A 144,179-nucleotide genomic window follows, 5' to 3' on the forward strand; every position below is an offset into this window, starting at 1 on the left:
GGGGGTATCTATACTTTCCTGGCTTGTTAGGGTCTCAAGAAATGAGGACAAATTATGAAGAAAAATTACTAATTTGCAAAAATTTTTAAGAGAAACAAAGAAAAATGCATTGTATTTATTTATACAGAATTTTCTGTCTTTTAGAGCAAAAAATAAAAAACCCAGGGGTGATTAACCACTTAAGGACCAGGCCTCTTTTTCAGATTTGGTGTTTACATGTTTAAAACTGTTTTGTTTTTGCTAGAAAATTACCCCCAAACATTTTATATTGTTTTTTTTCTAAACACCCTAGAGTATAAAATGGCGGTCATTGAAATATTTTTTTCACACCGTATTTGCGCAGCGGTATTACAAGCGCACTTTTTTTGGAAAAAATTCACTTTTTTGAAAAAAAAAAAATAAGACAACAGTAAAATTAGCCCAATTTTTTTTTTTATATTGTGAAAGATAATGGTACGCCGAGTAAATTGATACCCAACATGTCACGCTTCAAAATTGCGCCCGCTCGTGGAATGGCGTCAAACTTTTAGCCTCAAAAATCTCCATAAGCGACATTTAAAAAATTCTACAGGTTGCATTTTTTGCGTTACAGAGGAGGTCTAGGGCTAGAATTATTGCTCTCGCTCTACCGATCGCGGCAATATCTCACATGTGTGGTTTGACCACCGGTTTCATATGTGGGCGCTACTCACGTATGCGCCCGCTTCTGTGCGCAAGCTCGTCGTGACGGGGTGTTTTTAAAAACCTTTTTTTTTTCTTATTTATTTTAATTGATTTTATTTATTTTTACACTGTTTAAAAAAAAAAAAAAAAAAAAATGGATCACTTTTATTCCTATTACAAGGAATGTAAACATCCCTTGTAATAGAAAAAAGCATGACAGGTCCTCTTAAATATGAGATATGGGGTCAAAAAGTCCTCAGATCTCATATTTGGACTAAAATGCAAGAAAAGAAAAAAAGAAAAAATGACATTTAAAAAAAATATACCTTTAAGAGGTATGGGCGGAAGTGACGTTTTGACGTCGCTTCCGCCCTCCTATGGTATAGAGACGAGTGGGGGCCATCTTAGCCTCACTCGTCTCCATACCCGGGGGGGGTGGCACCTCTCCCGCCGCCGTTAGCGGTGACCTCGCGGCGAATCCGCCGCGGAGACCACCGTTATCGTACAGACGACCGGTGCCTGAAGAGATGGATATCTCGGTTGTGGCAGCAGCTGCTGCTGTTACCGAGATATCCCTCTTCAAAAATAGGACGTACATCGTCATGCGCTGGTCGGTAAGTGGTTAAATACCACCAAATTAAAGCTCTATTTGTGTGGGGAAAAAAAGGACAAACATTTCATATAAGTACAGTGTTGCATGACTGAGTAATTGTCATTCAAAATGTGAGAGCACCGAAAGCTGAAAATTGGTCTGGTTAGGAAGGGGGTTTAAGTGCCAGTGGTCAAGTGGTTAAACCACACCCATAACCACTCTTTTCCCTTTCAAGTATGTCCCCTTTGTGAAAAACAGTAGAGAACAGAGAAAGAAGAATGTGTTATTTTCATTTAAATAGGGGGGGGGGGGGGAGGGGTTGCTTTATATGTCCTTGTTAAGGAATTTCCCTCACTACTGGTCTGGTAAAACCGTTGTCACTGTGAGATTGATTTACTAAGGCTTGGTTCACAGTTTTTGCAGAAATGCACTACAGTCCATTTAACATGGTTTCCTATGGGTCACTTTCACTTCTGTGCGTTTTCCAGCAGTGCATTTTTTGGAAAGGGTCAGGGACTTTTTTTCAACAGCAGGTTGCCTTTTGGTTCCATAGACTTCAATGGAAACACAGTGGAAATGCATCAAAAAGGCAGTGCTTGAGTTTTTTTTGTTGCGTTTTTGTAGGTTTCTTCTGCAAGACAACAGAGACATCCCAAAAATGCAAAACACTTCAAAAACACATGTAAAAAATACAAATCAAAACGCACCTGGAAAACGCATCACTCACAACTTGCATCATGGTGTGAACCAGTGTAAAACTGGAGAGTGCAAAATCTGGTGCAGCTCTGCATAGAAATCAAGCAGCTTCCAGTTTTTTTTTTTTTTTTTGTCAAAGCTTAATTGAACAAGATGAAGTTAGAAGCCGATTGGCCATCCTGTGACCTTAAGGCCCCTTTCACACCTATGCATTTTTGGTGCTTTTTGCATATTTGCACTATAGTCCATTTAACATGATTTCCTATGGAACACATTCTGTATTGCAAATCTGAAAAATGCGCAAAAAGTGTGAATCCAGCGTAAGGCCTTTTTCATACAGGTGCCTCCGTGGAACAGGTTTTGCTTGTTCAGTAGGGGATCAATCTGCTGAGCAGGCGAATTACAGGTTCTATCCACTCCGCTGTGCAGAGCATTTTGAAATTAAAATACTTTACCGAACGTAAACCACATACACAGTTAGAATTGAATGTGTTTGAAAAAAAATCTTCCACCCTGCTCCTTCGAATTTTCTTGTCACTGCGGTCAAAAATTTAAATTAATTTGACTCACTAAAGTGTTAGAAAAGAAATGTGCAAACTCTCTTGGAACATGTTTTTCCTACCGATTTTCATTAAATTCTACCCATCTACGGCCAGCTTAGGTGAGGAGAAATCTTTCTAAAGGCCCGTACACACGGTCGGACTTTTTGACAACAAACATGCAAATTAGCTGTTTTGGAGCAACATCCGACTGTGTGTACGCTCCATCGGACAAACTTTTTCTGTTTTCATCGGACTTTTGTTGGCTGTGCGAACGGACAAACTTTCTGGCAACAAAAGTCCGAGGGAGCAAAGTCCGACCGTGTGTACGCAAAAGCATCAGACTTTTGTACAAGGTACAAACACGCATGCTCAGAACCAATGCAAAAGATCAGACTACAATACAGAAGTTGACCAAAGGTGGCGCTGGAGTCATTGAACGTCCTCTTTTAAAGTGGCGTCAGTACGTTGTGACGTCATTACGTTCGTGTTTGTTGTCAAAAAGTCCGACCGTGTGTATGCAATACAAACTTGTGGACCATGCCCTTTGTACAAAAGTCCACGGAAAAGTTTGTACAAAGTCTGACCGTGTGTATGAGGCTTTATGATGCCCTGAAAAGCAATTAAAACCCAGCAGCGGGTCCACTAGTTCTAACCTCAATACAAAAGAAAACTACCAAAAAAGGAGTTAGCTGGAGTTACACTTTAAAAAGGAGACCTTTACTGAGAAAATACATTTGCTAAGATTTTTGATCATTTTGGCATATTTAAAGCGGGAGTCCGTCGTTTATTTTTTAAAAGCCAGCAGCTACAAATACTGCAGCTGCTGACTTTTAAAATAATGACACTTACCCGCCCAGCGCGCCCGCGATGTCGGCACCCAAAGCCGATCTCTCGATCGTCTCTCTCGGGTGCTGCCGCCGCCATCTTGGGTATGGGAATCAGGAAGTGGAGCCTTGCGGCTTCTTTTCCCGGTTCCCTACTGCGCATGCGCGAGTCGCGCTGCACAATAAGGATGGTCCCCGCTGCCTCTGGGATCTGTGTGTTTCCCAGGAGACAGTGGGGGACCTTCGGAAAGGGGCGTAGATTCTGCGGAAAGGGGCGTAGATTCTGCAGAATCTACACCGGAAGTGGGTGCAGATATCTGTACTGTACAGGTACCTGCACCCCCTCCCCCCTGAAAGGTGCCAATTGTGGCACTGGAGGGGGGGAGGGTTCCAATGAGCAGGAGTTCGACTTTAGGGTGGAGCTCCGCTTTAAAAAAAAAAAAAAAACACCCCACACACACGAATTACCTGGCTGTTTTCAGATTTTATATTTTCTGAGTCACTGACCCAGAACAAGTCATTTTATATAAATATATTTTATATAGCTAGCTATATATATTATAAAAAAAAATAAAAAATTTAAAGTACAGATATATTTCTGTAAGGCTTTGTATAAAAATCTCCTATGCAGTTGTGTCCTAAGTCAGTAGGCTTTGTGTCTTTATCCAGGTGTAGCCTCCCTCCGCCCATCTAATATACTTGTCCGTCTAGTCCTAGCCAGTGCACCTTACCATCACACACTATCAACGGCATATAGTGGAGGTAGGGCTTTACTGGGCAGTCAAAGTCGTGCTGATGCTTTAGAGGTAAGCTTTTGATTAATTTCTTTTGATTTCATTCACCTGATTTATAAGAATGCTTAAAGTGCTGTTTTTTTTTTTTTTGTTTGTTTCTTTTTCCAAATCCCTTAATATGAGCATAGATGTGTATTTGTATTCCCTCTCCAAAAAAATCAAAGTAAAGACATCAAAATACTTTTAATAACTTTAGAGTAATCCTGCATGTCAGAGTAGGTTCATTGCTGTGGTGTTTGCACTGCTGTGCAATTTTTTTTTTAAGACCTCTTAATTTCTTTTGGCAAGTACACCTTGCATAAAATAATTAATTGTTGGGGATTGGCAGAGCCGAGAATGAGACTTATTGCCTGTGGGAACTAATTCAGCCCAACTAAACGCAGTTAAGTTAAAACTGTTCCAAATAAAAATAAAATGTTGTTATATATAAATTTGAATAATTAATATTTGTATGCCACAGTTGCTGAGTTAGAAAAAAATATATATTTTGCTGAGGATAGATCTGTTTTAGGCTGGGTTCACACATATGAGGCCGCGGTTTCAGTGCAGCAGTCCAGTGCGGTTCTGTTCACTGGTTCAGGTGCAAATTTCTATCTGACACCGCACATGACCCAGAATCGCACAGGACCCTTTTTTTAAAACTGCACCACAGCCGTGTTGCGTGTTCATGTGTGAACCATTGAAAACTGGTCTGATTCACATGTTATGTGAATTGGATTTAGTTAAAAATTTATCCAATTCGCATATCTGTGAACTTAGACTAATAGTTAAAAGTTGCTTATGAGTATAGCCATTTAAAAAAAAAAAATGTCAATAATTACCGAACACTATTTGCCAAAAATCTGTACCCTACAAATATTCACTCCTTATCTAGATACAATAAGTAATCTATTTATTATTACCACTTCAATACCGGACCTATTCTGGCGCTTCTCTCCCACATGTAAAAATCATAATTTTTTTGCTAGAAAATTATTTAGAACCCCCAAACATTATATATGTTTTTTTAGCAGACACCCTAGTGAATAAAATGCGGTCATTGAAACTTTTTATCTTTCACGGTATTTGCGCAATAATTTTTCAAACGCCTTTTTTTTTGGAAAGAAAAACGGTTTCATGAATTAAAAAAAACGAAACCGTAAGTTAGCCCAATATTTTTGTATAATGTGAAAGATGATGTTACGCCGAGTAAACAGATAGCTAACATGTCATGCTTTAAAACGGCACACACTCATGGAATGGCGCCAAACTTCGGTACTTAAAAATCTCCATAGGCAACACTTTTTTTTACAGGTTACCAGTTTAGAGTTACAGAGGAGGTCCAGTGCTAGAATTGTTGCACACGCTCTAACGCATGCGGCGATACCTCACATGTGTGGTTTGAATAGTGTTTACATATGTGGGCGGGACTTGCATGTGCATTCGCTTTTGAACACGAGCTACCAGGGACAGGGTGTTTAAAAAAAAAAAAAAAATTATTTTACTTTTTTTTTATTTTTGCCCTTCTTTTTTTTGGTCACTTTTATTTCTATTACAAGGAATGTAAGCGATGGCATGGGGGAGCCCGGAGAAGCACCTGATGGCAGCAGAAGACGTCCTCTCCCGTTGCCTATAAGAACGATCAAGCAGCGGAACTGCCGCTATGATAGTTCTTATCGTGCACAGAATCACCAGCTGGAAAAAATGATATCTGAATGATGCCTGTAGCTGCGGGCATCATTCAGATATCCCCACTCAATGTCAAGGACGTCATATGATGTCCTAGCCTAAGTATTGAAGTGGTTAAGGACCAAGCCTCTTTTTGAGATTGGTTGTTTAAACTTTATTTATTTTTGCTAGAAAATTACTTAGAACCCCAAACATTATATTTTTTAAACATCCTAGAGCAGTGATGGCGAACCTTGGCATCCCAGATGTTTTGGAACTACATTTCCCATGATGCTCAACTACACTGCAGAGTGCATGAGCATCATGGGAAATGTAGTTCCAAAACACCTGGAGTGCCAAGGTTTGCCATCACCGCCCTAGAGAATAAAATGGCAGTTGTTGCAATACTTTCTGTCACACCGTATTTCCACAGCGTTCTTACAAGCACACTTTTTTTGTAAAAAATATACTAATTGGAATTTTAAAAATAAGACAACAGTAAAGTCAGCCTATTTTTTATTTTTTTTTATATTGTAAAAGATAATGTTACGCCGAGTAAATTGATACCCAACATGTCATACTTAAAAATTGTGCCCGCTTGGAATGGCGAAAAACTTTTACCCTTAAAAATCTCCATTAGCAATGTTTAAAAAATTCTACAGGTTGCATGTTTTAAGTAACATATGAGGTCTAGGGCTAGAATTATTGCTCTCAATCTACCAATCGTGGCGATCTCTCACATGTGTGGTTTGAACACAGTTTTCATATGTGGGTGTTGCTCATGTATGTGTTCGCTTCTGCACACGAGCTCGGCGGGACGGGGCACGCTTTAAATTTTTATTTTTTTTTCTTATATTACCTTTTTATTTTTTACACTGTTCTCAAAAAAAAAAAAGGAAAAAAAAATGATGTCACTTTTTATTCCTATTACTCGGAAGCTCCGACCGGGTGTACAAGGGCTAAAGCCTCAATTCGATTTTCAGCCCGGCATTGTGTGATAACAGACTGTTTGCCTAAAATTCCACCGTTGGTACGCTCCATCAGACAATTGCTGTTTAACTTTCGTCCAACCATTTTTGGTTAGCAGGCTAGTAAATTTTCGGAGGACAACGGTCTGTTGTCAGATTTTTCGTATCGTGTGTACACAAGTCCATCGTACAAAGTCCAAAGTACAAACATGCATGCTCAGAATCAGTTCTCACCAAACATGACATTAGCAGAAGGTGCCCAAATACCAAGTCATTGACTCTGATTTAAAGCACCTGTGCAAGATAAAGGAAAACCTGCAAACATGGCCTGCTGGGGGTACTTGAGAACAAAGTTGAGAACCACTGCTGTAGAAAACCCATGGGAAGCTTGAACTCTTTTTGATTATGTCGCTTGCATAGCTATTGTGTTGATCCAAAGACGTTCATGTTCAGCAGGAAGCAGACGAATTTTAATTAATGTGTACCCTTCTCTGTTCAACACAAGCTTGTTGTTAGACGAGTTTCTGTTGGACGGTTCTGCTGGAAACCCAGCATTTCATTAGCTGCTGCAGTTAATGATTTGTGTATTCCTACCGGGAGGGGGGAGACCCCACTGTCGGAATACAGTAGCACAGTGGGGGGAGATACCTGCATCTGCATTGTTTGTGTGAATGTGGAAATTTTGAGTGTGTGTTTTTTTTTTCTCTTTAAAACGCTGGTTAAATGAAAAAAACAAACTCAGTGGGGGTTATTTACGAAAGGCAAATCCACTTTGCACTACAAGTGCACTTGAAAGTGCAGTAGCTTTAAATCTAATGCTGCGTACACACGATCGGAATTCCGGCCAGAAAAAGACCAATGAGAGCTTTTCATCGGAAAATGCGACCGTGTGTATGCTCCGTTGGAATTTAGCTGTCCGAATTTCCGCCAGCCAAAAATTCATAGCATGTTCTCAATTTTCCAGACGGAAAAACGTTCTCAATCAGAAATTCCGATCGTGTGTATGGAATTGCGACACGCCAAAAATCACGCATGCTCAGATTCAATTACGAGACAGAAGCTATTGGCTACTGGCTATTGAACTTCCTTTTTCTAGACCCGTCAAACGTGTTGTACGTCACTGCATTATAAATAGGGATGAGCTTCGTGTTCGAGTCGAACATACGTTCGACTCGAACATCGGCTATTCGCCCGTTCGGCAAATTCCGAACATTATGGGCCGTTCGCGCCAAATTCGTGTGGCGCTCACGGCCCACAATGCACTGAGTCATCGCAGTGCATTGCTGGCTCATGATTGACCAAGCATGCACTGTGACCCCGCATGCTTGGCCAATCACAGCGCCAGCAGCGAGGAGAGCCATGATTGGCCACAGGCAGGATGCCTGTGGCCAATCATAGCTCACGCTGTGTAGTACACGCCCCACACTATATAAGACCGCCAGCGCAGCGGCCTTGTGTAGTGTGTTGGCGTCTGAAGCAGTTAGTGGGTGTTCTGTATACCTTCAACACAGTATACACCGATCGTTATCGGCCAATTTTCGATCTTGCTCTTCTGTAGTGGTTGTTGTCTGCGTGCCCTGACCGCAGTATACACCGCTATATTCACCTCAAGTATATAGCTAGTGATCTATCTTTTATAATAGAGCTTGCAGTCAGTAGTGTTAGGAGCTTGTGCGTGCTGTCTGCTTGCTCTGTACCCAGTACACACCGCTATATCCACCTACATAGCTCTTCTCTATTTGAGCCATCTGCCATCTGCAGGAGTAATTGGAAGTTGTGTGTGCCTCCAGCACAGCACAGTATACATCTGTATATACCCCTTTATCTCTGGTGTTCTATAATAAAGGCATCTGCAGGAGTTAGTGGGTGTTTTGTGCCTCCAGCACAATATACACCTGTATCGACCCTTTATTGCTGTTCTCTAATAGAGCCATCTGCAAGGCTTAGTGGGTGTTGTGTGCCTCCAGTACAGTATACCCCTTTATCTCTGGTGTTCTATAATAAAGGCATCTGCAGGAGTTAGTGGGTGTTGTGTGCCTCCAGCACAATATACACCTGTATCTACCCTTTTTTTTGCTGTTCTCTAATAGAGCCATCTGCAGGGCTTAGTGGGTGTTGTGTGCCTCCAGTACAGTATACCCCTTTATCTCTGGTGTTCTAAAATAAAGGCATCTGCAGGAGTTAGTGGGTGTTGTGTGCCTCCAGCACAATATACACTACCCAACTGCTGTTTTACCCAACTCTCTTCAGGCCATTACCATGTCTGGAAGGCCAGCAAGGAGAGGCAGAGAGGCGCGAGCCGATAAAAGAGGGCAAGTAGGCTCTGAGACAACAGAGACAACAGTGCTGGTCGTGGACGTGGTGCATTGTCATCAGCACGTGGCCATGGGACACGCTTGTCCTTCTTTTCGGCAGCTGGACATGTTGAACCGCAACATGCCAACGACTTGGTAGAGTGGATGACCAAGCCCTCTTCATCCTCTTCATCCTCTCTCACCCAGTCTCAGGGTACTAGCAAAGCAGCTGCCAACGCATCGTCTTCCCTCGTCTCAATGTCATCATCAGTGACTCCTTCCCTAGACCCACCACGTCCTCCTGAGGATTCTCCTGAACTCTTTGAGCACAGTGTTGGGTACATGCTGCAGGAGGATGCCCAGTGTTTTGTAGGCTCTGATGATGACACTCAGCTAGAGGAAGGCAGTAGCGTGAATGCAGAGAGAGGGGATGCTCAAGAAGGACAGCAATCTGGCAGTCATGCTCCACAAGCTGCAGCATATTGCCAGGTTTGCTACAGCAATGAAGAGGGAGGGGATGATGAGGGCACTGACTCCACGTGGGTGCCTGGTAGGAGAGAGGAGGAGGAGGAGGAGGAGGAGGAGGCACATGTCCAATGAGGCAGGATGCCCTCCAGGATCCAGCTTAGGGGCAGCACACCGACTGAATCACACCGCAGAGCTCCACCTGTGCAGGGCGCTGCCTCTGCGCGTTATTCTAAAAGTTCTTTGGTGTGGGCTTTTTTGAGACGAGTGCATCAGATCGCACCGCTGCTATTTGCAACATATGTCTCAAGCGTATCTCGCGTGGCCAAAACATCAGCCGCTTGGGCACCACATGCTTGACCAGACATATGTTGACCTGCCATGCAGCTCATTGGCAAGCGTACCTCAAAGACCCACACCAAAGAACAAAGCGGACCTCTCCTTGGTCCTCATCAGCTGGCATCTCCAACCCCACTAGACCTTCAATCCTCTCTGAAACCTGCTCTGAGAGGAATGAAGGTGTAGAATTAGGTGTGTCACAGCCAAGTGCGTCCGGGCACTCTGCTAGCAGTACACCCACGTCCGATTATAGCAGGCAAATGTCCCTGCCCCAGCTGCTGGACCGGCGAAAGAAGTTCATTCCCAGCCATCCACATGCCCAGCGGTTGAAGGCTAGCTTGGCTAAATTGCTAGCACTTCAACTGCTGCCTTTTCAGTTGGTAGACTTTCTCACGGAAGGCGATTCCGGCTCTCTACCGGCATGTGGAAGGCAATGTCCTTGCCTCGGTGGACAGGGCGGTCAGCGGTAAGGTGCATATTACCGCTGACTCATGGTCCAGCAGGCATGGACAGGGACGTTACCTGTCTTTCACGGCCCATTGGGTCACCCTTCTGGCAGCTGGGAAGGATGCAGGACAAGGTGCAGTAGTGTTGGAGGTTGTTCCGCCACCACGCCTCCAAAATGCTACTATTGGTTGTGACACACCTCTCTCCTCCACCCCCTCCCCTTCTTCTTCCTCCATGGCCTCTTCCAGTGCTCTGTCCTCAGAACCAGCGGTGCTCCGTAGGTGTTCCAGGGGCTACGCAAGTACGCAGGCAAAACGATGCCATGCCGTGCTTGCGCTGGTTTGTTTGGGGAACAGGAGCCACACTGGGGTGGATGTTTTGTCATCTCTGCAGGGGCAGGCCCGAGAGGTGGTTGACGCCACGCCAGCTTAAGCCAGGAATGGTGGTTTGCGACAATGGCACCAACCTCCTCTCCGCCCTCCGACAGGGACAACTGACCCATGTGCCCTGTGTAGCTCACGTCCTTAACCTGGTGGTGCAGCGGTTCTTGGGCAGGTACCCCGGCTTACAGGATGTCCTGAAGCAGGCCAGGAAAGTCTGTGTGCATTTCCGCCGATCATTTAATGCCTTTGCTCGGCTGGCTGAGTTCCAAAAGGAGTTGAACCTGCCCAAGAACCGCCTTATATGTGACATGCCCACCAGGTGGAACTCAACGTTGGCCATGCTGCAGCGGCTGCACACGCAGCAGAGGGCCATCAATGAGTACCTGTGCGACTACGGCACCAGGACAGGGGAGCTCGGTTTTTTCTCACCACGCCAGTGGGGCATGATCAGGGATGCATGCACTGTCCTGTCACCATTTGAGGAGGCCACAAGGATGGTGAGCAGTGACAGTGCATGCATCAGTGACACTGTACCTCTTGTCCACCTCTTGGAGCATACGCTGCGTGGAATAATGGACAGGACACTTGAGGCAGAACAGAGGCAGGAAGAGGAGGACTTCCTTGCCTCTCAAGGCCCCCTTTATCCAGACAGTGTTCCTGCTGTGCCACCCATCACACAGGAAGAGGATGAGGAGGAGGAAGAGGAGGAGGAGGATGATTGTGTCAGAATGGAGGTGGAGGCTGGTACTCAGCATCAGCAGCAGCAGTCTTGTAGGGATGATTTACAGTCCCAAGAAACATGTGGACTTGTACGTGGCTGGGAGGAGGTAGCTGCGGATCATGTTGTCCTTAGTGACCCAGAGGACTCCGGACCGAATGCCTCAGCTAACCTACGCTGCATGGCCTCCCTGATCCTGCAAAGCCTGCGGAAGGATCCTCGTATTCTTCGGATCAAGGAGAGGGACCATTACTGGCTGGCCACTCTCCTTGATCCACGGTACAAGGGTAAGGTTGCCGACCTTATCTTGCCATCGCAGAGGGAGCAGAGGATGAGACATCTCCGGGAGGCCTTGCAGAAAGGTCTGTGCAACGCATTCCCAGAGACTAGGAGGTTACAAACTCCTGGTCCTGGACAACGTGTTGCTGAGGCATCGGTCAGAAGGAGCGGTGGAGAAGGTGGCCGTCTGACTGATGCTTTCAGACAATTTTTTAGTCCGCAGCCCCAAGGTATGATCGGTTCCAGCAACCATCGTCAGCGTCTGATTTACATGGTGCAGGAATACCTAGGGGCAAGATCAGACTTGGACACCTTTCCCACCGAAAATCCTCTTGCTTACTGGGTCTTGAGGATGGATCACTGGCCAGAGCTTGCACAGTATGCAATTGAGCTACTGGCCTGTCCTGCATCCAGCGTTCTTTCGGAACGCACCTTCAGTGCTGCTGGTGGCTTTGTTACTGATCACAGGGTGCGCCTGTCCACCGAATCAGTTGATCGACTGAACTTCATCAAGATGAATCAGTCTTGGATCACCCACAGCTACCAAGCACCTGAAGCTGATGTAACCGAATAATTTTTTTTGAAATATTACATCCCTTCAAGACTGCCTATGCTGATGCTGAGTGACTGTCCTGTTATGTTGATTGTCTATCCTCTTCCTCCTCCGCTGATATGTTGGAAGAACATTTCTGGTTCTGAGTGATGCCATCAGCCCAATTTTTCAGCAGGGCTAATTACTGCAATAAAAATAGAGTATATGGGAGAGGTTGCAGTGTCGTGGCACCAGCACCAGTGCCTAAGGCCCAATTTTTTTTTTTGTAATTACAATTCTTGATATAATATTTCACAGGAGGGCCCGTTCCTGTGCCAACCCAGATTAACTGTGAGGACTTATAGTGTTGTGGCACCAGCACCACAACCACCAAAGGTCAATTTTTCTACCACTGTTCAACAATGGCATGTAATTACAATTCTTGATATAATCGTTCACAGCAGGGCGCTCCAGCGCCCACCAAGAATCACTTTGAGGGCTTACAATGTTGTGTCAAAACCAACACCTTGTTTCGCCATTTCTGCAGAGCATATAGGGCAGGCCCCTACTTTCAAACATCCAACTTACAAACATCTCCTACTTGCTAACGGAAGGAGACAACAGCAAGTGAGATGAAAAAAGATGGACGACAAAACAAATTATACAGGGGTGATAACCCTTCCCTATGTTTTCCAAAAAGCTTAAAAATAGTTTTTTGGACTGGAGCTACACTTTAATAATGTACCAGTTGAAAATTACAAACAGATTCAACTTAACACAACAAACCTACACAGTCCCTGTCTTGTTTGCACCGCCTGTATACTGCTGTTCTGAGTATATAGGGCCTAGGGGCCACACGCATTTCCTTTTTTTAATATGGGTACTGGGTTCCCCTTAATATGCGTACAAGACCAAAAGGGGCTGGTAATGGGCAGGGAGGGCTACCCATGCCATTTTTCTCAATGATTTTCAACCATATTGCAGGAACCAGATATAACATTAAAACCACAAGCAGTTATAAATGATGTTATTTCCGTTTAATGTCATTTTGTGCAGGGACTGTTCTAAACACGGGAAACGCGTGGCACTTCACAGGCATACTACAGACACCCCCCAGGCACCATATTTAAAGGAATATTTCACTTTTTTTTTTCACTTTAATCGTCATTAAAATCAGTGCTCCCGCCAAAACGGACATTTTTAAAAACATTTTAGGCATTGACCCATGTCCCCTGGGGCAGGAGCCAGGTCGCCAAACCCTTTTTAGGACAGTATCTTGCATATTAGCCGTTAAAATTAGCACTTTTAATTTGGAACGTTCAAGTCCCATAGACTTCAATGGGGTTCTAAAGTTCGTACGAATTTGGGGTCCGTTCGAAAGTTCTGGTGCAAACCGAACCGGGGGGTGTTCGGCTCATCCCTAGTTCTAAACGATCGGAATTTGGTGTGACCGTAGGCAAGACAGCTTGAGCCAAATTCCATCGGAATTCCGTCGGGAAAACCATCAGAGCTTTTTCCGACGAGATTTCCGATCGTGTGTACGTGGCATTAGGGGTAGATCTAATATGAGTGGAAGCTCTGCTGATTTTATCGTCCAATCATGTGCAAGCTAAAATACTGTTTTTTTATTTTCCTTGCATGTCCCCCTCGGATCTACAGTGACTTTACTTCCAAGGTCACCTTCAGTGCACTTGTAGTGCAAAGTGGATTTGCCTTTAGTAAATAACCCCCAGTGTGTATAACCAGCTTTAGTCATTATCTGCAGATCATAAGTCTCATGCTGCTTGTTCCAAGTTGTTTTTTATTGAGGCAAAAGTCTACAAAGGTGATTTCATTAAGCAGCCCACATATCTTTTTACAGATTTCTTTTAAGGTCTAGCCAAAACCTTTTTTCAATGTTTATTTTTTTATTTTTTGGGGGGGAAATCGTGGGGATTAATTGGATCCACTGCCAGGCTTCTATTGCTATCTGGAGCTCCCAGAGATTTCCCATCACTAATTGTCACGGAGACAGCGATTTCACCAACTAGAAAAAATCTGCAACAAGGACGCTAAGCCTAGGTTCACACTGACAGCAGGTTAGAAATCGTGCGAGTTCAGCTGAACTCACACAATTTCATACTCGCATGTCAGTCGTACTTTGGGAGCGTTTTCAGGGGGTTCCTGCACAGATATCTTTACAAATTGCACACTGAAGTCGCCAAAATTAGTAAAGGGAATATTTTTGGGAATCAGTGCGGTGCTGCAAAGTTGACGTCGCACAGATCCAGATGGTGCCATTGTCGTTAATAGCTGCTGATTTGGCATGCGATTTGACATGTCAAAGCGCATGGCAAATTGCACCAATGTGAACCTAGGCTCAAAGCTTTAAAGAAAATGGACAGAGGTTCTAGCCTACCACTCCCTTTCTGTTTATTGAAACCTTTTGTCCAATATGGGGACATTTCTGAGTACAGGAAAGATCCAACAGAGCTTCTAATTCTTACCTGTTCTACCCATAACCTAAAAAATGTATGGGCTGGTCATACACTTTGATACAATGTTTTAAATAGTGTGATACTCAAAATATATATATATAAAAAAAACAGCAAATCTGTTGCAGCTAACAAAATGAATATAAAAATCATATTAGAATAGTCAAATTGATTGAGTTACAGACATTAATAAATATTTCACTGTCCTGAGTCATCCTTGCTTGGACGCTTGAGATGTTTTATTCTCCATAGACCTTTTTGATGCATTTCAAGTTGCACTTCAAGTTATTCAGGTTTAGCTAATTGTGTCATAACTAATGCTCTGTATGTTTGTTTTTCTTGATATAAAAAGTAAAGGTATTTTTATGTTGTCAAATTCTTGCATGATTGTACATGCATATATACACACACACGGAACAGCTCAAAGCAAACCTGGATCATCTACAGGGCAACCTTGAGGAGTCCATGACCCGGGGTTGCTCATTGGGTCCAGATATGATCCTGCAGTAAACCAGAGGTGGTAGTACAACCTATCAAAGCTCTGTACCAGCCTTTCACATCACAAGGGAAGATGTTTTCGTAGACAGTTGGCGTCTGATGGAGCCATACTAGTACAGAAACAACGCAAATAAACAGCTGCTCCTATGCCTCTTGCATTCTTTTTCAGTATCAATGCAAAAGGGGGTGGCTTTTACCTTGCTTAGGGCATCATTCTGCTTTTTATCTTTTTTCTTCTTTCAGAGGTAACTAGTCCTGAAAAAGCCCTCTAATGTAGTCAGTTGACTAATGCTTGTATAAGAACACATGGATAAATAAGAGAAATAATGGCGTAGGTGTCAGGGTGGATGAGAAGCCAATTAAAGTGGTTCTGCACCTTTAAAAAAAATATTAAAAGCCAACAGCTACAAATATTGCAGCTGCTGACTTTTAATAAATTGACACTTACCTGTCCCAGGGTCCAGTGATGTCGGCGGCAGATGACCAGCGATCGCTCGTCTCTCTGCTGCCCCCGCTGCCATCCTCTGTCAGGGAATCGGGAAGTGAAGCATTGCAGCTTCACTGCCCGGTTCCCTACTGCGCATGCGCGTGTCGCGCTGCGCATCTCTGCTGCTCCCCGCTGTGTCCTGGGAACTGTGTGTTTCCCAGAACACAACTGGGGGCGGGCCATCTGTGGCGGTCTTGTCCCAGGTAACTGCACCCACACCCCCCTGAAAGGTGCCGATTGTAGCACCAGAGGGGGGGAGGGATCAGATGAGCGGAACTTACACTTCAGGGTGGAGGACCGCTTCAACTTGAGGGCAAGTGGTAACATGCTCACTTCTGAAATTAAGTGGTCAGTAAAAAAAAACCCCACAAAAGTGTACCGACTAATGATGTCTAATTTTATGGAAACAGTTCTTTATGATTAGTCACTACAGGCAGTTTACAGTGAAAATAAACCAACCAATCATGTTTAATTATATCTGAACAAATAATTTTAATCAGTTACTATGGGCAGCTTAAAGTGAGACTGCACCTATTTAACTGTTTCCCAAAAGGAAGCTCAAGTTAGAAATGTTCATTAAAGGATAAGTTCACTTTAAAGTGGTTGTAAACCCTTACAGACCACATTGTCCTACAGGTAAGCCTAGATTAAGGCTTACCTGTAGGTCCAAGAAATATCTCTCAAACCTACACAGTTTAGGAGATATTTGCAAAAAGACAGGCACCGCTGTCTACGGCGCATGCACCATAGACAGCGGCGCGCAGGCGATATGCCGTTAGTGGCGGCTCCCGTGCGTATGGTCCTGCAAACACGAGAGAACACAATTGCACAATTCCACCATCAACACAGACAGTGTTGATGGGGGAATCCCTCCCACTGAGCCATTGTGTTCTCCCAGCGGGGACAGCTTCCCCAAGAGGGAGAACACAGTGATTATTGCTAGCAGCAATAACGGCCGCTTGCAATAATCTCATGTAAAATCCATCACACTAGTTGTACTCAAGTTGTACTCAAGTTGATCGATCAATTTGGGTACATTCAGCCTGCCCATACATGGTGTGAATTGATTTAAACAGTCTATGACCAGATTAAGGAGTAAAATAACACCACCTTCCTCAGCAGATAGGAGGGTTTATTTTACTTTAATTATATCCTTGTTATCTCCCACCCATTGACATACCTCCCAGATTTCAGGGATGAAAGAGGAAATCTTTTTAGCACAAGTATGTAGACAAAAGACACCACCCTCCCATTTTGTAGCTGTCTTTTGGAGGCAGTTAAGAGAAATGCCACTAAACCTGTAGGTAAAGTAAATGAGAGAACAAAAGCCTTATTTTGTTTTGATTTTAACAGAAAATGCATCAGGAGTTAAAAATGCATAAGGTGTGATAGGCCATATTGCGCTAGCTTTTTAAAATAACAAATTTCAAACACAAAATTAAGACCTACTGGTAATTTGTGCTATACACCAACAGTCCTAGATGCACGGATGGTAAGGGGTAAAAATGATTTTAGAGATTCCGCACACTTGCCCATAAGCAGAGACTGAGTTTCTTGTTTTGGGGTTTTGTGCTGGAAGTGAGGATGTGTAAATGCCTTTTGTTTATAAAAAGGCAATGTCATATCTCTAAATAAAGAAAATGGTAACCTTTTATTGTATTCTATATATAATAAAAAAAAAAAATAAATGAGAGATGTAGTAAGGTCTCCGGCCTCCTTCATTTTAATGAGAACCTCCAGGGCCAGATATAGCTGACATGCTTCAGTATGTGGTGGGTTGTGAGGCATAGTGGGTGCAAGGTGGAAGTTATTGAATGCAGAAGAGATGTTTATTTCTCTTACAAACTTTTATGGGGGAAAGAGGGTTAGGGCCAGGACACCCTTGAATATTTGCAAGTTCAATTAGCAGACTCTGAGACTTCAATAAGGGTACAGCCATGCAGGGAAAGGCCTCCAACAGTTCGTAACGCAAAGCGTAACAGTTCTTTCACCTTCACTATAACTTCTCCTTGTAGTGCTTCAGCCCACTGAGTTCCCAGTCTCTCACTAGACCCTCTGATTCACTGCCACAGAATCCATTGAGCTCCTCCAATCTTCACGGTGGTATTTTCCTCAAGCGTCACCCCGCCTCTCTACTGGGTCCCTAGATTGGCACTCCCGATACTTCTCAAGCTTCACCCCGCTGGCCTTCTCGGCCCCTGACTTGACACACAAGGCTGTTTTGCAAGCATCCCCTCAGCTGGCTGGGTCCCTGACTTGATCACCGTCTGAAGTTTACTGATTTCTCTACCGTGCCCTTTCACTGAGAATGTGATTCTGGTACTTGCTTCAGTTACTCACTGTGCTCCCTGGTAATAAGGCGGATGGTCCCTTTGTGGCAACAGCTTCCCCTCTACCTCTGACCACTGACAAGTTCTCCGGCCAGCAGAACTTTCACTTCCGGTTGGACTGCATACCACAATCCCAACCCTAAAGGGTTGCCACATCATCCCTTTAATCCAGGACACATATTAATTACACAGGTTCTGAGGCTGATTTAATGCAGATAAGGCACCAAGTGAGTCTACTTACCACCTTAATCAGTCACAGAACCTGTGTAATGTGTGTCCTGGATTAAAGGGATTATGTGGCAACCTACATACCTGTGCTGCTCTCCTGCTTCTGAGCCTCCTTGGCCTCAGATAGCCTAGCAGCCAGATGCCCCCAGGATAGGCTCAATCTCTGGCCTAGCACCCTGGGGCAACATGGCACACATCCACCCAGACAGCTTTCCGGGTGGTACAGGACAGAGATCACTTGACTCCACCTGAATATATAGGTTCCTCTGTATATAGGAATATATAGGTTCCTCTGTATATAGAAACCTCTGCTCATTGGCTGAGATACCCCATATACCCATAATTTGACCTTGAGTTGCCCTTCTCAAATCTAGTGCCACCAAGTAAGGATGAGCTGAACACCCTCCCAGTTCGGTTCGCACCAGTACATGCGAACAGGCAAAAAACTCGGACAAACACACGAACACCATTAAAGTCTATGGGACACAAACATGAAAAATCTAAAGTGCTAAGTTTAAAGGCTTATATGCAAGTTATTGCCATAAAAAGTGTTTGGGGACCCGGGTCCTGCCCCAGGGGACATGTATCAATGCAAATTTTCTTTTTAAAAACTGCTGTTTTTTCAGGAGCAGTGATTTTTATTTTTTTATTTATTTTTAATGCTTAAAGTGAAATATGCGATAGCATAAAGCAATACATACTAGCCCATTATGCTTTTTATTTGCAGGCTTTGCAGCGAGCAAAAGAGGAAGTAAAACCCATCAGGCCGCGTACACACGCGGGGACTGTTCGCTCAACTTTGTCCGCTGAACAGTGTTTCGGCGGACAGTCCGCTCGTGTGTGGGCTTTCAGCGGACAGTTTCAGCGGACAGTCTGCTGAACAAAGTTTTTCGGAAATTCCGAAAAACTGTCCGCTGAAACTCTGTTTCAGCGAACAGTCCCCTCGTGTGTAGGCTTGTTCGTCAAACTAAGTTCCGCGCATGCTCAGAAAGGATTTACACGCCGAAGTTTGCATTGCAGTGTATAGGACGTCGTATTTTTCGTCCCGTCGTACGTGCCGTTCACGTCATCGCGCACGGTTTCAGCGGACTGTTCGTTCGTCGTGTGTGGGCAAGTCCGTCCATGCTAATTTTGAGCGGACTGTCCGCTGAAACTGTTTGACGGACAAAGTTGAGCGAACAGTCCCCGCGTGTGTACGCGGCCACAGAGGGATTTTAAAAAAAAGGGGGGTCCCCCCAAAATCCATACCAGGCCCTTCAGATCTGGTATGGAAATTAAGGGGAACCCTGTGCCAAATTTATTTATTTTTTTAAATGGCATAGGGGTCCCTCCCAAAATCAATACCAGACCCTTATCCAAGAACACAACCTTGCAGGCTGCACGACAAGAGGGGGGATGAGAGAGTGCCCCCCTCCTGAACCATACTAGGCCCTATGCCCTCAATATGGGAAGGGTGCTTTGGGGTCTGACCCCCAAAGCACCTTGTCTCCATGTTGATGGGGACAAGGGCCTCATCCCCCACAACCCTTGCCCGGTGGTTGTGGGGGTATGCTGGCGGGGGGCTTATCGGAAATCTGGAAGCCCCCTTTAACAAGGTGTGAATGCTAATACAAATGAAAATGTATGCAGTAAAAACTGTTTAATTATTAAAGTGCCAAGTGGGGAATACCAGAAACAAACTTGCTTGGAGCAAATAAATAGTAATTATGAGTGGTGGCTAATTATAAAATGTATAGCATATGTCAAACAAATAGATATTAAACAAGTGAAACAAAGTGACATGAGTCAAATATGTACAACTGAATATAAAGTATTAAGGTGCAATCCAAGCAAAATGATCATAGTCCAACGATTAGAAGATGTGATCCAAGAAATTTACTGTGACAGTCTAAAATGTTTTTCACATAGATAGTGAATCTCTCCATTGTAAAGCAACAAAAGCTGGTGCCTAGCCAATCCTAGGTGATGGCACCTATGTGTGAGCAAGCCCCTCGCCTTACTGCCATAAGGTTTACAGCATGTATCAATCACAGGCAGTGGACTTCAGATGATCCCTCCTTGGTTTATAAATTAACCTTCCTTCGCTAGTAATCTTGGTATGCAAGGTTTAAGCATAAGAGAGAGCTATGCCCATAGCGTAATCTCATTTATGAGGATTTATTGTGACAAACAAAATAGATACTCACTTTTTAAAATATGAGAAACGGCAACAATCCATGAGCGCCAATCTTGCATACTTCCGTCCAATCCTGGTAATACCTATTGCTCCAAACCCGACGCATATCATCACATCACGGGACTTCATCAGGGAGTGACAGTAGGCTGTATTTTATGTCTTTAAATAGTGTGTTAAATTGGATTAACAGCAGCCATTTTCGCGTAGTCGACCATTGAAATACAAGGCGTCTGCCATTTTGCCTTAGTCTCCCATAGGATAACATTCTGGCGCCCATTTTCCATTGGTTTCTGCATATGTTAATATTGCAGTGGCAAAAACACAGCTGGTCTCGTGTAAACTCACACCAGATGACCAATGGTCAAGTGACACAGAGGCCAGTAATGGTCTGGGTATGTAATGGTGTAAAAAGACCATTAAAAAGCCCCCAGGAAAACAGGGATAAAAATATACATATAAATGTCTAAAAATGGACATCGGGGAATATAATAATAAGAACCCCCTAAAATAAGGCAGGACACTTAAGTTAAAATATAATTATGTGAATAAAGGTACACAGAGACGGAACTAAAAAATGACAGAAATAATAGGAGCCCCAGGGCTAACAGGAGTGATGTAAGGAACAATAGTACAATGACTATACATGCCAATAGCAGATTAACTTAGAGACAATTGACCATTCCTGTCGCATGAGATAAGAGAATGAAAGGTAACAATTCTGCAGATGGATAGTGCAGTGATATGTAAGGTAGTGGGAGAGGAGTGTCACTACAAAAAATAAAACAACCAAAAATCACTGATAAAACAATTTTAAATCAAATTCAATGTTGAGTCCATTGGGTGCAAAAGTATCAATTAAAAAGATCCATTTAAATTTGAGTTGACTGAGGGTTCTCACCTTGTGACCCCCTTGCCAAGGTTGTGTGTAGGGTACAATCCCTCAATATTTTAAATAGGTGGGATTTTTTTTTTGTGACATTTAGCAAAATGTCTAGACACACTGTGTTTTTGTACGTGTTCTTTCAAATGAATTCTCAAGAGAATGAAACTCCTTTTTTGGAGGGTCAATCACACTCTTGACTAATTGATCATGGAGAGTGGGGGCTCTCCTATATATAAACCTAAGTCTCTTAGGTAGTAAATCTTGAAGGAGTCTATCTGACTTCAAGATATGCTAATGATGTTGTATTATTTTTTATATTTTCTTCTGTTGGACATTGTAATCCAACACTATGGGTACTAGATCTTGTTGGCGATCAACTTTCTTGTGTTTAATTAAATCTCCCCTGTGTATGTGTGTTACTTCCAGGATTTTCCCTTTGATTCCTTGTCGTATCCTTTCTGTACAAATCGATCACCAATCTTATTGGCCTGTATAAGGAAGTCCCCCTACGTTGGTGCAATTGCGTCTAAGTCGCATAATTTGTCCTTTTGGTATATTGAACAGACAATTTTTGTGGTGGCAACTTTTAATCGGTAAATAGCTGTTACGATCAATGTTCTTAAAATGAGTCTTGGTGACAAATTTGTAATTTACTCTGGATATTTCCAGATCTAGGCAAGAGAAAGTATCCTCTTCAATTTGCCATGATAGTTTAATATTCCTATCTTTATTACTAAGCAAGTTGAAGAAATTATGTAAATGGTCACGGTCCCCTTTCCATATAACAAACACGTCATCGATATATCATCTGTAGAAAATAAGTTCTTCAGGGGGAATCGGTGAAAATGCTTTCTTCCTCCCATTGGGCCATGAAAACTCCTGCAACGCTAGGGGCAAACGTGGCTCCTATGGCCACCCCAGTTTTTTGTTGATAATATTGATGACGGTACTAAAATTAACTGTGTTTAAGGCAGAAATCAAGACATTTGACAGGGAATTTTCTTTGCATACTGGGGAGTTTTGTAAATTTCCTAAGCCCCCATTTAGTGGCTTCACATGCCTGATAGTGGAGAATAATAGTATATAAAGTCAAAACATCTGCTGTCGCCATCAGCAAAGGTCCAGTATCTGCTCTTTCTTCTAATAGCTGCAGTAATTGTTTGGTATCTTTAAGGTACGCTCTAGGTTTCTGCACTGCTGGTTGGAGATATCGGTCTATGTACTGGCCGATTCTGGCCGTTATAGATTCAATGCCATTTAGAGGGTCTCAAAGGGAAGTTCGTATTGTCTTTCTGGATTTTTGACAATGCGTAAATGATTGAAGTCCTACAGGTTTTGGGTATCAGGTATCTCGCTGCTTTTTTATTGAGAATGCTTTTCTTTTAGTCCTAATTGGACAACCTGTGCTAATTCTTTTCTCCATTTAACTATGGGATTACTTGGTAAGGTGCAATACATTTCTGCATCTTCCAACAGTTTGAGGATATTGTTCCACTGACTGGAAAACAATCCCAGTCTTTATGGATCTTGATTCTTCTCTTTTTTTATTATCAGACTCTTAATTTCTTCTGTCACTAGACTTCTAAATACTTCAAGGTGTTTATTATCGATTTGGTTTAGGGTTGAAGATGGATTTGTTTCTCAAGTTGCATTTAATTTTCTTACGTATTTTTGGACTCCAATGAGGGTTTGACATTTTTTTTAAATTCTCAAATGGTGCATATTTTAAACCCTTATCAAGTACTATTAAATCATCTTGTGTGAGTGGCACATCAGTGGGATTGAAAATCCCCTCTCCCACTACTCTCTTTTTTGCATTTATTTTCTCTTCCCTGCTCTGCATACTCTTTTTTCTTATTGGACTTCTCCTTTCTCTTGTTACTTCCATTCTTCTGGGGGGGGGGGGGGGGGGGTGATGTTCTGTTCCTCCTTCTAAAAAAGATCTGTTATGGCCTGATTCAGTGTAACTTCCCTTTTGATGTCTCTCACGTCTGTCTTCTAGATAGTCCTACAAGGGGGGCCTAATAGTTATGTGTATAAATAGGGCTCCTCTCTTGTTGTCTGTATGGCTCAGCTGGTGGGCCCCTTCTCTATGTCCAAGATGCTGAGTGGGGCCGGGACTCCTTTCATATGGTCTTTGGGTTTCGTATGGTCCTTCCACAACAGTTCAATAAGATTGGTGTACAGAAAGGATATGACAAGGAATTTATCAAAGGGAAAATCCTAGAAGTAACACACATGCACAGGGGAGATTTAATTAAAGACAGGAAACTTGATTGCCTACAAGTACCCATAGTTTTGGATTAAAATATCCAACACAACAAAATATAAAAAAAATACAACATCATTGGCATATCTTGAAGTCAGAGGGTGGCAGTATCACCCATTTACATCACTGGGTGGCCCCGCCCTCAGCTATATAACAGCTGTCACCAAGAAGAAATGTAATTTGGTGGAAGCCTCCCAAGGAGATGGAACTTTTGCAGGTTTTTTTTTTCTTTTTCGGTTCGTCGGGCGGCATGGATTTACATTGCGGGACATTTTAATTATCTTTTAATAAAGGACTTGACAAGCTGTCTCTTGAGTTTTTTTTTATTTTTTACCATTTTTTTTACACTTTTTTTGTGAAATGGTAGGGTCCCCTTGTTAATGGGAGCTTCCAGATTCCGATAAGCCCCCCCCTGCCCACATACCCCCACAACCAGTAGGCAAGGGTTGTGGGGATGAGGCCCTTGTCCCCATCAACATGGGGCAATGTTCTTTTGGGGTCCCCCAAAGCACCCTCCCCATGTTGAGGGCATGTGGCCTGGTATGGTTCAGGGGGGGGCGCTCTCTTGTCCCCCCTCTTTTCCTGCAGCCTGCCAGGTTGCGTGCTCGGATAAGAGTCTGGGATGGGTTTTGGGGGGGGCCTACGCCATTTTTTTTTTATTATTATTTTGGCACAGGGTTCCCCTTAAAATCCATACTAGACCTGAAGGGTCTGGGATGGATTTTGGGGGGACCCCTACACCATTTGTTTTCTAAATGTTTGCTTGGAAGGGAACCCATGGTGTTTTTTTTGCAATGAGTCTTATCTATATTGCCAAGACCTGACAATTTATTACAACTGCGATCAGTTTTAAATTAAATTAACATTTTTAAAAAAAAAATTTCCTTTAGAAATGTCAATTTTGCTGCGGTACCGTTCTACACAAGGGAAAACTGTGCCACTTTATAGGTATACTATAGACCACCACCCCCCCCCCCCCCCCCGCACGATATTTAAAGGAATATTACATCTTTATTGCTTTACTTTAAGTATTATTAAAATCCCTGCTCCTGAAAAAACTATTTTGCATAGATACATATCCCCTGGGGCAGGACCCAGGTCCTCAAACATTTTTTATGACAATAACTTGCATATAAGCCTTTAAAATGAGCGGGTGGCAACGGGTGTTTTTTCCTTTAGGGATAAAGGTTTTACATAAAAGCTGATTGTTGTAACACCCTGCCAGTGTTAAATGGTTTCTCATCCGTGTAAACTGATACATTTGGAAGATCATGCCTGGTGGGAGAGGTCAAAAAAAGGTGTAACTGATGGTTATTTAGAGATACCAATTACAAACAAGGAGGCAATAGCAGCGTTCCTTTTAAAATAGCTTTATTCAACTTAAACTGTCAAAACAATTATGCATCAATCCTATTTAGACTCATCACTGACGGCAAGGTGCGGTTAACTGCAAACACAATCATAAAAATGTAGCTTTTAAAGATGAGATCATATGAAGGATGCCTTTCTTAAAGGAGTTGTAAAGTCCCAGGGTTTTTCACCTTAATGCATTCAGGTAAAAAACCTTCTGTGCTGCAGTTGGCCCCCAGAGCCCCCATTTTTCTTACCTGAACCCGATCATCTCAGTGATGAGGATGAGCTGTCTCGGGTCCTCATTGGATAGATTGATTGCAGCAGGAGCCATTGGCTCCCGTTGCTGTCAATCAAATCCAGTGACACGGGAGCCGGGGATGGGGCTGAGTCCTGCTGTCTGTGTCAATGGACACAGCAGCAGGACTCCGGAGCGCACCCACAAGGGTGCCCACATGGAGATCAGCTCTCAATGGGGGTACACGTTGAATAGGAGGAGCCAGGAACACCGCTGTGGTATCCCAGAAAAGGAGGATCGGGGACGCTCTCTGCAAAACCCTTGCACAGACCTTTACCATTACTTTAAGCTGTAGAAACAGTTATTGGGGGTTGATTTACTAAAACTGGAGTGTGCAAAATCTGATGTAGCTGTGCATGAAGGTAAAAAACCTTCTGTGTGCAGCATCCCCCCAGCCCCCACCCATACTTACCTGAACCCCCTCTCGATCCAGTGATGTCCATCAGAGTCTTGTCTCTCTGGAGACTCGCACTGCTGATTAGCCTTTAGTTTTGGCAGCAGCAGCAGGACTCCGGAATCTGATGTAGCTGTGCATGGTAGCCAATCGGCTTCTAATTTCAGTTGTTCAATTAAAATTGTTGTAAAGGCACAAGGATTTTTACCTTCATGCACTGTATGCATGAAGGTAAAAAAAACTTCTGTGTGCAGCATCCCCCCCCATACTTACTTGAGCCCCTTCTTGATCCAGCAATGTCCATCAGAGTCTTAGCTCTCCGGAGACTCACACTCCTGATTATCTTTTGGCAGCAGCTGGATCTGTCAATCACAGCCAGTGAGCCAATCAGGAGATGTAGGGGGCAGGGCCAAGACACAGCTCCGTGTGTGAATGGACACACAGAGACGTGGTTCAGAAGCTCACCTGCTTGGGTGCCCCTATTGCAAGCTGCTTGCGGTAGAAGGGAGGGACCAGGAGTGCTGGCTTGGGACCTGGGAAGAGGAGGAGTTGGGCTGCTCTGTACAAAACCACTACACAGAGCAGGTGAGTATGACATGTTTGTTATGTAAAAAAGAAAGAAAAACAATTAATATCACTTTAAGTTTTGACAAAAAAAAAACCTGGAAGCTGATTGGAGAGTGTAAAATCTGGTCTGGCATAGAAACCAGTTTTAGTAAATCAACCCCTTAGTGTCCTGCAAATATATTAATGTCTCCTATTTATATAGATGCAATAAATTAAAGTAGTTGTAAACCTCTGAAATGAAAAATTTAATAGAGCTTATATCTCCTATAGCGTGTACTTGCCTCAATCCAAAGCATCGAGTATGATTTGTGTTTCCACTGCCATTACCCTGCTATCCATATGATTCACTTCTGACAGGTTATGCAGACACATCAGATTGTTGGGAGATGCCCCCTCCATGCACACAGAGGGCGATTGACAGTCCCAGCTGTGCACGTTTACTTCTGAGACTGTGTAGCAGGAGTGTGTCTCTTTCTTCCACTGTGGTCTCAGATTACACTCTGCACTCCTCTCTATGCTGTTCAGTGTGTGACATCTGATCTCTACTTACTGGCTGCTGGAGATGAGAAGTAGCCTTGATCTGTGTTTTAGAAGATTGTAGAGAAGAGATGAAAGCAGATAAACAGGTACAACTTATGTAGAACCGTTTGTTTCATCTCTGTGTCACCTGAGGTTAGTCCCTACAGTGGGTACATGCAAGGGTTTATTATCACGCCAAACTTTTGAATAGATATCTGGCACCAACACTCCAGTTCCCAGGGGCTTCAACCCACTCCCAGATGATGGATGAGAACTGTCCCTCATGAAATGGGTTCCTGTACCTTTTCTAGTTACTTCTCTCACACTAGGTGCCTCAATGCAGCTAATGGTTTTATATATATATATATATATATATATATATATATATATATAATATATTATATAATATAGCACTCCCCAAGATGACCGCCTCAAAACTTGGGATAACTCTATCTATATCATTAGACATGGACCCCCCAGCAAGGCATCAGGAGCCCATGGCAGAAGACATATTAGACCTATGACAGGCTCTCTCCAGCGACAGTATTAAGGGAGGGTATGCATACATGGATGAACGCACAAGTGCTTTTTTTTTTTACCACTGCTATTTCCTTTATTTTGGCTTTTGGAATTTTAAAATGCAGCAATTTAGAAATCAAATGAAAGGTTTTTAGTGCTGGAAAACACGTTTTTATAGATTAAAAGTGCATTTTATATACATCTATATAGATCAGACAAAAATGATGGACAGATGAGGAGGAATGAGGGACAGAGGGACAATGCTCCAAATCAGGGATAGTCCCTCGAAAATCGGGGACAGTTGGGAGCTATGGGTATGTGACTGCTTTGTTTACTACTGAAAGCAAAGGAGGAAGTAATTTTACTGATCATAGGATCCCTGCCTCACTCGCCAATACTGCTGACCTCATGGAGCATTGGCATTGTTCCTTGATTATAGCAGTGACACTTCTTTCACCTATACAGCTTCCTACAAGGGTACTGTATTGTCCAAAAATTTTCCTGAAAACATCATAGCACCCTGCCTAATTTCTGGTACCAAATATACTCAGTCTGACTGGCAGTGATGTAAGTAACTCAGTTAAAATAAACGGAGTTACTTAACGCAGTTACTTTAGAGGGTAACGAGTAATCTAACTGATTACTCTTCCCCTCATGGTAACTCAGTTCCCATTACTTGAGTGGCGTTACCGTAATTACATCTACCGCTCGGGAGGCCCGCCGTGGCCACGCTGCCTGGCTGTTCGTTCCCCTGCAGGGAGGGGGGCTTTTGCCCGCTAAGCTGAGAAGAGGCTGAGACTCAGAGAGACTGTCTGGGCCGCCCCCATCCCGCCCCGGCTATGCAGAGAGAGAGAAGGTAGGGAGGCGGGGCAAACACTGAAAAATTAAGTCAGCTGACCAGCTGAAACCAATGGAGTGAAGGGGAGGGTCTCTCTCTCTCTTTCTCCCCATGAGGAAAGGCACCCCTGGAGGCATTCAAGTAAGTGACTGTCTGACGATTCGAATTGCAGTGCAATCGATCCATCCCAAGTCCTCCACCACCTCTGCTTCTTACTGATCCCATCCCTACCCATCCACCATCACTTCTACAACAGAGGTGATGGGGGGATATGGTAGGGATGAGAGGTGGTGGTGGGAGAGGATGGCACCACCACCGCTGCCACCCCCCCCAGTACCACTGCTGCCTGCCACCCCCCCCATTAAACCACCACCACTGCCACCCCCCAAGTACACCACCACCGCTGCCACCCCCTCAAGTACCACCGCTGCCACCCCTGTTACAGTTACTTTGCTGAGTAACTAATTACTTTTCCAATGTAGTAACCGAGTTACTAATGCAATTACTTTTTGGGAGAAGTAATTTGTAAATAAACAAATTACTTTTTTAAAGTAAGATGGCCAACACTGCTGACTGGAGTGCCCCATAGCAAGTTGCTTGCTGTGGGGGCACTCGGCTGGAGGGAGGGGCCAGAAGCAGCGGGGAGGAACCAGAGAAGAGGAGGATCTGGGCTGCTCAGTGCAAAACCATTACACAGAGCAAGTAAGTATGACATGTTTATTGTTTTTAAATGAAAAAATATTTAACTTTAGTATCACTTTAACCACTTGCTTACCGCTTGCTACACTGTACCCAAATTACATTTTTTATCATTTTTTTCCCAAAAATAGAGCTTTCTTTTGGTGGTATTTGCTCTGCAATTTTTGTTTTGTTATAAAACAGATAATTTTTGTCCATCATTGATGTATGCTGATGAGGCGAAACTGATGGGCACCAATAGGTGGCAGTGATGGGCACTGATCGGTTACACTGATAGGCAGCACTTCTGTTTGGCACTGATTGGCACCACTGGTGGGCATTGATAGGTGGCACTTGTGGGCACTGTCAGGTGGCATAAATGAGGCATAATTGCCTCTTCCTCTTTTGGGACCAATGTCCCTTTCAGATGAGCCGGTGATCAGCTTTTTTTTTCTCCTCCGTTGTCAGCGTGAGGATTAAAAAAAAAACGATCACCAAACTTTTGTTTTGATCGTGTGATCAGCTGTCATTGGCTGACAGCTGATCACATGGTAAGGGGCGGTGATCACGCGAGTCTCATTGACTCGGTGATCACAGCGTGAGCAGGGAGTGTGCACAGGGGAGACCGCCTCCCGGGAATTCAGGTTCGCTCTGTGGCTGTCATTCGGCTATAGCGCAGATGTCAAGAGGTTAAAGAGAAAGTCCATTAATAACATCCCCCATTTGCTGCTTACAGCTATCAATTTATTTAATTGTGCAAACTAAATTCTCTTGCTCATAAATTTTCTCTTCAAAAAGTGCTCTTGTGTTCAGCAATAAGCCACCACCACATACGATCACTCGCCAGACAGGATTAACCCTCTGCTAGAGTAGGTCAGTCAGCGCTTTCCCCCAAGGGGTTAAAGCGTAGTTGCCGCATTTGGCACCTTTTAGGGGGGAATACCTGTTTTTAACAGGCACCATTCCCCACTTCCAGTAGATGGGGCCGTGGCAGTCTCTCGGAAGTTCGGCTCCACTCCTCTTTCCTCCGCCGCCAGACCAATTCTCACAGCGCAGTAGGGAACCGGCTGTGAAGCCGAAAGGCTTCACTGCTGAGGTTCCCTTACCAGGAATAGCGGTGGAAAGGTTTTTGTGCAAAAGTTAAAGTGTTAAAGTATCTACAAACTATGGGATATATTTATTTACTAGTAATAGCGGCAATCAGTGACTTATAGCAGGAGAATGATATTGCAGTGGACATTCGGACAAATTTTGGTAACCGGTGACATTAATACAGTGATCAGTGCTAAAAAATATGCACTGTTACTATACTAATGACACTGGCGGAGAAGAGGTTAAACATCTAGGATGATACAACTTAGTGCCTAACCAGTGTTTGTGCTTACTATGTGTGCTGCTTTTATTAAGGGAAGCAATGGATTTTATTCCCTACTTTTGTACATCAATGGACAACATGAAAAGCGGACAACAATGCATCTCTATGGAAAAACGGATCATCATCTGCATTCGTCAACATTCATTTTTTTTGTTTGTTTTTTTGGAATGGTTCAAAGCCTTATTTTTGTTCTGTTAAAAAGGAACAGAACAGGTTGCCTAACAATCAGCAACTCATCTCTGCTGTCAGCAAGGGTTCCCGCTGACTGCACAGACTGAATGCAGTGGGGGGCCACGTGCACAACAGACAAGGAAGGGGGGTGGGCAGTGTATGCAGAGAGTGTTTACAGTGAGGAGGCAGTGTGTACATACATGTCACTTGCCGGCTCTGATTCATTGCTGGCTCTGAATGTAATTGCCAGGCCCTTTGTTTACTTTATAGCACCGGAGAAGGAGCGTTCATTTGTCCCCACTGCTGAAGGCAGATGGCTGATCCATTTCTGCCCTGCTCATGCAGAGAGGACACATACTCAGCCCGCTCTCCTCCATGGATGGTCATTATAGGGTTGCCACCTTTTCTTCAAGTCAAACCCAAACACTTTATCAGCGCACAGCTATATATATGTTGCTATTAAATAACATTTCTAATCATATGAATTTAATAACAAGAGTCCCCCTTTAAATCAAAGTCCACAGAGTTCCCCATTTACATTTGAACTTACAGAGTTCCCTTTCACTGTATGGGGGGGGGGGGGGAACTCTGATCTAAGGGAGAACTCTGGGGACCCCAACATAAGGGATGCTCTGGGAACCCTGATTTAAAGAGGGGGAACTCTAATGTAAGGGAGAACACTGTGGCCTCTGTAAAAAGGAACTCTGATTTACCTTAACATACTCACTCAGAGGCAAGAGAAAGAAGGGGGGAGACTTTAGTCACAGACTGGGATCGATGGTGAGCTAGGGTTGCCACCTTTTCTTCAAGCCAAACCCGAACATTTTTGCGGTGCACAGCAATTTTTTTGTAGTACACACTATAGCAGTGGTCCCCAACCTTTTTGGCACTGGGGACCGGCTGCGTGGAAGAATATTGTGCCAAGGCCCAGCGAGGGACTGGGGGCGATGTACGCACACGCGTGGGGGGGGGGGGTAAGCGAATTTTGCTGGCAATTTATCGGACAATAGCTGGTGTTCGGCTGTTGGTACTTCCATCATCATGGCACCATGGTTGGTATGGTGTCAGAATGACTGAAGCGCATTATTTCTTATATTACATTGTAATATGAATGAAATAGTTCAACTCACCATAATGCAGAATCAGTGGGAGCCCTGAGTGTGTCACTTTCCATGTCGCCTGCTACCGGATTAGAAATGCCACTTGTCAGGCTGCCTGTCACCAGTTGAGGAATGCCACTTGCCACATCACCCGCCAGTGCCACCAGATGAGGATTGTCACTGCATTGGTGACACTGGTTCAGTCGTCTTTCTTAAATGAGGGCAGGAGAGCAGAGATGCGGGGTGGACAGTGAGAGATGATGTCATCTCTCTGCTCCCAGCCGCACCTCTGACATTCTGTATGCTGTGAGGGCGGAAGAGCAGGGATGCTAGGTGGGCGGAGAGAGATGTCATCTCTGCTCACCAGCCCGCTTCTCTTATTCGCCCGCCCGCTTTCCTCTCTGATCCACCGGTGCCTTACAGCCTGCCGCAGTCCGGCTACATAGACGCTACGGCCCGGTAGTGGGCCGCGAACCAGGGGTTGATGACCCCTGCACTATAGGATTGTAAAATATCTTGCGTTACCCAAAAGGAGTAGTAAGAAGGTATGCTATGGTGAACAGTGGCTGTAGCCAAATTGCATTAACAGTGGGGGAGAAGACTTAAAGGGGCATGGTAAAAAACAAAAGCATTAGCGTATACATAAAATATGATTTGATTAATAAAAGAACTGTCAGTGAAAATAGCCTACCTTAAAAGTGGACACTGTCGGCTAGTAGAGCAGAGGACGGTGTCAGTAGGGCAGTGGACGGTGTCAGTAGGGCAGTGGACGGTGTCAGTAGGGCAGTGGACGGTGTCAGTAGGGCAGTGGACGGTGTCAGTAGGGCAGTGGACAGTGTCAGTAGGGCAGTGGACAGTGTCAGTAGGGCAGTGGACAGTGTCAGTAGGGCAGTGGACAGTGTCAGTAGGGCAGTGGACAGTGTCAGTAGGGCAGTGGACAGTGTCAGTAGGGCAGTGGACAGTGTCAGTAGGGCAGATGATGGTGTCAGTAGGGCAGTGGGCGGTGTCAGTAGGGCAGTGGGCGGTGTCAGTAGGGCAGTGGGCGGTGTCAGTAGGGCAGTGGGCGGTGTCAGTAGGGCAGTGGACGGTGTCAGTAGGGCAGTGGTCGGTGTCAGTAGGGCAGTATATGGTGTCAGTAGAGAAGTGGACAGTGTCAGTAGAGCAGATGATGGTGTCAGTAGAGCATTGGACAGTGTCAGTAGGGCAGATGATGGTGTCAGCAGGGCAGATGATGGTGTCAGCAGGGCAGATGATGGTGTCAGTAGGGCAGTGGATGGTGCCAGGAGGGCAGTATATGGTGTCAGTAGAGAAGTGGACGGTGTCAGTAGGGCAGATGATGGTGTCAGTAGGGCAGATGATGGTGTCAGTAGGGCAGATGATGGTGTCGGTAGGGCAGATGATGGTGTCAGTAAGGCAGAGGACGGTGTCAGTAGGGCAGCAGACGGTGTCAGTAGGGCAGCAGACGGTGTCAGTAGAGAAGAAGTGGACGGTGTCAGTAGAGCAGCAAACGTTAGTAGGGCAGTGGATGGTGTCAGTAGGGCACTAAATGGAGTCAGTAGAGAAGTGGATGGTGTCAGTAGAGCAGATGATGGTGTCAGTAGGGCAGGGGACAGTGTCAGTGGAGCAGGGGACAGTGTCAGTGGAGCAGGGGACAGTGTCAGTAGAGCAGGGGATGGTGTCTGTGGGGTAGTGGACGGTGTGAGTAGAGCAGTGGACGGTGTCAGTAGAGCAGTGGACGGTGTCAGTAGGGCAGAGGACGGTGTCAGTAGGGCAGAGGACGGTGTCAGTAGGGCAGAGGACGGTGTCAGTAGGGCAGTGGACGGTGTCAGTAGGGCAGTTGACGGTGTCAGTAGGGCAGTGGACGGTGTCAGTAGGGCAGTGGACGGTGTCAGTAGGGCAGTGGACGGTGTCAGTAGGGCAGTGGACGGTGTCAGTAGGGCAGGGGACGGTGTCAGTAGGGCAGGGGACGGTGTCAGTAGGGCAGGGGACGGTGTCAGTAGGGCAGGGGACGGTGTCAGTAGGGCAGGGGACGGTGTCAGTAGGGCAGGGGACGGTGTCAGTAGGGCAGGGGACGGTGTCAGTAGGGCAGTGGACGGTGTCAGTAGGGCAGCGGACGGTGTCAGTAGGGAAGTGAATGGAGTCAGTGGAGCAGTGAACGGTGTCAATAGAGCAGTGGACGGTGTCAGTGGAGCAGTAAACGGTTCAGTAGAGCAGTGGACGGTGTCAGTAGAGCAGTGGACGGTGTCAGTAGAGCAGTGGACGGTGTCAGTAGAGCAGAGGACGGTGTCAGTAGAGCAGTGGACGGTGTCGGTAGGGCAGTGGACGGTGTCGGTAGGGCAGTGGACGGTGTCGGTAGGGCAGTGGACGGTGTCGGTAGAGCAGGGGACGGTGTCAGTAGACTAGGGGACGGTGTCAGTAGAGCAGGGGACGGTGTCAGTAGAGCAGGGGACGGTGTCTGTGGGGTAGTGGACGGTGTGAGTAGAGCAGTGGACGGTGTCAGTAGAGCAGTGGACGGTGTCAGTAGGGCAGGGGACGGTGTCAGTAGGGCAGGGGACGGTGTCAGTAGGGCAGGGGACGGTGTCAGTAGGGCAGGGGACGGTGTCAGTAAAGCAGGGGACGGTGTCAGTAGAGCAGGGGACGGTGTCAGTAGAGCAGGGGACGGTGTCAGTAGAGCAGGGGACGGTGTCAGTAGGGCAGTGGACGGTGTCAGTAGGGCAGTGGACGGTGTCAGTAGGGCAGTGGACGGTGTCAGTAGAGCAGTGGACGGTGTCAGTAGAGCAGGGGACGGTGTCAGTAGAGCAGGGGACGGTGTCAGTAGAGCAGGGGACGGTGTCAGTAGAGCAGGGGACGGTGTCTGTGGGGTAGTGGACGGTGTGAGTAGAGCAGAGGACGGTGTCAGTAGGGCAGGGGACGGTGTCGGTAGGGCAGGGGACGGTGTTGGTAGAGCAGGGGACGGTGTCAGTAGAGCAGGGGACGGTGTCAGTAGGGCAGAGGATGGTGTCAGTAGGGCAGTGGACGGTGTCAGTAGGGCAGTGGACGGTGTCAGTAGGGCAGTGGACGGTGTCAGTAGAGCAGTGGACGGTGTCAGTAGAGCAGTGGACGGTGTCAGTAGAGCAGGGGACGGTGTCAGTAGAGCAGGGGACGGTGTCTGTGGGGCAGTGGACGGTGTCAGTAGGGCAGGGGACGGTGTCAGTAGAGCAGGGGACGGTGTCTGTGGGGTAGTGGACGGTGTCAGTAGAGCAGTGGACAGTGTCAGTAGGGCAGTGGACGGTGTCAGTAGGGCAGTGGACGGTGTCAGTAGAGCAGTGGATGGTGTCAGTGGAGCAGTAAACGGTTCAGTAGGGCAGTGGACGGTGTCAGTAGGGCAGTGGACGGTGTCAGTAGAGCAGTGGACGGTGTCAGTAGAGCAGTGGACGGTGTCAGTAGAGCAGTGGACGGTGTCAGTAGAGCAGTGGACGGTGTCAGTAGGGCAGAGGACGGTGTCGGTAGAGCAGTGGACGGTGTCGGTAGGGCAGTGGACAGTGTCACCCGGTGAGAACTGTACATATGGATGGTGTATGGGGAAGGGGGGTGTATGGTGGGGGGATGGGGGGTGTATAGTGTATGGTGGGGGGAGGGGGGTGTATATATAGTGTATGGGGGTGTATGGTGGGGGAGGGGGGTGTATAGTGTATGGTGGGGGGAGGGTGGAGTATGGTGGGGGAGGGGGGGTGTTAGGTGTATGGTGGGGGAGGGGGGGTGTATAGAGTATGGTGGCGGGGAGGGGGGTGTATGGTGGGGGGGGGGTGTATATATAGTGTATGGTGGGTGTATGGTGGGGGAGGGGGGTGTATATATAGTGTATGAGGGTGTATGTATAGTGTATGGTGGGGGGAGGGGTGTATATATAGTGTATGGGGGTGTATGTATAGTGTATGGTGGGGGGAGGGGTGTATATATAGTGTATGGGGGTGTATGGTGGGGAGGGGGGTGTATAGTGTATGGTGGGGGGATGGGGGGTGTGTATATATAGTGTATGGGGGTGTATGTATAGTGTATGGTAGTGGAGGGGGTGTATATATAGTGTATGGGGGTGTATGGTGGGGGGAGGGGGGTGTATGGTGGGGGAGGGGGGTGTATATATAGTGTATGGAGGGTGTATAGTGTATGGTGGGGGGAGGGGGTGTATATATAGTGTATGGGGGTGTATGTATAGTGTATGGTGGGAGGAGGGGGTGTATATATAGTGTATGGGGGTGTATGGTGGGGGGATGGGGGGTGTATAGTGTATGGTGGGGGAGGGGTGTGTATATATAGTGTATGGTGGGTGTATGGTGGGGGAGGGGGTGTATATATAATGTATGGGGGTGTATGTATAGTGTATGGTGGGGGGAGGGGTGTATATATAGTGTATGGGGGTGTATGGTGGGGAGGGGGGTGTATAGTGTATGGTGGGGGGATGGGGGGTGTATATATAGTGTATGGGGGTGTATGGTGGGGAGGGGGGTGTATAGTGTATGGTGGGGGGATGGGGGTGTATATATAGTGTATGGGGGTGTATGTATAGTGTATGGTGGTGGAGGGGGTGTATATATAGTGTATGGGGGTGTATGGTGGGGGGATGGGGGTGTATAGTGTATGGTGGGGGGAGGGGGTGTATATATAGTGTATGGAGGGTGTATAGTGTATGGTGGGGGGAGGGGTGTGTATATATAGTGTATGGTGGGAGGAGGGGGTGTATATATAGTGTATGGGGGTGTATGGTGGGGGAGGGGGGTGTATAGTGTATGGTGGGAGGATGGGGGGTGTATAGTGTATGGTGGGGGGGAGGGGGTGTATGGTGGGGGAGGGGGGGTGTATAGTGGGGGGAGGGGGTGTATATATAGTGTATGGGGGTGTATGGTGGGGGGATGGGGGGTGTATAGTGTATGGTGGGGGGGAGGAAGGTGTATGGTGGGGGAGGGGGGGTGTACAGTGTATGGTGGGGGAGGGGGGTGTATAGTGTATGGTGGGGGGGAGGAAGGTGTATGGTGGGGGAGGGGGGGTGTACAGTGTATGGTGGGGGAGGGGGGTGTATAGTGTATGGTGGAAGGAGGGGGGGGGGGTTAGATTACTTTGTAATTCTGACATGGAAAAAACTTACCTTACAAGCTTGTCTGCAGTCCCAGCGATCTCTTCACACATTTCAGAGCAGCAGGGAATAGGGAGGCTCCGCCCACCTCCTTGTCCCTTCTGCAGCCAGCCAGGGGATTGGAGGAGAGCACCATGGAGGCTCCGCCTCTGCATCCCCGACTCCTGTCCCGCACTCAGACAGCTGAGCACTTGCAGAAGTCAAGCAGTGCTGCACCCGAGCGGACCCGAAATCGAGGAGACACGGCCGCCACTGCACTAATGACACTGGCGGGTCTGAAGTGAATAATGTGCCCGGGTCTCAGGTGGTCAGAGACCCGGGCACAAGTTTCAAAAACCGTACTGTCCGGGTGAATCCCGAACAGGTGGCAACCCTATGGTGAGCTCAATCACCCCTTGGCAGTCTGCACCTCTCATCCCGATGTATCTGAGGCTGCTGGACTTCAAATTTCCAGCCCCCACTTTTCTTTTCTGCAGCCCCAGGGATTGGGTTGTGGGCAGACACAGAGGGATAGGGGTGGAAGGAAGAGGTGCAGCTTGAGCCCCCCTTCTCTCCCATCTGTGTGTGTGTGTGTGTGTGTGTGTGTGTGTGTTTGGGGGGGGGGGGGGGGATTTTTAGTGCTTGTTTTGGGCAGCTTGAAAGAGAGTGTAACAGACATTTAGACAACTAGCCAGCAACCCTGCTGGGAGGCCATAGTCCAGTCTGAATAATGTGTCTGGGTTTCAGGCAATATGAAACCTGGACGCATGTTTACAAACCTGAACTATCCGGGAGAATTCTGGACAGGTGGCAACCCTAGTGGTCAAATGTAAACGGACCACCTGTCCATTTTTTTTTTTTAAATCAAAACTTTTATTGACAAGAATAATGGGGAACTGAGTTACAATAAGGGGATAAGTATGTTTCCCCACAGTTGGATTGTGCTCAAAATCAAACATGTACGTACAGATGATGCAGTTACCTATTGTTAAGCACATATAAACACTTTTTTTGTAGAACTTAGAACAAACAAAACTAAAGAAAAACACTTTTAAAATAATAGAAAAATAAGATAAAATAAAGTAAAATTAAATAGAATATTATAGGGAATACGTTTCTTCCTCCAGGCTTGTCTATGGGCCTTTTTACCACATGAGTTATAATCTGCACAGCTTACGCATTATAGGAAAGGCCTCAAGTTCTGGAGTCTATAACCGTAACAGTCTATCCATTATTAGCTGGGGAGGAGCAAGATTGGGGTTATCTAACCAGTTTTGCCATATGAGGTTGAATTTATTTGGAGCCTTTCGGTGTTGGTATGCTAACTGTTCCTTAAGGAGGAGGGAGTTGACATACGCAATCCACTGGGCCTTTGTAGGCACATTGGTCGCCAGCTATTAGTTTCCTAGCCAAGTATAGTAGTCTAGTTACCATTTTATATAGACGCCTTTTGTATACATTTCAGCATAAACTCATCCCAGGAGACACAACAAAGGTGTGCATGGTATAGGTGTCTGTGCTACTGCGGATACAAACTGTGTGACCTCTATCCAATATCTGGCAAGCTTCGGGCAGTGTCATATCATGTGTATAAAGTCACCCCTGTGGATGGTGCATTTGGGGCAAAGAGGGAATCTCTTCTGCCCCATTCATGTAGTTGTATAGGTGTACAGTATGACCTATGCAGTCACAGTCCATCTGAGTACCTGTCACAGTCCATCTGAGTACCCGAGTACCTCAGTATCTGTCACAGACCATCTGAGTACCTGAGTATCTGTCACAGTTCATCTGAGTACCCGAGTACCTGTCACAGTTCATCTGAGTACCCGAGTACCTGTCACCAGCCCGTCGGAGTAACGGAGTACCTGTCACCAGCCCGTCGGAGTAACGGAGTACCTGTCACCAGCCCGTCGGAGTAACGGAGTACCTGTCACCAGCCCGTCGGAGTAACGGAGTACCTGTCACCAGCCCGTCGGAGTAACTTAGTACCTGTCACCAGCCCGTCAGAGTAATGGAGTACCTATTTGCACATCATGCCTCATAGAATACACGTTGAGGTGTTTGCTTTGCAAAATGGGGTAATTTTGTGGGTAATTCCATTGTCCTGGTGCTCCAGGACCTTCAAAATTGTGATAGGTAGGAACGAAATGAGATGTGTCATTTATGCTCCTAGAACGCCTGAAGGTACCACGTCCATGTTGGACCTCTGTATATGGCCAGGCTGTGTAAAAGTCTCACACATGTGGTATTGCAATACTCAGGAGGAGTAGCAGAATGTGTTTTGTGGTGTCATTTTTGCTATATACATGCTATGTATTAGAAATATCTTATAAATGGACAACTTTGTGTAAAAAATTTTTTAATTTTCTTTCCACGTTTTCTGAAGACTCGTGTAAAAAAATTAACCTTTCAAAAGACTCATAATGCTTCATAGAATATACTTTGGGGTGTTTGTTTTCCAAAATGGGGTAATTTTGTGGGTAATTCCATTGTCCTGGCGCTCCAGGGCCTTCACAAATGTAATAGGTTGTTAGGAAATTAGAGGTGTCATTTATGCTCCTAGAACACCTTACGGCGCTCCCTGCATGTTGGGCCTCTATATGTGGACACACTGTGTAAAAGTCACACACATGTGGTATCGCCATACTCAGGATGAGTAGCAGAATGTATTTTGGGGTGTAATTTTTGCTATGTACATGCTTTGAGTTAGAAATATCTTATAAACTGACCACTTTGTTTAAAAAAAAAAAAAAAAAAAAATAGGTTTTCATTTTCTTTCCACGTTTTCCAAAGAGTTCTGGGGAAAAAAGAACTGTTCAAAAGACTCATTGTGCCTCATAGAATATACGCTGGGGTGTCTGCTTTCCAAAATGGGGTAATTTTGTGGGTAATTCTACTGTCTTGGTGCTTCGGGGCCTTCACAAATGTAATAGGTCCTTAGGAAATTAGAGGTGTCATTTATGCTCCTAGAACCCCTTACGGTGCTCCCTGCATGTTGGACCTCTCTGTGTGGCTAGCCTGTGTAAAAGTCCCACACATGTCATATCGCCATACTCAGGAAGAGTTGCAGAATATATTTTGGGGTGTAATTGGAAGCATATGCATATGCATATGCTGTGTATGAGAAAAAAAAAAAAAACATTCTTCTTTTTCCCAAGAATTGTGGGAAAAAAATTACATTTGTACTTTCCTGACATTTCAGAGCCTCAAGAAATGAAATAGGCCATCAGTGCATCAGGTGTGATCAGATGTGACCAATTTTCAATGATTTGCACCATAGCTTGTAGACTCTATAACTTTCAAATAATATCCACAAATTTGGTTTATTTTTACCAAAGAGATGGAGCCATATAAATTTTGGCCCAAATTTATGAACAAAAATTACTTATTTGCAAAATTTTATCATAAAAACTAATTTTCCCTCTTTTTTCACTTATGTCGCAAAAAAAAAAAAAAATCCAGTGGTGATTAAATACCACCAAAAGAAAGCTCTATTTGTAGGAAAAAAAATGATAAAAATTTTGTTTGTATACAGTGTTGCATGACTGAGTAACTGGCATTCAAAGGGTGAGAGCGCTGAAAGCTAAAAATTGGTCTGGTAAGCAAGGTGTATAAATGCCCTGTATTGAAGTGGTTAAGGAAAAGGCGTTGGATGTTGTCTGCCATAGACCATGTTGAAATAAATCAGGATTGATCATGATGTACCAGCTGCCCGACAACACCCACAAGTCTGTTGGCAAGGACCCTAGCCAGCAGCTTGACATCAATATTAAGCAGCGATCTGTCTATCCTTGCCCGGCTTTTGAAGGACCACTATAATGGCCTCCTTCATCGAGTGAGGTAGGTGACCCATTTTAGCTGCCTCTTGCAAGGCCCGCAATAGTGGAGGTAGAAAGATCAACCCATTCCTGGTGTATACCTCGACAGGCAGCCCATTTGATCCAGGGCATTTGTGATTTGGTGCTTCTGCCAAAGCCTGTCAGCTCTTCTATCGTGATTGACGAATCTAGTGTTTCTTTTTCAGCCGCGGATACATGGGCAAAGGTACAGTCTCCCAGAAACTTAGTCAAGTCAGAGGGGGTAGTGCTAGTTTTAGAGGTGTATAAGTCTGTGTAGAATTGCTGAAATGTATCCAAACGTAGTAGAAGTGCTAACCTCACCGTTAATTTCAGTAATGGAGGTGGAATCCTGTTGTGCCTTAGCGACCATAGCCAATAAGCATTCTGTATTGTCAGCTTCCTCAAAATAATTTTGTTGAAGGAAATATCTTTTTTTTCAGCTGTTGACAACACTACCTTGTTGTATAATGAGCCTCAGTCCAGCTATTTTGGTTGGCTGGAGTAGGATCCGCCACTAGAGCCACCTCTCTACATTTTAACTCATGGCGAACCGTGTCCTCCCATTCTCTAGATCTTTTCTTTATACCAGATATCTCTCGTATGAGGAGGCCCCCGTAAGAATGGCATACCACTACCCCACTAGCCGATTGATTATTAAATATCAGAAATTCCTTCAGCTTACCAGGGATGGGGTCGGGGGGGGGCAAGGGTAACCCAAAAGGATTAACTCTCCACATTCGTCTGACAGATGGAGCAGCAGTATCCACCCATACCCAAAACAGAGAATGATCCGAGAGGAGGCGCGGTTCATAGGCTGCATCCAAAACATGTGGGAGCAGCATATAATTTCCTAAACCCAGATCTATTCTAGAGAGGCCTCTATGAGAAGCAGAGTGGCATGAATAGCACTGCACATCCTGTTACGCCCTCTCCATATGTCCCGCAGACCAATCTCAAATATTAAAGTGGCAAAAGGAGATGTGTGGAGTATCACTCTTGTTTCCACTCTTTTGGACTGCCTATCCATTTGAGGATCAAGAATGTTATTGAAGTCCCCCAGAGCCAGAGCGAGGGTCCCTAGATGCTATGCCATAAATTGCGCTAATTTCTTAAGGAGGGTCTGAATTAAAGGGTGGAGGAAAATACATTGCTGCAACAATACATCTGAAGTCCCCCAGGCTGCACAACAGAAACACAAATTTACCCTCTCTGTCAATCTGCTTCTCCATACAATGAAAAGAAGTATTCTTGTTAATCAACGCGCTTACACCCCTAGAAAAAAAGAGGAGTAGGTGGAGTGGAATTGTACCGGGAATTTACGAGCTTTAAGCAGGTGGATAAAGTCAGGTTGTAAGTGTGTCTCCTGGAGACACACGAATTGTGTTTTCATTCTAGTTAAAAAATTAAACATTGTCCCTCTTTTTGTCCCATCACTCAATCCCCTCACATTCCATGAGAGGAAGGTTAGTCCCTTTATTAGGATTGGCAGACATGGTACATAGAAACAGAATATGGGAGTGTATTATTGGCTTGTCCTCTATAATGCAAAGCTAGGCCCATAATGTAATATATTATTATAAACCGCAGTAATACATGTATGGTGCTCCCTCTAGTGTTAAATTGAAGAATAGGCAGCTGTGGGTTTACCCATTTCAGATTTTTTTTTCAATAAAAATAAAAAGAAAGAAAAGTAAAACTGTTGAGATAAAAATTGTAGGACAACAAAAAGAAAACCATAGTACCCCGTCAACAGGACCCAAGTAATCATAGAATGCCCCTCAACACGAGGGGGGATGAGTCTGCTCTGGACCGGGTTGCTAGAGGGGCAACATAGCCCAAGAGGTTAATAGAACAGGTAACGAGTGTCAAAATTGATACCTTGACTTCCGGTTCCGGCGCCACATGAGGAGGAGGTAAGCGGACATCGCTCCGACCGCTCACCCCCCTGAAACCGGCCTCTAACCTGCTATTTGCCTCGGGGAACCCCCCCACCAGCCTCCGGGAGACGACGAGCCACTGATGGATCGCTTTGTGGAGCGATCCGCGCAACGGTCGCTCTCCGCGGCGATCAATACCGAGACGGACGCGGCCGAGACAGCGGCCAAGATGGTGCCCGTACACTGCCTCACAGAGCCTCCTCCGCTGTCTCCGGCTGTCCCCAGTACTGCCACGGCCCCCTCTGCGGACATTGCTCAGGCAGTGGTGTCACTCCTGACCCCCACGCTAACTTCTACCATAGACACCGCAATTCATAAAGCCATGGAGCAGCTCCGCACTGAGCTTCACCTACAGGCGCAGCGCCTCACGCATGCAGAGGAACGTATCTCCATCATGGAGGACGACACCACAGCTCAGTCTGCGGCCATAGCACGCCTTACCCACTCCAATAGGGATCTCTGGATCAAAATTGACGATTTGGAAAATCGTGCTAGAAGGAACAACCTGAGGGTTGTGGGACTGCCTGAGTCGATTACTAATGCACAGCTAACGGACATTTGTGCCGAAGCCATTCCTGCTCAACTAGGCCTCACTACGCCGTGCATTGTCGAACGGGCCCACCGCCTGGGCCATCCCAATGATAAGCGCTCTAAACCCAGGGCGGTCATTGTCCGCTATCTCAACTATGCAGATAAGCATGCCATTCTACAAAAATTTCGATCCCAACGCTCCCTGGCTATTGGCGGTGCAAACTTGCTTCTATTTGCAGACTACTCCATTGAAGTCATGAAGATGCGCAAGGTTTTCTCACCGATCTGTGCGACCCTCTTCAACAACCATGTTAAGTTCACTTTGGCGTACCCGGCGGTACTCCATGTCACTTCTCCTGATGGTACCCGTCGCACTTTTACGTCCCCTGCTGAGGCGGAACACTTTCTCAATTATCCTGCTGAAATGGACACTACCCATGCTCCCTCAACAAGAAGCCCCTCGCCAGGATCGGCACTAGATCCTCATGCCCCTACCACCCAACGTATGAGCCCTGAAAAGCCGCCTTACAAGCGAAGCCGCTCGACCAATCATCCCCAACGTACAGAAATTCGCTGAAGATCTCCCCCTACTACTCATCTGTACTGTTCTCTGCATTGGGGATTCCGCTATCCCTATTGATCCAGTGCAGGCTGGGAGTTTGCTGCACTGCAGGTTCGCAAGTTTACCCGCAAACCTCCAGTATGTTGGTTTACAACTGTTCACTCACTTTTTGTCCTTTATTATTTTTCTGTCCCTGATTGGATAGTACATGGTTATAGATCACATTTTTGCTGTTTACTCTAGGTCTCGACCTTGCTGCCTCCACTAGGCTGATCACTGTTATGTTATATTTTTTCATCCGTGTTAATTGATATTTCGATGCTCTCAGTATTTTGCTATTATCCTCTGGTCTCTCCCGCAATCCCTCTTCCTGCCCTCCTTCCCTGGTCTCCCCTCCCCTCCTCTCCTCTTCTCCTTCCCTCTCACCCCTCCCTTCCTGGTTTTACCCTGGCCCTCCCACTCTTTCCCTTGCCTCCCCCTTCTACCCCTCCCTCCTCCCCGGGGTACAAGTCGCGCCTCTCCCAGGGGGTGCGGTCACTCTCTGGGAGATGCACTCACACAGCGTTCCTTGTGTGGAAAAAGGTGAAGGTGTTGATAGCACTTGTTTGGTTGATTTACCGTTCTCTCTTTCTCCCCCATCTTTACCCTCCCTCTTATCTCTCCCTCTACTCCTCTCTTTCCTTCTGCCTCTCTCTCCTCCCCCCCTGTCCTGTGTGCCATCTTGTGTATACCTACCCATACACACTACAGTATTCACCCTGAACCCCTCCATGTCTCCTTTAGATGTAGTGCTGATGCTTTTACACACTCCCCACGCACCTAATGGCTGACACGAGCGGAGACCAACTGACCGTGGTTACGTGGAATGTCAAGGGCCTTCGGTCGCCTGCTAAACGTATGAAAATACTTCGACACCTTAAACGTCTGCGGGCAGATGTCGCGCTCCTGCAGGAGACCCATCTGTCAGCCGCTGATCTTTTCCGCCTCAGAAAACTCTGGGTCGGAGAGGTCTTTGGTTCCCCTGCTGATGGTCGTAAGGCAGGTGTAGCTATTCTGCTACACAAGCACCTCCGTTATACGACACGTGACGTTCGCACTGACTCGAGTGGACGTATGCTTACCATACATCTTTACTTGAATAAAAAAGACTTAGCCTTCACCAACATCTATGCCCCTAACTCACCTGACACTGCATTTTTCCAGGACATGTTGGCCTGGATATCGCGCGTACCTGAAGCTCTACATCTAGTTGGTGGTGACTTTAACTCTGTCATCGATCCACTAGAAGATAGGCAATATCGTGATCTTCCCTCTTCCTCCACGGCCAGTCCCCACACATCAACCGTCACTCCATTAGACAGGACATTTTCCACTCTACAGTTCACCGATGTCTGGCGCCTAACCCATCCTACCGATCGGGAATTCACTTTTTTCTCGCCCCCCCACAAATCTTTTTCGCGACTCGATTACTTTTTTGCATCCCCGCCCCTACTGTCATTCGTTAGAGACCCAGAGATTAAGGATATGGTAATCACAGACCATAGCCCAGTCGTGGTCCGTTTATTGCATGCCAAACCCTCTTCACCATTAATCACATGGCGCTTCCCCTCTCATCTGACCGACAGCGAGGATTTTAAGCAGATGCTTCTATCTAGTTGGTCAGAATACACTGAAACTAATAGCGCACATTTAATTGACCCCAATCTGTTTTGGGAAGCGGGTAAGGCCTACCTCAGAGGCAAAATCATAGCCTATGTTTCCAGACACAAGAAACACTCTAAACAGCAATACTTGCTGGCCAGCCAAAAACTACGCGCAATGCATTTAAACCTCTTACGCAGTCGGACTCCTGCCAACGTCATTGCCTGGCAACTAGCCAAGCAGGAATTTGACTTGTGGGCTGACGCTCAAGAGCGTCTAACCTCCTCTTTCCACACCCTACGCCTCCATAAATATGGCAACAAGGCAGGAAAACTTCTTTCCAGACTCTGTTCAGGTTTTCATTGCCCCACCTATATACATACCTTAAAACGCACAAACGGGTCTCTGGCCTCTGCTCCTGAGGAAATTAGTAATATCCTTACTGACTATTACACGTCCTTATATGCAACTGACCCTATTGACCAATCCTTAGCGGATCAGCTACTATCCAAAATCCAATTGCCAAAACTAACTGCCCCGCAACTAGAAGCCATTAACGCCCCCATCACACTAGAAGATGTTAAGTCAACTATTAAATCCCTGTCCTCTTCCAAAGCCCCAGGCCCTGATGGCTATACTGCGGAATTTTATAAAATTACTCAAGATTTTCTCCCTGACACCTTATGTAAAGTATTCTCTACTCTTTGGCATGGGGGCTCCTATCTCCCTACGGGTTCTCAGGCACATATTAAACTGATAGCGAAAAAGGGCAAAGACCCCTCCTACCCTGGTTCCTACAGACCTATATCCCTAATAAACGTTGATGTAAAGATCCTGTCCAAAATTATTGCCTCCCGTCTAGCTATGCTCCTTCCCTCTCTTCTCCACCCAGCGCAATCTGGTTTCACCACTGGTAGATCTGCAACCCTTAACATCCGAAAAGTCCTCTTGGCACTGGAATGTGCCAAGCGAAGTCCGGAGTGTGATATGGCCATTATTTCTGTCGACGCCGAGAAGGCCTTTGACAACATCAACTTTACCTGGTTGTTCAAAGTACTCCAGACTTTTGGCTTCTCAGGTCCGGTTTTGCATTTCCTGCGCCAGATGTATGCTGCCCCTACCGCTAGATTGGGGACTCCAGATTTCGTCTCTTCAACCATTCCTCTCACTAAAGGCACACGGCAAGGCTGTCCCCTTTCTCCCCTACTCTTCAATTTGGCCATTGAACCCCTGTCAAGAATCCTGAATTCCCCTGATGGCATTAGTGGTATCCCCATACACAATCATAAGTTACAATCCGCCCTCTTCGCGGATGACATCCTCCTTTTCTCATCTAACCCTTTAACCAATTTTGACACCCTTCGCGACCTGTTTACAACCTTCCGGCTCTGCTCAGGGTTTCGAATCAACTATGATAAAACCGAAGTCCTAGCCCTAAATCCGCGTAAAGCCAAACTCTGGCAATCATCTTCGCCCTTCACTCTTGCACGACACTACATCACATATTTGGGTATATGTATTGGTAGAGAACCCTCCTCACTGTACTCCCTCAATTATCCTCCACTGCTGACCAAGATTGTGCAGGAATTGGAGTCTTGGGCAGGCCTGCCGCTCTCGCTCTTTGGGAGATGTCATCTCTTCAAGATGGTCTCCTTTGCGAGACTTTTGTACCCGATGCAAACTATCCCACTTTTAATAAAACACTCTGATGTTCAAAAAATACACAAAGCCCTAAATGCTTTCCTATGGGCCAACAAAAAATCTCGCATTGCTCTTCAGAAACTATGTCTCCCGAAGTCTGAGGGAGGGGCTGGCCTGCCCAACATTCGCTTCTACAATCTCTCCTGCCTATTACGTCAAGGGTTAGATTGGATAGTGGGTAAGTCTAGATATTCGAACTATGATCTTGAAAATGCATTGGTACATCCCTATACTCTCCCTGCTGTTCTTCATTCCAATTTGCATGTCCTCCCAGATCATCTCAAAGTTAATGTACTCATACGTGATACAGTGATCGCCTGGAGGGAAGTTAGAAAGCTCATGGGACTACCTACTAACATCTCCAAACATCTGACCATCCAAGGAAACCCAATGTTTCCCCCCTCCACGGCTCATCAGGCCTTCGCACTTTGGGGCACAAAAGGTCTTACTACAGTGGCCTCGCTATATGACCATCCTCGGGGACGACTCAAACCCTACCATGCTTTGGCTTATGAATACTCCCTCCCTCTCTCTCAGGTGTTCCACTATTTCCAACTGACTCACTATCTGCAAGCTATAGGAGGGACTCGGCCTGACTCTTGCTCTACCTCTCCCCTGGACTCTATGCTTCAACGAGACAATTATTCTATCTCCGATCTCTATACTCAGCTAATCACCTACCAAGCTGACAAATACCACCTCGCTCCCTTCAAAACTTGGGCCTCCATCTTTGGCGACACGGGCCTCTCCGACAACATTCTAAAGGGATACAGACTTACCCATAAGCTCATCATCTCTGAAGTCTGGCGGGAAACTCAATTCAAAATTATCCACAGGGCCTACTATCCATTTCGCACTAACAATGGAGACCCCTCCCAATCCAAGTGCCCATGGTGCTCTCTGGATCGCCCCACCCTGCTTCATCGCCTCTGGGATTGTACTTCAATCTCCACCTTCTGGGACTCGGTGCTGCAATACATATTCACCATTACTAAGGTACATTTGCCTAAGGAGCAACTTATCTGCTTGTTTAGCTGTGACCCCGCCAACCCCACAGGGCCTCAACCAGGATCTATGGCACTCTCCCATTGGATACACGTCTGTCTGCTAGCTGCTCGCAGAACCATTATGACACATTGGATCAACTCATCTCCTCCGAGTCTTCACGGAGTGCAACAAGCTCTCCTGTCCTTGTTCTACATGGAAAGGCTAGACACTATATCTTCACATTTCCAGTCTACTGCCCGGTTCTTCTCACGGTGGAAAAATTACATTGAACATTCGTTTTCTCCTGCTGACATTCCATCTCTAATGTACCCTTTCAGGTATACCGACTGGTACCTCAAACGTAACCTCACAAACTCGTTGGGGATGCTTAAGCTGCCGACCTCCCATCTTCCTACTCACCCCCTCAACATCGTGCATTATCCACCATGAGCCCATTGGCTATCCTTTAGACTGCTCTGATCTTCCAACCGCTTCATAGGCGGTAGATCTCTCTGTCCACCAATCATTTAATTGCACTTACTTTCTGGACTCCCACAGGTCCACCATCGCTGAGTCATAAGCCTGATAACTGTTCGTGGTAAATAGGGGTACTTAGTATTGTATTTATTGTTTTTGGCAGTTCTCCTTGCAAAGGTGGTTTACTATACTATGCTGTAATTGTTATGGCACACAACCCCCCCCCCCCTTCCTTTTCTCTTTTCCTCTCTTTTTCCCCCCTCTTTTCTTCTTGTCTTTCGCTTACACTAATGTTTGGGTCTTATCCTAATGCTTGACTTCCCAGATACTTGGCAATCATATCTCATACAATCTGTCAATTGATTTGTTTTTGTATTGTGTTAAACTCTAATAAAAATATCTTTAAAAAAAAAAAAATTGATACCTTAACGTATGTACCTGAACATGGTAGAATAGCCTTTTAGTGCAGATTGGGACCAATAGATCGTAAGATCAAACAAATGTAACTTGCCCCGCTGCACAGCACATATCACCTGTGAAAATTGTTCTGTTTTCAATCTTCAGGCTGACTCCTCTCCAGATTGCGTTCCTCCCTGTCCAATCAGTACATGGCAGAGGTAGGATTGTCAAAAAGTGAGATAATCCATTGGCAAGTACCTTCATTTTTGCCAGGTATAGCATAAAATATTGAACATTCACTGATCTCAGATGTTTCTTGATATCCAGGAATTTTGCCCTTTGTCTTTGTACTTCCGACTTAACATCAGGGAACAGCGAGATTTTTGCATTATCCACTTTTAGAGAAGGAGTAACCCTGGCTTTAGACAGTATGGTACCCCAGTCTCTGTAATTGAGCAGATGGAACAGGAAGGGTCTCGGGCTGCCCCCTGTGGTGGCGGGCATGTTGGGACCCTATGGGCTCTCTCAACTGCGAACATAGATGAGAAGGCATTTTTCCCAAACGTGTCAGCTAACCATGGTTCGATGAATGCCACAGGATTCGTGCCTTCTGCCTCATCCAGGACGCCCACTGCACGTAGATTGTTTCTGTGGAGGCGGTTCTCTGTGTCCTCCAACCTGGATGTGTTGGCGGCCGCCATGGAGTGAGTGTATTTAACATCTCTTTGTAATGGCTGCCATTCATCCTCCAGTGTGCTAATGTCACCTTCTGCTGCAGATGTGCATTCACGCAACTTTTGAATATCCTGACGCACAAATGATATTTCCATTTTCATGTTTTTTATACCTTCCCTGCTAGGTTAGTGATAGAGGAGTTACAGACAGTGACTGCAGCCAGTATATCTCTAAGTGTAGACCCAGGATCAGTATTGACAGCATTTCTCTGTGTGTTGGGCGCAGCCATAACGGTTAATTGTGTGGGGCTGTGGGACACAGGACAGAGCTGATGGATGAGCCAGGATCAGAGGGGTGTCATCCAGATAGGCTCTAGGGTGGATGGAATGTCTTTCCCCCCTCCATTACCGAAGAAGCGCTGGGCCGCTTTCTTAGCAAAGTGGGGCGGGAAGCCACCATCTTGGACCGGGGTGTCCGGCAGGATTCGGGGGCCCTTTCCGCGTCTAGACATTACGGTGCACAAAAATAATACTGGCCTTTGTTCAGGATGTTCCATGGAGTTCAACAGTGTCTGTTCCAAAGCTGTAGATTGCAGGATGGTGGTGCTATGGCTTGGATTCTGCAGGATATATTCGGTGGAGCAAGGGGCTGCACGTCCTCTTGCATGCCTCGCTCAGCCACGCCCCACCACCTGTCCATTTGCGCCCACCTGTCATTCGAACCTCATGCGTCTGTTTTTTGTGGATAGAATCAGATGTCGACGTGTGTCACAGCGCTGGATAGGGGTATATGGCGGCATTGACTGTCCACAAGGTTCCCCTAACCTGACACTTATGGGCTTTTTTATGGAGCCTAATAAAGGAAAGAGTTTTTGAGAGCCCCACAAAGTAGACAAATTTAAAGCGTTCATTTCCCAAGCATTTGTGGAGATTGATGCTATCTAGAATTTGTGTTGAGTATCAGTGTCAGAGCAGGATTTAGGAATGTTGATGGAGGACATTTTGAGCACCTAGGAGACTAAACTGTGTCAGTGTCGGGGACAGATTCAAGGGATGTTGCACCTAAAAGACTAAACATGACCCAATCAGTACTGTATACCTCTACTGTATGGCCATCTCATTCTCAATACCTGTAAAAAGTAAAGTAAAATAAATAAAAAATAAACAATAAATGCAATTAAAATGCCATGATCAGAAATGTATACCTGTTATAAAATGTATAATCTGGTCAGTAATGTATACTTACTTTTGGCCCACCCTGTATAATTAGACTATTTCTTAAATAATAGCAGGAAAACAATGTTTTAATTCCTTTAGCATATTAAAATGTTGAAATTTTGTTAAGGTACATTATTAGCAAACTTCCTTGATATATATTGCCTAATACAATGCATTGAAAAAGTATTCATACCCCCCAAAATTTCCACATTTTGTCATGTTACAACCAAAAATGTAAATTGGCACATAATTGTGAAGTGGAAGGAAAATGATAAATGGTTTTCAAATTTTGGAAAAGTGTGGCATGCATTTGCTTCCCTGAGTCAATACTTTGTAGAACCACCTTTTGCTGGAATTACAGCTGAAAGTCTTTTTAGGGATGTCTCTACCAGCTTTGCAAATCTAGAGGGTGACTTTTTTTACCCATTCTTCTAAGCAAAATAGGTCAGGCTCTGTCAGATTGGAAGGAGAGCGTCTGTGAACAGCAATTTTCAAGTCTTGCCACAGATTCTCAATTGGATTTAGGTCTGGACGTTGACTGGGCCATTATAACACATGAATATGCTTTGATCTAAACCATTCCATTGTAGCTCTGGCTGTATGTTTAGGGTCGTTGTCCTGTTGGAAGGTGAACCTCTGCCCCAGTCTCAAATCTTTTCCGAATTTAAACAGGTTTTCTTCTAAGATTGCCCTGTATTTGGCTCCATCCATCTTCCTATAAACTCTGACCAGCTTCCCTGTCTCTGCTGAACAGCATCCCCACAACATGATGCTGCCGCCACCATGTTTCACGGTGGGGATGGTGTGTTCAGGGTGATGTGCAGTGTTAGTTTTACGCCACACATAGCATTTTACTTTTAGGCCAAAAAATTAAATTTTGGTCTCATCTGACCAGAACACCTTCTTCCACACGTTTGCTGTGTCCCCCACATGGCTTCTTGTAAACTGCAAACAGACTTCTTATGGCTTTCTTTCAACAATGGCTTTCTTCTTGTCACTCTTTCATAAAGGCCAGATTAGTGGAGTGTACGACTAATAGTTGTCCTGTGGACAGATTCTCCCACCTGAGCTGTGGATCTCTGTAGCTCCTCCAGAGTTACCATGGGCCTCTTGGCTGATTCTCTGATTAATGCTCTCCTTGCCCAGTCTTTCAGTTTAGGTGGATAGCCATGTCTTGGTAGATTTGAAGTTGTGCCATACCCTTTCTGTTTACAGACGATAGATTAAACAGTGCTCCGTGAGATGTTCAAAGCTTGGGATATTTTACAATAACCTAACCCTGCTTTAAACTTCTACACAGCGTTATCCCTGACCTGTCTGTTATGTTTCTTGGCCTTCATGATGGTGTTTATTCACTATGGTTTTGTAACAAACCTCTGAGGGCTTCACTGAACAGCTGCATTTATACTGAGATTAAATTACACATAGGTGGACTCTATTTACAAATTGGGTGACTTCTGAAGGCAAAACACTTCCACTAGATTTTAGTTAGAGATATCAGAGGAAAGGGGGCTGAATACAAATGCACACCACGCTTTTCAGATATTTATTTTTTTTTAAATTGAAAACCATTTATCATTTTCCTTCCACTTCACAATTATGTGCTACTTTTGTGTTGGTCTATCACATTAAACTCCAATAAAATAAATTTTGGTCGTAACACGACAAAATGTGGAAAACTTCAGTATGAATACTTTTTAAAGGCACTGTATGTTGTTCCTCTGAGCCAGTTTCAGAGCTAAACTATGATTGTAAAGCATGATTGTAAAGCAGATAATGACATAAACCATATATAGAATTACAGATATAATATAGTCTGTTTAATCCAGTTTTTTTTTTAAATTGCACATTAACACTTTAACAGCCTGGCGCCGCCCCAAGTCTGCACGATCAGTCTCCCAGGTTTAGGCTCTGTATTCAACTGGTGGCAGCGATAGCGCACATCTCACTCCAAAATATAATATGGCACGCAGATACCGCTGCACACTGTATTCAACTCATATGTAAGGCAAATGCAAAACCGCCTACAACTCACATCCCAGCCCACCGGTCACATCCCTCTGACATGTTTCACCCACACTGGGCTTAATCGTAGAGGTGAGCATGTCCTGTGGCAAAAGGATTACTGTATTTTTCACTCTGTAAAACCTAGTTGCATTTTATGGGAGGAAAACAATAAAAAAAAAAATTCAGGGCAGGGCAGACACAAACACCCCTTCAGCCTCTTCCATCACAACAGCTCAGGTGAATGGGCAGTGGATACCATACCAGCCCACACCTTCCACCCCCTTATCACCAGCTCAGCTCAGGCAGCGGAGGACACTGCCATTACAATCCACAACCCCCTTTGCCTGGCTGGCTGGCTCTTAGCCTCAGATACACCTGGGCAGGTGGCAGCTAGGTCAAAGGACTGGGGACATAGTTGCAGCTGCCAGGGGGAGGAACAGGAAGGGAGACTGTACCAGTCCACGGTGCCGGGAGTGTTCTGGCTGAAAAAAAAAAAAAAAACAGCCAGGGCTCTCACCGCTCTCAGGATGGTGTCTCCTTTGGTGGCTGTCACCCAACCTGGGTGCGGAGCACACCCCCACAGCGATGCCACTGACAACCCCCATGTTTTAGCACCCTGGGTGGACCACTTCCCCCCACTTCCCCCCACTCCATCTTTGGTGTGCCCCTGCCAAGAAGCAGGGGGCTGGTCAGTATTCGCTCCATAAGACGCACAGACAGGGGGAAGTGCGTCTTATGGTGCAAGAAATACAGAATATGTGCACACAAATATCACAAGCCAGGTAAAACTTAATTATTGTAAACGATTCACATAAATTAGTAGGGCTATATTCAAAAATGTATTTATTTTTTCATTTTGGATAGAGCATGGGTCTTCAAACTATGGCCTTCCAGTTGTTCAGGAACTACAATTCCCATCATGCCTAGTCATGTTTGTGAATGTCAGAGTTTTACAATGCCTCATGAGTTGTGTAGTTTTGCAACAGCTGGAGGGCCGTAGTTTGAGGATCCCTGGGATAGAGTAAGGGAGGATTATAACCTCTGTAGGGTTTATAATTTACATCTTTGGGGAGATCTGTCTTTACTTGCTGTTCTATAGCCAAAACAGGAAGGGAGAGGAAATCCCTGCAAATTGAGGGAATTTCTTTTCTGGGGACAATCTAAAATTTGGGATCTTCTTTTACGATCACTTTCAATGATAATAGTAAACAGGACAAACAGAGAGGGTTAAAGACCCTTGTGTTTTTTCACCTTAATATCGAATTTCAACGACTACGAATGAAATTATAGCGCATATAACGAATGGATTTGACATGATTTGAGATTCAGTATAATGAATATCGACACTCTACAGAAATAACGAGTTATCTGAAAACATATAAACGTAACATAACGAATATAACAGAACGAAATAATGTTTTTTACGAAAGACAACAAACCAAAACTAAATAAAGTTTTCAGTTGTGCACAAATCTAGAGGTAAGTATGATATGTTATTTTTTTTTTGAAATATCTGATCTTTACAATCACTTTATCTCCCTAATGGGGACACAGGCAGCAATACAAACTGACAGTTCTAATCCCTCTTTTCTCCATTCAAAACAAACAAAAAGATTCCTTTTGTTAAGCTTTAAGAGCTATAGGTTCTGCTTCATTTCATCTCACTATTAAAGTGCAGCAGGCAAAAGGTTATTTTCCCATGTGCTGGTAAACCTGTACAAACCTTTGCAAATAGTGTATGCAGGTCTCAGGGCATGCCTGTTTTTGGACATTTGGTCACAAATGTATTTTATGATTAGGTACCAGTTACTGTTTGGTAGATTGGGATCTTCTGATTCAACTGAGAACAACCTCTATCACACTGACACACCAAGATAAGCAAGCAGATACGGGACTGCTACTGGGAGCACAAATATAGCTGCCCTGCACAAAACAACGGTTCCGTATCAAAAAGCAAACAGACTGATTAGTGTTGAATGAACCCCATATATTGCCACAGTATGCACATGAGTAATTAAAAGATTTGGTTAATCACAGTTCACTAAACAATATGTTCACTAGGCTATAGCGTCATAGAATGGAGATTTATGCAGCTAAATTAGAGTAAATCTGGTAATCCACAAAATCTACAATAAGATATGACATTATAAAACAGTGCTAACAATGATCATTACTGCAATAACTCCTCTGTGCAAATGGCAGCAATTCATTTTTTAAAGGTACCTTTTTCTATGGACAATAGGCAAAGCTCTTGTGAAGTCGGTATCTGAATGAGCAATATTTAGCCCTATTTCTACAGTCAGCTAACGTTGGGGCCCAATCTTTACAGTGGTGCACATGAGTACAGTCCCAGTAAAGTCGGCAAGTAGTAAATATGGCTGCTAGTTAGATTGCCAGTCCCTATGTATTCGGTCTCTGCTAGCGGCAACAGGTTAATGGCAGCAGTGTCCACTCACCGGTCCCAGCAACACAACATCAAGGGCCTCAGTGTTCAGATGTCAACTCATTTCTAGATCTGCATGGAGTAACTCCAATTCCCAGAAAACGGCCATGGGCTTGTAGTAGGTTGATTTGCAAACAGGAGCAGCGATATGCACACTTAAGTCTTCTTGCAGCAAACAGAAAGTTTCTTGGTTTTCAGCCTGAAAAAATTCAACTCTCTCTCCCCTTAGACCCAGCTCAGGGATCCACTGTGCAAAATCATTGCACAGACCAGGTAAGTCTACCATGTTTAATTTAATTATTTTTTATTTTTTTAAATGTTCATTTAAAATCACTTTAATAAACCAAGTGACAAAACGCCTAACTAGCAACATAAACCGCTAATACAATATATACAAAAGAGGAAATAAGCATAATTTTGATGATGGGGAAACCACATATCAACAATGACTGTCATTATCTGAAGATAGTATTTAGTCCGTTTTCTATCTATTTAAAAACAGAATTTTCAAAGCCTATACAAACGCTTTTTTTAAATCCAACTATCAACTATCCAACTATATCCACAGCCACTCCTTTGTCTATGTTTTTGCTTCCTCATAAAAAGAAAGAAGATTTGTTTGACAACTATTTTTTGCAAATCCATGCTATTACTTAGAATATCTTCCCTACTAAAGAAGGTAAACTGACTGGTCAGTGGTAACTTTGTAAAGGCTTTGACCCTTTTTTTAAATATAGGCAGCACATTGACCTTACACCAATCCACCAGGGCCGTCTTTAAGGTAGGGCAAAAGGGGCAGCTGCCCTGGGCCCTGTCATTGTTGTGGGGCCCAAAGCAGCTGCCTCATACTTGCCAACTATCCCAGTTTACATTCCCTTGTCCATTGAGGTTTTAGGTTTTAGTCCTGTGAAGTGCTGCTACTAATGCTGCCCAGCTCTGACCTACTGTTGTGTACATATGACTCACCTGCAGACCCTGTGTTTACATGTAAATAACCGGCATTCATATGTAAATATCAGTGACATGCATATGTAAATAGCTGAGGCCAACAGCATTGCTATGTAAATATAAGGCAGCATTCATATGTCTATCATGCCCCCCTGCAGTGAGGGGATAATGTTCTGTAACCTGTAGCAACCAGTGAGCAGTATTACTGTACAGTATTTTTCTACCAGCCAATCAACAAGCAGAAATCATGTGCTGTAACCTTTAGCAACCAGTCAGTAAGCAGTAATGATATGCTGTAACCTCTGGCAACCAATCGCTGCCTGATCTGATACAGTAAACTGATTTTAAGTCTAGCTGCTATTTGTTGTATGTCTCGGAGAAGGTGGAGAGCGAAATTGCATGAGGGGGGAGGAGGGCCCTAAGAAAATGTTTGCCCAGGGCCCAATCAATATTAAAGACGGCCCTGCAATCCACTCATACCAAACCAGTCATGAACTGCTTTCCGCCTGCGCCATTGAAAAATAACAGAAGGGCAGGAACCCTATTGTTCTGGGAGGACAGGCCATGTGCCATCGTGATCTGTCACCTGCTGTGTCCGTTGAACAGCAGATGACTGATCAGTGTACCCGCCCTTGCTGGTAATACATGATCGATGTGGCAAATCCCAGTAGATCACATGACAGTTGTAAACAGTGAATGGCTTCCCTTCATGCCCTTCATTGTATACAATTGTGTTGCTATTTGTGATTGGCCCTGTCTGAACCCTGTGACCAATCACAGCCCATTTGTACCATGTGATTAGCTGTGGCCAATTATAGTTCATCACAACAATACACAGTGACTACACACTGTCATTCAGTAAAAATATTTGCTTATAGCAGTGAAATTCACTACTATAAGCAAACAAAGCATTTAAAGGGAAAAAAATCCAGATCAACTCCCCTAGACTGGTATAGTATGTACAAAAAAAAAAAAAAACTTTTTTTCATACTATCCTGGCTTTTTCGGGTCTCAAGAAATGGGAAATGATGCCATCAGGATTGATATTTTTTTTTTTTTCAGCTATACTATAGTTTGTGGACTCTATAACTTTCTAACAGGCTAAATAATATACACTGATTTTGGTTATTTTCACCAAAGAAATGTAGCAGAATGAGTCAATTGAGTATTGTCAGCAAGCCTGAACTGTATGCAATAGAATTTTGTATTTTTTGTGAAAAGAAAAGCCTCTGACTTTTTCAAGAATAAGCAAAGTCAAATATTGTTATCAGACTAGTTTCAGCTAGGCTTTCTAGAATGCTGTCATACAATTACCTTGTGTGTGTATAGGGCATTTTGCACTAAAATAGAAATTCCTCAATGCCGTTTTACAGTTTTTATGTTTGTTTTTGTTTTTTTACAATGCTTTCAATCTTTTAACCCACACACAGAAAAAGTTACTAGCAATTGCACTGGTCTGCAGAGTCCAATTACTGCTTGATAATAAAGTTCACAAAGTCTGACAGTCTTGAGGAACACTGGTTGCTTCAGCTCTCTGAAAACTCCACCTTGTGGCAGGAACACAATCAGCAAAACCAAAGCGAGCGCACATCCGCGCTAGTGTAACACAATTTTATTAAGATGTCATTTTTATCTTAAAAGCAGTACACATTACACATTGTTAAGCACACAGTTAGCCCTTAGATGTTAACCTCTTCCCAACCAGCATCATTTGTACAGTGTTGATGTACAGTATTTCACTGTATTAACATCACTAAAGATGTCCGTGTCAGTAAAGCCCCATACACATGGGCCGAATGCCAGGCTACATCGGCCGGTTCAATAAAAAACACCCAACATTTGGCCCGTGTGTATGGGAGCCAGTCTAACAGAAGCAGGCGTTTGGCCGGCCTCTGTCAGATGAACATGCTGGAAAACCAACAGCCGACCGCCTCCCGATCAGCACTCTCAGGCAATAGCTGAGGTGTAACGGCTTACCTAGGTTAGTGTGTAAAATACCTCTGCGCCAACCACCTTGACAAGGAAAATGGAAGGATGCTGCAAACACTGAAGGGAGCTTAACCTACTCCCTGGGCAATATCGATTAAGTGGTTTTAGTGTTGCGCAAATGGGGAAATACAAGAAAGGAAGGGAGAGGGGGGGGGGGGAAGGGGGGAGAGAAAGGGGGAAGAAAAAAAAGGGAAAGGGGAGGGGAAGAAAGGGCAGGGAGGGGGATGGGGAACAGATGAGTATGCAGGTAAAGGATAGAAGGGTAAAGGTCAAAGAGTGCTAGTGTAAAATTAAATGTGTCTGGGTGTGCACAAATCCTTGTTCAGTACGTGCTGAACTAAAATAAATGTTATAGGGTGGCAATCGAATATGGATCCTAATATAGTACCATAAAAATAAAAACTCACAATATTGGATGAATGCCTGAAACACTAGACATACAAATCGTGAGTGCTGTGCAAAATTGCAATAAAATATGCTAACAGTAATGAATATATAACTTAAGGTGATAGTCCAAAATATATGACTAAAAGTGTACAGTGAGAATAATCACATAAGCACAATCCCATGTGACATGCCAAGTGAAAAAACACAGATATCAATCAATCCAATATAAAACAAAATACATACTCCATGCAGTGTTTTAAAGTGCAAATGGTGCTAGCAGCAAAAAAACGTTACAACACAGGTGAAATAGTAAACACATAAAAATAAGGTGCTGATAATCAGTCTGGGATATTCAGTCCTGTGGACGTGCTGTGTTCTAAGGGGAAGCACTAGCTTTGAACTTCAGTGACCCATGCAGGCATACATGTGCAGTGACTTAATCCTCCTATTTATCCAATACGTGAATGGATGTGCCCTTACCTCACGGCTGTGAGGTTACAGCCTTAATAATATAGGTGGATAGCTGGCTCCTGTTCCTGGGATAGGTATGCCTCACAAGATAAAGAGATAATGTCCCATAGTGTAGTAGTTTAAACCAATTGAATTTTATTAAATATAGTGACAGGGTACTCACATTCTGAGTGAATAAAAACTGCAGTAATAGAGCAACAAGCAGAGTAACGAACGGTGCGTTCCAATGTCCTTCCTAGTGTCTCTCTCACTTCCTTCCTTGCGCATTCGTCACCGTCACGTGACTTCTTCAGGGAAATGAATAGAGAGAAAGGAGTTGTGTTTTTATGCTGATCGTTCATACTTACGGCGGCCATTTTCTTGTAGACCGGAACCGGAAGTTCAGTGGCGGCCATTTTTGGTAAGATATGTCGCCGGAAATATACCAGCATTCATTAAATTGGAGGTATATCAAGCGAAGTTATACCAAGCCCAGGTTAGAGGGAGAGTGACACCAGGGGACTAATCAGCACCTTGAGATATATCGCTGGCTCATATAAAGTGCAGTGAAATACAATATTATATAAAAATACCCTTTTGAATATGTGGAAATGGAAAATATAAAAAATAGTATGCCGCACCAAGATATATATAAAAACTATAAAATATAATGAGAGGGAGAATAAAAGTATATTTGCATCGATATGCATGCATAAAAATTAGAAATATATAAAAACACAGAAGCTATATTGGTTAAAAATTGATTTGTGTATGCAAAATAAAACATAGGAATAATATAACGCGCCAAGATAAAATGAGAGAAGAGAGTACAAATAAATTTGCGTCAATGTGCACTTGTATACATATAAAATCTGTAGGTTATGTTGAGGGGAGAGAGTATATATAAGTTTTTACATCAGTGTGCACATAATTAGAGGAGGAGAGGTTTATCCGGATTAATTATTACTTATAAAAATATTAATAAATATAAAAAATATATAATGACTTTAGAGATTAGATAAAGCACTCATAAGAGGCAAAAGTAAAAACAATGGTTAAAATATAGTGGGAGGAGTCTAATGAAAAAACATATATGTATTAAAAATCGCTGATGAAACAGTTCAGGTCAAACTCTATATTTAACCCTTGAGGGGCAAAAGTGTCTAAGGTAAAAATCCACTTTGATTCCAATTGGCTTAATGTTCTAACTTTGTGTCCTCCGCGCCAATGTTTGGTGTAAGGTTCTATAGTTTGTGGACTCTATAACTTTCCAACATTCTAAATAATATACACTGATTTTGGTTATATTCACCAAAGAAATGTAGCAGAATGAGTCAATTGAGTATTGTCAGCAAGCCTGAACTGTATGCAATAGAATTTTGTATTTTTTGTGAAAAGAAAAGCCTCTGACTTTTTCAAGAATAAGCAAAGTCAAATATTGTTATCAGACTAGTTTCAGCTAGGCTTTCTAGAATGCTGTCATACAATTACCTTGTGTGTGTATAGGGCATTTTGCACTAAAATAGAAATTCCTCAATGCCGTTTTACAGTTTTTATGTTTGTTTGCTTTTTTACACTGAGTGCTTTCAATCTTTTAACCCACACACAGAAAAAGTTACTAGCAATTGCACTGGTCTGCAGAGTCCAATTACTGCTTGATAATAAAGTTCACAAAGTCTGACAGTCTTGAGGAACACTGGTTGCTTCAGCTCTCTGAAAACTCCACCTTGTGGCAGGAACACAATCAGCAAAACCAAAGCGAGCGCACATCCACGCTAGTGTAACACAATTTTATTAAGATGTAATTTTTATCTTAAAAGCAGTACACATTACACATTGTTAAGCACACAGTTAGCCCTTAGATGTTAACCTCTTCCCGACCAGCATCATTTGTACAGTGTTGATGTACAGTATTTCACTGTATTAACATCCCTAAAGATGTCCGTGTCAATAAAGCCCCATACACATGGGCCGAATGCCAGGCTACATCGGCCGGTTCAATAAAAAACACCCAACATTTGGCCCGTGTGTATGGGAGCCAGTCTAACAGAAGCAGGCGTTTGGCCGGCCTCTGTCAGATGAACATGCTGGAAAACCAACAGCCGACCGCCTCCCGATCAGCACTCTCAGGCAATAGCTGAGGTGTAACGGCTTACCTAGGTTGGAGTCCATGGTGCAGAGATATATGCTCACCCTTGAAAAATGCACACAGCCCACGGTAACCTGGGCTACCTGGGCTGGGAATCTGTGCACGGGGCTTGACAGGAATTTGCCAAAGGATAGTCGAGGTAAAGCCATAGTCAGGGATTCCAGAAGTCCGAATAAACGATAAGCAGACCCAGGGTCAGAAGCCAGGTCAGACTTGAACACTGGAACCTTTGGCAAAACAGGAAACAATGAACTGACAAAGCCCTCAGAGTGAGGCAGTGTTTTATACCTAGCTGATTGGATAAACTGCCTCAGCTGAACCAGGAAAAAAAGGTACAAATTGCAACAACATGCAGAACTAGGCAAAGCTGGAAAGCAGTCTGAAAGGAACTGAGGTGTGGCTCAGAAGCAAAGTAAAAGGAGCACTAAACCCCCTTGGGTTGAATGGCAAAAACTCATATTGTGTACCAGGCTTTAGTGACCCTCCCAGATAGTGTCTGTTATCACCAGATCCGCCACCCTATCACAGTCCTGCTATAACTCATTGATTACCACTATTACAGTATATTGTCTATAGCTGAGTAACTTCCAGTTTATATACCATTGTAGTTCTATTTGCATGAAATAGATAATATAAATTTCATGTGTGTGACTGTGCAGTCGACCTTTAAGGTAACAGTGCTGAATAGCAAAACATGCCCTGGTCATGAAGGGGGTAAAATCTTCTGGAGGTCAAATGGTTACTATAGGATGTGTATGTAGCACTGACCCCCGAAGGAGCTGCTGGTTTTATTGGGCTTAACGTTACCTTCTTGACTGTTTCTCTGTCTAGGGTTTCCCCTGGTAAATGGCCCAAAGAAATGTGGAAACTGACACTGAATCTTCTTTTGGGTTATTTATTTGAAATATAAACTGAGAGTCTCTCAGTTTAGGGTAGAGGGTTAGGATTAAGTTCAGGTACTTTGGACTGCAAAATTAGTCTTATATAGAAGAAATCCAGAGAATAACTGTTTCACAGCTGGATTTCACAACCCCCGGATAGACCTCCTCTCACTAGGCCTAGCAGCCGGCGGGGTGCTGAGGAAAGTCTCTGCCACAGACTTGAATGTAGAAAACTCGAGAAAAGTCTCTACCACAGACTTGAGCATTACTGAGGGACGTCGACAAATTTAAAAAGCTATCATATGGTACCAGTATCTCTCAGCTGCTCCGGCGATACCGTATGAGTGTAGATCCATGAAGTGTCCTTCAACTGAGCCTCCAGGCTCCTTCAGGAAGCCAGCCTTCTGCACGGCCTTCTCCTGAAGAGCCCTCCTATGGGTGCTCCTCCAGTTGCTGGGCCTCTCCTTTTATACGAGACGGCACCGGACCACCTTTGAATCAACAGGACCCCGATATCCATTCGGGCCTGTCCCTGCAGATGCTTCGCCTCGGGCCAGCCAGCCCCGAGACTTGGAAATGCATGATTCCGCACCCCAGGCCAGGAGGGCCAGGGGGCTGGTCAGGAGGACCAGAACCAAACAGACAGAACACCTCTCTGGACCGGAACCCCGGACCACGTGATGTCAGTACCTTAAAACCACCTCCCAGAATGCACATCAGGAGAACACTCCCACTGGGCTGGTTCTGAGAGAAAACATGGCATTCAATACACCCAGCTAGACTGCGTTCTCACACTTGCCGGCAGTGACAGCGACACCTGCGGTCAAGGAGAACCCAGTGTAACCCAGCTGGACTGGTACTGAAACCATAAATTTCATTAAATTAGCCCCAAAACCGAACTGTGGTTTCAGGAGAATTAACTTTGAAAACATATAGTGCATGCTCGTCAGGAGCCAACGCTACATGTATATGACTGCTCTTGTAAATAAGACTATACCCCGTTTATGGTAATTTTGCTTATAAGTCCATTTGTTTCACTTATGTAAAAAATTATGAAAAGCAGCACTGATCAAAACTACTAAAACACCCTATATATATACTGCATTGTGAAGAAATTTGATCATAGATAAAAAAATAAATCATCAAAACAATTATATCATACAACTATTGTGAACAGTTAATATATATGCAAAACATTAAAGTGCAAAGTGCTTTGAATGAAAAAGTTCATGAATACAAAAAATATGTATAGTAAAGTTCATAAATGGTAGTGCTCCAAACGATGCTTAAACAAAACTGAAAAAATATAAATAAAATGGTAAAAATATATTGGTACAAAAAAATTATTTTTTGCTACCAAAAAATTTCTATAAGTGAAAAATAGTTCTTCAGTAACCGATATGTGATGGTAACATTCAATAATATCTTGTATGGCGAATCAATGTGACAATAACACCCAAGTGTGATCCTCCAGTAGATGTACCAAACTAACTCACCAGATCCAATAGCTGGTAACATTATAAACCAGCAGCTGCGCCTTGCAATCAATGCTTGAATCAGAAGTGCTTGTTAACAAATGCACAAGGTCCTCTCCAATAAGTCATGCCATGATTCCCACAGACATAAGGGAAGGAAGAAGGAAGCTCCAATAATGTGATAACGCTTATTAAAAGGTTTATTTAAGGGGGGCGTGGCTTGGCGCATGGAGAGGAAGGCAGCCTGAGACCTCGGCTCCCGCTCCACCATACCGAACGGCGCACAGCACGGCCGACAGCACCCTCGTTTCTCTCCCCCATGAGCAGGAGGGGGACCGGAGACACCCCCCGACCCTCGGGGGATCTCAAATCTAAGGAAATCGGCAGCTACTTCCCCGCGAAGGGATCCGCAGGCCGGACCACGCCGGCTTCCAAGATGGCGGCGACCCGCTCGGCGGCGGCGCAGGCGGCCCTCGCCGCCACTCAGGTACCCTCTCCGCTCCCGGAGGCCTCTCCTCCTTCACCGCACTCACCCGGTTCGGACACCCGGAGCCCCCACTACCCTGCATGTCCCGGGAGCCCTCCGCCCCAGCCGCACTCTCAGCCAGTACCCTGGGACATGGAAACCTATCTTAAGGCCCTCCCCACCAAAGGGGATATTGAGGCCTATATCAGCAGGCTTGAGCGCTCCTATAAGCGTGAGATCACAGACCTACGCCATGATATAGGCCAGAGCTTTGATGATATTGAAGCGACGGTGGAGGAATCTGTGACCAGAATTATTGAACATGATCACATTCTTCAGCAACACACTAATCAGATCCAACAACTGTTTTACGGTCTCGATGACCAGGAGAACAGAAGTAGACGCAATAATATTCGCATCCGCGGGGTCCCTGAGTCGGTAGATAACAAGGATCTTGCCAAAGCAGCCATCTTGATGTTTAATCAACTATTGAACAAGCCCCAGGATGAGCACCTGGAAATTGACAGGATTCACAGATCCCTGGGCCCCCGCAATCCCAACCCTGCTCACCCAAGAGACATTATTTGCCGCATCCATTTTTTCCATACCAAGTCTGACATCATGCAGGCCGCTCGGTCCCGGGACTCCATCCTTTTTAATGGATCCCCCGTCATGCTTCTGACGGACCTCTCCAGACAGACCCTTCTCATGAGGAAATCTCTGAAGCCACTCACAGACGCACTTCATTCTAAACAAATCAAATATAAATGGGGCTTCCCTTTCCACCTGTTTGCATCTCATGAGGGTAAATCGGCCACGTTTCGCACCCTGGGTGATCTCCCTAACTTTCTTGGAGTGTTTGAACTGCCACAGATCCGGATTCCGGATTGGCCCTTGGAGGCGGCCACTCCGGGGTTTCCTAAAGCACCTCGCTGGGAGAAGCAATCTAGGAAGAAGAGATCCAGATCCCGCACCTCCAAATCTCCACCTGGCTGAATTTATTCCTTATAACCTGGGTTTTTTTTTATCTCCCTTCTTATATGCTTTGTGGTTTTCCCTTGACGCCTGCTGGCTTCCAGATCTGCCTATATGCTCTGTTTTACCTCTTTCTCCCCCTCTAGGTGGATTTTGCATCGCTCACTGAGCTTGGACGCTGAATTCCTACCTGTGAAGTTCTACATTTTCTACAACACTGTTCGCTGACGTTTTCTATTTTTGTCATTTTATTGTGGTTTGACTCTTACATGAGTCCCTTTGTACTCTTTTTCTACTATGGTTGCTCGCAGGCCTTAGGCCGTAACTTGACCTATATTTTTGCTACTATGCTGATGACTTTCAACCGTTACATTGCTGTTATGTCGCCCTGCACGTGCTGTGCTGTGCACTTTAGATAAGCACTTTATCTTTATTATTGTGTATTTTGCTATGTTGGGGCGGAGCCCCTGAGTTTTGCCCTTCCACGTTCCCCACGTTAGGGTGTGCAGAGTCTTCATTGCCTCTGTTCTTTGTTGTTTTTCTAGATACCTGTGTAGTGTTCACCTCCCCTTTTCCCCCTGAACACTAGTGGGGGGGGTTTGACTCCTCCCTTCCCGCCCTGCCTGGGGGCACTACATCCTAACCCACCCCTCTGGGTTCTGTTGAGCCCTTTCAGAGTTATTTAGCTTGACGCCCTCCCCCCCTCTGACCTTAGGACCCACTTGCTAACCCTTTATCTCCTCAACTGGAGACTACCTCCTCTAGTTCCCATGACAGGAACCCTACCGCACACCTTCCGTCCCCCCCGCTTGATGTGCCCACTTTAGGTATTAAAATCTCTTCCCTTAATTGTAGGGGGTTTAATACCCCGGAGAAGCGTAGACAGCTCCTGCATCACTTTCACAAATCCAAAACTCATATCCTACTCTTGCAGGAAACCCACTTCCGGACAGACAAACTCCCTAATATCTCCGACAAACGATACCCATGTTGGTTTCATAGTACCAACCCGGACGCCAAGACGCGAGGGACCTCTGTGGCCTTCCATGCCTCTTTTAACCCGACTGTTCTCGACCAGGAGATAGACCCCAATGGTAGATATGTGTTTTTGAAGTTGCAGGTTCAACAAACTGTTTTAACCATTGTTAATGTTTATTTCCCTAACCAGAACCAGCATCGATTCCTCTCCTCCGTGGCATCCCGCCTACGCGCTTTTGGCACTCATAACTTGATCCTGGGTGGTGATCTGAACGTACCACTGGTACCGAGACTGGACTCGTCCACCGGTAAGTCACACATCCCTCCCTCCTCCCTGACCAGTATACGCTCCATTTTGCAGGACCTCTCCTTAGTTGATCCCTGGCGGGTGCTTTACCCTTCAGCGCGTGACTACACTTACTACTCCCCTGCACACAACTCCTACAGCCGACTCGACTACATACTGATCTCCCAAGCTTTGCTAGACTGTGATCCTACCTGTGACATTGGCCTGAGAATCTGGTCTGATCATGCCCCGGTGCATCTATCACTGGGGAGACCCCCAAATAATCGCGCCCACAAATCCTGGCGACTTAACGATAACCTCCTCCGTGACTCAGTCTGCAACGCAGCACTTACCGCAGCAATCACAGAGTTTAACCTGGTCCATGCTGAAGACAACACCTCTAACCTGACCAAATGGGAGACGCTTAAATGTGTCCTCCGAGGCATTTTGATTCAGCATGGCTCTAGGCTAAAGAAGGCCCGTACTGCCGAAATTTCCAGACTATTTGCACTGATCTCTGCCCTTGAGGCCTCCCATAAACGCTCTCCCGATCCCAAGGTACTCGCAGAACTTTCTAATGCACGTCGGGACCTCCAACAGATCTTTACTGAGCGCTCTGTGATTGCTTGTGCTAAGGGTAAACATATTCACTACGCCCATGCGAACAAATGTGGGAGACACCTTGCTCGCACAATTCACCCCCAGCAACGCAGACAACATATCTCCCACCTCATGTCCTCCACTCATGTTAAACGCACTAAAAACTCGGAGATTGTTTCTGACTTTCGAGACTTTTACTCTGCCTTATATAATCTTCCAGTAACTCCAACACCCGCCCCTTCCTCGCACTTAGACCTCTTACAATATATACGGGATACCTCCTTACCGCATCTACCCTCTGACGCTGTGTCAGACCTGGAGCGTCCGCTGACTACCTCTGACTTTTTGACTGCCATTAAAGAGCTCAAACAGGGCAAGAGTCCGGGTCCCGATGGTTACACGCCTTTATTCTTTAAGCAATATGCCCACCAATTAGCTCCGTTGATGGCACGAGCATTTGAGGAGGTTGGCGACGACCATCCACTCTCTACCGAACTCCTGCAAGCTCAAATTGTAGTGATTCCCCAAGCCTGGAAGGGACCCTACACTCTGCAGTAATTACCGCCCCATCTCCCTATTGAATGTTGATCTGAAACTCTACGCCAAGATCCTTGCCACGCGCCTGGCCCCCCTCCTTCCCTCTCTGATCCATGGGGACCAAGTGGGGTTTGTCCCTGGCCGTGAAGCCAGAGACAACACCACGAAAACGCTACATTTGATCGCCTACGCCAAGGCACACAATATCCCCACCTGCCTCTTGGCCTGCGATGCCGAGAAGGCATTTGACAGGGTGAGCTGGCAGTTTCTTCGTGCGTCCCTACAACAAATAGGCTTAGGCCCTAACTTACTTTCCAAGATTATGGCTCTCTATTCTCACCCTACTGCTCGGGTCTCAGCTAACGGGGAATCGTCCACACCATTCCGAATAAGTAATGGTACCAGGCAAGGCTGTCCTCTTTCGCCCTTGCTGTTCGCAATCACAGTGGAACACCTGGCACAGGCTATACGTAACAATGCCTCTATTCACGGTATTCCTACCCCATCGGCTCCCCGCAAGCTGTCACTCTACGCTGACGACTTACTTCTATATGTCACAAAACCCCGCATTAGCCTACCACATATTCTCGAGGAACTGGACCGCTTCGGTACCCATAGTAATTTTAAACTTAATATAGCCAAAACCGAAGCCCTGAATATCTCTCTGCCGGAGCGAGACCTGGCGGCCCTGAAAAGGGACTACCCGTTCCGATGGCAACCACGCTCTATTAAATATTTAGGGACTGCAGTTCCTAGAGATCTACAGGACATCTACTCCCTTAACTATAGCCCCTTGTTGACCAACATTAAACGTTCCCTCGACTCCTGGCATAATTTGAAACTTACCTGGTAGGGGAGGATGAACGTCATTAAAATGGACATACTGCCCAAGGTTCTGTATTTGTTCCAAACCCTCCCTATACTTCTTCCTCGGACGTTCTTCCTCTCCCTCCGATCTGAGATAATCAAATTTGTATGGCTCCGCCACCCCCCTCGACTGAAGCATAGGATCCTATGCGCCCCCAAGCTCCGCGGGGGGACTGGACTACCTGACTTTCAACTATACCACACTGCATCCTTGTTGTCTAGACTGTTAGAATGGTTCCCGAGACCCCCACCCAAACTTACAGTGACTATTGAACAAGATATGGCCCATAGAGATCTTAGGGCCCTGTTATGGGGACATCACGCCATGTTCCGCTCGCTTCGTGGGGTCTCCCCCTTGACGATCGCAGCTCTGACCAAATGGTACGCCGTCTCCGGTATGACAGGCCTGTCCACGGACCCTGGCCCTCTTTCCTCCCTTTTTGATAACCCACTTCTCCCCACTCTCCTTTCGGCTACCCACATTGGGGCATACCGCAGGGAGGACTGGCCCACAGCTAATCAATTTGTCCACCCCTCCACTGGTCGTTTACGAGCTCTGGCGATGTCGTCTCCCCTACCGGACCTGGATTGGCTCTCTGAGCGGTCCATCAATCAATTTTGCAACTCACTCTTCCTATCCGGTAAAATTCATAGGACCCTCACCTTGTTTGAAGAACTTTGCACTCTACCTCACACCCCGAGGCACACGTTATCCCTTCTTTACAAAGAACTCCAATCTCTTACTTACACCTCGCTTCCCACTTATACTGATAAATGGTCTGATGACGTTGGAACCGAAATCTCCTCATCACAATGGCATACCTCCTTTGTCCTTACTCACCAATCCTCTAGGTCAGGGTTCACTCAGGAAAAAAACTATAAATTGTTATCACGCTGGTACAGGGTTCCAGTCTCGGTACGCAGAATGTTCCCCGGTTCAACGGATGTGTGCTGGCGGTGCCATGGTGCGACAGGTACGTTCTTTCATGTCTGGTGGGAGTGTTCTATGGTTCGCCCTTTTTGGGATAAAGTTTTTGAAACGTATAATGCTATGTATCAAGCTTCCTTATCCCCCTCGCCCTTGGTTGCCTTACTGTCCATTATACTGGGCTCCGTTAAACAGCACAAGTCTTGCCTTCTTAGATTCCTCCTCTCTGCTGCCCGTCATAACATCACCCTCTCCTGGAAGACAGATCGGGTCCCGTCGGTAGTTCGATGGATTGAAATTCTTAATGATATGATGGTCATGGAGGAGCTGCAGGCGAAGGTGGACGACAGACATGACAAGTTCACTGCTCTGTGGTCTATCTGGCGCCATCACTCGGCCTCATCGGGCTTCCTTAATGGCCTTCGATAGGACAATGTTATGTCCTGCAATTTTGTTGTTCGCCTGTGACGCTCCTTTGGGGTTGCACAGCTAATGAGCCTGTGCTCTTACTTTCCTTTGTACACCACCTTCCTGCTGGCCCCCGTCTGTCTTCCCTCCCCCCCATGTGGCGATACAGGTTGGGCGTTGTGCCACCGACCTGGATCCATGCTGGCGGCTGCAATACGGCCCTGGGTGATTTCAGTTTCCAGGGTTCCTGTCTTCCTCCTTTCCTCTCCCTCGCCTTCCCTTGTCCCTTCCCCCTTCCTCCCTCCTCCCCCCTTCCCCTTCCCTCCACCTGTTGATTTCTTTCTTTATTTTCATTTCTACTGGTATTAATCAGCTTTGTCATTTGCGCAGTTTTTTATGCTTTTACACTTATACCTCGCTGTTTGTGTACCTTTGGAAATGTACTGCCATTTTGTACTCCTTGTTTGCACTGATCTTGTGATAATAAAAACTATGTTCAACCTTAAAAGGTTTATTTAAAACATTAAAAGTTACACTCACATATTACAAGCGTCAGATCCGACACTAGGGATTCTAGGCATAAATGTGTTCCAAATCGCCTCCAGCCGATATGGTTCATGTGCGAGCTGCGAGTGCAAACCTGCGAGTTTCACTTATGTGTCATTTCTCTTATCCCTAAGTTATGTTTATTTTGTAATACATTTATAAGTATTATTCCTCTATTATATAAATTAAACCTCAGTATAAATGTATAATAAAGTGGACTTAAAACTATTATAACTTACCTTTTAATATGGATGTAAACCCACTCTCATCTAAACTACTGCCATAGTGGTTATAAGGATATACATGCCTCCTTCATGTATCCTTACCTGTCAAATGTCTCCCCTTTATCTGTTATGAGACCCAAAAAACTGCAGATTCTGTGGTTGAGTCTGTTGTTCGGAGCTCAGTGGGTAGAGTTGTGATGTCAGTAGACTCCCCGCCCCCCTCTACACTCCCCTTGTCAACATGCATTTTCTCCTGTGTATTTCTTACACTGAATGTCTGCTATGATCATTAACATCTAGTCAAAACCCAAAAAAGTCACCACATGACTTCAGCATGCCCAATCATGCTGAGGTGGGGAGCAGCCAATCCTGGGAGTGCTGGAGAAGAAAGGAGGAGGGGATCTTAAGTGCACAGAATGTGTCTCTCTCAGGCTGGTGCATGAGATAAGGAAATAGCCTGTCATTGGCAGCAAGGGGGAGAAATAGACTATTTGTCTGTCTGTTTTCATCTCACTGAAAAAAGATAAGAGGACTCAGAGCTGGATTAACTCTTTGTGGAAAGACTGGGCACAGATGACATGAAATCCTATACTGTAAGGTGTAAGCTTTAATTAAAATATTTTTTTTTCGGGTTGACATACACTTTATTAACCACTTCCCACCCAACCTATAGCAGAAAGACAGTCAGAGAGTGGTTCTGCTATCCTGAATTGGCGGCATATGACACCCAGAAATATAACATGCCAGCACGCGTCCGCGGTGGCGAGCAACGCGGAGATCAGAGGTGCTGTGTGTCAGTCTGGTACACTGCATCTCCGATCATGGTATGGAGGCTCCTTGCAACGTGATCGATCATCACGTGAACCAGGAAGTGCCAGTAAATGGCATTGCTCGGTTCACGCTGACAAGGAGAGCCAATCAGTGGCTTTACATGTTGGGGGCAGGAGGTCAGTTCTGATAATCAGCACATTGATTATCAGCACAGCCTCCATCAAAAGGTGCCCATCAGCTGCCAGCTCCCCATAATAAATGCCTGTCAGTGCCCACAACAGTGCCAATTAGTGCACACAACAGTAATGCCTGTCAGTACCCCAAAGTGCCAATCAGTAATGCCTGTCAATAGCTCCTCATCAGTGCTGCCTATCCAGTGCCACCTATGCCACCCATCAAGGCAGCCTATTAGTGCCCATCAGTGGTGGCCATCAGTTTTGTGTGACCGTGTGTATGCAAGCCAAGTTTGAGCGGAATTCCGTCGGAAAAACCATCATAGCTTTTTTCGACGAGAATTCCGATCGTGTGTACACAGCATTAGACAGTTGTCACAGCAACAGTTGTTCCCATTGATAGATTTCTGTTTACCTACTGTTCTTACAGCAACTGTAAAATTTGGGATTTCACATCACTTTTTGTTGGTGACAATGGGTCAGCAATACAAAAGAGGGTGGATCTCCCCAAGTGGAGACATAGACAATAAAGAGCGGTCAACCCTTTCCTACTCATAATCTAAAAAAAATAATATTTTGGCTATACCCTTAATATATATCTCTACTGTAAAGGCAGTGTGAACTCCTCTTGAAACTGTGGGGCTCTCTAATCACACATCTATTAATTGGGTGCAAAAAATTACTGCATTTCCAAGTCTCTGTATCTTGTAGAATGTTATACAACATTGCAATCCACCTTTCCATTCTTTGCATAATTCTGCCCATGTGCAAAACATAAGAAAAATGTATCTGCAATATGCAGATCGGTTTTTTTTTCCCACCAGTTCACAAAAAGGATATTGGAGAACTGGAGACAGTGCAGACAAGGGCAACCAAACTAATAAAGGGCATGGAGGATCTCAGATATGAGCTCAGAAATTCATTCACTCTTGAGAGGAGGCGATGAAGGGGGAATATGATCACCATGTATAAATACAGTATATTGGTGGTCTATATAGTGAATTTGGTTTTGAGCTATTCACTTTCAGGTCCTCACAGAAGACAAGGTGGTACTCTTTACATCTGGAAGAAAAGAGATTTAACCTCTCCATATGGAAAGACTTCTTCACAGTAATGCCGCGTTCACACGATCAGACTATCCGGCGGACTTAGTCTGGCGGACTGTCCGCCGGACTGTCCGCCGGACTGTCCGAAAGAGCGGACCTGCCCACAAACGGTACTTTGGTGGCGGACTAGGTCCGACTGACTATCCGCCGTACTTTTGAAATGAACAGACTTGCCCACACACACGGAGGAAAGTCCGTTCATTTTGAACGCGGCTCCAGGTAGATGGGACTAGCGAAGGAAGCGTCGCTAGCCCCGTCACCTGGTATGGAGTTAAAGGGGAAGCCCTACACTGAAAGAACGGTGTGGGGGTCCCCCCTGGGTCCATATCAAACCCTTATCCGCACTGCGAGTCCAGCGGACATATTTTGGTGCAAAACTACTTTCTTAGTCCGGCAGACTTTTGGGTAAAAAAAGTTTGCCGGAGCCCACACACGGGGGGATTGTCTGGCAGACTCGAGTCCACCGGACTTTTCCACCGGATTGTTTGATCGTGTGTATGTGGCATTAGCGTAAATAGTAGAAGGTCCCTCAGTGTAAGGTATTTGCCAGTTACCTGTATACGAGTACAAGCAGCTGCACATAGATTACACAGTCACATCTCTGGGATCTTACATCGTTACATAGTTGGTACGGTTGAATAAACGTTGTGTGTGTGTGATCATGTTGACTCAATAACTTCCCATATCCCGCCTTGTGTATTGTTTTTAAAAACGAATCAATATTTCCTGCTGACACCACCGATTGTGGAAGGGAGTTCCACATCCTCCCGCCCTGATCATGAAAAACCTACTAAGCAGCTTAAGGTTCAATCACTTCTCGAGGTTTCATTAAGTGGCCCGTGTCTTTCTACACTCCCAGACTGAATAGTTTTCTTATGATGCTGGACTCACCATTGAGGTATTTGTATGAGAGGTCTTCAAAAAATGTCTGCACTTTTTTATATTTAAAGCGGAACTAAACCCATCCATTTACCAGTTTCAATTCCCGCACGTGCCGGAAATGTAACACTCCCATTGCTTTTGCTCTCAAGCAAACTGTCAAACCATCCAATGGCTGGTGTCATAATTGATCACATGTGCAGCATCATGGCAGTCATAGATTAAACAGAGGCAAAGATGACAGCTTCCTTGGCTTAAAACAATAGGGGGTTTACTTACACTTTAATAGAGTTGAAAAAAAAAAGTGCGGAACTTTTTGAAGAACCCTTGTATATCGCTATTATATCTCTTCTTAAGCGTCTCTTCTCCAGGGAGAAAAAGTTTAGTGCTTGTAGTAGTTCCTCGTAACTGAGGTCCTCCAGTCCCCTTATTAATTTTGTTGCCCTTCTCTGCACTCTCTAAATGAGAAACTCCTTTCGAGAATTGGACTTTTTGGGCTCAAGGGATGCACAAACATAAACTTAACATAATATTGATATAAAGTATTTATATATAACAATGGCACATAGAAAATGAATGGTCAATGGCTGTAAGGCAAAAAACAAAAAACAAAACTCAGCCGATGGTGGAGATTATAAAAAACCAATCACCTTCTCTAGACTCTCTCCAGTTCCCGTTCATCCTTCCTGAGAATTGGTGACGAGAACTGGAAAGAATACTCCAGATGTGGCTGAACCAGAAGTTTAAACAGGATTATTATTTTATCTCTAGAGTAAATTCCCTTTTTAATGCATGCTAATGGCTTTTGCTTGCTATTGTATACTATTGCTCAATCTGTCTTCTACTGGGACCTCCAGAACTTACTCCATCCTGGATTCCCCCAGAGGTTCTCCCCCTAGCGAGTAACTTGCATTTATTTTTAGTCTCCAAGTGCATTACTTTACATTTTTCAACATTAAACCTCATTTGCCATGTAGTTGCCCATTATTTTATTCAGGTCTTCTTGTAAAGTTTATATATCCTGCTGTGAACTTATTGCCCTTCTTATTTTTGTATCATCAGAAAACCCTGAGATTGAGCATTTTTTTTTTACCAACCTCTATATCATTTATGAAGAAATTAAACAGAATTGGTCCCAGGACAGATCATTGGGTTACCCCACATACCAGTCCAGACCAGTCTGAGTATATGTTGTTTATCACCACCCTTTGGACACGCCCCTGTAACCAGTTTTCTATCCAAGAACAAACCCTATGGTCCCTGCCTACAGTTTTGTAAATAGTTTGTAAATTAAGGGTCTATAGGGGACTGTATCAATTGCTTTTGCAAAATCCAGATACACCACATCCACAGGCCTTCCTTTATCTAGATGGCAGCTCACTTCCTCGCAGAATGTTAGCAGGTTGGTTTGACAAGAATGACCTTTCGTAAACCCATGCGGATTACTACTAATGGTACTATTCTTATCAGCAAATTGTTGGCTATATACCCTTATCATCCCTCCAATAGTTTACATACTATCCATGTTCGACTGATAGGCCTTTAGTTTCCAGGAATATATCTCTGCCTTTTTTGAATATTGGTACCACGTAAGCTTTTTCGCCAATTAGCTGGTACCATTCCTGGCAGTAATCTGTCCATAAAAATTACGAATGAGGACTCTCGGGTGTAAGCCATCCGGTCATCAAAGGAGTGCGATTGTGATGCAGTGTGGGAAACACACAGGAATCGCTGCCAATCTCACACCTCATCAGTGTAAACCAGGGCTAAAGGGATGCAGACCCAGAGATTGAAGCTATCACATATCTTTGTAATGGCAATTGCAGTTGAACATACCTGACAAAATCTGGTTAGTGAAGTCCTAGAATGCAAATCAACTTGTCGACAAAGGTACAAAAACTGAAATAAAATGTTTAGCTGATATTTGGCTATACTCTGACTTCTTCCTTTTTTTTTTCCTTCTTTTTTTTCTTCTTTTGAAAGTGTTTGATACAATGATTTAATTTGAACACTGATTTGTCTCTTTGTTCTTTTTTTTATTTTTTTTAGATCTGCAATGAAGTCAGCTCAACAACCATCACTGCGGGGTCATTATCTTGCTATATTCCTCATCCAAACTTTAGTTGCCCTTGTGTTATTCAGTTATAATCATATTAGTAATAACCACATCATAAACAAGGTTTCCAGCGAGACAAACTGCACAAATTCCTCACCCGTTTCCAAGAATGTTGTTGTCTTGTTATGGACATGGCCTTTTGGTGCTCAGTTCCCTTTAGATAAATGTCCAAAACCCTTTGATAGTCCACGGTGCCTCCTTACAGCCGACCGTAGCTTGTATAACACAGCAAATGCAGTTATCTTTCATCACAGAGATGTATGTGGATCCAAAAACCAAATGCCCCAGGTGCCAAGGCCTGAAGGACAATATTGGGTGTGGTTTAATTTGGAATCTCCAAGTCACAGTCCAAATCTGCATTTCATGGACAAACTCATCAACCTCACTATGTCCTTCCGCAGTGACTCTGACATCTTTACTCCTTATGGATGGTTAGAGCAGAATGAAGTTGCTATTAACTATACAATTCCAAAAAAGTCTAAGCTGGTGGCTTGGCTTGTCAGTAACTGGAACCGTAATTCCAGACGAGTCCAGTTTTATGAGGACTTGAAAAATTATATACCAATAGACATTTACGGTCGACAACATATATCTTTAGCCTATGAGAAAACTATTTCAGTTATCTCTAATTATAAGTTCTACTTATCCTTTGAGAATTCAATACATACAGACTATATAACGGAAAAACTCTGGCGTAATGCTTTTGCATCAGGAAGTGTCCCAGTGGTTCTTGGCCCATCCCGAGAAAACTATGAGAGATTTATTCCATCCGACTCATTCATTCATGTGGATGACTTCCCCAGTGCAAAAGAGCTGGCTTCCTATCTCCTTGAACTGGACAAGAATGATCAGAAATACCAGGAATACTTCAAATGGAGATCAAGACTGAGTCCAGTGACAGAATTTTCTTGGATTGTGCATTACTGCAAAGCATGTGTGGAACTACATAATGCCCCTTCATATAGAACCGCATCAAGTCTTGGAAAATGGTTCACATAACAAGCAAACAAGTCCTCGCTGGGAAAAAAATGTTCCTAACTCAGTGAAATATACAAAGTGGGGAGTTTTGGGACTTTAAATGAAGCACATACATTTATGTGCCTCCATACCTGGTTCAGGTAATTAAAGAAGGGCAATTTGGGGCTTTAAATGAGGTTGTTGACTGGTAGAGGTTAAATGGACAGCACATATCTATGAATTTATGATGTCAATGCCATGTGTCCATATGTATATATATGATACTACTTTTTTACATCAGTTGTATTATTGCATTGTATTCATATACTCATGTCAATAAAACATGTTTACATACAATTTAACCTCTACCAGTCAACAACCTCATTTAAAGTCCCAAATTCCCCTTCTTTAATTACCTAACTCAATGAAAGAACCAAACCGACTAAACTGATTCAGTAGGAAAGCATAAAGTGTAAATCGGAAAGTACAGTGGCCCATAGTTGATCTAAATATATTAATCCTTTTGTTACCAAGGGGGTTATTTACTAAAGGAAACTCCACTTTGCACTGAAAGTGTACTTGGAAGTAAAATCGCTGTAGATCCGAGGGGGTCATGCAAGGAAAATAAAAAACAGCATTTTAGCTTGTACATGATTGGATGATAAAATCAGCAGAGCTTCACCTCATTTCAGATATACCCCTTAGATTTAGAGCGACTGCACTTCCAAGTGCACTTGCTGTCCAAAGTGGATTTGCCTTTCATAAATAACCCCCCCCCCCCCCCCCCAAATGTCATTAAAGCTTAGATGCCCAGACCAATTTTATCCACATCAGGTAAATCAGTGGTAAAGTTAAAGTCAAGTTGACAGTTTGGAAATGTGCACAAAAACGCACACGTGTGCACTCTCCTGCATCTTTTATTAACATTCTCGGGGCACTGTGTGTAAGGACTTAAATTCATCTCTCGGAATATGTGAAGTATATGTTACTCCCTTTAATATGGGTGAAACTAATTCAGCATCTGTCTCCTGTCCTCATGATTTCCTGCCCCTGTGTGGCACTGCGTGTAAGGACTTAAATTCACCTCTTGGAATATGTTACAGTACATGTTGCACCCTAAATATGGGTGTGACTAATTCAGCATCTGTCTCCTCTCCTACTGATTCCCCCCCCCCCCCCCGTGACAGTGGGCTGTGGATTTTCTCCCTGTACCCACTGTCACTATTCATAAAGAGTGTGGCTGTGTGGGGCTCTGTCCACATGGCCCCGTCATTCATTCACAGAGTTCTGTGAATGAGCTGCAAGTATCGACAGCCAAACTGCCAGTGCACTGATGAGCACTCTAAGTAATTAATTGATGTTCCTGTCAGTCAGTAACTGCCCATATCGAAGGTACAGGCAGACAACTACACAGTCTGCAGGAGCCTGCTATTAGGCTCGATTCACATCTATGCATGTTGCTTTTGAGCGTTTCTGCAGTGCTTTTTGTGATGCTTGCTGCGTTTTTTGGACACATGTTTTTACCGCAACTTTACCACGATTTTGCCGTGATTTGCTTTTTTGCATTTTTTTTACACTGTATCTAGCTGGTTGCTAAGTAGAGGGTCGGGAAGTTGGCCGCTATGTCCTTAACAACCTATGAGTAATCAGCTGTCGGCTGACTTCCCGCTGAATGTAAAAAAAATGGAGAAAAAAAATGGCGTAGGGTCCCCCCAGGTCCATACCAGGCCTTTGGGTCTAGTATGGATTCGGAGAGGACCCCCACGCCATTTTTTTTTACATTTTGGAGTGGGGGTCCTCCCCCAAAATCCATACCAGGCCCTTATCTGAGCATGCAGCCCGGCAGGTCAGGAAAGGGATGAGCGAACGCCCCCCCCCCCTCCTGAACCATACCAGGCCACATGCCCTCAACATGGGCGGGTGGGTGCTTTGGCGCAGGGGGGCTCTGCGCTCCCCATCCCAAAGTACCTTGTCCCCATGTTGATGGGGCCAAGGGCCTCTTCCCGACATACCCATCATGCCTGGGCGTTGACATCACAAGGGGGCGTGGCCTCCGAGTGATGTAAGCCGATTGCCACACCCCCTCGTTATTTACGGAATGCAGGACATCGGCGCCGACAGATCAGCAGGACGCAGCATCAGAGGAGGGTCGTCAGCGGGAGCAGAGGAACCGGCGGCGGCAGAGGAAGAACAACACCGGACACAGAAGACAGAAGAGCGGAAGAAGGAGAAGACCGGAGGATGAAGATGCAGGAGAAGATGGAGGAAGAAGTGGCAAAAAGATTTTTAATAAAAGACTTGTCCCCATACTAATTCACATGGGGGGAGGCCGGGATCTGGGAGCCCCCTTGTTAAAGGAGGCTTCCAGATTCCGATAAGCCCCCGCCCGCAGACCCTGACAACCACCGGGCAAGGGTTGTTGGGAAGAGGCCCTTGTTCTCATCAACATATGGACAAGGTGCTTTGGGGTGGGTGCACGCTCATCCCCTCCCTTTCCTGACCTGTCGGGCTGCATGCTCGGATAAGGGTCTGGTATGGATTTTGGGGGACCCCCACGCCATTTTTTTTACATTTTGGCGTGGGGGTCCCCTCCGAATCCATACTAGTCCCAAGGGCCTTTACATTCAGCGGGAAGTCAGCTGACAGCTGATTACTCATCGGTTGTTAAGGACCTTGAGGGGGACCCCAGGCCATTTTTTTTTTCTCGTGTTTTTTTTTTTTTTTTTACATTCAACGGGAAGACAGCTGATGACTCATCGGTTGCTAAGGAGGTGGCGGCCAGCTTCCTAGCCCTCTCCTTAGCAACCAGCTATATACAGTGTAAAAAAAAATCCCAAAACGCAAATCGCTGCAAAATCGCGGTAAAAATGCGGTACTTGCATTTTGGATGCAGGTCCAATAAATTCTTTTACATGCAAAATGCTGCACTTTGTGGGAAAAAAGTCTCCGACCCTTTGCAAAAACGCAGAGGCACTAAAATGCATTGATAAAAATTTCCCTACATTTCTGCAAAATGCAAATGCATCAAAAAACGCACTAGTGTGAATCAAGCCTTACACCTGCAAATAAATGTGCTTTTATTTATTTTTTAAAGGTGAACTTCTTTAAGGCAGTATTAAACCGAAAACAAAAATGTAATGTATGGCTTCTTACCAGTTCTTAGATTTATAGGCTGCATTAGTGTTTCTTTTTCAGCTTTTCTCCTTTCATTCTGCCAGTAAATCTGTTATTCTTCAAATTCCTTTAACAGACCACGCTGTCCAAGAAAACGGATAATTAGACTGTTGAAACAAATCATTTAAAACTGACAGTAGTGCTTACAACGGTCAGCTTTTGTTAATTTTTGTAAAATATTGATCCCAATAGTACTACATAACAAATTGTAGGTCCATCTAAATCTGCTAGTGCATCTAACACTACTCTGCCCCAAGACTGACAATGCTACTGTACAAAGGTGCCTCCGTTGCTCTTCCATCCAGAATGGAGACACCCTAAGACATAAAAAGTGTTATGCCCTGTACACATGGTCAGACATTCCGACCACAAAATCTGTGATTTTTTCCGATGGATTTTGTCCGAAACTTGCATACACACAGTCGGACAAAGTTGTCGGAAAATCAGATCGTTCGGAACAAGGTGACTACATAGAGGCTATTAGCCAATAGCTTTGGTCTCGTAATTTAATCTGAGCATGCGCGGCACTTTGTCTGACGGAATTCTCTACAACCGATCGGAAAAACTCAGATCGGATTTTGTTGTCGGCAAAAAATCCAATAGAGCCCATACACGATCAGATTTTCCGACAACATAATCCGATCTGACCTTTTCCATCGAAAAGTCCAACTGTGTGTCCAGGGCATTACTGCCGGCATTACTAGGTGAAAGAGGGAGGAAAAAAGACTAAAAAATAAAACAAATGCAGCCCCCGTATTTAAGAACTGGTAATATGCAATATTTTGAGTTTAATACCACTTTAAAAATGTGTTGCAGTCATGAAATGTCTAAACTGAAATCTGCTCAGGTAATACTATCTACACATTACAATAATACTTTGCACTGCCTTATCTGATATTATATTTTTGATCATTATTGATGTTTCTAAGATATATTTATAAATGCCAGTTGCCCATGGAAACCAATAAAGATCCTCCTTTTTACATTTCTAAGCCAAACTGTAAATTAAGAAAGTTGAATCAGCTGCACACTACTGGCAACACCGTGTCTAGAAATGGTCAGAAATGCTTTAACCCTTTTGCTACCAGACAGAGGCATCGCTAGTGGGTGGCTATTAGGGCTATAGCCCTAAATCTGGGGCCCATACCTCGAGTCTCTCACCAGGTGCAGCGGTGCCATCAGCGGTGGATTTGGGCAAAGTGCAGATAACTAACATCCCGGCTGTTTCACTTTGTTCTGCCATTGCACTGGTTGCTAGAAGCGCCCGGGGCGTCTAGCAACCAGTGATGTCACGTAACCTGAGGGGCACATCGTGAGCACGAGGCAGTGGCATCACAAGGGGGGGTGCGTTCTGTACCCAGATGACACCTGCCAGAGGGGTGACACTTGCGGGTAGTGGCATAGCTAACACTGCCCGCTGCCCTACGCTCACTTGCTATCTCCCTCAGCGGAGCGGGCTAAAGCCGCCTCCCCTCTGTTTATATCCACACAGGAAGAGGAGCCCGAGGGACACACTGCTGTGTACAGTATATCTGTATACTTTACTATACAGTATGTAGGTGGACATGTGCGGGGGGAGGAGGGCTATTGGAGGGGAGAGGGGTGCCTATACTGATGGGGGGTCTGCACTGAGGGGGGTGTCTATACTGATGAGGGAAGTCTGTACTGAGGGGGGGTGTCTATACTGATGGGGGGGTCTGCACTGAGGGGGGTGTCTATACTGATGAGGGTAGGTCTATACTGAGGGAGTGGCATGGTCTGTACTGAGGGGAAGTCTGTACTGATGGAGGGGGGTGGTCTGTACTGAGGGGTTGTCTTTACTGATGGAGGGAGGTGGTCTGTACCATGCCCGCAGCCTCTGTATCTCCTGTAACATGCCCGCAGCCTCTGACATCTCCTGTACCATGTCCAGCCTCTGGCATCTCCTGTACCATGCCCGCCGCCTCTGACATCTCCTGTACCACACACACACACACACACACACACACACACACACTTATATTATATACATGTGTATTTCACCCAAGCGGATGACTTTCTTAACTTCGTTGCTATGGGCTCCAGCCCCCGCTCTTTTGTAGACCTAGCAACGCCTCTGCTGCCGGAGCAGTTTTTGTATTTTTTGCACACGTTTTAAAAAGTAATTGTAGGCCTGAAGATTATGTAAAACACCCAAACATTATATATTTTATGAAAACAGACACCCTAGAGAATAGAATAGTGGTAGTTTCAATTTTTTGTCACATGATATTAGCGCATCAGTTGATGAAATGCAAAATTTCTGTAAAAAATACACAAAAATTAATGTTAGGGCACATATTCACAATATATGACTTATGTGGTAAAGCATATATAGTGGCCATAACCCTTTGTAGGGCAGCCTTGACTTATTGGGCTTACCAGTTAACTCCGCTTGGCTTGTTCTTCCACGTCTAGGGTTTCCCAGGGTTGATACCCAACAAATTGGACGCTGACACCAATAAAGTCCTTTCGAAAGGTTTTATTTTGCAGGGATAACATCCAATAACACAGTCTCGTATAGGAACAGAGGGCAAGGGTGAAGAACTCGGGCACCTTGAACTGCAGACATAACAAAGTCTCTAATAAGGTTGAACTGGATGGACTTGTGTCTTTTTTCAACCTGACTAACTATGTAACTATGTAACTATGTAATACCACCCAGAGAGTAGCCATTCGGTTGAACAGATCTCTACCCAGAGACCATGGCAATCAGCACATTGATCCGGAACTTGTCAAAACCTCTGAACGTGTACAAGTTATAACTGGAAGTGGACAGGAACCTTTTTCTTCAGTACCTGGAATGTTCTCTGTCTCCTTGATAGTACTGAAAAAATGTGGATTTGTCAATGTCCTTCCCAACTCAGTAACCAGGCACTTCTCAGGATGCCACTTGTCGGCCCTCCTCCGAAGAGTCCTCCCCCGGTCACTTTCACGAGCTGTGGTGCCCCTCCAAGCCGAGAGCACACCCGGACACCTTGAATCCTCCCTCAGTTACTGCTCCTCGGACCAGCCAGTTCCGAGACTCGGGAACAGACGGATCCTTACCCTAGACCAGGCGGGTCTATTGGGGGCAACCAACAGAAGCATGTTGCGGGATGTCGAACACCCTGTGACCGGGACCCCTCGGGGGGCTACCCCGGTCCTCACAAACTCCTCTCTTGAACACGTGACCTCCACATCTTAAGTACCCCTTCCCAGACTCCTCAGCGGGGCTCGGCACACCCACTGATTGGTTCAGAGAAGGCTCATACCCAAATGTCCAACCAGGCCTGGTTCTGACTTGTCATGTGCACTTCTAACACAGCCCAGCCAAACAGATGTCAAGGTTAACCTACATAATTAACCCTCAGAGCCCCTATGGTTCTGAGGCAAAAACTAAATTTACACATGAGTGACATTTTGTCCAAAATGTCATCCACTACACATAAAAGATGAGGCTATGCCACGTAAATAGATGCCCAATATGTCAAGCTGTAAAATGACAACAAACTTTAGTACTACATGCGTTGGTAGCAGTAAAAGGGTTAAAGCTGAGCTCCAAGCAAATGGCTTAAAGCGTTTGTATCCCCATTCTGAGCAGTTTCTTTTTAAATGGACAATTGCAGGTTATATTATTATTTGCGCATGTTGAATATATTCTTACCTGCTTGCTTTGCGGGTAATTATCATTTTATTTATAATGTCATCACCCATGCATGCATGCACTGTTAGTCCTTATTTTCCGGCAAGCTTATGCTGGTGGAAAAATGCAGGGTCTATGTCGGGGCTGCATCATTTCCTACTGTCGGCATCACCCCCGAGATCCCACGATACTCCTTTCTAATGCAGCAACAGGATCAGCTCCGATTCGCTGCACTTAGTTTCTGTAGTAAACAGAAATGAAGAAGAGGCTTGGATACGGCTATTAATGCGCAATGCGTGGGATTATGCCCATGGAAAGCTACTGAGGGCAGAAGTAATTTACCAGACAGAAGCAGAAGACCACAGTTGCTATGGCGGTGGCGAACAGCAAGCATGAGCGTTTACCAACTAATGATTTATGACCGTAAGAAAGCTTTTTGAGAATACTGTTATGTTCATTGCAAATAACTACCGTAGTTACATTTAAAGCTTGTTTATATGTTGTATCATTAGGAGAGTTTATTATTGTTTTAATACTAACAGAAGCATCTTCACCTGCCAAAAAATTTGTATTTCTGTCCAGCTTGTGACCTGCCTTTTTTTTTCTATATGTATAGTGTTTTTACATTTGTCATAAAGGCCTTTAGGAAGGAACATGGGAATATACAAAATGTAGTAACAAAACTAAAACGTGACTTTCATTGTTAACAGCTATGAACTGATAAAAGGTTAAAGAAAACCTATATACTCCTAGCCAGTGGCGGAATTATCAGGGTCGCAACAGTCGCAGTTGCGACTGGGCCCTGGAATTCCATCACTGTGGGGGGGGGGGGTCCGGCGTGGTTGCTATCCACGGGGCTGTGAGTGGAGAGCATGTCTGTCATTTAACAGCAGCGCAGAGACACCGGGACTGACGTTTAATTTTCCCTCGTTCTCTCCCAGGGAACACAAAACACTGACACAGCTGATCTGCTCCCCCTTCAGCCCCCCCCTCCCCTCCTCTCTCCTGTGTTCTCCGCGGGAAATGTGAGCTTGTTAGCTTCGCACCTGAATGCCCGCGGAGAACACAGGAGAGGAGGGGAGGGGGGGGGGGCGAAGGGGAAGCAGATCAGCTGTGTCAGTGTTTTGTGTTCCCTGGGAGAGAGAACGAGGGAAAATTAAACGTCAGTCCCGGTGTCTCTGGCTCTGCGCTGCTGTTAAATGACAGACACGCTCTCCACTCACAGCCGTGCTGACCCCTCTCCAGTGTGTGCAGAGACTCAGGAAGATCCCGCCCCCCATCAACATCCATAGAGCTGCTAATCGTTGCCTCCCCCCAGGTGCGGGGGGGGTTACAGAGATCTGCTGGGGGCCAAGGTGCACATCGGAGTCCAGCAAGGTACAGAGAAACCTCTTTAAGGGGGGGGGGGGTGACTGTCTAGGGACCCTAAAGTAAGGGGGGCTCTCTGGGGACCCTGCTGTAAGGGGGGTATCTGGGGATCCTGAAGCAAGGGGGCCCTCTGTGAACCCTGATGTCCAGTACCACCGCCACCCCTCCTTCAGTACCACCACCACCACCGTACCACCCACCTTCAGTACCACCACCACCCACCTCCAGGACCACCACCACCCCTCTCCAGTGCCACCACCGTGCTCCCCACCTTCAGTACCACCACCACCACCCACCTCCAGTACCACCACCACCACCCACCTCCAGTACCACCACCATGCCACCCACCTCCAGTACCACCGCCACCCCTCTCCAGGACCACCATGCCTCTCCAGTACCATCGCCATCCTCCTCCAGTACCACCACCCACCCTCCAGTACCACCGCCACCCACCTCCGGTACCACCGCCACCCCTCTCCAGGACCACCACCATGCCACCCACCTCTAGTACCACCGCCACCCCTCTCCAGGACCACCATGCCTCTCCAGTACCATCGCCACCCCCCTCCAGGACCGCCACCCCCCTTCAGTACCACCACCGCCACCCACCTCCAGTACCACCACCACCCCCTCTCCAGTACCACCACCATGCCACCCACCTCCAGTACCACCGCCACCCCTCTCCAGGACCACCATGCCTCTCCAGTACCACCACCCACCCTCCAGTACCACCGCCACCCACCTCCGGTACCACCGCCACCCCTCTCCAGGACCGCCACCCCCCTTCAGTACCACCACCGCCACCCACCTCCAGTACCACCGCTACCCCTCTCCAGGACCACCATCCCCCTCCAGTACCACCGCCACCCCTCTCCAGGACCACTATCCCCCTCCAGTACCACCACCGCCACCCACCTCCAGTGCCACCACCAGCCCCCCTCCAGTACCACCGCCACCACCTCCAGTACCACTGTCACCCCTCTCCAGGACCACCATCCCCCTCCAGTACCACCGCCACCCCCCTCCAGTACCACCACCGCCACCCACCTCCAGGACCACCACCCCTCTCCAGGACCACCATCCCCCTCCGGTACCACCGCCACCCCCCTCCAGTACCACCACTGCACTGGTGACACAGGTTTCACTCAGGACACAGGCTGCACAGAAATGTTTTACTTTGTTCTACAGTGGAAAAAAATATAGTATCAAAATCATGCTTTTCAGGGGGGCCCTTCCTGATTTCTTGCATCGGGGCCCTGAGGTTTCTAGTTACGCCTCTGCTCCTAGCACATGTTCTATACTTATACTTGCATTAAAAGAGATGTTTTTTTTTTGTTTTGTTATTGGGGGTGTTTTGGGGGTTTGTTTTTTTTTTTTTGCAGAATCATACTTGCCTAGGTAGATGCAGCATAGAGTCAGCGTGGGATTGAACACTGAGAACCGAGTGATCATACGCCATTGATCGATCAGTTCTCAGGGCTCCTCAGGCAGAGAGCTGGTGACTGCCAGTCACCGCTGTCTGCTTTGCAACCCCCGCCCCCCCCCCATCTCAACTGGAGTACTGAGCTGTGGAGGGGGGCAGGAGCGGCTGGCCCAGGCTGAGAGACTGAGCCTGGTGCCGGTCCAGGCGTGTGGGTGGATCATTGGGGATTTTTCCTAAACCTGGACCGGCTCTCTGACGTCAGCCATCTGCAAAAGAACTGCACTCCTGAGATCCATAGGATACAGCCATACATTTCTAAATGTGTTTTTGGCATAGCTCTGCCCTTTCCTACCTTATGTGCCCCTCTATTTGTACATATCTATTATTTGCCGGCACTTCACCAACCAATTTCAGTCTTCATTTGTAATATACAGCTCCATTGGTTTATGGGGTGTGTGTGCTGTAGAACATAGCAGAAGCTGCCTGTAGGCAGCCACTGTTTAACCACTTACAGACCGGACCATTTTGCTGGTCAAAGACCAGACCACTTTTTGCGATTCGGCACTGCGTCGCTTTAACTGACAATTGTGCGGTCATGCGACGTGGCTCCCAAACAAAATTGATGTCCTTTGTTTCCCACAAATAGAGCTTTCTTTTGGTGGTATTTGATCACCCCTGCAGTTTTTATTTTTTGCGCTATAAACCAAAATAGAGCGACAATTTTGAAAAAAACGCATTATTTTTTACTTTTTGTTATAATAAATATCCCCCAAAAATATATAAAAAAACATTTTTTTCCCTCAGTTTAGGCCGATACCTATTCTTCTACATATTTTTGGTAAAAAAAATCACAATAAGCGATTATTGATTGGTTTGCGCAAAAGTTATAGCGTTTACAAAATGGGGATAGTTTTATAGCATTTTTATTAATAATTTTTTATTATTTTTTTTTTACTAGTAATGGCGGCAATTAGCGATTTTTATTGTGACTGCGACATTGTGGGGGACCCATCGGACATTTTTGACACATTTTTGGGACCATTGTCATTTATACAGTAATCACTGCTATATAAATGCAGTGATTCCTGTGTAAATGACACTGGCAGTGAAGGGGTTAACCAGTGGGTGGCAGTGTAGGGGTTAAGTGTTCCTAGGGGTGTGTTACTAACTGTGGGGGGGTTGGGCTTTCATTTAGTGAACACTGATCTCTGCTCCAATCACATGGAGCAGAGATCAGCATCACTAGTTGCTAGGCAGAATGGAGAAATGCTGTTTACACGGCATTTCCTCCATTCAGCCGTCCCGTGAGACGATCGCGGGTATGCCCACGGCGATTGAGTCCGCGGGTCCCGCGACCGGACTCACGGGGGTCCCGACCAGCGCGGGAGCGCGCCGCCGCCGGCACGCTCCCGATGGCAGGGCGACATTAAAGATTGGACGTACATGTACGCCCATATGCCTGCCCGTGCCATTCTGTCGACGTACATCGTCGTGCGCTGGTCGGGAACCGGTTAATGAACGTGGTGGTTTATAATTGTTAAAATGAGCACGGGTCTGGTACATTTTAAAGAGGAGTTCCACCCAAAAGTGGAACTTCCGCTTTAAGCACCCCTCGCCCCCTGACATGCCAGATTTGGCATGTCTTTTTGGGGGGGGTGTACCCTTTTTTGTGGGACTTCCTGTCCTACTTCCTCTTTCCTGTTCTCGGCCGCCTACGCAACTCCTCCTCTCACCCTAGGCAGCCCCTCCCTGCCAGTGATCTTCTGGGACACAACACAGGTCCCACAAGATTGGCTGGCCAATAGCAGAGCGCAGCGTGATTCGCGCATTCGCAGTGCGTGCCCGGCCATGAAGCCGTAAGCTGTCATGGCCGGGTGCCCACAGTATCAATGAAGGTGCAGAGGAGAGGAGGGAGGCTCCGGACGGCTGCATTGCTGGACCGTGGGGCAGGTAAGTTTCGGTTTATTAAAAGTCAACAGCTATGCTTTTTGTAGCTGCTGACTTTTAATAAACTAAAAAAAATGGGTGGCACTCCTCTTTAAGTCTATTCATTAGTAGTTACTAATCATAATTGCTGGTTGTTTATTAAAACAGAAAACCTCTACTAAGAGAACATTTTAAATCTCATCATCAGTAGTTGCTACAATTGCTGCTTGATTATTAAAAATAAAACCTGTACTAAGAGAAATCTGTTGTCTGGCTTTTCTTGCCTTCAGAAAAAGCTCATCTTAAATGTAGCACATACCTCTGGAGGAACCACTGATGTACAGGATGGGCTCATTTACACTTGCTTTGGCTTCAACGAGGCTTCAGACGGGCTTTGTTAACCAGTTCAATACCAGGCACTTTCCCCCTTCCTGCCCAGGCCAATTTATTTTTACACACACTAGTCCCTGTTCTGCCTCTCGTGCCCGCGATCACTCGTGGCCGGCGGTCATCGCAACCGTCGGCCAAGAGCATCCCCCCCCCCCAATGGCGGGCGTGCACACTTGCTATCCTGATCCCACGAGATTGTGCCGACCTGCCGCAGTAAAATGGCGGGGGCTGGTTGGCAAGGGGTTAATCGTTCAATTTAAAATGATTGACTTTTAGTCATCATCATGTGCGATTGTGCATGTGTGCCAGGCCCAAGCAGAAGCAAGCAGCCAATCAAATAATCAAGTATAGTGCTCATAATGGATTCAATAAATATGCATAGCCATAGATATCATAAATGAAGTATAATAAAGTTATTTGTGCAGTGCAACAGCAGGAACTACTTTTAAGTAGACTGTGGATGCGACTACAGGAGATGAGCAGAGACTGCAATTGTGACAACAGGCAATAACCAGAGACTGCGAATGTGACGATAGGAGATGATCAAGTAGCCATTTTTTAAATTCGAACTTTCAGCAATGTACAGCTATACAGAGGGGTAAACAACATTGGCAGGGAGGGTTTAGGGTAACAGTGAGTCTACATTCAGTGTATATTGGCAAAAAGACCTGGCCAGCCAGGCTCTCCTCCCACTCTCAGAGGTCCGGGGGCATAGATTTCTGTGGTAGGGGGCAGGGCTTTCAGTGGTAAGGGTGGAGATTTTAGCGGTCCAGGGTGGGGCTCTCAGAAGTCCAGGAGAGCGATCTCAGCGTTCCCACGCTGCTCTGAGCACATGGGGCGGGGAAGGGCAGGGTCAGAGCATCAGTGGAGCTCCCGGCCCTGACCCTCCCTGCTGACAGAGCCTTCCTCAGCCTAAGGCTAGCCCAACAGCCCCGGTAGCGGCTATCTAACAGAACACTGGTGCTGCACTCCAGCAGGCCGGCCACGGCACCGGGGGCTTTATTAGTCCGGAAGAGGAGGACAGATGGGGTTTTTTGTGCGGGGGTGGCTTTTTTGTCCCCCCCCCATGGCACTTGCCATGGCTGCTTTACCTTAGATATGCCATTGATGGGCTGAAGTAGGACCAAAGTCGTACCAAAGTAGTGCAGGAACCTTTTTCAAAGTTGGACCGACTTGTGTCGGACCAGTTAAGACAGCTCTCATAGGGAGCCATTCATTTTCACACGTCATGCGACATGAGCTCTCAGTGTCGGAGCGTTTGTTGTACCAGTGTGAACCCAGCCTAAGGCCGGGTTCACACTGGTATGACACTACAGTCGTACCACTTTGGATGCGACTTGAAGTCTGACATGTGTCCGACTTTGATCCCTGACAATACCAGGCACTGTGTCTGGTATGAATATTTAGGGGGAACTCCACGCCCTTTGGTCTGCTGTGGATTTTATGGAAAACCCCCTACTCCAAAAAAAAACGTTGGAGCCCCCCCCCCCAAATTCACACAAGACCCTTATCCGAGAACACAGCCCAGCAGGTCAGGAAAGGGTGTGGGTACGAGCGAGGGCCCCCCTTCTTGAACTATACCATGCTGAATGCCCTCAACCCCGGGTTTCCCCCAAAATTAATACCAGACCCTTATTCAATCACACAGCCCGGCAGGTCAGGAAAGGGGATGGGGACGAGCGAGCACCCCCCTCCTGAACCATACCAGACTGCATGCCCTCAACATGGGGGGGTGGGTGCTTTGGGGCAGGGGGCCCCTCCGCCCCCCACCCTAAAGCACCTTGTCCACATGTTGATGAGGACAAGGGCCTCTTCCCGACAACCCTGTGCGTTAGTTGTTGAAGTCTGTGGGTGGGGGGCTTATTGGAATCCAGAAGCCCCCTTTAATAAGGAGGCCCCCAGATCCCGGCCCCCCACCCTATGTGAATAAGCATCAGGTACATCCTACCCCTACCCATTCATCTGGGGGAAAAAGTGTCAATAAAAAAACACACTAGAAAGGATTTAAAGTAATTTATTAGGCAGCTCCGGTGTGTCTTCCGACTCTCTCCCCTCTTCAGCTCTTCTGTGTCCTTTGCTGACATCTTCCGCCGCTGTCGGTCCTTCTCCCCCCCCCAGTTCTTCTCCCTCTGTCCACTGTCTTCTCCCAGGTCTCCTCCGCTGTCTTCTTGCTCTTTTGCCCGGTGGTTTCCACTGTTTTCTCCCTCTGTTCTGTCCCTGTTGACTCAATGCTCTCTCTGGCTCTAATGCTGGGTGTGCGGTGTGCCACTACTTCTATTGGCATGGGGTGGGGTCACCGGAGGCCCGCTCCTTATGACATCACCGCCCCATTATGTCCTGGGCAGTGATGTCATAAGGGGTGGGGCCTCAGGATGGCATGACCCCGCCCCATGCCAATAGAAGTAGTGACGCACCGCACACCCAGCATTAGAGCCGGAGAGAGCATTGAGTCAACATCGGAAGAAGAACAGAGGGAGAGGGCAGTGGAGAAGATCCAGCAGAAGTGTGAGAAGATAGCAGAGAAAACAGTGCAGAAGACAGCGGGAGAAGAACTGGAGAGGGGTGAAGAAATCGGAAGAGACAACGGAGCTGCCTTAATAAATTACTTTAAAAACCTGTGTAATGTGTTTTATTTTTTGACAATTTTTTTTAATGTGAATGGGTAGGGGTCCAATGTATACCATACATTGACGTCATAAGGGGTGGGGCCTCAGGATGGCATGACCCCGCCCCATGCCAATAGAAGTAGTGACACACCGCACACCCAGCATTAGAGCCGGAGAGAGCATTGAGTCAACATCGGAAGAAGAACAGAGGGAGAGGGCAGTGGAGAAGATCCAGCAGAAGTGTGAGAAGATAGCAGAGAAGACAGTGCAGAAGACAGCGGGGAGAAGAACTGGAGAGGGGTGAAGAAATCGGAAGAGACGACGGAGCTGCCTTAATAAATTACTTTAAAAACCTGTGTAATGTGTTTTATTTTTTGATGTGAATGGGTAGGGGTCCAATGTATACCATACTCATTCAAATAGGGTGTGGGCCGGAATTTGGGGGCCCCCTTGTTAACCGGTTCCCGACCGGCTCCTGTACATATACGTCGGCAGAATAGCACGGCTGGGCAAGGTAACATACCCGTACGTTACTTTGAATTTCCCGCCGTGTGCATGCGCCTGCCCAGAGCTCCATGACCGTGATCGCAGGTCCCACGGACTCTATCGCCACGGTGATACCTGCGATTGTGTCACCGAGCTCAAGAACGGGGAGATGCCGATGTAAACAGCATCTCTCTGTTCTGCCTAGTGACAGCACACTAACCGTCTGCTCCCTGTCATCAGGAGCAGCGATCAGTGTGTTGTCACACACAGCCACGTCCCCATACAGTTAGAAACACGCCCCTAGGAACACTTAACCCCTACACTGCCACCTAGTGGTTAATCCCTTCACTGCCAGTGATATTTTTACAGTAATCAATGCAATTTTATAGCATCGATCCCTGTATTAATGCCAATGGTCCCAAAAATGTGTAAACATTTTCAGATGTGTCGGCCAAAATGTTGCAGTCACAATAAAAATCGCTGATCGCCACCATTACTAGTAAAAAAAAATAATTGATAAAAATGCCATAAAACTATCCCCTATTTTGTAGACGCTAGCACTTTTGTGCAAACCAATCAATAAACGCTTATTGCTAATTTTTTTACCAAAAATATGTAGAAGAATACGTATCGGCCTAAACTGAGGGAAAAAAATAAATTTTATATATATTTTTGGGGGATATTTATTATAGCAAAAATGAAAAAAAAAAAAGCGTTTTTTTCCAAAATTGACGCTTTTTTTGTTTATAGTGCAAAAAATAAAAACGCAGAGGTGATCAAATACCACCAACAGAAAGCTCTATTTGTGGGGGAAAAAAGGACGTCAATTTTTTTTGGGAGCCATGTTGCACGACCGCGCAATTGTCAGTTAAATTGACGCAGTGCCAAATCGCAAAGAACGCTCTGGTCAGAAAGGGGGTAAATCCTTCCGGGGCTGAAGTGGTTAAAGGGGGGCTTCCAGATTTCGACAAGCCCCCCGTCCGCAGATTCTGACAACTCTGACAACCAATGACCAGGGTTGTTGAAATGCGTGCGACTTGTGCTCTGATGATCTTGGGGGGCCAAAAAAACGGCTTGGGTTCTCCCTCCAAGAGCACACCAGGCCCTTCAGTCTGATATGGATTTTAAGGGGATTTATGGATTTTAAGGGGAATGCCCTACGCCAAAAAAACGGTGTGGGGGTCCCCCCCAAATACATACCAGACCCTTATCCGAGCACACAGCCCAGCCGGTCAGGAAAGGGGGTCAGAACGAGCGAGCGTCCCCCCTCCTGAACCGTACCAGGTGGCATGCCCTCAACATGGGGGGTGGGTGCTTTGGGGTAGGGGGGCGCACTGCGGCCCCCACACCCCAAAGCACCTTGTCCCCATGTTGATGAGGACAAGGGCCGCTTCCCGACAACCCTGGCCATTGGTCTGTGGACGGGGAGGCTTATCGGAATCCGGAAACCCCATTTAATAAGGAAGCCCCAGATCCCTGCCCCATGTGAATGAGTATGGGGTACATAGCACCCCTACCCATTCACCTGGGGGGAAAAAGTATCAATAAAAAAACACACTAGACAGGTTTTTAAAGTAATTTATTAGGCAGGTCCGGGGGTCTCTTCCAACTTCTCTGCTCTCTCTGGCCTCTTCTCCACACTCTCCGGCCTGTTCTCCCTCTCTCCGGCCTCTTCTCCAGACAATGGGGAGTTGGACCTATGCTTTTGGAAAAAATAATGGTCTTATATCAGAACCCAACAGCCAAAATAATGGCAAACCGGCAGGTATCTGAAATAGTTACTATAACAAATGGAACTCGGCAGGGATGTCCCCTGTCCCCATTGTTATATGTCTTAGCCATGGAACATCTGATGACTGCGATTCGGAACAACAAAGACATCCAGGGAATTAAGGTAAAAACTGAGGAATATAAAATATCGGCATACACAGATGATCTGCTAATATACATCACAAACCCAATAGTGACAATTCCAAATGTAGTAAAGGAGTTTAAATGCTTTGCTGAATTAAGTAATTTTAAGGTCAATTATAATAAATCTGAAGCTTTGAATATTACACTCCCTGTTAATACAATTGAACAATTTAAAAATAATTTTTCTTTTAAATGGCAGTGCAATGTGCAATCAAATATCTGGGTATATATATATATATATATATATATATATATATATATACCTAGAGAATTAGAGAAACTTCAGGAGTATAACTACCTTCCAATAATGCACAAAATTACAAATATGCTACAGTATGATAGGGGGTGTTTTTCATGGAGAGGCCGTATAAATATTATAAAAATGGACATACTCCCGAAACTCCTTTCAGACAGTTCCGATATCCCCCCAAAAAATATTCTTAGTCCTTTACGTAAAGCTATTGGGAGTTTCATATGGGCGGGAAAACCTGCCAGGATTAGCAGGGAAGTCCTAACTAGCTTAAAAAGAGATGGTGGTATGGCCCTCCCAGACCTATCGGTTTACCTTAAAGCAGTGTTATTGGCCAGGATTGTGGACTGGTTTCACAATAAGGAAGGTAAACAATGGGTGAAACTAGAGGAAGAGATTGTGGACATTAAATTGAAAGCATTGCCATGGATAAAAAAAGAAAATAGGCCCCCTAGGGAAGAGATGCAGTTTCTGGTTGTGTCAACGCTGAAGGTATGGGATGCTTTGATGAAGAGGGGAATAGGATCCACCTATGTGGGCCCAATGACACCCCTCTTCTGCAATCCTGAATTTCTACCAGCAAAAGAGGCTATGACCTTCCTGAAATGGCAAGGATTATACAGACAATGGAGGGCGGTAGACTTCCCCGATTGGAAACCCTGGGAAGGGAGCATGAAAAAAATGGATACAATACAGGCAACTTAAAAAATTTAACTACCCAAAAGAAAATGGGGACACTGGACAGAGCACCGACTCTATTGCAATGATTATTTTTGCAAGAGCAGAAACCAATGCATAATCTATCTAATCTATTTAATATATCTAATTTCTAATAGTAAAGAAACAGAGCTGAGTTATATAAAAAATTGGGAAAAAGAATTAGGGATAGTTATCCCCAGAGTCAAGTGTGATAAAGCAATTACATTAACACATAAGATGTCAGTCTCTAGTAAGCATCAAGAAAGAAATTATAAATTATTAATGAGATGGTATAGATGTCCAAAGGATATGCATAGAATTAATCCAGAGAACGAAGACACCTGTTGGAGGTGTCAAACGGAGGTAGGTACAATGTCACACATATAGTATTTTTGCCCAGAGATTCAGAAGTTTTGGAAGAAAATATATAAAATATACTGAGACGTGACGGGGATTAATTTACAACCAGATGTACTGATTTCTATATTGTCTATGATCCCGGGATCAGTTAAAAAATATTTAAATATACCTTTCTTTATTTTTTTAACAGCGGCGTGAATGGTCATAGCAATAAAATGGCAAAAGGAGAAAATACCCTCAATAAAGGATTGGATGATAGAGATGGAGGAGAGAATTTTGATTGAAAAAGGACTGAGAAGGCAGATAGTGGCAACTAGGGATGAGCTCCGTGTTCGAGTCAAACGCATGTTCGACTCGAACACTGGCTGTTTGGCGAATCCAGAATTTTGTGGGCCGGTCGCGCCATATTCATGTGTTGCTCACGGCCCACAATGCACTGCGCCATAGCAGTGCATTGCTGGCTGATGATTGCCCAAGCATGCACTGTGACCCCGCATGCTTGGCCAATCACAGCGTCGGCAGCGAGGAGAGCCATAATTGCTGGGATGCATAGGATGCCTGTGGCGAATTATAGCTCAGGGGGGTTTAGTAAACGCCCCACACTATATAAGGCTGCCAGCATGCAGGGAGAGAGCAGGTTAGGCAGGGACAGTGTCATCTTTGCTTGTTAACCTAGTGCAGTTACAGTGGGTGTATTGTGCCACCTGCACAATACACCAATTGCTGGTGTTCTTCAGATCCTATACCACAGGCAGCCAGCTGCAGTAATTACAGTTGGTGCCCAATTGCTGGTTTTCCTATCCCCTTGCAGGCCATTAGAATGTCTGGAAGGCCAACAAGGAGAGGCAGACAGTCACGAGCTAATAAAAGAGGGCAAGCAGGCTCTGTGTCTAGAGGCAACAGTGCTGGTCATGGACGCGATGCCTCGTCATCAGCACGTGGCCATGGGACACGCTTGTCCTTATTTTCGGCAGCTGGATGTGTTGAGCCGCATCATGCCGAAGACTAGGTAGAGTGGATGACCATGCCCTCCTCATCCTCCTCATCCTCCCTCACCCAGGCTCAGGGTACTGGCAAAGCAGCTGCCAACGCATCCTCTTCCCTCATCTCAATGTCATCAGTCACTCCTTCCCTAGACCCACCATGTCCTCCTGAGGAGTCTCCCGAACTGCTTGAGCACAGTGTTGGGTACATGCTCCAGTAGGATGCCCAGCGTTTTGAAGGCTCTGATGATGATACCCAGCTAGAGGAAGGCAGTAGCATGAGCACAGAGAGAGTGGATGCTCCAGAAGGACAGCAATCTTGCAGTCATGTTCCACCAGCTGTAGCATACTGCCAGGTTTGCTCCAGTGATGAAGAGGGAGGGGTGATGAAGTCACTGACTCCACGTGGGTGCCTGATAGGAGAGAGGAGGAGGCACATCTCCAACAAGGCAGGATCCCTCCGGGGGGCAGCTTAAGGGCAGAACACTGACTGAATCACACCGCAGAGCTCCGTCTGTGCAGGGCGCTGCCTCTGCGCGTTATTCCAAAAGTTCTTTGGTGTGGGCCTTTTTTGAGACAAGTGCATCAGTTCGCACCGCTGCTATTTGCAACATATGTCTCAAGTGTATCTCACATGGCCAAAACATCAGATGCTTGGGCACCACATGCTTGACCAGATATATGTTGACCTGCCATGCAGCTCGTTGGCAAGCGTACCTTGAGGACCCACACCAAAGAATAAAGCGGACCTCTCCTTGCTCCTCATCAGCTGGGATCTCCAACCCCACTATACCTTCAGTCCTCTCTGAAACCTGCACTGAGAGGAATGAAGGTGCAGAATTAGGTGTGTCACAGCCAAGTACTTGCGGGAACTCTGCTAGCAGTACACAGACATCCGATTGTACCAGGCAAATTTCCCTGCCCAGCTGCTGGACCAACGAAAGAAGTTCGGAAAAAGAAGCTCTCAAAAGGGTATATCAGGACACCTAGTGGTGAAGTGGATAACCCAAAATATATCTTAATAGGAAGTACCACGTCTTGTTGAAATGCAATCACGGAAACAAGAAACAGAGGGGACTTATGGACTTTAGAGGGAATAATATGGAAAACTAATTCATTAAATCAATGAATTTTTATTTAGTTATAAAAACAGAAATAGACAAGATCATTTGCTAATCCAACCAAACTCAGCATAGGATGTTACCAATTGTGTAGCAGGTTACAAACTGTGTTATTAAACAGACATAGTATCAAACTTGGCTTGGTGTCCATAATTTTTATATCATAAGCCAGAAAATGGTATACATCCAAGATGGTAGAATGCTGATTGATTTCATGCCCAACATGTTTCGCCTCATGAATAACGCTTCTTCTGGGGCTCAAATGGCTGGTTCTTAGCCCTTGTACACGGAGATTCCAACAACCAAATCCGTCGGAGTAATTCCGACGGATTAATTCCGGAAGAGGTCCGGAAGTGATGTTGCATACACACGGTCAGACAAAGTTGTCGGAAAATCCGATTGTACATAACGTGATGACGTTATTTCATTGCGACTGGACTACGCTCAGGCTAGTAGCCAATAGCTTTGGTCTAGGAATTTGATCTGAGCATGCGTGGCACTTTGTCCGTCGGAGTAGGCTACACATGATCGGAGTATGTCCGATCGGAGCATTTTGTCGGAAAATTTTACCGGCAAGTTGGAAAAGTTGGTCCGTCGGATATTCCGACGGGAAACAGTCCGATGGAGACCACACACAGTCTAAATATCCGACAAAATGGTCCGATTGGACACATTCCGTCGGAATCTCCGACCGTGTGTACAAGGGGTTAAAAGCAGAAAAACATAATATAAATAACAAAAAACAAAAAACAAAATAAAGAGTAACAAGGTGTAATAAATGTCAGTCTGAGTATTACCAAGAGAGTGGCTCAAGCATGCACCATAGAGATAGTTAAAAAAGAGCACTGTGGGGGCACACGACATATAATATGGAGATAATAAATTGTAGTCAGATTACCCTTTAATCGGGGAATAACGGCCAAATAGAGACTGCCAAAGTTCGGAGAAGGTTCAAAAATATTGCAACCAGGACTGAGTTGCTGAATTTTCTGGCTTATGATATAAAAATTATGGACAATAAGCCAAGTTGGATACTATGTCTGTTTAATAACACAGTTTGTAACCTGCTACACAATTGGCAACATCCTATGCTGAGTTTGGTTGGATTAGCAAATGATCTTGTCTATTTCTGTTTTTATTTTTTGAATGCATTTGTATAACTAAATAAAAATTAATTGATTTAATGAATTAGTCTTCCATACTAGTGCCTGTAAAGTCCATAAGTCCCCTCTGTCGAAAGAAGTTCACTCCCAGCCATCCACATGCCCAGTGGTTCAATGCTTGCTTGGCTAAATTGCTAGCACTTCAACTGCTGCCTTTTCAGTTGGTAGACTCTGCCCCCTTCCATGAGTTTGTGCAATGTGCGGTTCCTCAGTGGCAGGTTCCCAAACGCCACTTTTTCTCATGGAAGCCGATTCCGGCTACCTACCGGCATGTGGAAGGCAACTTCCATGCCTCGCTGGACAGGGCGGTCAGCGGTAAGGTGCATATTACCGCTGACTCATGGTCCAGCAGGCATGGACAGGGACGTTACCTATCTTTCACGGCCCATTGGGTCACTCTTCTGGCAGCTGGGAAGGACGCAGGATAAAGTGCAGTAGTGTTGGAGGTTGTTCCATAACCACGACTCCAAAATGCTACTACTGGTTGTGACACACCTCTCTCCTCCACCCCCTCCTCCTCTTTTTTCTCCATGGCCTCTTCCTGTGCTTTGTCCTCGGAACCAGCGGTGCTCCGTAGGCTTTCAAGGGGCTGCACAAGTACGCAGGCAAAAATATGCCATGCCGTGCTTGCGCTGGTGTGTTTGGGGGACAGGAGCCACACTGAGGCAGATATTTTGTCAGCTCTGCAGGGGCAGGCCAAGAGGTGGTTGACGCCACGACAGCTTAAGCCAGGAATGGTGGTTTGCGACAATGGCACCAACCTCCTCTCCGCCCTCCAACAGGGACAACTGACCCATGTGCCCTGTGTGGCTCAAGTCCTTAACCTGGTGGTGCAGCGATTCTTGGGCAGGTACCCAGCTTACAGGATGTCCTGAGGCAGGCCAGGAAAGTCTGTGTGCATTTCTGCCGATCATATAATGCCAGTGCTCGGCTGGCTGAGCTCCAAAAGGAGTTGAACCTGCCCAAGAACCGCCTTATCTGTGACATGCCCACCAGGTGGAACTCAACGTTGGCCATGCTGCAGTGGCTGCACACGCAGCAGAGGGCCATCAATGAGTACCTGTGCGACTACGGCACCAGGACAGGGTCAGGGGAGCTCGATTTTTTTTCACCACGCCAGTGGGGCATGATCAGGTATGCATGCACTGTCCTGTCACCATTTGAGGAGGCCACGAGGATGGTGAGCAGTGACAGTGCATGCATCAGTGACACTGTACCTCTTGTCCACCTGTTGGAGCATACGCTGCATGTAATAATGGACAGGGCACTTGAGGCAGAACAGAGGCAGGAAGAGGAGGACTTCCTTGCCTCTCAAGGCCCCCTTTATCCAGACAGTGTTCCTGCTGTCCCACCCATAACACAGGAAGAGGAGGAGAATTGTGTCAGCATTGAGATGGAGCCTGGCACTCAGCATCAGCAGCAGCAGTCTTTTAGGGATGATTTACAGTCCCAAGAAACCTGTGGACTTGTACGTGGCTAGGAGGAGGTGGCTGCGGATCATGTCATCCTTAGTGACCCAGAGGACTCTGGATCGAATGCCTCAGCTAACCTATGATGCATGGCCTCCCTGATCCTGCAAAGCCAGCGGAAGGATCCTCGTATTCTTCGGATCAAGGAGAGGGACCATTACTGGCTGGCAACTCTCCTTGATCGACGGTAAGAGGGTAAGGTTGTAGAGGATGAGACATCTCCAGGAGGCCTTGCAGAAAGGTCTGTGCAACGCATTCCCAGAGACTGGGAGGTTACAAACTCCTGGTCCTGGACAACGTGTTGCTAAGGCTTTGATCAGTCACAGAAGGAGCGGTGGAGAAGGTGGCCATCTGACCGATGCGTTCAGACAATTTTTTAGTCCACAGCCCCAACGTATGATCAGTTCCAGCAAACATCACCAGCATTTGATTTACATGGTGCAGGAATACCTATGGGCAAGGTCAGACTTGGACACCTTTGCCACCGAAAATCCTCTGGCTTACTGGGTCTTGAGGATGGATCACTGGCCAGAGCTTGCACAGTATGCAATTGAGCTACTGGCCTGTCCTGCATCCAGCGTTCTTTTGGAACGCACATTCACTGCTGCTGGAGGCTTTGTAACCGATCACAGGGTGCGCCTGTCCACCGACTCGGTTGATCGACTGACCTTCATACAGATGAATCAGTCTTGGATCACCACCAGCTACCAAGCACCTAAAGCTGATGTAACTGAATCATTTTTTTTTTAAATGTCACATCCCTTCAAGACTGCCTATGCTGATGCTGAGTAACTATCCTGTTATGTTGACTGACTATCTCTTCCTCCTCAATGATCCTGCTGATAGCTTGGAAGAACATTTTTGGTTCTGGGTGCTGCCACCAGTGGCTAAGGCCCAATTTTTCAGGCCCTGTTTAATAGGGGCGTGTAATTACAATTTTTGATGCAATACTTTGCAGCAGGGCTCATTCCTGCACCCCAACTAGAGTATCTGGGAGAGGTTGCAGTGTCGTGGCACCAGCACCAGTGCCTAAGGCCCAATTTTTCAGCCCCCTGTTTAATAGGGGCATGTAATTACAATTTTTGATGCAATGCTTTGCACAGGGCTCATTCCTGCACTCCAACTAGAGCATCTGTGAGGGGTTGCAGTGTTGTGGCACCAGTGCCTAAGGCCCAATTTTTCAGCCCTGTTTAACAGGTGCATGTAATTACAATTCTTGATATAATATTTCACAGCAGGGCCCATTTCAGCACCCACGGAGAGGAACTGTGAGGACTTACAGTGTTGTGGCACCAGCACCACCACCACCACCACCAAAGGCCCAATTTTTCTACCACTGTTCAACAATGGCATGTAATTACAATTCTTGATATAATAGTTCACAGCAGGGTGCTCCAGCAAGAGTCCCTTTGAGGGCTTACAGTGTTAACTTGTGGCAACAACAACACCTTAGGGACAAATTTCTGCAGAGCATATAGGGCAGGCCCCTACTTTCAAACATCCAACTTACAAATGTCTCCTACTTGCAAACAGAAGGAGACAACATGAAGTGAGATGAAAAAACACGGACGGCCAAAAAAATTATACAGGGGTGATAACCCTTCCCTATGTTTTCCAAAAAGCTTAAAAATAGATTGTTTGACTGGAGCTACACTTTAAAAATGTACGAGTTCAAAATTACAAACAGATTCTACTTAACACAACAAACCTACACAGTCCCTGTCTTGTTTGAACTGCCTGTATGCTGATGTTCTGAGTATATAGGGCTATATACGCCTTTCATTTTTTTAATTTGGGTACGGGGTTCCCCTTAATATCCATACAAGACCCAAAGGGGCTGGTAATGGGCAGGGGGGGGGCTACCCATGCCATTTTTCTCAAAGATTTTCATCCGTATTGCTAGAACCAGACATTACATTAAAACCGCAAGCAGTTTTAAATTATTTTTTTTCCATTAAATGTCATTTTGTGCAGGGACTGTTCTAAACACGGGAAACACGTGCCACTTTACAGGCATACTATAGACACCCCCCAGGCATGATATTTAAGGGAAATATTTCAAATTTTTTTTCACTTTAATCGTCATTAAAATCAGTGCTCCCAAAAGAAAAGGACGTTTTTAAAAAACATTTTTGTATTGATCCATGTCCCCTGGGGCAGGAGCCGGGTCCCCAGACCCTTTTTAGGACAATATCTTGCATATTAGCCTTTAAAATTAGCACTTTTGATTTTGAACGTTCGAGTCCCATAGATTTTAATGGGGTTCTAATGTTTGTACGAATTTTCGGTCCGTTCAAAGGTTCTGGTGCAAACCGAACTGGGGGGTGTTCGGCTCATTCCTAGTGGCAATATGGCAGAAGTGGGAAGAATACAAACTAGCATCATCGTTACTATTAGTAACTTAGGATGATAACCCAACATAGATAGAGAAGAGAGACATGGAGGAGGGGGGTTTGGATTAAAGTTGAGGGGAGCAGGGGTTGTTCCTCTTTTTTTTCTTTTTTTTTCTGTGTGGCTGTTGTTGTTTGAAGTGAGATGTATGAATGTGAGGGTGAATGAATGTGATAAGGAAAGATAATTAGAAGGGTTACAAATTTAATAAAAGAATAATAAATGGAATAAAAGGAATTGAGATAATACTGGGCATGGAAATGTAAATAATATTTAAGTGAAAATAAATTGTAATCCGATAGTATTGGGAGATTAAGAATGGATTGGAAAATTTCGGATGAGAAAAATTGTAAGAAAATGTTTTGATATATTAAGATTATAAAAAAAAAAACACACTAGACAGGTTTTTAATGTAATTTATTAGGCACGTCCGGGGGTCTCTTCTAACTTCTCCATTCTCTCCGGCCTCTTCCCCCGCTCTCCGGTGTCTTCTGCTGGGCTCCTCCACTATCTTCTGCTCTTTTGCTCGCGTTGGCCAAATCTTCTCCGTCGTCTTCTTCCCTCTTCTTGTCTTCCAATGTTGACATGACGCTCTCTCATGTTGTAACATGGTGTGTGCGGTGCGCAATGACTTATATAGGCATGAGGCGTGGTCACCAGGTGATGTCATCCGGTGACCCCACCCCTTATGACGTCACCGCCCAATCGGGCCCCAGGAGAGAGCATTGCATCAATATCGAAAGAAGACCAGAGGGAAGAAGACAATGGAGAAGACCAGGTTCTCAGAATTGAGGACACCATTGATCAAGTAACGTTGAGGACCATAGATATGGTTGGCCAAAGAACCTAATATAGCAGATGAAAGACACATCATTTCTACTTTCCTTTGACATCGGAATATGTCCTAAACAGGGGCTACCAGTAAATTTAGCTTTTCTAGGTTGTGATTAATAACCTAGTTGATTTGTAGTCTTTGTGACCATTTGGCTTTTCTCCTAAATCTGGTATGACTGTAGTTCCTCCCTTTTGTCAGTGGGTGTTACTGGTGCCAATAGCATTAGTATGATGAGCTGCAGTAAATCTGCGTTATTAATATGCATACTTCTCTCAGCTAATCATTAGAAGTTTTTTGGGTCACTGGTGTGTGCTGGGAAAGTATATAAATATTCAGAGAGGTCAAATGATCAGGTTCCTCCTACCCAGACCCTGGCCTGGGTAGCAGAAACATGCTTGTAATCCAAAGCACTTAAATCAAAGGGATTAGAAGCAAAATCCAGCAAAAGCTACAGAGTATAAAAGAGAAGAAGAGAAGGCTAAGTGTAACAATATGTTACTAAATGTTGTACCTTCATTAAATGGAACCATATAGCTACACTTGGAGGCGCCTCTCTTCTATTTTATACTCAGTTGTGACCTGGCGCTACTTGTATATCAAGACATGGCTTGTATATCAAGTCAAAATGTATTAAAACATTTTTACTTTGCAAACTTTGTAAACTAAGTTACTCTCAAACCAAGATTTTACTGTAGCTTTATTATACCTACAGTGTGATAAAAACTTTAAACTCTCTGCCAAAACCAGAGAGTTTGAAGCTTTAACCAAAAAACATAAACGCTCTCCATCTCCCAAACTATTTATTAAATTGGAACACTCCCGCTTGGAACTTAAATCTGCCTTACCACTAGGGCCGAGAAACAACTACGGTGGAAGAATCGCAAATTTTTCACCTGGCGGGATCGCCCGGGTTCTTTATTAGCACAAAAGCTTACTCCTAGACACTCTCTTTTGGCACTCCTTAAAATTAGGATATCAGGAGGCCATCTCTCTCAGGACCCCCAAAAAATTCTTCAGGAATTTCTCAATTTCTACGCTGATCTATATAGCAATCCTCGGGACACAGCCCCTCCATCCATTAGGGAATTCTTGGGAAATCTCCCCCTTCTGTCCATCACAAATGATCATAAAGACCTTATGGGCCAGCCTTTGACAGGCGAGAAGATCTGTGCTGCTTTCAAATCACTTTCACTTCATAAATCTCCTGGCCCCTCCTGGTCTTCCTAATCTTTATTATAAAAAGTTCTCTGGACAATTGGTTCCACACATGGTTCTTTATTTCAATTCCCTGCGGGATGGAGGCATGGTCCCTCTGGATGAAAATAAATCATACATCAGTGTTATTCCTAAACCCAACAGGGACTCTACTGACATTCGCAACTACTGTATGATTTCGCTAATAAACTGTGATCTAAAAATTCTTACGAAAATCTTAGCCTCTCGCCTTAATACCCTTTTAGAGCATTACATTCATAAAGACCAATCTGGATTTATAACAGGACTCCAGACCCTAGACCAAATTCGTAGATCCATAACCCTAATTTCAGCAGCGTGGTCCAACTGGGATGCCCCACTCACCCGGGAACTCTTATGCCGCGTACACACGATCAGACTATCCGGCAGACTTGGTCTGCCGGACCATCCGCCCGTGTGTGGGCTCCGGCGGACTTTTTTTCCCAAAAGTCTGGCGGACCTAGAAAGTAGTTTTGACTCAAAAATTGTCCGCCATACCTGGCCGTCTGTGTGCTAGTCCGCCAGACTTTTGAAATGAAGGACTTTCCCGCACACGGAGGAAAGTCTGTTCATTTTGAACGCGGCTCCAGGTAGCCCGGACTAGTGAAGGAGGTCAATGTCACCACCTTCGGCGGCGAGATTGACACATCGCTGGCCCCGTCACCTGGTATGGACTTAAAGGGGAAGCCCTACGCCGAAAAAACGGCATGGGAGTCCCCCCAAGGTCCATATAAGACCTTTATCCGTGCACAAAACCCGGCCGGTCAGGAAAGGGGGTGGGGACGAGCGAGCACCCCCCCTCCTGAGCCGTACCAGGCCGTGTGCCCTCAGCATGGGGGGTGCTTTGGAGAAGGGGGGGCCCTGCGGCCCTCCACCCCAAAGCACCATGTCCCCATGTTGATGAGGCCAAGGGCCTTCCCGACAACCCTGGCCGTTGGTTGTCGGGGTCTGCAGGCGGGGGGCTTATCAGAATCTGGGAGCCCCCTTTAATAAGGGGGCCCCAGATACCGGCCCCCACCCTATGTGAATGAATGTCACGCTGCTGATGTCAGTGCTCTCTATCACGGTGCTGCTGTCAGTGCTGTATATCACGGTGCTGGTGTTAGTGCACTGACAGCAGCCCCGTGATAGAGAGCACTGACATCAGCAGCGTGACATACAGCAATGACACCTGCACCGTGATAGAGTGATCTGACAACAGCACCGTGATACAATGTACCCCTACCCATTCACCTGGTGAAAAAAATGTAAAAAAAAACACCACACAAGGGTTTAAAATAATTTATTGCACAGCTCCAGGGGGTCTTCTTCCGTCTTGGGGGGTCTTCACGCCGTACTCCTCTGCTATTTTCTGCTAGCTCCTTTACTAGTGGAGGAGCCCGGCTTTCTTCTTAGTCGCCGCCCAGGGGTCTTCTTCGGACTTCGGGGGTCTTGTCCCCCTCTTCGGTTCTTCTTGCAGGGCCTCCGCTTTCTTCCTTTAGCTCTTTTACTAGCGGTGGCCCGGTCTTCTGTCGCCGCCGCCTCTTCTTCTGACTTCGGGGGTCTTGTCCCCCTCTTCGGTTCTTCTTGCCAGGCCTCCACTCCTTCTTCCAGCTCTTTTACAAGCAGTGGCCCGGTCTTCTATAACCGCCACTGCCGCCTTCTCTTTTTCTTCCTTGAGATTTTGACTCGACACTCTCTTTGGCCGCAATGACAGGGACCTGTTGCACGGTGACTTATATAGGGACAATGGGCGGGGTCACCGGGTGATGTCCCCACCCATTATGATGTTACAGTCCCAGAGGATGCTGGGACTGTGACATCATAAGGGGCGGGGACATCACCCAGCTTTAAGTGGACTCCTCGCTCTCTCCTCGCTCTCTCCTGTGCTTAGGGGTCCAGCTGACTTCTTCTATAGACACTATATATAAGGCAAATTATCCCCCATTATTTAAAAAACTTAAGGAAGATCTTCGTTGTTGGGCAGATTATTCTCTTTCATGGTTAGTGATGGACGAACTTCCGACGGGACGTTTCGTGAACGCGGATCGCGGACATGGCCGATAGTTCGCGAACCGCAACGTTCGCGGCGGGCCCCATTGACTTCAATGGGAGGCGAACTTTGCAAACCTACAGGTCAAATTTGCAGCCACAAAATAATTAATAGCTGTGCAAACATAGTCCCACCACATGGCCAATGACATAACACATGTATGAGGTGAATCTGGGATCGACAACTACAAGCATTCTTTTTTTATATGGGAAATTGTTGTGACAATTCAGGACTGTGGAGTGCATGAAGGCAATGGAGGAGAGGGAAGGTCAGGGTAGGCAAAGAAGAGGGTGCAGGAGATGATCACCAGCAGCGTGACATACAGCAATGACACCTGCACCGTGATAGAGTCATCTGACACCAGCACCGTGATAGAGAGCACTGACATCAGCAGCGTGACATACAGCAATGACACCTGCACCCTGATAGAGAGCACTGACAACAGCACCGTAATAGAGAGCACTGACATCAGCAGCGTGACATAAAGCACTAACACCAGCACCGTGATATACAGCACTGACAGTAGCACCGTGATAGAGAGCACTGACATCAGCAGCGTGACATACAGCAATGACACCTGCACCGTGATAGAGTGATCTGACAACAGCACCGTGATAGAGAGCACTGACATTAGCAGCGTGACATAAAGCACTAACACCAGCACCGTGATATACAGCACTGATAGCAGCACCGTAATAGAGAGCACTGACATCAGCAGCGTGAAATAAAGCACTAACACCAGCACCGTGATATACAGCACTGACAGCAGCACCGTGATAGAGAGCACTGACATCAGCAGCGTGACATAAAGCACTCACACCAGCACCATGATATACAGCACTGACAGCAGCACCGTGATAGAGTCATCTGACACCAGCACCGTGATAGAGAGCACTGACATCAGCAGCGTGACGTACAGCAATGACACCTGCACCGTGATAGAGAGCACTGACAACAGCACCGTAATAGAGAGCACTGACATCAGCAGCGTGACATAAAGCACTAACACCAGCACCATGATATACAGCACTGACAGGAGCACCGTGATAGAGAGCACTGACATCAGCAGCGTGACATACAGCAATGACACCTGCACCGTGATAGAGTGATCTGACAATAGCACCGTGATAGAGAGCACTGACATCAGCAGCGTGACATAAAGCACTGACATCAGCAGCGTGACATACAGCAATGACACCTGCACCGTAAGCAGCCCCAGGAGGAAGTCAGCATAGCACAGGGATGGTGGGAGCCCCTCATAATGAGCATAGCACAGGGATGGTGGGAGCCCCTCATAATATGCACAGCAGAGGTACAGCCCCAGGAGGAAGTCAGCACAGCACAGGGATGGTGGGAGCCCCTCATAATAAGCAGCCCCAGGAGGAAGTCAGCATAGCACAGGGATGGTGGGAGCCCCTCATAATATGCACAGCAGAGGTACAGCCCCAGGAGGAAGTCAGCACAGCACAGGGATGGTGGGAGTCCCTCATAATAAGCAGCCCCAGGAGGAAGTCAGCATAGCACAGGGATGGTGGGAGCCCCTCATAATGAGCATAGCACAGGGATGGTGGGAGCCCCTCATAATATGCACAGTGGAGGTACAGCTCCAGGAGGAAGTCAGAACAGCACAGGGATGGTGGGAGCCCCTCATAATAAGCAGCCCCAGGAGGATGTCAGCATAGCACAGGGATGGTGGGAGCCCCTCATAATAATCAGCCCCAGGAGGAAGTCAGCACAGCACAGGGATGGTGGGAGCCCCTCATAATAAGCATAGCACAGGGATGGTGGGAGCCCCTCATAATATGCACATTAGAGGTACAGCCCCAGGAGGAAGTCAGCACAGCACAGGGATGGTGGGAGCCCCTCATAATAAGCAGCCCCAGTAGAAATATGACACCGCTCAACCTCTTCAAAGAGGAGGGTACGGGCATATAGTACGGTGTGCTTTTTTTGGACAAGGAAGTGAGCCAAATGAAGAAAGAAGGTCTGTGTGCTCGATTAAAAAAATTGTTTATAGACATATACATGGTCTACTGGTCACATGTGTTGAATTCCTCCGAGATCCATGCCTCATTCATTTTTAGAAATGTGAGGTAGTTAACACTGTCGTGAGCTAGGCGAGTACGCTTATCGGTCACGATCCCCCCTGCTGCGCTGAACGTCCTTTCGGACAGGACACTGGACAAGGGAAAAGCCAACAGTTCGATTGCAAATTGGGCAAGCTCTGGCCAGAGGTCAAGCCTATATATTGTGGACCTATATCAGTCCTTAAGGATTAGCAGACTGTACCTCACTCAACCCTATGTACTGTAGCACCCTAGACCAAGTTACCAGTCCTTATAAGGACCTTTGTGAAACAAGTAGGTTGTTGTGACTGATTAGCAGACTGTACGTCAGTCCCTATACTGATGAAGGACTGCTGCATTATAGGGCAGCGGTCAGCAGTAGTGCACCTCAACCCTATGTATTGTGGACCTATACCAGTCCTTACAGAATAGCAGACTGTACCTCACTCAACCCTATGTACTGTAGCACCCTAGACCAAGTTACCAGTCCTTATAAGGACCTTTGTGGAACAAGTAGGTTGTTGTGACTGATTAGCAGACTGTACGTCAGTCCCTATACTGATGAAGGACTGCTGCAGTATAGGGCAGCGGTCAGCAGTAGTGCACCTCAACCCTATGTATTGTGGACCTATACCAGTCCTTACAGAATAGCAGACTGTACCTCACTCAACCCTATGTACTGTAGCACCCTAGACCAAGTTACCAGTCCTTATAAGGACCTTTGTGGAACAAGTAGGTTGTTGTGACTGATTAGCAGACTGTACGTCAGTCCCTATACTGATGAAGGACTGCTGCAGTATAGGGCAGCGGTCAGCAGTAGTGCACCTTAACCTTATGTATTGTGGACCTATACCAGTCCTTAAGGAATAGCAGACTGTACCTCACTCAACCCTATGTACTGTAGCACCCTAGACCAAGTTACAAGTCCTTATAAGGACCTTTGTGGAACAAGTAGGTTGTGACTGATTAGCAGACTGCAGCAGAAGGGCAGCAGTCAAGTATAATATTATTTCTATATTTGGAAGAAAGAATATTATATGTGTACAAGCCTATTACCATACCAGTCCTGAAAAGAACCTTTGTGGACCTAATAGTAGTAACAGCTACTGATTAAACTGACCCTCACTGCCTCACACACAGCTTCCTGCCTGTCCCTATATAAACTGACAAAACAGAGGCTGCTGGAACAATAACTTGAATAGCACTTATGTGGACCTGATAGTAACAACTAATGATTAAACTGACTGTCCCTGCAGCACACACCGTCCTGTCCCTTTCTCTACACTGACAAAAGACACTCAGGCTGCTGCAACAATCACTAGCACAGCACTGCCTCAAACCTATATCCTGAACTACACCTAACACCTATACCAGTCCTGAAAAGAACTTTTGTGTACCAAATAGCTAGCGATTTGGGTCACTACAATCTCTCCCTGCTCCACACAGCAACCTCTCCCTATAGTGACAGAAGAAAGAATGTAAAATGGCCGCCGGATCGGGTCTATTTATAAGTTAGGGGGAATGTCCAAGTGTCCATGTGCTGTAATGTCTCAATTGGTTGTCCTGTACCCCATGATGGATGTGTCATCATAGGTCAAAGTTCTTTTACACAGTAAACACGGAAGTCCGCTGGGCGAACGGTGGTAATAGTCCGCCGATCCGGCGGACCGCGAACACCCGAAATTCGCCGCAAAACGACCGCCGGGCGAACCGTTCGGCCATCCCTATTCATGGTTTGGCAGAGTCAATTCAATAAAAATGACTTTCCTACCTAGGCTACATTAGAACTTTGCCAGTAGCAGTCCCGAGGGGAGACATACAACGTTTACAGGCTGAAGTTCTGCGTTTACGTATGAGGTAATAAAAGACCTTGGATACAAAAACAAACACAATATACACCTAAACCTATGGGGGGGGGGCTGGATCTCCCCAACTTACAGGCATATTACCAGTCAGCTCAGATAGCCCAGCTAGCCTATACCACAGCTAAAGGTGGGTCTTTAGGTCTCCATAGAAGTGCTTGCTTGCCATTCATTTGCTATAGGATCCTTAATGTGGCTTCCTAATCGCCGACACCCGCCTATATTATGCCCCATCTTATCGCATTCTTTAGCAATATAGGATAGGAAACGCAACCGTAGTTCTTTATCATCCCCTCATACACCCCTAGCTCCCATTTTCTGTAACCCGGAGTTTCCACCTGGTTTGACTCCACAACTCTTACAGTGGTGGCTTAATAAAGGGTTGCTGAAAATCTGAGTTTCTAGTGCCCCCTAATGAAATATTTCAATACAACCAAATCATATAATTTGCCAGATCCAAACTTTGCCAAGTGGTGGACCCTCTCACACTTACAAAGTTTGAATTAACATGTCAGGCCAGAGGCCTTCAGAGGGCTCGGATATCGGCGATATATACATCTCTCACCGTGCCACCTCATCCTTCCACCTCGCCAAACTGTTTCCGACAATTCGGACCATTAGGGACGTTGCACCGTATCTGGTGGCAATGCCCCCTCATTACTAGATTTTGGATTCGAATCTTTCATTTAATCAAGGGGTAAACATACATCTCCTGAAGTCGCCCTCTTTCACAAACTAACTGATGAAATACCCCCAAAAAAATCGGTAAAATTGATTCAGTATATATTGCTGGAGGCAAGAATTACAATCGCAAGACATTGGAGACAGTCGATAATCCCTCTTGACCAGGTTAAAAGCAAACTCAATTGGATTATGATCAATGATAAACTCACTCATATTCTCTGTAATAAAAATTTAACAAGATATGGGACCCATGGATTGACTACATCTCGACTCCATAAACTAACTGCAAGATGACCCTCTTTCCTCTCTTCTCTTCTTACTCCCTCGTTTCTCCCTTTCTTCTCTCCTCTCCCCTCTTTTTTACTCTTGTTTTTTTTTTTTTTTCTTTCCCTAGAAATTTCATACACAATGCAGACAATTATATATAAGGTCTCCTACGACCGTGAGTCCTAGGGGTGTCCCTGAACCTACAGCCGGGCCCCCCCCCCTGGGACTTGGGGTCTCCACTATCCCCTCAAACTGAGGTTCCCCGGATCATAACTGGGAGACTATTGTTAAACTAAATCAATTTTTGGAATCTTATCACACTCGCTATGCTTTGACATTGTGTTAAATGATGGATAAGTAATGCAATCATACTTTTTATTTATCTGCATTGGTATATAATGATTTGAATAATTACTACCATTTTGCCTTTGTGTTTGGCTAATCTGTACTCTGTTACTTTTCAATAAAAACATTGAAATATAAATATGGTTAAAGATCAGTTACTGCGTAGAATGTTTGCAGAAGTTGGTTTCAAAAACCCTACCTTTGTGCATGTCACTGACATGCACAATGTGAATTAAAATAACACTTAGGTTCCTATTTGTGAAAATTAAATAGGGACCAATAGCGAGTGACTAATGGGGCTTATCTCCAGTGTGCAGCTGTTTATGACACCATAGCACCCAACTGTCCCTGATTTGAAACAAAGTCCCTCTGTCCCTCTTTCCTCCTTATTTGTCCCTCATTTTGATCTTATCTATATTGTTGTATATATAAATGCACATTTTTAATGTTCAAAAAGTCTTTCACAATGCTAAACCTTTCATTCAATATCTAAATTGCTGCATTTGTAAATTTCAAAAGCCAGTATAAAGAAATAGTAGTGGTAAAAAAAAAAAAGCACTTGTGGGTTTAACTAATCTTGGCAGGGGGTGTGTCCTATGTCTACATACTTTTGCTAATAGGTGTCCCTCCTTTCCATCTCAAAATCTTGGGAGGTATGATGACACTGTTCTGAGGTGTGTAGATGCTGTTCTCCACTCCCCATCAAATCAAAATGAGAAGCTGCCAATGACAACAATACAAATGGCCAGTTTACCACTTCCCCTCTCACACCTGTACACCACTATGAGCCTAAGAAGTTTTTTTTCACATTTGGGCCTGTTTACTCTGCAATAACTTTTTCATTAAGTGGAACTAGAGGCACTAATGGTCTGGTGTTAGGAGCGTCTAGCACTTCTGCTCCTCATTCCAGCATCCTGGTTTTGGCTATTGCATTCTCCCTGTCTATGTCCACCTGCAAGGTGATTGACTTGGCTAGTCTCTGGGTGGAAACCACACCTGTTATAAGAAAGCCAGTCTCATGCTTGTGATAGAGAGTGATATGTGTGTATTCCTGATCAAGCCCCCATCTGTCTGCCCTGCTAGATTGGATTTCCCTGTGTATGACCTTGAACTGGATTTCAGACTATTCCCTGAACTCAGCCTGCCTTTTACCTGGACATAGAACCAGTCTGCCTGTCTGCCAACCGCAAATACCTGTTTGCTTTGCTCAGTTTGCGCTTGCCCTGGCGTGTTGGCCAGGCACTATAACATTGTGTATAAGACATAAGACATGGGGGCAATCGAGTACCGGTAGGCCTGCTTGCCTTATGGGAAAGGGGGCTGCTATAGATGAAGAACACAGTAGCCAGCTATAGTGTATGACCACCTGTGTTGTGATAGAAGTGACATTTGGTGCTTGTGTAGTCCCTTGCCAGCACCAGCATCATCTTCCCAGCATTTCACAAGTGCCAATCTTCAGCTGTCTTAAATGTTGAGCGCAGGGTGACGTAATTTCAATGCATGTGTAGCGCAGGGGTTTTGCCACCCAAGCTATCATGTTAATATGTTGTTCCTTAAATAAGGGAATGGCTCCCTCTAGTGTCCTTTTGATGTTAATGCTGTTAGGACTTTTCTTAAAATTCTAGAGAAACAGCGCTGCAAAGCATTAAGGGAAATGTAGTTCAATGTTCAAGATATTCATGTGTTTAACTCAGTCAACGAACTACTGACCCACAATGACAATTCCCTTACCCACAAGGCCAAGCCACAGAACAGCCTGCTGAGTAAGGGACAGACGTGGCACTTTTTCTCTATCTCCGGACGCCATTCAACACACAGCAGGAGGTCTGTTTGTGGGCACAGGGCTGGGAGTGCGGAGAGGGGATCGCCTGTCCCAGAGGGATCCTTGTGAACAGCCCTGCTGATCGAGCAGGAGGATCGGTCTGTGTTTCAGAACATTCAAAGCCTGCCTGTAGTAAGGACTGTGTGTGTGACAGATTGGAAGACACGGAACAGAATCGTTTGTCCTCTGAAGAGCTCCAGAGCACAGTCAATGGGACCAGTGTGCGGATGGACTGGAGGACCCAAGATTTCTAAAGGTTTCCTGCATTACAGTTACATCAGCCATCAGAAGGACTGGTGCGGTGTGATGGTGCTAGCTTGGATTGGGACTGAGATACCAGGAAAGGAGCCTGGCAAGCATCTGGGCCTGTTGTGGTGAGCGGGAACTTGCCGAGATCATTATAGTGTACTGTTGCCGTGTTATTTAGTTACAGACTGCTGGTGGGACTTGTAGTCCCACAGAAGTGTTCTCATTCATCCATAGCCTGCATACAGTGGAACTGCAGGGTTGCTCTTCAATGTGCTGTGAAGTTGATGCTGCATCACTGCCACTGCTAAGGAGAAAGTATTACCAGCGCCTTCTGTTTTGAAAGTACACTATTATCAGCATATCACCTATCATACAGTCTGCTGTCCACTTGTTTTTCCCTGTTGGATTTACAAATACTGCAGTCTAATACTCTGAGCTAGCTGAAGAGGAAGAAGACAAGAGACTTTGTCATTTGCTATAAAACAGCACAACTTTGGTTTGTAGAGTGAACAGTGTATTGCAACCTAGGGGGAGCCCTTGAGTAGATACAAAGTTATATTGTATTATGCTGTTGTATGTTCATAACATTGTGCTGCAGAATCGGTACGCATGTGTGTTCGAAGGGTTCAGTGGTAAGGTGCTCAATATAGCTGCTAATTGGTATTGGGTACCTGTCCCACTGTGCACCTGTTTGTATACGCTATCCATGGTGATCCTTGACTACAGTTTCATATTTACATTGACTGTTATATTGCCATTTACTGTCTCTGAGTTATCATACTTTTAATTGTGTTAAACTTTTACCGCAGTAAACTTTCCAATGGTTAATTGATACCCTGTGTGAGATTCTATCTATTATTACAGCTGGTGAAGTGACGAATACCATTACTGTATTTTTCATTACTGGTAGGTTTCACACTAACATCACCATACAGGTGTGCCAGAGGGGTTGATAGGCAGAGTACAGGATTATACATTCATCAGCAGCTCTTCTGCAGATAGTGCTACACATGCATGGGAGTCATTCATCCCAACACACTGACATTGTGCTGGAAAAGTATACAGAGCTGCTCAGCTCAGTGTACATAAGACTGGGTGAAGATGGAAGTCCCGGCAGCAGTGTCAGAATGCCGCTGAAGGGCTTTATTTAAAAGTATGTTATAATGTTCTAGTATGCTCCACATTATGGCATAAACTTGCTTTAATGATTAATGCAATTAAAAAAAAAAAAAAAAAAAAAAATATATATATATATATATATATATATATATATATATATATATATATATATATATAGATAAATACCATTTGAAAGAAAGGGGGAGTAGTTAATTAAGGCCGATTAGGGTAAAGTACAAATGTCAAAAACATGCTCTCCTCTGATGCCACGTACACACGATCTGTATTATGGTCGGAAAAAGCTCTGATGGTTTTCCAGACAGAATTCCGCTCAAGCTGTCTTGCCTACACACGATCACACCAAATTTCAACCGTCAAGAACGCGGTGACGTACAACACATACGACAGGACTAGAAAAAGGAAGTGAAATATAGTGATGGACGAACTTCCGACGGGACGTTTCGCGAACGCGAAATGCGAACGGACCCAAACGTTCGCGAAACCGACCGTTCGCCGCGGGCCCCATTGACTTCAATGGGAGGCGAACTTTGCAAACCTTCATGTCGAATTTGCGGCCACGTGGTAATTATTAGGGGGTAAAACGTAGTCCCACCATCTGGACAATGACATAATACATGTATGAGGTGAATTTGGGATCGATAACTACAAGCATTTTTATTTTATTTGGGAAATTGTTCTAACAATTCAGGACTATGGAGCTAATGAAGGCAATGGAGGAGAGGGAAGGTCAGGGACCAGGGTAGGCAAAGAAGAGGGTGCAGGAGATGATCACCAGCAGCGTGACATACCGGAATGACACATGCACCGTGATAGAGGCATCTGACAGCAGCACCGTAATACAGAGCACTGACAGCAGCACCGTGACATACAGCGCTGACAGCAGCACCGTGACATACAGCGCTGACAGCAGCACCGTGACATACAGCGCTGACAGCAGCACCGTGACATACAGCGCTGACAGCAGCACCGTGACATACAGCGCTGACAGCAGCACCGTGACATACAGCGCTGACAGCAGCACCGTGACATACAGCGCTGACAGCAGCACCGTGACATACAGCGCTGACAGCAGCACCGTGACATACAGCGCTGACAGCAGCACCGTGACATACAGCGCTGACAGCAGCACCGTGACATACAGCACTGACAGCAGCACCGTAAGCAGCCCCAGGAGGAAGTCAGCACAGCACAGGGATGGTGTGATCCCCTCATAATAAGAACCCCCAGGAGGAAGTCAGCACAGCACAGGGATAGTGTGATCCCTTCATAATAAGAACCCCCAGGAGGAAGTCAGCACAGCACAGGGATATCATAAGCAGCCCCAGTAGAAATATGACACCGCTCAACCTCTTCAAAGAGGAGGGTAGGGGCATATAGTACGGTGTGCTTTTTTGGGTCAAGGAAGTGAGCCAAATGAATTAAGAAGGTCTGTGTGCTTGATTAAAAAAATAGTTTATAGACATATACATGGTCTACTGGTCACATGTGTTGAATTCCTCCGAGATCCATGCCTCATTCATTTTTAGAAATGTGAGGTAGTTAACACTGTGGTGAGCTAGGCGAGTACGCTTATCGGTCACAATCCCCCCTGCTGCGCTGAACGTCCTTTCGGACAGGACACTGGATGAGGGGCAAGCCAACAGTTCGATTGCAAATTGGGCAAGCTCTGGCCAGAGGTCAAGCCTGCCCACCCAGTAGTCTAGGGGTTCATCACTCCTCAGAGCGTCCACATCGGCCGTTAACCCAATGTAGTCGGACACCTGACGGTCTAGGCGTTCCCTGATGCTGGATCCGGATGACACCTGTCGATGGGTCGGCTGAAAGAATGACCTCATATCCGAAGTCACCAACACATCTTCAAACCGGCCTCTTCTTGCAGGCGCTGTTGGATTGGTACCCGCAAATCCTTCTCTGGGAGTGGGAATTGCTCCTCTGCCAGCGCACGCAAAAGCAGAATGCAGCATTTCTCGAAGCAAGGCCTGGAAGTGCTGCATTCTGACAGCCCTCTGCGACGGCGGTAACATTTCCGCCATTTTGTGTTTGTACCGGGGGTCTAAGTACGTTGCCACCCAGTACTGGTCCTTGACCCTCATGCTTTTTATACGGGGGTCCCTATTAAAACACTGGAGCATGAAGGCCCCCATTTGCACTAAAGTGGAAGCGGTGTGGTGGCCTGGCTCCTGCTCATCATCCAGGATAATGTCGTCCTCTTCATTCTCCTCTCCCCATCCTCGCACAACAGGGATCCCAGAAAGGTTTAAAGCATGCTCTTCTTGCTCCTGCTCATCCGCCCCGGCACCATCCTCCTCTGACTCCTCATCAGACTCCTGTTGTTGACTTGTCTCAGATAGAGTAGCCCCCCCTGGGAATTCATCCAGCATTGCGACTTCCTCATCTTCCCGCTCCTGCTCCTCCACAGCCTGATCAATGACACGACGCAATGCACGCTCCAGAAAGAAGGCATAAGGTACCATGTCACTGATGGCGCCATGGCTGCGACTGACCAGTTTGGTGATCTCCTCAAATGGCCGCAGAAGTCTGCATGTGTCGCGCATGAGCAGCCACTGGCGCGGTGAAAAAAAACCCAGCTCCCCAGAACCGTTTCTTTCGCAGAGTTCATACAGGTAGACGTTAACTGCACGTTTCTGCTGGAGCAGCCTATCAAGCATATAGAAGGTTGAGTTCCATCGCGTCGGGCAATCGCAAATAAGACGTCTGACCGGCAGATGGTGTCGCCGCTGAATGTCAGCAAGGCGAGCCATGGCCGTGTAAGATCTTCTGAAATGGGCCGAGATTTTCCTTGCCTGCCGCAAGATGTCCTGGACCCCAGGGTATTTGACAAGGAATCGCTGCACGACCAAGTTTAAGACGTGTGCCATGCACGGCACGTGCGTGATTTTGCCCTGTTTCAATGCGCTAAGCAGATTGGCACCGTTGTCACACACCACTTTACCAACTGTCAAATTGAGCGGTGTTAGCCACTCATCTGCCTGTGAACGCAAAGCTGAAAGGAGTGCCGGGCCAGTGTGGCTCTTTGCTTCCAGGCACAACAGACGCAGCACGGCATGGCAACGTCTCACCTGGCATGTGGAATAGGTTCTGGGGAGCTTGGGCGGTGCAGTGGAAGAGACGCTAGCAGCGGAAAAGGAGGAGGCAGCTGAGGAGGAGAGGGAGGAGGATGGAGTAGGAGGAGGAGAAGAAGAGTCAGGCCTGCATGCAATCCGTGGCGGTAAAACCAAATCTACACGGGTGCCACGGGTTACATGCTTGACGGCCGTCAGAAGGTTCACCCAGTGGGCAGTAAAACTGATATACCTTCCCTGCCCGTGTTTGCTAGACCACGTGTCTGTGGTCAGATGTATCTTGGCACCGACACTGTGTGCCAGAGATACATTCACTTGCCGCTGAACATGGCCATATAGCTCTGGGATGCCCTTCTCTGAGAAATACTTCCTTCCTGGGACCTTCCATTGTGGTGTTCCAATGGCCACAAATTTGCGAAAGGCCTCCGAGTCCACCAGTTTATATGGCAGTAGTTGGCGGGCTATGAGTTCTGACAAGCCAGCCGCCAACCGTTGGGCAAGAGGGTTATCCGGCATCATCATTTTTTTACGCTCAAACATTAGGCCCACGGAAGCCTGCCTTTTTGCAGAAAAATGTGAGCTTGGCGTGATGGAAGGTGGAGTGGAGGACAATTGTGAGGAGAGAGGAGAAGGAGAAGTAGAAGACGAGGCTGGACGGTGAGAGCCTGCAGTGTGGCTTTGTGTGTTCCGTTGCTCCCACTGGGCTCGGTGATGGCTGCTCATGTGCCTTCTTAAGGCGGTCGTCCCTAGGTGAGTATTGGGCTTACCGCGACTAACGCGTTGACTGCAAAGATTGCAGATGGCAACGCTATTGTCAGCAGCGGACACGTTAAAAAAAGCCCACACTGCGGAGCCATGTGCCGGTGTCCTGGGAGCGCCAGATGTGACCGTACATGGTCGATGACTCGCTCCTGATACATTTGCAGTCTGCTTTGTCCCTGCTGTGCAATGTAAGTCATTGCTGCTTCTCCTCCCTATCTGCTGGTCCATATCTCCCTCTGAACTCCCCTCCTCTTCCTCTCTTGTGGGCACCCACGTGACATCACTAGACACGTCATCATCAACGTCACCTTCCCCACCGCTATAAGTAGAGATCTCGGAGTAGGCAGCAACACCGGGGACCAACCTCCTCCTTGGGCTGATCTGGGTACTGGCGTCAGACTGCTGAGTAGCGCTTGTTGCTACCTCCTCTTCCTGATCCAATACCAAGAGTGGCTGCGCATCAGAAATGTCCTCTTGATATGGATCGGAAAATAATTCCAGTGACTCAAGCGGAAGGTATGTGGTGGTGGTGGTGGTGGTCGTGTTGTTGGTGGTAGTGTCTTTGGGGGTGCACATAGCAGAGAGTGAAGAAGAGGGTGCAGATCGAGAGGATGAGGAGGGTGCAGAAGAGTAAGGCTGAGCGAGCCACTCAACCAAGTCTGGTGCATCCTTTAAAGTAATTGAACGCACCTTCTGCAACTTCCCACTTTGGCTCAAGCCTGTTGCTCCTGCCCTACCCCTACCACCCCTGCGGAAGGGCCTGCCTCTTCCTCTGCATGTCATTTTTTAAATGACCCTGTGACAAAACTCTTAGTCCCTATACCGCTGAAGGACTGCTGCAGTATAGGTGAGCGGTCAGCAGTGGTGCACGTCAACCCTATCTATTGTGGACCTATAGCGGTCCTTACAGAACAGCAGACTGTACCGCACTCAAGCCTATGTACCGTAGCACCCTATACCAAGTTACCAGTCCTTATAAGAACTTTTGTGGACCAAGCAGGTTGTGTATTAGTGTTTAGCAGACTGTACGTCAGTCCCTATACCGCTGAAGGACTGCTGCAGTATAGGGCAGCGGTCAGCAGTGGTGCACGTCAACCCTATCTATTGTGGACCGATAGCGGTCCTTACAGAACAGCAGACTGTACCGCACTCAAGCCTATGTACCGTAGCACCCTATACCAAGTTACCAGTCCTTATAAGAACTTTTGTGGAACAAGCAGGTTGTGTGTTAGTGATTAGCAGACTGTACGTCAGTCCCTATACCGCTGAAGGACTGCTGCAGTATAGGTGAGCGGTCAGCAGTGGTGCACGTCAACCCTATCTATTGTGGACCGATAGCGGTCCTTACAGAACAGCAGACTGTACCGCACTCAAGCCTATGTACCGTAGCACCCTATACCAAGTTACCAGTCCTTATAAGAACTTTTGTGGACCAAGCAGGTTGTGTATTAGTGTTTAGCAGACTGTACGTCAGTCCCTATACCGCTGAAGGACTGCTGCAGTATAGGGCAGCGGTCAGCAGTGGTGCACGTCAACCCTATCTATTGTGGACCGATAGCGGTCCTTACAGAACAGCAGACTGTACCGCACTCAAGCCTATGTACCGTAGCACCCTATACCAAGTTACCAGTCCTTATAAGAACTTTTGTGGAACAAGCAGGTTGTGTGTTAGTGATTAGCAGACTGTACGTCAGTCCCTATACCGCTGAAGGACTGCTGCAGTATAGGGCAGCGGTCAGCAGTGGTGCACGTCAACCCTATCTATTGTGGACCGATAGCGGTCCTTACAGAACAGCAGACTGTACCGCACTCAAGCCTATGTACCGTAGCACCCTATACCAAGTTACCAGTCCTTATAAGAACTTTTGTGGACCAAGCAGGTTGTGTATTAGTGTTTAGCAGACTGTACGTCAGTCCCTATACCGCTGAAGGACTGCTGCAGTATAGGGCAGCGGTCAGCAGTGGTGCACGTCAACCCTATCTATTGTGGACCGATAGCGGTCCTTACAGAACAGCAGACTGTACCGCACTCAAGCCTATGTACCGTAGCACCCTATACCAAGTTACCAGTCCTTATAAGAACTTTTGTGGAACAAGCAGGTTGTGTGTTAGTGATTAGCAGACTGTACGTCAGTCCCTATACCGCTGAAGGACTGCTGCAGTATAGGGCAGCGGTCAGCAGTGGTGCACGTCAACCCTATCTATTGTGGACCGATAGCGGTCCTTACAGAACAGCAGACTGTACCGCACTCAAGCCTATGTACCGTAGCACCCTATACCAAGTTACCAGTCCTTATAAGAACTTTTGTGGAACAAGCAGGTTGTGTGTTAGTGATTAGCAGACTGTACGTCAGTCCCTATACCGCTGAAGGACTGCTGCAGTATAGGTGAGCGGTCAGCAGTGGTGCACGTCAACCCTATCTATTGTGGACCGATAGCGGTCCTTACAGAACAGCAGACTGTACCGCACTCAAGCCTATGTACCGTAGCACCCTATACCAAGTTACCAGTCCTTATAAGAACTTTTGTGGAACAAGTGAGTTGTGAATGTTTAGCAGACTGCAGCAGAAGGGCAGCAGTCAAGTATAATATCCTTTCTATATTTGGAAGAAAGAATATTATACATGTACAAGCCTATTACTGTACCACTGATACCAGTCCTGAAAAGAACCTTTGTGGAACTAATAATAACAGCAAGTCTTTAAAATTACCCTCACTGCCTGACAACACTGCTTCCTTCCTGTCCCTATACAAATTGGCAAAAAAAGAGAACGATTAGTGGTTACTGGAACAGCTCTTTTGTGGACCTTGATAGTAACAGCTAATGATGATGATGATGATGATGATGATGAAAGACTAATCTGGCTGTCCCTGTAGCATACACCGTCCTTTCCCTTTCTCTAAACTAACAAAAGACACTCAGGCTGCTGCAAGAATCAGCAGCACAGCAAACCTATCAACACCTAACACCTATACCAGTCCTGAAAAGAACTTTTGTGTACCAAATAGCTAGTGGTTTATCTCTCCCTACTCCACACAGGAACCTGTCCCTATCTTAACAGAAGAAAGAATGTAAAATGGCCACCGGATCGGGTGTATTTATAGGTTAGGGGGAATGTACAAGTGTCCATGTGCTGTCATGTCTCAATTGGCTGTCCTGTATCACATGATAAACGTGTCACCAAAGGTTAAAGTTCTTGTATACATTAAACACGTAAGTCCGCCGCGGCGAACGACGGAAAAAGGCGTTCGAACGTGCGGACCGCGAATGTCGGAAATTCGCCGCGAAACGACCGCCGGGCGAACCGTTCGGCCATCACTAGTGAAATACCTAGCCAATAGCTTCCTGTCATGGTTATGCAGTGATCTTCCTCTGTTTGCTTACCTCCCCTCATGTGTTCTGACTAAGAGGCCAGCCACTTCCACCTGGTGGTTTTTATAACCTCTCCTCTAAGCATGGCTCCACCCCAGGCCCTATCAGGGAACCCTATATTACGGTGCTGATCAACCATTGTGTATCATTGTGTGTTTGGCTTTCTGTTTCCTGATTGCCGTGTGCTCTACGTTTGACTCTGTTACCGACCTTGGCGTGTTCTCAGCGATTCCTGTCTGCTTGTGACCTTGTCCTTTTGCATGTCCCTGACCATCCCTGTCTGCCTGTGACCCTGAACCTTTGGCGTGCACTCTGTTGTTCCTGTCTGCTAGTTGCCCTGACCTCTGCTGTATCCCCTTACTATCCTCGTCGTTCCAGCCTGCTGCTTCCTTCTCCTGTAGTCTACTGTGAGCGTGAGCTGTGAGACCCTAGGGGCTGCGACCTGGAGCCAGACTGCAGCCAAGTCCATCCTCACCACTGGAGGCTCTGGCGAACACCCACTGGCTCTTAGACTCCGCGCCCTCGGGAATCTATGCTCCAGCTCCCATTGGGATCTGTGTTAGTGATCATGTAGACCTGTGTCCTGAATCTCCCTGGGTACAATCCGCAGCAGTCAGTCCTAAGGTCCACTACCTAGCGGTGCACTTCCGACTCCTACGGAGTGCATCTGTCACCTGGTCTCAGGTGACCTGACACTTCCATCTCGTAGTTGAATCTGAGCATGAGTTTTTGCACGTCGGAATTGCATATACACGATCGGAATTTCCGATAGAAAGTTTTTCTGTCGGAAATATTGCAAACATGCTCTCAAACTTTTGCTGACCAGCTAAATTCCAATGGAGCATACACACGGTCACATTTTCTGATGAAAAGCTCTCATCTGTCTTTTGCTGGCCGAAATTATGATCATGTGTACGCGGCATTAGAGTTTTATATGCGGGGAAAGAACCACGATGTGTAAAGGCATTTCAGATAATGCTTTAATGAATGTACACAATACAGAGGACCTTGTATTTATATATTCTTTTCTTTTTGCAGTGAGCTTTACTGCCTCGATTATGCATTCAAGGCTTAACTATTTTTGCATATCACTATTACACCATACTAGACTGGAGATTACTGTCAGGAAACTGTACTTTAACTGGAATTCTGATTGCTAACTCTTTGAATTATTAACCCCATTTGCTGCCAATATGTTTGTTTGCACTATTGTCTTAGATTTTTTTTTCTGTGGTTGATTTGAGCTTAATGATCCCATCCATGGCAATTTTTTATATATATTTGCTGCAAGGCTTCCCTTTAAAAAAAAAAAGGGGGGGGGGGCTTTTGTTTTAGTGATTGGTATGTTGGGGGTATATTTGTTTTTATTTTATGTTTTAATTTATGTTGCCTTCATTTTCAGGTAAACGTTTTTTTTCTTTTGCTGCAGGGCTTCGCTGTAAACACAAAAGTGGAATGTTGTTTCAGGGTGGTTGTTTGGGGTTTTCATTTCTTTTGTTATTTTATTTAAAGTTGATAAGGCCTTTTTTTAAGTTTGGGTAGCTCAAAGTGGAGCCTTCATTTGTTATGGACAATCTGTTCTCAGCACTGCCTTTTGTTCGCACGTCTTTGCCAATGGAAATTTAGCACTGCTATATCCTCTGCATTATCTTAATTTCTGTAGTAAAACCCAAGTCTGCATTCCTTGTCTCAGTAAATTTGGGCTTAGCCTTGCTCATTAAAATTGTTCTGCTGCCGGCCAATTTTACACTACTGTATCATCTGCGATCTCTTAACCAGTTGCTCACCGGGCCATAGCCAAACGATGACTACAGTATGGTCAGATAACTCTGGGAGGCCGCCATATGATGTCCTCCCAGAATTGCTCCCCCTGGGATGTGCACTTGGGAATGTCCGTGACCGTCGGGTCTTCGTCACAGATCAGGGTAAAGAGCATAATTTGTTCCAGAAGAAATTATATAATCCAAAGCACTCATATCAAAGCGAGTTTCCCCATAGGAACTAATGGAAACTCAGATAATCCGCTCCAGTGGCACTGCTAGTGTATGCAGCACCGCATATAACCAGAGGTGGGGGGGCACTGGAGACATTCAAAATCAAAAATACTCGGAGAGCACTCGGAGCCGCTTGGATGCACTCGGAGACACTCGGGAACGGAGTGTTTCCAAGTGTTTCCAAGCGGCTCCAAAAGGTTTTGAGTGTCACCGGCACCCCTGCACCTCTGATCAAATGCGGTAGTACACATCCCAGAGGCTTGAATCATGCTTGTTTTGTGAGATAACGCTTGTAAACCGAGTCAGGATTTTAAAAAAATAATAGCTCATATTGCTAAATGCTCATAAACCACATTACTCCCACTACAAGGTATTACTGTACGTAAGTCGCATCCACAAATGTAAACAGTGTTCAAATCACACATGTGAAGTATCTCCACGATCGTTATGCCGCATACAGACGATCGGAATTTCTGACAACCAAACCGTGGATTTATTTCCAATGGATGTTGGCTGAAACTTGTCTCGCATACACACGGTCGCACACATGTTGTCAGAAATTCTGAACGGCTAGAACGTACTGACGTACAACACGTACGACCGCACTAGAAAAAGGAAGTTCAATAGCCAGTGTGCCACCCTTTGGGATCCTTCTGCTAGTCTCGTGTTAGTGGAAGTTTGGTGAGAGACGATTCGCGCTTTTCAGCCTCGTGCTTTTCAGTTTGTTACTGCTCTTCAGTTTGTGCTTGTGGGTTCGTATCTGTTTTTCAGTGCGTGTAGTCAGTTCGTATTTGTTTTTTCAGTGCGTTCTTGTCTGCTCATTTCTGATTTTCAGCTCGCTCTTCTCGGGGCTTTCTGATTTTCTGATGTTGAATTTACGTACTCATCATAGAGTTCATGCTATGCAGGGGCTTGGTGTTGGGGTTCTTACTTTGACCCAAGCCCAGTCCATGAACAAGAGGGGGAGGAGTTCATGGACCAAGAATTGGTTGCTTCAGGCTGAACAATTCTCACACATGCCTTTGTTGAGGGAGATCAAGGAGAATAATCCTGATGATTTCAGGAATTATCTCCGGATGACAGACCCTGTTTTTCACTGTCTGCTGTCTTTGCTGTCCCCCTATATTACCAAGCAGGACACTTGCATGCAGCAAGCCATCACTCTGGAACAAAGGCTAGTCGCTACCTTGTGGTACTTGGCGACGGGGAGAAGTCTGCAGGACAGGCATCTCCCCCCAGGCTCTGGGAATCATTATTCCAGAGACCTGTTCTGCCATCACACAGGTCCTGCAGAAGGGCTATATTGAGGTAGGTTTTATCCTTTAACCACTACAATACAGGACACTTTCGCCCCTTCCTTCCCAGCCCAATTTTCAGCTTTCATCGCTCTCGCACTTTCAATGACAATTGCATGGTCATGCTACACTGTACCCAAATGAAATTTTTATCATTTTGTTCGCACACATAGAGCTTTATTTTGGTGGTATTTATTCACGACTCCGTTTTTTATTTTTTGCGATATAAGCGCAAAAAAAGTGGAAATCTGGAAAAAAACAATATTTTCTTTTTTCTATTTTAAAAGAAATCCAATAAATTCAAATTTTGTCATAAATTTAAGCCAAAATGTATTCTGCTACATTTTTTTGGTAAAAAAAATTCCGTTAAGTGTATAATAATTGGTTTGTGTGATCACAGACATATGTACGCAAATGATCATGTACATATGTGTGCAGGTGATCACGTACATATGTGTGCAGATAATCATTGGAACCTGTGATTTTAGTGGGACATATGTGGGGGACATGTGTTTTTTTATTTGGGGACATGTCTTTTTATTATTTGGGGACATGTGTGGTGACATGTGTATTGTGGTGACATGTGTGTTTACACTGTAGGTTTATACTAGACTGGTGATCAGTTAGTAAAAAGCTGTAAAAACAGCTCATACTCACTGATCACCAGCCGGCTGCAGCGATCTGCTCTCCTCTCCTGAGCGACGACTTCCGTGTGAGGAGAGGAGAGCCGATTGCCTAGCAACCGGCTGTTTGTTTACATCACATGACAGCCGTGATTGGACACGGCCGTCATGTGATCAGGAGGGCCAATCACAGAGCCCTCCTGCCAATCCGAGATGCGCCGTGTCCGAGTGACACGAGCACATCGGGATCGCGCCGCTGCGCGGGCACGCGCGCGCGCGATCCCCCTCCTTCTGAAGGACGTTCCTGAACGTCCACTCAGAAGTAGAGAGCTCCCAACCGGCCGTATATGTGCATTGGCCGGGTGGGAAGTGGTTAACATCACATTATATGTATTTAATGTTTGCTAATGTATTGGATTTATTTCTTGCCAAAAGATTGTATTATATGTTTAGAAGTTAGACAAGTAAATAAAATAAAAGATTATACAATCAAGGTGATGAAGCTCACTCACATCAATCCAAAAACAATATTACATATAATTAGTTACAATAAAGTGTTAACTGGTATGGTGTTAAGAAATCATTGACTGATAAATTAGAAATATCATGAAGAGTATGATACTTGAGGTTATCACGTCATTAAATATGATCCTATTGCCCTATATAAATATAAGCAACTTGTATATAAGCTTTTATAATGTATCGTGAGTATGAGTCGAGAGAAAGAAGGAAGAAGAATAAAAGGCGAAAGAGAAGAAATAACAATAAAGAAGGGGAAGAGTATAGTAGTCTGTGGGATCGAGTCGAGAGCAACCACTTTTACTGAAATTAAGTCATTCAAGATTTTATCCTCTTAATCATCTACCATGGCAATAGCAATTGTTTATCGAAAGCTGGGGACATGACATTTTCTATCCAAGGTTGCCATATTTATTCTAAGTTTGTTTCAAAAGCTAACATTTTAGCATGAGTCATAGTATTGTTCATTCATATTCACTGCTTCATTAATCTCCAAAGCTGAAAATCTCCATGCTTTCGCAAGCGTTTGTTTTGGCAGCTGTAAAGAGCTGAACCAACAAATTAAATTGAGAGTGTGTTAAAAACTCCAGTTTCATATTGAGACGAGCCGATACTGGATCAAGCAGGATTATTATTTTAAATAACTTGGATGCGAGATGCAATATTTCCTTCCAAAAGGCTTGAGCTTTAGCGCATGCCCACCAAATATGAAAGTATGTGTCTAAATCAAAACAACCATGGTAGCATTGCACTGCAAAGTTCAGTGTATATTTAGCTATCCTGATTGGTACAAGATACCATCTAGTTAAAACTTTATAGTTTGCCTCTATTGCCAAAACATTGGGAGAGGCAATTTACTGACCAGATTTGATTCCAATCAGTGTTTACTATTGTTAGTTCTAAGTCTCTCTTCCATTTCTGTACATATGAAGGTTTTTCTGAGTTGGGTTGGACGAGTATCTGAGAGTATAAGATTGAGATTGTGCCCTTGATATGTGGATCATTCCTACAGATAGTTTCAAAGCTAGTTAATCGATGACAGGGGTGTCGGAATTTCTAAAAGGTGTAAAAAATTTTTTTAGAGAGTTGGAAAAAGGAGAAAGGCTGAAGAATTTACAAATTTGTGCATTGTCAAAAGATCTAGTGATACCCACTCTCTGAAAGATTTAGGTGAGACCCATGCAGGATAGAAAGCTGTATTTTTATAAAATGAAAGAAGAGGATTATGTAATGATTGTAGGTGGTTACTAATTTTAACTCTCCTAAATAGAGAGATAGTGTGATTTGTGTGATATTTGGTAAGGCTGGATACATGTGCTGCCTTATAATAATGTGCAAAATTGTGACAACCTAAACCGCCTTTTATTTTGGGAAGAAATAGTGTGTATTGTTGTTGGTTTAGAAGTACCCCATATAAATGACATTGTTCTTTTCTGTATAATTCTTAAGAAATAGGCAGGGATCGGAATTGGCAATACTCTGAATAAATATAATAGTTTAGGTAATATTGTCATTTTGATTGCGTTTATTCTTCCAAACCACGATAACGGCAGGTGGGACCAAGATTTCAGCAGATTTGATACAGATTTCAAAATTGAAGGGTAATTGAGTGATAAAAGACCTGATAAAGATGTAGAAAGATTAATCCCTAAATATGGAATTTACTTTTCATTGCAGGTAAAGGAGAGACCTTGTTTTGCGGAGGTTAGTTCTAAGAGGGATATATTTAGCGCTAAGTATTTTTTAGGGTTAATAGAAAGGCCAGAAAAAACTGCAAATTCATTGAGGATTGGAATAAGGTTGAGGTCGGATACCTGAGGGGAAGAAAGAAATAATAGGATATCATCCGCAAATAAACAGACTTTGTGTTGGTAACCACCAATTTCAATACCTGTTATAGTGGGGTCTGATCTAATTAATTGGGCAAGTGGACAAGTCTTGTTCGTCTTTCTATGTTAAAGGAGTCAGATTTATAGCCTGCATATTTGACATAAACTCGTAGTTTGTTATATAATGCCATGATCCAAGTTATATAGTTAGGACCAAAACCCCATATTTGTAAGGTATAATGCAAGTAGGGCCAAGAAATGGAATCAAAAGCTTTCTTAATGTACAGTGAAAGAAAGCAAGCGGGGATGTGACGTGATTTTACAACATGAGCTAGAAGGACTGCTCTACACACGTTATCTCCATCTTGGCCTTTAGGCATAAAGCCAACTTGGTCATGGTGTATTAATGAGCCAATGATCTTATTAAGACAAGACGCTAAGATTTTTGATAACATTTTGATATCAATATTTAACATGGAGATCGGACGGAAGTTGGAGCATGAAGTTTCATCTGAGTTTTCGGGTTTCAGAATCATACAAATGGTTGCCATTAGGGATTCTTTCTTGTCTAAAAGATTTATTTTCGAATATATAATTAAACGCATCTGCCAGCACAGGGGAGATAATGTCTGCAAAGGTGCGATAATATAGTGCTAAATACCTATCAGGGCCCGGTCTTTTATTTGTTTTTAAATCCCTAATCGCAGCCATTACCTCCTCTATAGTTATAAGATCATCTAATTGAGTTTTGTGAGATGAAGATATTTTAGGTAAATTTATACACAAGAAAAAAGCATCAGCTTCGTTAGGGTTGAAATTATTTCCGAATAGAGGGATGATAATTTAGAACCACATTTTTGAACGATTTTAAGGGGGTTGCTAGTGTATGTGTTTCTGGCCCATTTAAGTTTAATTGGTTTAAAAGATTTATTTATAGATTTTAGTGCTCGTGCCAAATATGTGCCAGTTTTGTTAGATCTTAAGTAAAATGCATGTTTGGTACGACACAATGATTTGTCGGCCGTGTTTGTAAGAAATCAGCCATATTCCAGTCTCTCCTTCTCTAATTTAGCTTTGTTGGATTATTTTGGAAAGCTGTGAAAGAAGCATTATATTCAGTTTCTAATTTCCGTTACAGATTTATATGTTCCCGTTTGAATTTCCCTAGTTGTTGCTGAAATATTCCAATGGGGAATCGATGGGGTCAATGGGGAAATTTCTGAAAATCTGTTATTTTTTAGGTAGTCTTTTAAGGCCAATACAATAGAAGAGGGTTGGGACTTTAAATGAAGCACCCAAAGGTGCCTCCATCCCGGTAATGAGTAAAAAGGGAGAAGGAAATTGGGACTTTGAATGAAGCAATTGAATAGTGGAGGTGAGTTACAATATACCGTATTTTATTTATTAAATACTCTCAAAGCATTAAATCATTGTTAATATCGTATATATACACATGTAGTGTGCACAAAAACTGAACATAGTAAACAAAGTACATACATACAACACATGATCGGAGTAATGAATATACAGATTGATACAAGAGGGCATGTACATGCCAACAGCACCATGCCCGATGCTGGCATGTACGCCTACATGGTATATGTACATCTGTCAAAAAATATAGAAACATCATAAAATCTAGTAGTAATGAATAGATAAATATCAGTTTGTATGAGGTATAACTGCAGCATCAAGTAAAGCTCTACGTGTTTCATGGGTATTCCCAATCGTCAGGAGCAGATGCGGTAGACATTCCTATGGAATATATATAAAAAGGGATGTAAAGAACTGAATTCTAAGTAAAAAATACTCAAAATAATTATATAAGTATGAATGGTTGACCAGCAACACTCACCAAACCTGACAACAACCGCAGCTAGGAGTGGCCAGCCAAGGGTCAGGCGAGAAAACAAACCCCACTGCGGGAGCTGAGGCGGCATAAAAACAAGAATGCAGCACCGGGTGGTATCAGGGCATAAGCAGTATGAATAGAATCTCCATGTGGCAAAGAATTGAGTCTACTGCGTGAAGCAAGGATATCTAGAAACAAAATATTTAAAGTATATGTGTAATTATAACAGTGACATGTTCTAAATAATGATTTTATATGGGTGAAAGTGTCAGGTTGTGAAGGTGTGAGAGTGTGAAAAAAGCCACAAGGGGTTTGGACAATATAAGAGAAGTGCAAGAGGAATGTGAGAGTATCAGGCCGCGTACACACGGGCGGACTGTTCGCCCAACTTTGTCCGTCCAACAGTTTCGGCAAACAGTCCGCTCAAAATTAGCATGGACGGACATGGCCACACACGACGAACGAACAGTTTGCTGAAACCATGCGCGATGACGTATGTCACGTACGACAGGACTAGAAATAGGAGGTCCAAGACACAGCAAAGCACCCTTTGGGCTCCTTCTGCTGACTTTGCGTTAGTAGAAGTTTGGTTAGAGACGATTCGCGCTTTTCAGACTTCAGCTTAATTTGTCCGTTCACTGCAGGGCAGTCTACCTGTGAGGTTTGTATCTGTCTTTCGGTACGCGTGGATCAGTTGTACCTGTTATTAGGCGCTTCTGGTCCGCTCGTTTCTGGGTTTCAGTTCGTTCTTCATAGGTCTGGCTGTTCTTCAGTGCGTTCAGTTGAGCTTGTCTGTCCAGCCGACCGTTTCAAAGCCATGGAGTGTGGACGTACTCGGGAACGAGTTCGTGCTATATGGGGGCTTGGTGTTGGGGTTAATACTTTGACCCGAGCCCAGTCTGTGAACAGGGTGAGGAGGAGTTCATGGACAAAGAATTGGTTGCGCCAGCGTGACCAATTCTCTCATATGTCTTTACTCCGTGAGATCCGTGAGAATAATCCTGATGATTTCAGGAATTATCTCAGGATGACGGACCCCGTTTTTCACCGTCTGCTGGCTTTGCTGACCCCTTATATCAGCAGGCAGGATACCTGCATGCGGCAAGCCATCACTCCGGAGCAGAGGCTCGTCGCCACGTTGCGCTACTTGGCGACAGGGAGAAGCCTTCAGGACCTCAAGTTCTCGACAGGCATCTCCCCCCAGGCTCTGGGGATCATTATTCCAGAGACCTGTTCTGCCATTATTCGGGTCCTGCAGAAGGACTATATTAAGGTAAGTTTGTTATTTTAATATTGCATTGTATGTTTGTATTAATTTCATCATGACTTTTAATATCCATGACAGGAATATGATGTGAATGTCCCCTTTATATGAATGCATGCACTTTTTTTTATATTTTTTTTTTTTTGGTGTCATTTTTTTTTCTTTAAATGTTATTTTTTTTTTTTTTCTTTAAATGTTGTTTTTTTTTTTTTTTTTTGTGTCATTTTTTTAAGCATTTTACCTTTTTTTGTGTATACATCCTGTGTGTGGAGAGAGAGAGAGAGAGAGAGATAGATAGATAGATAGATAGATAGATAGATAGATAGATAGATAGATAGATAGATAGATAGAGATAGATAGATAGATAGATAGATAGATAGATATAGATAGATAGATATAGATAGATAGATATAGAGAGAGAGAGAGATATAGATAGATAGATATAGATAGATAGATATAGATAGATATAGAGAGAGAGATAGATATATAGAGAGAGAGAGAGATATAGATAGATAGATAGATAGATAGATAGATAGATAGATAGATAGATAGATAGATAGATAGATAGATAGATAGATAGATAGAGAGATAGATAGATAGAGAGATAGAGAGATAGAGAGATAGAGAGATAGAGAGATAGATATAGAGAGAGAGATAGATATAGAGAGAGAGATAGATAGATATAGATAGAGAGATAGAAATATGGATTGTCAACTCATTAATTTAATTATTCCCCCCACTCAAATTTGTTTCATGTGTTGTATACTTAGTAATTAGTCCCCCCCCCCCCACCCCACTTACCCACCTAATTTATGTCCCCTGGTCCATCAGAGGGCTGATTAATCTGTGAATTGGTCCGCCTATTTATATATTTTTTTTTTTTTTGGTGTCTTTATTTTTTTCTTTAAATGTTTTTTTGTTTTGTGTCACTTTTTTTTTTTCTTTAAATGTGTTTTTTTTTTATTTTATTTTTTTTTAGCTTTTTACCTTTTTTGTGTATACATCCTGTGTGGAGAGAGAGAGAGATATATAGAGAGAGATATATAGAGAGAGATATGGATTGTCAACTCATTAATTATTCCCCCCACTCAAATTATGTTCATGTGTTGTATACTTAGTAATTAGTCCCCACCCCACTCAAATTATGTTCATGTGTTGTATACTTAGTAATTAGTCCCCACCCCACTCAAATTAGGTTCATGTGTTGTATACTTAGTAATTAGTCCCCACCCCACTCAAATTAGGTTCATGTGTTGTATACTTAGTAATTAGTCCCCCCCCCCCACCCCACTTACCCACCTAATTTATGTCCCCTGGTCCATCAGAGGGCTGATTAATCTGTGAATTGGTCCGCCTACTTTTTTTTTTTCTTGGTAGAAAACAAATTAGCAAGATTTCTGTTTAACTGTTGTTCCAAAATGTTTTTGAATTTTCTTTGTTATGAATTGTTTTTATTTAATGACAAATTTTTTTTTTTTTTTGTTTCAGCTTCCTTCAAAGCCACAGGAATGGCAGACTGTGGCTTCCCAGTTCGCTGCCCGTTGGGACTTCCCCAACTGCGGAGGGGCCATCGACGGGAAACATGTGAGGATTGTGCCCCCACCCCATTCGGGGTCCTACTATTGGAATTATAAGGGGTTCCATAGTGTGGTGCTAACGGCGGTGGTGTCGGCACAATGTGACTTCCTTTATGTGGATGTGGGGAAGAACGGCCGGATGTCTGACGGAGGAGTCTTTAGGCAGACCGAGTTCTGCCACCGTCTTACCACTGGTGGCCTGGACTTGCCACCAGATGCCGAAAATGTGGAGGGGCTCCCGTTTGTTTTTCTGGCTGACGAAGCGTTTGGTCTGAGTGAACATCTCATGAGACCCTTCCCCCAAAGGACCCTCACCCCGGAGAGGAGGATTTTTAATTACCGGCTGGCCAGAGCAAGAAGGGTTGTGGAGAGTGCCTTTGGCATTATGGCCAGCCGGTTCCGTCTGTTGCTGACAGCCATCAACCTGGCAGAATATAAACTCAACTATGTTGTTCTGTGCTGCTGCATTCTTCACAATTTTTTAAGGAAATTTTCTGGTAACCAGTACCTGCAGCCTATTGGGCCTGAGGCCGGACTCAGGCTTCCAGAACTGACAGGGCTGGATCATGCCCTTCCTGGCTTAGCCCCCCAAACAGCACGTGAGGTGCGTGACCGCTATGTCAGCTATTTTAACCACTTGCCGACCGCCGCACGACGATATACGTCGGCAGAATGGCACGGGCAGGCATATGGGCGTATATATAAGTCCCTGCCTGCCCGCGGGTGGGGGGCCCGATCGGGCCCCCCCCCGGTGCCTGCGGCGGTCGGCATTTCTTCGAGAGCGATCCGGGATGAGGGGGCGGCCATTCATTCATGGCCACCCCCTCGCGATCGCTCTCGACGAATGGAAATCCCCCGTGACATCACTTCCTCTCCTGTAATGTAAACACAGGAGAGGAAGTGATGTATTCTCTCCTCCGTGTCGGTATTTTCCGTTCCGACACGGAGGAGAGCGGATCGGTGAGTTGCACCAACACTCTACACACACAGTAGAACATGCCAGGCACACTCACACCCCCCCTTTACCCCCCGATCACCCCCCCAATTACCCCTGCCCCCCAGTCACAGTGACACCAATGTCATTTTTTTTTTTTTTTTTTTTTTTTTTTGCATTGGTGTCATTTGTGACTGTAATAACTGTTAGGGCAGTTAGAGTTAGCCCCCTTTAGTTCTAATGTACCCCCCTAACCCCCCCAATAAAGGTTTAACCCCGTGATCACCCCCCGTCGCCAGTGTCACTAAGGCTGGGTTCACATTGCAGCGGTTTATGAGAACGAATGTGATTCGCACCGCACTGCAGTGCAAATCACATCCGATCTCTGTGCGATTCGAGTTCAGCCATTCGCCGCACCCGCCGCACCCGCCACACCCGCCGCACCCGCCGCAAATTCGCACGGGACCCTTTTTTTGGCCCGCAGCAGAATCGGATCGCATGGGTGTTCACACCATGCGATCCGAGTTTGCAGATCGCACTGCGATATGCGAACTGATCTGGGGGTGTCAGTAACATTTCACTGACACTCCCAGCAGTTCGCATAGGGCAGTGTGAACTGCCGCCGGGAGGCATGCGATGCGGGAACCCGCCGCGGATTCGCGGCGTTTCCGCATCGCTCCAGTGTGAACCCAGCCTAATAAGCGATCATTTTTCTGATCGCCGTATTAGTGTCACAGGTGACGCTAGTTAGGCAGGTAGGTATTTAGGTTCGCCGCAGCTTTTTATAGCGCCAGGGACCCCCATATACTACCGCATAAAGCCCCCTGATTGCCCCCTAGTTAACCCTTTCACCAGTGATCACCATATAACTGTTACAGGTGACGCTGGTTGGTTAGTTATTTTTTTATAGTTTCAGGGCACCCGCCATTTATTACCTAATAAAGGTTTAACCCCCTGATCACCCGGCGGGTGTCATTTGTGACTAATAACTGTTAGGGCAGTTAGGGTTAGCCCCCTTTAGTTCTAAGGTACCCCCCTAACCCCCCCAATAAAGGTTTAACCCCGTGATCACCCCCCGTCGCCAGTGTCACTAAGGCTGGGTTCAGATTGCAGCGGTTTGAGAACGGATGTGATTCGCACCGCACTGCAGTGCAAATCACATCCGATCTCTGTGCGATTCGAGTTCAGCCATTCGCCGCACCCGCCGCACCCGCCACACCCGCTGCACCCGCCGCAAATTCGCACGGGACCCTTTTTTTGGCCCGCAGCAGAATCGGATCGCATGGGTGTTCACACCATGCGATCCGAGTTTGCAGATCGCACTGCGATATGCGAACTGATCTGGGGGTGTCAGTAACATTTCACTGACACTCCCAGCAGTTCGCATAGGGCAGTGTGAACTGCCGCCGGGAGGCATGCGATGCGGGAACCCGCCGCGCATTCGTGGCGTTCCCGCATCGCTCCAGTGTGAACCCAGCCTAATAAGCGATCGTTTTTCTGATCGCTGTATTAGTGTCACAGGTGACGCTAGTTAGGCAGGTAGGTATTTAGGTTCGCCGCAGCTTTTTATAGCGCCAGGGACCCCCATATACTACCGCATAAAGCCCCCTGATTGCCCCCTAGTTAACCCTTTCACCAGTGATCACCATATAACTGTTACAGGTGACGCTGGTTGGTTAGTTATTTTTTTATAGTTTCAGGGCACCCGCCATTTATTACCTAGTCTCACTAGTGTACCCCTAAATTTAGGGGTGTCTACTTTCCAAAATGGGGTCATTTGGGGGGGGGTTTGTGCCATCTTGGCATTTTATGGCCTTCAAAACTGTAACGCCCTTAGAAAGCCTGAAGGCGGTGCTTGGTTTTCGGGGCCCCGTACGCGGCTAGGCTCCCAAAAAGTCCCACATATGTGGTATCCCCGTACTCAGGAGAAGCAGCAGAATTTATTTTGGGGTGTCATTTCACATATGCCCATGGCATGCGTGAGCAATATATCATTTAGTGACAACTTTGTGAAAAAAAAAAAAAAAGTTTGTAATTTTCCCGCAACTTGTGGCAAAATATAAAATATTCCATGGACTCAACATGCCTCTCAGCAAATAGCTTGGGGTGTCTACTTTCTAAAATGGGGTCATTTGTGGGGGTTTTGTGCCATCTTGGCATTTTATGGCCTTCAAAACTGTAATAGGTAGTGAGGAGTGAAGTCAAATATTTACGCCCTTAGAAAGCCTGAAGGCGGTGCTTGGTTTTCGGGGCCCCGTACGCGGCTAGGCTCCCAAAAAGTCCCACATATGTGGTATCCCCGTACTCAGGAGAAGCAGCAGAATTTATTTTGGGGTGTCATTTCACATATGCCCATGGCATGTGTGAGCAATATATCATTTAGTGACAACTTTGTGAAAAAAAAAAAAAAAAAAAAAAAGTTTGTAATTTTCCCGCAACTTGTGGCAAAATATAAAATATTCCATGAACTCAACATGCCTCTCAGCAAATAGCTTGGGGTGTCTACTTTCTAAAATGGGGTCATTTGTGGGGGTTTTGTGCCATCTTGGCATTTTATGGCCTTCAAAACTGTAATAGGTAGTGAGAAGTGAACTCAAAAATTTACGCCCTTAGAAAGCCTGAAGGCGGTGCTTGGTTTTCGGGGCCCCGTACGCGGCTAGGCTCCCAAAAAGTCCCACATATGTGGTATCCCCGTACTCAGGAGAAGCAGCAGAATTTATTTTGGGGTGTCATTTCACATACGCCCATAGCATGTGTGAGCAATATATCATTTAGTGACAACTTTGTGTAAAAAAAAAATAAAAATTTTTTTTTTGTCATTATTCAATCGCTTGAGGCAAAAAAATAAAATATTCAATGGGCTCAACATGCCTCTTATCAATTTCCTTAGGGGGTCTACTTTCCAAAATGGGGTCATTTGGGGGGGTTTTGTACTGCCCTGCCATTTTAGCACCTCAAGAAATGAGATAGGCAGTCGTAAACTAAAAGCTGCGTAAATTCCAGAAAACGTACCTTAGTTTGTAGATGTGACAACTTTTGCGCAAACCAATAAATATACAATTATTGACTTTTTTTTTACCAAAGACATGTGGCTGAATACATTTTGGCCTAAATGTATGACTAAAATTGAGTTTATTGGATTTTTCTAATAACAAAAAGTAGAAAATATCATTTTTTTTCAAAATTTGCGGTCTTTTTACGTTTATATCGCAAAAAATAAAAATCGCAGAGGCAATCAAATACCATCAAAAGAAAGCTCTATTTGTGGGAAGAAAAGGACGCAAATTTTGTTTGGGTACAACATTGCATGACCGCGCAATTACCAGTTAAAGCAGCGCAGTGCCAAAGTGTAAAAAGACCTCTGGTCATTTACCAGCAAAATGGTCCGGTCTGAAAGTGGTTAATGGTAGGGGGGCTATTCCAATGCCAGCTGACCAATAAAAAAAATCTTTTTCTTGAAATATGTCTTGTCTGTTCAAATTTTTAAGTTTGGTTCTTGTTTGCTTTTCACGTTGCTTGTATCCTACATTGACCTAATTCAGGCATATGCAATTGGCCAACCTCCGGCTGGTGCAAAACTACAAGTCAATCATGCCTCTGGGTCTCATGCTTGTGGCTGCCAGTCTTGCTATGCTTCATGGGACTTGTAGTTCTGCAACAGCTGGATTTCCACTAATTGCATATTCCTGTCCTAGTGCATTTGTATAGCAAAGTGGTTTTTGACAATAGGAAATAAGGCCCTTTGTGACAGAAAACACAAAATGACTTTACAAACTGGTATTGAGTATTGAAAGAAGTAGACACACACATTTTTTTTTTTTTTTGATTTTTTAATAGTGCACATTTCAACCAGTGCCTCTTATTTAGATCTTTTTTTTTTGTGTTTTTTTTTTTTTATTTTTTTTTTTGTTAAACATAGAAATATAAAAATCTTGTAAAAACCTTAAAAACTTTTGGGCAAGGAAATGAAGGACATGATCGATTGTGGTTTAGGGGAAAAGGGGCTTATATTCTCCCTAAAACATCGATCATGTCCTTCATTTCCTGCCTCATAGGGACCAGCTGTTGCTGAATGCCCAGGATTTGTTGTTGCATGGCCTGGATGTTGCTCTCCATTATGTCGATCCTGGCATTCCAGGCCATGATCTGCCCTATCAGCCTCTGGGCAGTGTCCGCTGAAAAGGGCTCCGCAGCTTCTCCTACCACCACCAGATCATCACCTAAAAACATGTGTAGATAAAAAATTGGTTAAAATATACAGCCATTAATTGTTTACCTTAAGCTGGGTTGTCAGACACTCACTTTCACTTTGTGGGGTGTGTAACTCCACCTGCTCTTCCTCCTCCACATCTAGCCCTGGCCTCGGCTCATCCAGTGGAGCTACGGAGCTTGGTCCAGCGGAGGATACCGAGCTCCGTAGCTCCCTCGCAGATACAGGACTGGGCAGCTCCAATACCGACGCAGGGCTGGGGTTGGGGCTGGGGCTAATTGCCCAATCAGGCTGGCGAGGTCGGGGGGTCCTGGGCTGCTCCGCCTCTTGTCTGAGTCTTTGTTTCCCTATGAGAATGAAAAAAATAAAAAAATAAAAAAAATACTTTTAAGCATAGTGATATTTGAGTTCAGAAATTTGAATATGAAACATTGGTTTGAAGTGGTGTAAAATTATTAGCTGGTTATTACAAGATCCTAGTTTAATACATCCTTAAAATTACTTTTTTTTAGTTAGGCTGTGTTCAGACTGCTGCGATGTGTGAACGCTGCAAATCTACTGTGGTTTCACGCATCGCATGCGGAGTTTGCACTGCCCTATGTGACCTGCTGGGAGTAAAGTTTTATTGACACCTCCAAATTAGTTATCACTTCACAGTGCAATCTTTAAACTCGGACAGGAATCGGACCACATGGTGTGAACACCCATGTGATCCGATTTGGCTGTGGACTAAAAAAAGGGCCATGTACAAGTTTGGTCCGGATGCGATGTAAATTCAGCCATACTATATGCATGGCTGAAATCGCATCACACAGAGATCACATGTGATTTGCACTGCAGTGCGGTGCAAATCACATTTGATCTCGTACATTGCAGCAATGTGAACCTAGCCTTTAACCAAACTGTGATACTGTATATCTTTTGTCCAAGTTTCACAGACGGACACACTCGAATCAACGCCTGGAGTACCTGTGTGTGATTATGTCAAAAATGTTCTATGAAGGCCCAAACTACACTTATAAAAGTTTCCTAGTCCAGATGTTGAACCAGCATTTTATCTATCTATCTATCTATCTCATTTTTTTAATTGAGTCTACATTGCACTGAATAAATTTATGAAACTTTATTAAAAATTTATATCCTATAAACTGAGCGTGACAATTCAGTTTATCATGAACAATACAAAAAAAAAAAAAAAAAATAACTAATTAAAATCTAATCCAACACCAGATAAATTTACACCATACACAAATTCATGCTATTTACGCCCACATATACGAACAACCATATGCGCCATATTTTCAGAAACAACCTACACGAACGATTACGATCCGCCAGAGGTTCAGTCACTATCTACATGAACGATTACGATCAAATCCGCCAGTTTTACATACACTATCTATACGTACGATTACGATCAAATCCGCCAGTTTTACATACACTATCTATACGTACGATTACGATCAAATCCGCCAGTATTACATACACTATCTATACGTACGATTACGATCAAATCCGCCAGTTTTACATACACTATCTATACGTACGATTACGATCAAATCCGCCAGTTTTACATACACTATCTACACGAACGATTACGATCAAATCAAACGATTATGTCCGACAGTCACGAGAAACGCGGAGTTTACTCACTTTTTTTCAGGACCTTTTTGATGCGGTCATATTGGTCCGGCTCCCTGGACTTGATGTCCGACCATCTTTTCCGCAGCTGGTCCTTTCCTCTCCGTACCCCGAATTTTGACTCCAAGGCTGTGACCACCTCGTCCAAGATGGCGCTTTTCCTTATATTTGGTTTTGGGTAAGGGCCATGTTCCCCATCATAATCCTCCCTTTGAAGGATAGCTACCATCTCCACCATCTCTTCGAACGCCATATTGGTGGCCTTATATCTCCTCCTTGCTTGGGGCCCACGGCTTTCCTCCGCGCTGCTCACGCTGCTAATTGAGCTTGCATCCGCCATTTTCCACTCTCATACTCCCACAGCGGAAGGAGGGTAAAAGGGGCGGGGAAACACGGTCGCAAGGAACGTCAGGGGCGGGCGACGCAGGCGGAGCCTGAGCGCATGCGCCGTGTATAAAGCGGTACCACGAGGCCGTACGCTTGTCCGAACGGGAGCAGCGAGTGCTACACGCGACGGTAAGATAGTTATCATTTTATTTTCGGTTAATTTAAAGCCTGCGTTAGGGATATCCATATTGAATTTTATTCTTATTGATGTTTAATTGATTTCTATGTGGATTGGTGGTTGAGTGGGCTTGGTGTTTTGTGTGGTAGTGTGGGGGTGGGTGTATAGGGGGTGGGGCTTGTGTGTGTGTGTCTGTGTGTGTGGGGTGTGTGTGTGTGGGGTGTGTGTGTGTGGGGTGTGTGTGTGTGGGGTGTGTGTGTGTGTGTGTGTGTGTGTGTGTGTGTTTGTGTGTGTGTGGGGGGGGGGCAGTAGTGTGTGTAGAGTGTATGTGTGTGTGTGTGTGTGTGTGGGAGTGTTTGTGTGTGTGTGGGAGGGGTAGTGTGTGTGTGTGTGTGTGTGTGTGTGTGTGTGTGGGGGGGGGGGGGGGGGGTAGTGTGTGTAGTAGTGTGTGTCTCGCCTACATTGTCACAATATAGTGTGCATTTGGTCTGACTTTTTTTTTATTTTTATTTTTTTATTTTTTTTTATTTTCAGAAAATGAAAAAGTATAGTGCAGACCCCTTTAAAGAGGAGGCCTTCCTCTCCACCTTTATAGATCTAGTGGAGTCCCACAGCAATCTGTGGGATACAAAACACCCCCAATACCCAATCCGTGCTGCCCGGAAGAAGACACTGGAGACAGTTTTGGCGTTTGTGAGAACCCGAGTCCCCCAGGCAGACACTACCTTTGTGAACGCCAAAATTCAGAACCTGCGTAGCGCGTATAGGCGGGAGCAAAGAAAGATCCTAGAGTCCCAAACATCAGGATCAGCAGCAGGTCAGGTCTATGTACCTAGGCTGTGGTATTATGACAGGCTGCGTTTTCTGGATGACACGTCAGAAGCCAGGCAGTCACTTTCGACTCTTCCGTCTACCCGTCCCTCCACCCTTCCCTCCGCCTCAGGTGAGCCATCCCTGGAAGATCCAGACCCTTCCTTGCTGGACGAGGTTGATGCGCCCAGCTGGAGCCAGGTATATTTTAGTTTCTAACGTTTGGATTGCTCAAATATTAATGATGTCAAGTTCAATGTTTGAATTGCTTCCAAATCTAGGATTTCATCACAAATTAAATTAGATAGAAGGATACAGTAGTTTCCACAAATGTGGCTCAAATCTTAATGAACTGATGGAAAAATGATGGTGTCAAAATGATAGCCTTTTGTATTTCAAGACAAATGTATTTGCAAGTGAGAACTGTAAAATTGTTAGTGATTGATGATTTCTAAATATAGACATATTTTAGTTATTGATTGCTTTGTTTTTTTACACAGGATGAGCTCACCCAGGAGGAGGCCGGGACCAGTGGTATGGAGGAGGAGGCCGGGACCAGCCACACGCAGGAGCTAGCTGGGCCCAGCAGGAGTAGGACTGAGAGCCAGGTCCCTCCCCTCCGCCTAGCCAGCAAAAGGCCCAGGAGGATGGGCCATACAGAGGAGGAGTCCTTGGTGCTGATACGGCAAGCCACCCAGATTTTGTCAAAACCCCCCAATCCGCAGGAGGCCTATGCCACTTATCTGGCTAGCAAGCTCCAAGAAATGGACAAACCCCAAAGAGACATGTGTGAGGCAATCTTCTTTGATGCCATACAACTGGGTCTGAAGGGTGAGCTCACACCCACCACGAAGCTCTACAAAACAGACCCTACTGCTCCTCATCCTCCTCCTCCTCCTCCTCCTCCTCCTACCACAACTCCACCACCAGAGGCACAGCCTCCAGCGAAGCGTGGAAGGAAGGCTAGACGGAAGAGTCACAAGTGACTGCCTGGCTTCAGTCTGCTCTGAAAGAAGACGCAGGCTGTTGTAGTACCACAGTCTGGGGACATAGATCTCATCTGCTGCTGTTCCTGGTCTTTGGGATTCTAGGACCTGGTTGTGCTCCCTATGTACATGCTACGCAGGTTCGGAATTTTGGGGGCCACTCACTTGATGTGTGCCTGGGGGACAAAAGGCTTCACAAACGTCAAAATTGTCTCCAGTGTTGCCTCCCTCTTGATTTATTTTGGTTATGAGGAAAAATAAAAATTTTTGATTTAAAAAAAAAATTGTATGTTTTCTTTTTTTTTATTTTTTTTTATCAATATTTTTGTATAATTTTGGGTTAAAAAAAACAAAGTTTATTTGTGAGTAGGCAGATACATGTCAAAAGACTCTGGGGGTTATTTACAAAACACATGTTCATGTAAATATGCTAACTTCAAGTGGAATTTTTAAAGCACTGCAAGTGCACTTGGAAGTGCAGTCGCTGTAAATTTGAGGCTTAACATTTGAAATGAGGGGAAGCTCTGCTGATTTTGAACATGCAATCATGTGTAGGCTAAAATGATGGTTTGGGTATCTATCTATCTATCTATCTATCTATCTATCTATCTATCTATCTATCTATCTATCTATCTATCTATCTATCTATCTATCTATCTCTACTTGCATAGTCCTGCTTGGCCCAAAAAAATGAAAGTCCATCTTGTTTCAAACCCCCCACCCAAAAAAAAACAAAAAAAAAAAAAAAAATAAAAAACAATAGTAGTTCCAAAAATATATAGTAATAGATTTTTTTTTTTTTTTCTGAAATAAATAAATAAATATATATATATATATATATATATATATATATATATATATATATATATATATATATATATATATATATATATATATATATATATATATATATTATTTTTTTTTTTTTTATATATATAAATTGGGAATATATTTTTGCTATAATTGGAAGATTAATCATAGGATGAGGATGAATAAAAACATGTAGTATAACTCTGTGTGAATATAAGCAGCAAAGCTACTTCACTTTTCTTGCATTACGAAGAAGAAAAGAACGGGCTATATTAAAAAAACCACAAAATTAGCAGCATGACGAATATGCTAGCTTCAATACGAACACTAGTTTTACAAGACCGAGCGCTTCCGCCCTGTAAATTCTTTCTGAGTATGCGCGGAACTTAGTTTGTCGAACAAGCCTACACACGGGCGGACTGTTCGCTGAAACAAGGTTTCAGCGGACAGTTTTTCGGAATTTCCGAAAAACCTTGTTCGTCCAACTGTCCGCTGAAACTGTTCGCTGAAAGCCCACACACGAGCGGACTGTCCGCCCAAACACTGTTCAGCGGACAAGGTTGGGCGAACAGTCCGCCCGTGTGTACGCGGCCTCAGTGTGAAAAAGTGATGAACAAGTATGTGAATCAAAAAAGAATAAGAAAAAAAAATCTAAAACAAGTGGGAAGGTGATGGGAAGTAAAACTTAAAAGTGGATGAGAAAAAAGAGAAGGCAAGAAAAAGTGAATCTGGTCCAAGAGAAAAGCTAACCCTAATGCTGCATAAAAGCACCACCAGCAACCAACGTAGCCGGTGTGCAATCTCCCAGCGGCAGAACAGCATATGAACAGCCCACTGCACTGGGGGATGTGAATATATGCCGCCAACGCCACATCAGTGGACCAATGGGGGAGAACCAACCGCACCTGAACCAAGTAATCACTCAGTGGCAGGCGCGCAAGCTCCCCATACAGGAACACAGGATGTTAGGGACAGGCGTCGGCGCAATGGCGTCAAAAATGATGTCATGCGCACGGTGCACCCGCCATTACACCCACAGCATGACAGACGTGTCGCCGATGCGCGGAGGGGCACCCGCCCACTCCTCCCAAACGTAATACGTGTAAGGGGAGGAGAGGGAGGGTCCACTGAGTGCATCGCAGCTCCCGCGGTGAGGAAGGACCACAGCCACAACCCCACGCCAACCAATCCCCACACAGCGGATAGCTGATAAGGCCAAGGCAGTGTATTGGACATCTGAATAGAGACACTCCATGTGGGTACTTTAAACCAGCATAAGGAATGTTGCATGTAAATAATGCCATGTACAGTAATAGCAGTATAGATAGACAATGAAAAATAGTAGTAATAATTTTAATACTTTTAATATGTAAAACCTTAACAAAAGGTACCCTATAAATGAGGGCAACCTCACACAGGGATGGCAGGGGAACACTGCCAGTCCCAAATATTCAATTGCTTCCATCCCGCTATTTGAGTACAATCAGGGCCAGATTAGGAACATCGTGGGCCTGGTGCTGAGGATTTTGGTGGGGCCTTTTATAAACAATAAATAAATAAAAATGCTAACTATTTTTTGTTATAACAAATTAAATTAAAGAGAGAGAAGGAGGATGAGAGAGAGAGAGAGAAAGGGATGAAAGAGGTGTGAGGGGTAAGGGAGGGAGGATGAGAGAGAGGGAGGATGAGAGAGAGGGGGGATGGTAGAGAGAGGATACACATGAGGATGTGTGGGAATGACATCAACGCAGCCTGGCCAAGGCAAATGACGGAAGGCACAGAACCCAGAAGGAAGACCGGGTGAAGGTGGAAGTGCCCGGGCCCCGCCGGATTGATCACAGCACAGCACTGGAGGGCTCAGTCTGACAATTTAAGTGTGCCCTAATGTGCTAATATGCTGGGCATACTTGTACATTATGGCATAACCTACCCAAGGGCCTCTAAAAAGTAGTACTGTTAGAAAAGTTTACTACCGCTTTACTATCACCAGAGCCTCTCATGGGGCCCCTACTAACCCTGTGGCCCTTGGGCAATGCCTAAGTACATGGTTGTCAACATTTCAAAAATATTTTCAGGGACGCTTTTTTTACAAGTGCTATATTTAGAGTAGCTGACATCCCCTGTTCCTCTATACATCACAATAGTAATTACAAAATAAAATAAGTACTAATAATGGGGCATAACAAATATGAGGACTGTGAGATTTCCTTTAGTTGAACTGACAAAAGTGCCCATTCTAGAGCTGGTAACATTGAGGAACATATAATTTTAAC

General features: G+C 45.3%; 1 protein-coding gene across 3 annotated transcripts; it reads left to right on the plus strand.

Annotated features, from left to right (window-relative positions):
- The first annotated feature begins 3,982 nt into the window (after nt 1–3,982).
- On the plus strand, nt 3,983–80,104 carry LOC143937468 (3-galactosyl-N-acetylglucosaminide 4-alpha-L-fucosyltransferase FUT3-like). Of its 3 annotated transcripts, XM_077460812.1 has the most exons (3): nt 3,983–4,123; nt 65,731–65,848; nt 74,915–80,104. In XM_077460812.1, the coding sequence occupies exon 3, from the start codon at nt 74,922–74,924 to the stop codon at nt 75,978–75,980; it is 1,059 nt and encodes a 352-aa protein (XP_077316938.1). In that variant the 5' UTR covers nt 3,983–4,123; nt 65,731–65,848; nt 74,915–74,921; the 3' UTR covers nt 75,981–80,104. The 3 variants fall into 3 exon arrangements, with proteins under 3 accessions (XP_077316938.1, XP_077316936.1, XP_077316939.1); XM_077460810.1 differs by lacking the exon at nt 65,731–65,848 and having other exon boundaries at nt 3,992–4,123; XM_077460813.1 differs by lacking the exons at nt 3,983–4,123; nt 65,731–65,848 and adding an exon at nt 68,616–68,804.
- The last annotated feature ends 64,075 nt before the right edge of the window (nt 80,105–144,179 follow it).

Source organism: Lithobates pipiens, unplaced genomic scaffold (assembly GCF_037356315.1).
Source record: "Lithobates pipiens isolate NorthernLeopardFrog02 unplaced genomic scaffold, aLitPip1_a1.2 Scaffold_10, whole genome shotgun sequence".
In the NCBI taxonomy this organism is placed as follows: Eukaryota; Metazoa; Chordata; class Amphibia; order Anura; family Ranidae; genus Lithobates; species Lithobates pipiens.

What these genes read in the sequence shown, in the direction of transcription:
- LOC143937468 (XM_077460812.1), top strand. Translation starts at nt 74,922, where the DNA reads ATGAAGTCAGCTCAACAACCATCACTGCGGGGTCATTATCTTGCTATA.